General features: G+C 46.3%; 7 protein-coding genes across 10 annotated transcripts; 2 read left to right on the top strand and 5 right to left on the bottom strand.

The window, feature by feature from the left end:
* Positions 1-5,178: 5,178 nt before the first annotated feature.
* On the top strand, positions 5,179-30,393 carry Tmep (Transmembrane endosomal protein). 2 transcript variants are annotated; one of them, XM_070524380.1, is made up of 10 exons: positions 5,179-5,415; positions 10,428-10,666; positions 11,118-11,280; positions 13,120-13,210; positions 15,238-15,313; positions 16,957-17,048; positions 19,684-19,853; positions 20,345-20,595; positions 20,919-21,202; positions 27,943-30,393. In XM_070524380.1, the coding sequence occupies exons 2-10, from the start codon at positions 10,436-10,438 to the stop codon at positions 27,977-27,979; spliced, it is 1,395 nt and encodes a 464-aa protein (XP_070380481.1). In that variant the 5' UTR covers positions 5,179-5,415; positions 10,428-10,435; the 3' UTR covers positions 27,980-30,393. The 2 variants fall into 2 exon arrangements, with proteins under 2 accessions (XP_070380481.1, XP_070380482.1); XM_070524381.1 differs by lacking the exon at positions 5,179-5,415 and adding an exon at positions 5,854-5,975.
* Positions 30,394-38,785: 8,392 nt separating this feature from the next.
* On the bottom strand, positions 38,786-59,724 carry Rint1 (RAD50 interactor 1). Its single transcript, XM_070524379.1, has 14 exons — positions 59,476-59,724; positions 59,081-59,325; positions 56,926-57,099; positions 56,035-56,169; positions 55,229-55,364; positions 54,032-54,145; positions 52,051-52,273; positions 49,647-49,784; positions 48,593-48,792; positions 47,684-47,765; positions 46,245-46,470; positions 45,285-45,465; positions 43,178-43,296; positions 38,786-40,764 (listed from the first exon to the last, which is right to left on the bottom strand). The coding sequence occupies exons 1-14, from the start codon at positions 59,593-59,595 to the stop codon at positions 40,572-40,574; spliced, it is 2,286 nt and encodes a 761-aa protein (XP_070380480.1). The 5' UTR covers positions 59,596-59,724; the 3' UTR covers positions 38,786-40,571.
* A 212-nt stretch (positions 59,725-59,936) lies between these two features.
* GTPBP1 (GTP-binding protein 1) lies at positions 59,937-89,010 on the top strand. The gene is made up of 12 exons (XM_070524377.1): positions 59,937-60,091; positions 60,829-61,109; positions 67,448-67,556; positions 69,122-69,302; positions 71,589-71,841; positions 71,993-72,088; positions 74,230-74,468; positions 77,288-77,432; positions 78,041-78,223; positions 80,101-80,239; positions 82,016-82,339; positions 82,772-89,010. The coding sequence occupies exons 2-12, from the start codon at positions 60,990-60,992 to the stop codon at positions 82,888-82,890; spliced, it is 1,908 nt and encodes a 635-aa protein (XP_070380478.1). The 5' UTR covers positions 59,937-60,091; positions 60,829-60,989; the 3' UTR covers positions 82,891-89,010.
* On the bottom strand, positions 88,994-94,880 carry LOC139049145 (uncharacterized). Its single transcript, XM_070524378.1, has 2 exons — positions 93,553-94,880; positions 88,994-90,138 (listed from the first exon to the last, which is right to left on the bottom strand). Exons 1-2 carry the CDS (start codon positions 94,646-94,648, stop codon positions 89,960-89,962), a joined length of 1,275 nt encoding a protein of 424 aa, XP_070380479.1. The 5' UTR covers positions 94,649-94,880; the 3' UTR covers positions 88,994-89,959.
* A 3,338-nt stretch (positions 94,881-98,218) lies between these two features.
* LOC139049142 (uncharacterized) lies at positions 98,219-104,486 on the bottom strand. Of its 3 annotated transcripts, none has more exons than XM_070524376.1 (3): positions 104,279-104,486; positions 101,001-101,347; positions 98,219-100,490 (listed from the first exon to the last, which is right to left on the bottom strand). In XM_070524376.1, exons 2-3 carry the CDS (start codon positions 101,306-101,308, stop codon positions 98,627-98,629), a joined length of 2,172 nt encoding a protein of 723 aa, XP_070380477.1. In that variant the 5' UTR covers positions 101,309-101,347; positions 104,279-104,486; the 3' UTR covers positions 98,219-98,626. The 3 variants fall into 3 exon arrangements, with proteins under 3 accessions (XP_070380477.1, XP_070380476.1, XP_070380475.1); XM_070524375.1 differs by having other exon boundaries at positions 98,220-100,490; positions 101,001-101,333; positions 104,279-104,485; XM_070524374.1 differs by having other exon boundaries at positions 98,220-100,490; positions 101,001-101,338; positions 104,279-104,484.
* A 3,188-nt stretch (positions 104,487-107,674) lies between these two features.
* On the bottom strand, positions 107,675-125,253 carry LOC139048583 (WAS/WASL-interacting protein family member 1-like). The gene is made up of 5 exons (XM_070523002.1): positions 124,626-125,253; positions 117,862-118,117; positions 114,074-114,258; positions 110,216-110,358; positions 107,675-108,668 (listed from the first exon to the last, which is right to left on the bottom strand). Exons 1-5 carry the CDS (start codon positions 125,049-125,051, stop codon positions 107,894-107,896), a joined length of 1,785 nt encoding a protein of 594 aa, XP_070379103.1. The 5' UTR covers positions 125,052-125,253; the 3' UTR covers positions 107,675-107,893.
* Positions 125,254-126,627: 1,374 nt separating this feature from the next.
* Positions 126,628-132,991, bottom strand: LOC139049141 (nucleolar and coiled-body phosphoprotein 1-like). The gene is made up of 4 exons (XM_070524373.1): positions 132,522-132,991; positions 130,523-131,012; positions 128,682-128,908; positions 126,628-127,763 (listed from the first exon to the last, which is right to left on the bottom strand). The coding sequence occupies exons 1-4, from the start codon at positions 132,798-132,800 to the stop codon at positions 127,482-127,484; spliced, it is 1,278 nt and encodes a 425-aa protein (XP_070380474.1). The 5' UTR covers positions 132,801-132,991; the 3' UTR covers positions 126,628-127,481.
* Between the last annotated feature and the right edge of the window lie 8,980 nt (positions 132,992-141,971).

The raw sequence follows: 141,971 nt of genomic DNA, 5'->3' as shown, positions 1-141,971 counted from the left end.
TATAACGATTAAATGTGCTAACTTCGCAAATTACTCATTTTTGTGCAAATGCAAGGCATTACACTTTTCGCGTGACGAACAGATCTTGCTGGGGTAGTGGCAAAGAATGCTTACGCATTAAAAACTGTGCAAAAGCTGGCTCAAGCGAAAGAGAAGTTCAAATAACCGGCCGAAGTGCAAAAACTGTGCAACTATAACCAGCTGAAGTGCAAAAAATCATGCGTCCTTTCACTGTGTGAAGATGGATGACTAGTGAAGTTGTGCAGCACACGACAAAAAGGTGACAACGAATTTTGAACAAACATCCGAACACACTTATTGTTTCGATCGGTGGTCATCGCCAGCGCCATCACATAGAGAAGGGCGGTGGAAGAAGCTGTGGAAGAAGACGACGACGAAGGCGCAAACGATCATCATCATCATCAGCCTGACTACGCCCACTGCATGGAAAAGACCTCTCCCATACTTCTCCAACTACCCCGGTCATGTGCTAATTATGGCCATGTTGTCCCTGCAAACTTCTTAATCTCATCCGTCCACCTAACTTTATGCCGCCCCATGCTATGCTTGCCTTCTTTTGGAATCCAGTTCGTAACCCTTAATGACCATCGGTTATCTTCCCTCCTCCTTACATGTCCTGCCCATGCCCATTTCTTTTTCTCGATTTCAACTAAGATGTCATTAACTCGCGTTTGTTCCTTCACTCAATCTGCTCTCTGTTCTTATCCCCACTTAACGTTACACCCATCATTCATCTTTCCATTGCTCGTTGCGTCGTCCTCAATTTAAGTAGAACCCTTTCGTGCAAACAATATATTGAGGCAAAGAATTACCCGCCGTGGTTGCTCAGTGGCTATGGTGTTGGGCTGCTGAGCACGAGGTCGCGGGATCGAATCCCGGCCAGGGCGGCCGCACTTCGATGGGGTCGAAATGCGAAAACACCCGTATACTTAGATTTAGGTGCACGTTAAAGAACCCCAGGTGGTCCAAATTTCCAGAGTCGCCCCACTGCGGCGTACCTCATAATCAGAAAGCGGTTTTGGCACGTGAAACCCCATAATTTAATAAATAATGATGAGGCGAAGAACTTGAGATCGAAATCGCTGCACCAACTGGGAGTCGGCCAGCGCCTTCGCAGGGAAACGGGCAGTATGGGAGCGCTGGCATGATGAGCGCCATCGCAGCCATTTGTGGAAGAAGGCGACGATGAAGGCGGGAGCACTAGCACGAGCGTTAGGGGCGGTATGGGTATGTCGTTGGGTGTTCGTTTCATTCTTTACAGTGTGGCCATTCCCCCTCGTGGGCACGAGCCATGTTTCGAGTCAAAAACAACAACAACAATTCTGGCGTGATGAGTGGTGACGGAGTCAGTTGTGAAAAATGACGACGACGAACGCACGAGCAGTGGAATGAGCCATTGCTGATGTTGATAGTATTTGCTCGCACACATGAAACTGTCACGGAACCCTACCTATAAACAGCTTCGCTGTAAAACAGCGCAAGTAGCCAACTAAAGTGCAAAAACAGTGCAAATATCCGACTGAAGCGCAAAAACTGTGCAAGTAGCAAACAAAAGTGCATAGACAGTGCAAGTATCCGGCTGAAGTGCAAAAACTGTGCAACTAACGAGCTGAAGCGCAGAAACAGTGTAAGTAGCCAACTGAAATGCAAAAACAGTTCAAGTATCAGGCCGAAATGCAAAAAAAACAGTGCTAATACCCGGCTGAAGTGCAAGAACTATGCAACTAGCCAGCTGAAGTGCAAAAACGATGCAAGAAGCCAGCTGAAGTGCAAAAACAGTGCAATTGTGTCGGGTTGAAATGCAAAAACTGTGTAAGTAGCTGGCTGAAGTGCCAAGACAATGCAAGTAGCCGGCTGAAGTTCAAAAACTCTGCAAGCAGCCAGCTTAAGTGCAAAAACCAAGTAGCTGACCGAAGTGCAAAAAGAGTGGATGTATAAGGCTGACGTAGAAAAACAGTGCAAGTAGCCAGCTGAAGTGCAAAAACTGTGCAAACAGCTTGTTAACGCGCAAAAACTGTGCAGGTAGCCATCACTCGTCGAACATTTACGTGTCCTTTGTTTGTGGTGCTCTTACTAAGTGTCAACCAATTCGCATGAACTGCTCTAAAAATAAAGGACTTTATTGTTTTTGATATGATTCGACTCCACCTTAAACGGTTGCGTTTAAGTCATTTTTTGTTGTTGTTGTTGTTATTGCGAAATTCTTGACATGACAAAAATTTTGGTGCTCTTATCACCTTTGTAACAGAAATAAATAAGTTTAAACATGATGAGATGCATAGGAAATGAGCTGTGCAAACCAGTCAGTCCACAAATTCAGACGAAAGACTGCATGTGCTATTTTCAGTTGTGTTTATCAGAGGCGTCAGCAGATGTGAAACATGAGACTGTAATAATATCAGGCAGAAAGGTAATCCTCCTTGTCGAAATGGAAGCACCCAGGAAAGCTGAATGGAAGGATATAGAGTTTCCTATGATATTGATGACAAGAATGGAACGTTATCGTGGAGGACCTTCTTCTATAGAGACATCTTTAACTTTAACGAAACGTTTCTTTGGTCCTACATGCAACATCTCATCATGTGGTTCCCTGCATTACTAATTGCAATCATTTACTGTTGCGCGCTCGATCACAGCATCTTAACATTCTTGATGGGAACATTTCCCTTGAGATATCATTACACAAAGCACTGATTTCGTTGCTTTGCATATTTGGTAACACTTAAGTATTGTGTTTACACATTTACGTGCAATTGTCTGCATATATGTGGCACAAATTCTGTTGGAAAAGATAAAAGCATAACGGACATGCATGTCATGAACGACATACCCGTTTAGGACATATATTCTTGACAGTAAAATAGCGAGCGCGGAGTTTTCACCAAATGAAGCGCAAGCAAGGCAAATGCCGAATGTTCCCTCTTACAAAATTAGCACCCTTTGTGGCTTATCTTATCTTACAAATATAATCGTCATCAGCCTTGCTTGCGTTTCCTTTCTTGAAAACTCAGCGCTCGCTACGTTCCTGTCGAGAATGCTGTGTCACGCCGATAACGCACAAGCCGTTCGTGACTTGGAAGTACTGTGCTAGCAGCTTTAAAGAAAGAAAATGCGGGCAAGACAGATGATGATTATTGTTGTGTGGCAAATATACACCCCAAAGGGTGCAACTGTTGTTTACACTCTTAAAACGGTTGCACCCTTTGGGGTGTATATTTGTCCGACAACAATAATCGTCATCTGCCTTGCTTGCGTTTCCTTTCTTGAAAACTCGGCGCTCGCTACTTTCCTGTCGAGAATGCTGCGTCACACTGATAACGCGCATGTCGTTCGTGACTGGGAAGTACCGGGTTCGCAGCGATAAAGAAAGGAAACGCGGGCAAGACAGATGACGATTATGGTTGTGGGACAAGATAAGCCCAAAGGGTGTAAATTTTTCTGAGAGTGTAGAGTGTAAAGAAACGAAACGGTGATGATTATCGCTGTGGGACAAAGTAAGCCCCAAAGGGTGTAAATTTTTTTTTAAAAAGTATAGAATAGTTTCTGGGCACGATGTTTTTAAAGGTTTGTCTAGCACACGAAGTGCGTGTCGTCTGCGGCAACACTCTTAAAACGGTTGCACCCTTTGGGGTGTATATTTGTCCCACAACAATAATCGTCATCTGCCTTGCTTGCGTTTCCTTTCTTGAAACTCGGCGCTCGCTACTTTCCTGTCAAGAATGCTGCGTCACACTGATAACGCGCATGCCGTTCGTGACTGGGAAGTACTGGGCTCGCATCGTTAAAGAAAGGAAACGCGGGCAAGACAGATGACGATTATTGTTGTGGGACAAGATACGCCCCAAAGGGTGTAAATTTTTCTAAGAGTGAATGCTAAACCAAAAATATGAATTTCCTGAGAAAAAGAATGTAACAAAGAAAAACAAATAACTCCGCCATCGGTCGCTATCACAAAGAAACGGCAGTTATATATTGTGATCAAGAGGAGGAAGACACTTTTATTTTTGCCGCCTTCAGGGAGCACTGCGCAAATTGTCAGTCTTTGCGCCGAGTGTTTTGCCCTCTCACGACAGATGGCGCCACCGCCCGTCCACCAAGAAAATGTGATCGGTTTGCCGCAGGAAAAATCAAAACTTGATCAATTCTTCGCAAGACAAGGGATTAATGCTACCATATCTTGCGAAATGTCAACGAGAATTAGCGCGGTTTAAACGCGTGTCATGTCTCCCTGATGGCAACCCCTCCTTCGCAGCGCTAACCCTGACCGGCTCGTCGGTTGGGCTATGGTTGGGCCCTGGCAGCAGAGGAAACGAGATCATAGGATAAAGAGCCAACATAACCACATTGCGGCCGGGCCAGGCTGCCTTCCATTTAGGCTCGTAGAATTTTTATATCGAGTAACAATGTGTTTTGCCAATGAAACAATCCTGTGCAACGCGAATTCTGTAAAAAGGAAGAAGAAGGGAGTATCGGCTGCATCGCACGATTTCTTAGTTTTGCCTCAAGCTGTCTTATCCAGCGTAATCATCCGCTGCATGCGTGCTGCATCCGTGCGTGCAATGCATTGTTTGCAACAAGATGGTCAAGCAAGCTGAGGTAGTTGTTCTTTCTTGTTTTCTTTTTTCGCGCCAGAACACGCAATTTTTATACCGCGTTAGAAATGCTCTAAACCACACATTGCATTGCATTTCACAAAAATACAACATTCGTTGTCTCACTTGCAATCCGGATGATGTAACAGGAAGTGATAAGTGCATTTCCACCATCGCTACGTTTCCAACTGATCGAGTCATGTTGAATTGTTCATTATACGACAAATGCGTGCCAACACAGTCGACGGCATTAAGTTTCTGGACCACGGTGGATGAATATCAACATATGGTGAAGAACTAGCAGACGAACTTCTTTTGCGCACTAGGTGGCGCCTAGGAGGCAGTTCTCAAAATTCTGTAAGACTTTCCAAAATAAAAACTTCAATAGGTTTAAGTTTAGTTTTATTTTTATTGTCAACTTTGTTGTCTGAAATTATCACACTTGTTACAAATTTTCAATCCATGCGATTTCCTAGATAGCGCTGCCTGTTTCTCTACTTCAATGCATTGGTTATGGCATTGGTTGCTCCGGTACCTCCACGCGTATATTTCTGCGCATGCGCAGTTCCCAAACCGCGACGCCTGATGCTTTGGTTGGTGACGGACGACGACGTCGGGTCCGAGGAGAGATGTGCGTGCAATGGTTTTTCAGCGCCGTAGGAGCGTAATCTGGAAGCTGGTTCGCCCAAATTGCGTCGCAGCGGAGCACTTCACGGGCTTCGCATGTGAATGAAATCAACCCGACGAGGCCGCAAGGCTTGACAACATCATCAGCCGCCGTCGACTGCCAACAACCGAGGAGGTGAGAGGGCTCGTTGGTTGGCCCAGTTAGGTTTAGAGCCGCGGTCCGTCACTCGTCGCATATTTTGAACCACGAGCGTGTGGAAATCGGTTTGTTCAGCCCGCGAAGGTGATCGAAGTTTTGTCTGATGTAAACAGTTCCGGCTGAGCGCCTGTTGTGAGTCGCGCTCGCTGTCCTTTGATCGCTGTCGTGCGAAACAAGCAACTCGTTCGGGTGCTGTGCTGTTGACACTGCGGCGGTGGCGGCGACATTTGGAGTGTGTCATCGTGTCGGCTCCGCGGCACTAAAGTGTTACGTAAACAGCGTAAAACGCGTCTAAACAAGAGGGCATCCGCTCGGCCGTGCTTCGGCGTCTGTCTCGCGCGTCAGCATTGGCCCACTGCCGCAGTGATCGCGACGCTAATTGAATATTTTAGTCGATTGTGAGCGAGCGAGTGAGTGGTGGCGGCGGGCGAGCGAGCGAGCGTCCGACCTTGGGTGTTGCAGGAATCGCCTTGCGTGCAGCATTTCTCCTTTTCCGCTTTGCCTCTGGCGAAGAGCGGCTGTCAGCGGTGTCGCAGGTGAGGCCGTCGCATTTATTTTGTTTTGCGCCAGGTGACTAATAACCGCGCCTCGTCGCCGGGTTTGGCCTTCCTTTCACGGACTCTTGCGAGCTTGCGCCGATCGCTGGCGGTTCCCGCCCCCCTGCTCGCTCGCCCACTTCAAAAAGCAACAGACACGCCAACGACTTCGTCGTTGGTCCCCCAACCATGGCAGTAGTCCGACAGAGAGAAGAGAAATAAGAATGGATGGCGTAACGAAGTCGTGCTCGAACATCTAGACCGTGTCCTCACGACGCGTTCATCCTCGTATGTCGCGAGTCTCTTTTGCGGCCCCTAGTTGCTTTTGTTCTTACTGTTCTTGTCGTAGCACACCCTCCCCTCTTCCGGCCCCGCCGGCGGTCATAGCAGACGAGTTCCTTCTGCATCATTTCACACATAGCTCGTCCCGCGATTGCCGCGTAAGCCCCCCGGAAAAGGAGCCGAACACGTACTAGCAGTACACAGCCACTGCCGTGTGGTGCCTCGACTTGAACGTGTTCCACTCGCAATTCTTTCCTCCGCTTTAATTCGCGAGCTCCGCTTAAAATAGCGGGCCGCGCCAACGTCGGAGCGGACTTGTGCGCCGATAATAAATACTTCCCTCCTTCTGCCGCCACCACTGCATTACATCCTACCCTCTTTCCTTCTAACCGCCGCGTCGTCTGCACTTACTTTAGATCTGCGTGCAAGCAACAAAGGAATAACAGACGCCCTATTTATATGTACCCCGCAGGTCAGTGGCCTCGCCTGTTATATACAACACACACGCACAACTGCAACGTTTTCGTAACGTCTTGCTGACGGCGCACGATTTCGTCTGGAAAGCTCTTCACCACAAATAACTAGAGAAGGGCTTGCTTTGATTCCTGCTGCTTCGCAGTTGGAAAATGTCATTTCCGTTTTGTTCTCAAGGAAGAATCGCGACATATATTATCGACTTGTTCAACTTGTTGCTCTGTAACTTGTCGTTTGAGTGTAGCGGAGCCATAACACTGGCGTCATGTGGCAATTCTCTTTTTCTTTTATTCAAGTGTTCGCCTTTCTTTTTTTTTTTCTTTTGTACTGACAGCAGCATTGAATGTGTCTGTGCTACTGTCGGTTCCATTGATTTACATTCAATGGCAAGGCCTTTTTTTATTTTTGTGGTCGGGTTGCTTTTGCGAGGCTTGTCAGGCTGTGCTGGCTTCGTCGCGTGCTATTGTTCCATATTTGCTTGTGTATGGCAATGAGTGTTTGTGACTGATGGGGTGACGTCACCTGTCTGGCAGGCACACAACAGCTCGCAAGGATGTAATAATTCATTTGGAAGAGTTCCATGTCTTCCGGTCCTGACAGGTTTCCTCTTGAGCCATGTTGCTTTTGTTTTTTGCCTGTGCTTCTAGATGCAGTTGCTACGCCCACTTCAGGGATTATTGTCATCCTTTGAACAAAAAAATGTGGGTGACTAATAATACCCATGCCACATGGCTAATATGAATTTAATTCATTCCAATTGACCTGGAAGCGATTACGTAAGCTGTTCATCCCGGGTATAAAGTTGGATGCACGTTGAACTGTATGAAAGTGCCCAAACACATTATCATTGCCAGCATTTGCGAAACTAGACGGTTCAGCCTGGATCGCCCTTGAAGTGTGTTTCTATATCGCAAGCTGGCATGAAAACCCAGAATGTTGTAACAACCTTCTATCCTACCACACAGTGTTACACTTTCATATCTGTGCTTACGGTTTCATACATCATACAGTTCTTTTACTACAGGATCATGTGGAAGCTGTTACTTTCTCACTTATACGAAGATGCTGCCTTCATTGTGTAACCTGGGGGGCTTAAAAAATTTGTTTTTGTGTTTGTTAAACAACAGTCAGTAATAAAGTCTTCGGTATCAAGAAGCAGCATGAATAGCAGTTATGTCCCTGTGCTGTTGTGGGATCTGTTGAGGTTAAGCATTGCACGAGTGCCATAAACTTTAAGGCGTTAAAGCAGGTAGTCTCACTTTTTATGCCCATTCAGATTGAGTATAATGTGTTGTTCATTTTGTAGTGGACTCAACATAATTTAATTGCTGGTAATTTGAACTTATGATTATAATGAGGAACACAGCCATAAACTATGATTGAAGGATTATTCGTCAGGCAAGGGTCATTTTATTTTCCGCATATTTGATCTTCAGTCTGCTACAAGCATAGTGTCGTGCTATAGTGCCACACAATAAGTTGCCACAAATTTAGCAAATCTTTATGCTTTAAGCTTACAAGTAGTGCTAAAAAATAACACGGACGAAAAGGACAGGCACTATATTTAAACACTTGGAAGCGAGTTGGCAGCTAGCCTTGGCAAAGCAACCTCCTCTGACACCACCCCTCCCTCATTTTGGAGCCCATCTGTGCGTGGACTATTGGTAAGCAGACTGTCCAAGGTTTCCTGGCCTTGTAAGGCATTGTTTGGCCATCGTCACTATTGGCCCTTATTACCCATTCTCAGCTCTGCACTCGCCCATACTCTTAGCGTTCTCTGCAGTTAGATATAGCTGTTTGCCTATCGTGTGGTGAGGGCGTATCTCCCAGAAGTCTCTCCTTTATACTTCTCATAACTAGGCTTCAAGATTGCCACGTGATGCTCTCTCCTAGTTTTCTTTTGTTTATTTGTTTATTTTCTTCACGATTCCTGCACTGGCTGAGCCACCATATTTGCAGGTGCCATAGACCACTAGCGCCTGAGTGCCCTCCAGTGATCTTTTAGGAAACTCTGCGGAAACCATGACAACTGCAAGCAATTTAGTTGTGTTGTGGTTATGTCAGCTTTGATGTCCCCAGATGCTTAGGTGGCTGCTGTAGAACTATGAGGCCAACAGGTACCGACTATCTTTGCGGCTTCCAAAAATGCACGATAGCATTGTGCTCTCTCAGAAATATATAAATGATATGGCTGGTATGTGAAGTGCATGCTTATCTGTCATGTGCGTTACCTCCTCCCGAAGGTACAGGAAAAAGGACGTTATGGTTTCTGTTGGTTCTGTGACGGTAAATGGGATTGCCTGTGGCCAAGGAAATTTGGGAACCTCCATTCTACCCACTGATGACAGTGCCTGCACACCTAGTGCAGTCAAATCCCGATATATTGAGCACAAATATAACATTATCGGATATAAAAAAAGGATCTTTTGCAATCAGATGAGACTACGTTATAACAAGGTTGGACTGTAGTAGCCATCTAGCTAGCCACGTATGCAAATGCATGTGTACTCTCGGCCTTCAATAATTGATTGCTCTAAAAAGAGCTTGAGAAAAGATAATGCACAAGATTTTAGAAGCCTTTGCCATATAAAAGAAAGTGGGGTGATTTCTGCGTTTGTGAGCTCATTTTTGAAGAGAAACAGCTGGTGTACCATGATGATGATTTGTAAATGTATATTTAGTATTAAATGATTTGCAAGATCTTTTTGTTGTTGTTGCTAATTTGTGAAATAGTTATATGTGTCAAATTTTCACAACAAACATTATGGTTTCTTCCTCTGTTTCATACTTGTCAAACAATGCACAAAGCACTCATCCCTTCTTTACACCCTCCACTCTCTGTAATTGTGTTTTTGGCGCTAAATTCATGAACGTTCAACACAGTGGAATCTATGTGAATATCGCCGGCATGGTAGTCTCACTTGGCACATTTTGTAGTGTAGCTGTTTTTGATCTGTGATGCTTTCTGCGGAATAACTGCTTCATACATTACGACCACAGCTCGTAGATGTAAGGTTATGTCAAATGACATACTTGCGCACCTTCATGCTTCCAGTACGCGACATTCATACGTTTTAATCGTAGGCGGTGCAATCTGGTTACCGGTTGCAGAAATGTGCCACACCGCTCGTATGGTTGTAAAATGGTTCAGATCTGCAATGCCTTCTGCATTACGAATACGTAATATTATGCTACATAAAACTGTAAGACTCGACGTTACATCTACAGGTGATTTACAGCAACGTTTGTAATCCTAAATAGAACTCAACTGAACTAATTACATCGCACATGCCTGTGTCTTTCCTTCATATCTGGCCCACTAGTTTTTGGTCATGAATTCGAGCAGTTAGGAAAGTCTTTGTAGGCAATGTAGCATTGAATTGCCTGTTATGTATGAAATGTAGTAAGTGGTTGTGGTTGCCGTCTGCTTCATATCCTATTGCAAGTGTGATTTCTTTTTAGTACTGGTACACAGTGGATGACCTGTATTAGTATTGACCCGTATTGATGCTCTGTTGTCATGTGGTACCTGTGCCAAAAGCGATGACAAGCAACGCTTCTACTTTTGTATTTAATTTAATTTATTTTATTTATTTCCAATGCCTCAAAGGTCACCGAGGGTGTGTTACATGAGCCACAAAGTCTTAAACTAATGACTGCTGACAGTGATTGAGCTTTCGCGCTGTCACGCCACAGGTGCCAGCATGAGCAGCGGCAGCACGGTGACGCCCCCTGGCGTCACGGGTGGGCCAAGCACGGCGGCCAGCGTGGCGAGCTCGTCGATGCTCCCCGTGGTGCTGGCCACGGCCAACATTACGGCCGAGAACGCCAGCCAGGTGTTGGAGGACCTGCCGCCCACCTTTCTGCAGACCACGGGGGCTCAGGCCCTGTCCGGGGCCTTCGTCTGGACCGCCCTCATCATCACCTGCCACCAGGTGAGCACAGCTTGAGAGCCCCCAACATGCCTGTGACTCTTCATTTGCGGCCATAATTATAACCAGACTGGCCGGTATGAATCTGTACAGTCAAACTTCAATATAACAAACAAGGACACGATCAGTTGTTGAATGTAGCAACATGAGTCTTAAGTATTTCTCACCCATATTAGAGGGTAACAAAAGTGCACTTATAGTGAAAAGCAGATATAAGTGCAGCGGAGGTGGTATGGTAGATATAAGCGACCAGAGCGGAGACATAAGCGGAGGGGGCCCAATTCTGTGACAAAGGTGTACAATGCATGTATCATGTTGCTCAGGTCTTGCTCATTATCCTAATGTTTGTTCATTTGTTGCCGTTTATTATGTCATTGTCCTGTAATATGCTTTCTCGTTTCTTATTTGTGCAGGTAACTGCCAATTATAACCATTTACGTCGTATTATGTGCAGATCTACCAACACCTGCGGTTCTACACGTTGCCGACAGAGCAGCGCTGGATTGTACGGATACTGTTCATAGTGCCCATCTATGCGTTCGACTCGTGGCTTAGTCTGCTCTTCTTCCGCGAGAACTACTACATCTACTTCAACAGCGTTCGCGACTGGTACGAAGGTGAGCTAAGATCCTTGTTATGAAAGCAGTGCCTAGCTATCTTTACCGCCCATCTAGTTTCTACCATCCTTGCACAAAGGCAGCTGAGCTGTACTGACCCTTTGCAGTCGTGAGAATTTACCACTTTGCAGTTGTGCTGGTCGGGAACTAGTATCATGTAAACAAACATATAACAAGCTATTTCATTAAATTTTCTTTATTGCTGAGGCTAATGTACGGTGTAGTCTCCAGCCAGCTTCATGTTGCACATACGGCAACTTTTATGATCTTATCGTAAAATGCCCAATTTTAGTGCTTCTTTTTTGGTTGTCGTATTGACACGAATAATTTAACGATATTTAAAAGTATTTTCGCCTCGTTAGGGCATGACTTATTCCAAAAGAATACAAATACAGTTCCTGACCAATCTATTATTGCCTGACCTTTTGTGCCCTTCTAAAATGCTTGGCCTACTTGTACAGCAGCGGCACCAACTTATCGAACCAGTGGATAATTTCGATCACCATTGCGTGAATATCTAATGAATACGCTTTGTATGCATTTGTGGCACAGGTAATTTTAGCTGCGAATATATGCAGCAGAATGCCTGTTGACAGCATTCCCACAGCATTCTTACAGAGCATATCCTGTGAATGCTAAAACTGGCAATGTCTATAATGTTAAAAGTATTTTTAGTATCTCTTGCTAAATGATACTATTCTACGACTGTAATATTATACAAGATGCAAGATCGACAGGTCTAGCACTGGCGAACACCACAGAAACCATTTTCTCTAGGGTGCTCGTTAGCGCTTTCTACTTGCGGAAAGTGTAACGGCGACATGAAAAACGTTCTACGAAGCAAAAAAAAAAGGGAGAGAAGGAGAAAGCCTTGGAGGCAAGTGAGCGCGCTGAGACGCTTGTGTCTTTTTAGAAAGCAGTTATAATGCAGGTGAGAGTTTAGGCGCAGTTTAGGCCTCTGGTGTGCTAGCGCAGCAGCAGGTGTTCCCTTTCGCCCACTCTGTTCCGACAAGGTGTGCTCATGACATGGCATAGCAGCCAATGGCAATGCGATTTTCGGTGCCATTTGCTGCTATCGACAACAGAACCCGGCTTTTTCGCTCAATGGGCCATTCGATGCTTACGCATCAGAGAGAAGGCAGAGCTTGTCAGGTGAACCCGACGTGGTCTCTTGGCTCCAGTGTGGGAGAATGCAGAGAAGGAGCGTCGCTTGCTGACGCTGCTTGAAGCAGAGGGATAGTGTGTCTCCGTCGGCTGTCACGCTCACCTCCTGGCACTATGGTAACAGGGCATTCAATTTCTTGCACCTCATCCAGTAGTAAACAAATTAAAAAAATTATTCCAGTAGAATGATTCCTAGACAGCGGTTTCAAACTTCCAGTGTATAAAATTTGCGTTGGGGGGTTGGGGGGGACTGGGGAGAAGGCACCTTTAACCCAAAGTTCTGGTGGTAATGCATTGCAAGGCCCTTTCTGCTTAGTTTCAGAAACTACTGTTCTGGCATACTATCCCCTCTTTGTGTTCACAGAATGTGAACAGTTGGGCATACTGCACTTTTGCATTGTGTTCAACTACCCTTTTTTGTTTCTCTTTTTACTGAAGGCAATGTCATTTTCTTTTGCACCTGTCAAAGTCCATTATCAGGTACAGACCCCGCCAAGCCTTTTGTGGCTTTCAGTCTGTGACCTCAGCAGTTTTGTGCATGCTAGTATGTACCATTATGCCGAAATAAAATGAATGAATAAATAAATAAATAAATTCATCTACTTGGATCTTTCCTGAAGTACTCTGAATGCTTGGTATAGCTGTGTTTCAATTATCCTGACCTCTCCGTTCCAGCTTTTGTGATCTACAACTTCCTGAGCCTCTGTTATGAGTATCTAGGAGGTGAAAGCAACATCATGTCCGAGATCCGGGGGAAGCCAATACAGTGAGTGGTGTCTATTTCTTGAAGGCTTCATTCGATGTTGTTTGTCCATCACTAAAATGGACCTATTGGTGTTGACGTGAAGAGATTCTCATCTTTTACTAAATACAATATTTATCCAATTCTAATGCACACCATATTTCCTGAGAAAATGGGATCAAAAGTTGCCTGTGCCTTACAATCGCATACAGTACCAAAACTTTGTAGGATTAGCTAGTGATGCGCATTCATTGTCAAGCCAAATTCTGCAGGTTTTTTCATGTCATTGGAAAAATTGGAGGCAGGCTACTTTCTTGATGCTACAAAATTGGGTGACCGTTACCTCCTTCAGGCAACAAATAATTCTATCCAATGAAAACTTAGTTTTGCCACAGTGCTTGTATCTCAAGTTTACGGATTGTGGACTCCGTGTTAGATCAGTCTAGGAACATCATGTGTGAGAACATCAACTATTTAACATCTAGCATGCATGGAAGGTGCCTGTGCAGCTATGTGAAACAGTGAAAAAAAAGTGGACCCACTGCATGATGACATAGTGATACTGAGAGCAGATGCTCTGACATCTACCTTCCAACTCGTTTGACCAATATGCCTTGCACCCGCCGTGGTTGCTCAGTGGCTATGGTGTTGGGCTGCTGAGCACGAGGTCGCGGGATCGAATCCCGGCCACGGCGGCCGCATTTCGATGGGGGCGAAATGCGAAAACACCCGTGTGCTTAGATTTAGGTGCACGTTAAAGAACCCCAGGTGGTCAAAATTTCCGGAGTCCTCCACTACGGCGTGCCTCATAATCAGAAAGTGGTTTTGGCACGTAAAACCCCAAATATTATTATTATATGCCTTGCACAGAGGTCCAGTCAGGAGGGTTTAGCACGTTTGCTATTGATTTTAAATGTTATTATTTCTATAACATTATAGCTTTTGCTTTTCAGCTTATTTTGGCATGCACGATTGTGCACACAGCAGGAGCATCTGAATGGGTTATATATTTGGGTGCAAAAGATTTTCGTACCTTGAACTCCTAAAGAGTGGGTGGTACGATAGATTTGAAGATGTGTCAGGATTGGGTAAATACAGTACTCCTGTAGATTTTATTTATTTATTTATTTACCCTAAATACAGTACCCCTTTAAGTGCATTGCATGAGGGAGGCAGGGGGGCGAACACAAAATTCTAATAACCGATCTAATGATAGTATATGAGTTACTTACTGCAGATTAGGTAGTTAGGTACTTGCTGTTGTGGCCAAGTGGGTGTGACGTTGTCTTGCTAAACACGAGGTCACGGGCTCAATTCCCGGCCTCAGGTGGTCAAAATTAATCCTCGGCCCTCCAGTGTGGTGACCCTCACAACCTGTTTGTCAGTGTGGTAGAGTAAACCGAACTGCTTGATGTTTGGATTTGATGCACCCTCACTATGGATACTTAGTAGCCATTGCGTATTGAATATTAAAGCAAAACATAGCATTACTTCTAATTTTGCTTGGTAGAGGTCCTCCAGCCTGCCTTGCAGAGCTTCCACAGATATGTGCCGTTTCAACAACTTCATTATCATTCACCCTCACTTATTCAGCTAAGGGAATTATACGGAAATCGTATGCAAAGGTTTGGATCCCTAGCCATGGCTATCTGGGATCCATTCTATATAGTACACACAACGTGAGAAAATACAAACAGGGCACAGAAATGGAAACTAAAGTTTAGCATTACAGAGAAGTCTTGCAAAGTCCAATTTTAAAGAAGCATGGAAGTTGGGATTATATTTCACATTGTCAGGAAGATTGTTCCAAATAGTGGATCCAACACTACAAATCCATCTTTTCCCCTATACATCTTTATCTTGTATGCATAAGAAATTACCATGTTGCGTGTTGCTCCTCGAGGAAATAAAGAAAGAAGAATGAAAGGAATAGTTGTGTGAACGGTACTCTCATGTATCATTAGAGCCGGCTTAAATATCTGATAATCGTTTTTAATACATTGTTGTTTCTTTTGTTGCTTTAGTGACGACATGCCTGTTCTCTTTTCCAGACAAAGTTTCTGGTATGGTACGTGTTGCCTTTCAGGGAAAACGTACACCATTGGCTTTCTCCGATTCTGCAAACAGGTATGCGTTTTTCATGCGCTGAATGATGCTTTCTTACACGTAGCACATGGCAGTGGCCTTAAGAGGAAGCTTTAGCTCGGGGGCTCCTACCTATATATACTACATGGGAAAGGAGAAATTGTTTTTCTAGGCAACCACTGCACCAAATTTGAGGTGCTGTTTGTTACATTTCAAAGAAAATGTTTAAATGTAGTTACTGTAGGAAGCGAATTTCCTATATTTAAGCCGTTGATATCTTAATAAATATTGTTTAAAATTGCAAAAATTGGGAATAGAGGACTATCAAGTTTACAACTGCGTAACTCGGCAGTGAAAAATGATATAAAAGTTATGTGCGCATTGTAACAAATCCACATAAAGCTGTAAATTAATAGGCCAAGTTTATCCACTTCAGACGCTCTAACAAAATTGCCAAAAATTTGCGTGTTCGAAAAAAAAGAATAGAAGCACGAAGTTTACACATCCGTAACTCTGCACCAAAAAAAAAAAATACTGCAGTTCCATAAACTGCAACTATTAAAGAATGTCAGGCGAACAAATGTGCTTTCAGAGTACAAGTAAAATTTATGCTTACATGGGTTTTACAAAAGTGCTCATCACAAATTGGGGTGTAATTCAGAGTGGCTTATAACTATAACGCATTGATGTTGTCCACTTTAGATGTCTCAGGAGGTTGGTTCAATTTACAGAACAATTATGGTAGGGATGCTGCAGAGATGTACCCCCACTCCCCTGCGTATCTTATTTTTTCAAGAACATTTACCAAAAAAACATTATTGCCTGTATCTAAAATTGGCCCTCTTCAGTGAGCATATTTTAGCATCTACACTTAGCATCTACATGCAACAGGCCTCATCAAAATCAATGCCGTGGATGCCGGGAAAAACAAATTTTGCATGCTCGTGTATTCTCCTGTGTACATGTGTTTAAATAGGAGCTCCTGAGTTAAGGCTTCCTTATTAATCCTTAGAACATTTGACGCAGCACAGCACTAAACAGTTTTCATCTTTTGGTATTCCTAAAAACCCTCAGTGGCGTGTTATGCTGTGAAATAGATGCCAGCAAACAGTAACAAAATTATATTAGCTAAGAGACCTAGAATACAAAATGCTCGTAAAGAAACATGAATGCAATTCTGCCAGAGCCAGTAGCTTTTAGGCTATAAGGTCTATGCGCGGCGGAAAACGCTATTTTGGTTTCAGTAATGCATTCGCATGTGTGAAAAGTTTGGTGCATAGTTTGGTGCCTCGCAGCTGAGTGTATGAAGCCGGCTCAGTGGTGAGTGGCGACAGTATCTAGCGTTTACTCAGGATTCAGGGCTCCAAAAATGTTTGCAGCCAGCTGCGCAATTAAATTGATATGCATTAACGAAGTGAAACTCAAACGCAGTCCACAAGATAACATAGTCTATGCGTACAGAAAGGGCATATGCAGGGAATAGTACTTTGAACAGAGTGCACAAGAGTACAACTATCGGAGTTGTGAACATAGCCTAATGTGTTACGTAAGCTAATTCACAACCACTCACTACGGGAGGCATAAAAACTGCGAAGAAAATCATAACAGATTGACTTGAATGATGCTGGACCAATTATGCGTCAGGCCATTTAACTAGGACTGCAATTTTTTTTTTTTTTTTTCAGGCGACCCTGCAATTCTGTGCAGTAAAACCGCTCATGTCTGTGATCACGCTGATTCTACAGCCCTTCGGGAAGTACTCCGATGGAGACTGGAGGTACGCAGCCACTCTCATCCTCTAATCGTCGTCATCGACCTGTCCGCTGCAGGACAAAGGCCTCTCCCAGTGATATCCGATTTCCCTGGCCTTGCGTCAGCTGACCCAATCTTATGCCGGCAAATTTTCTAATTTCGTCACCCTGCCTAGTTATTTTCCATCCTCGACTGCGCTTCCCTCTCCTCGTCCCCTCTACCCCCTTGTTTTGGAACTCTAGTAGACCATCAATTACTATCACATGGCCTGCCCAACTCCTTTTTTTTCCTCCGAATCTTGTGTGAAATGTCGGCTGACCCTATTTGCTCTCAAACCCGCAGTGCTGTCTTCCTGCATCTAGTTTGATGTCTTAAATTATGTATAATCTAAGGATTAACAATAACTGCCTTTCCACAACCATTGGTCGACCACCCCTTTAACCCTTTCTGAATGAGGCATATAAGTACCGAGAAAAAAAATGTTTATTTTCTATCAAAATGTGCAAGACACTTGACGCATGAGCATAGTCAACAAACAAAAAAAAATATTTTGCAGAAATGATCTCGGTAATAGGGGGAAAACCCCAGGCAGAAAACTGGAAGTGGACTCCACCCCGAGTCACCTAACGCTACATTTTGAATTTGTCCGGGCAGCTCTCATCACGTGTGGGATACCAGTACAGCCAGAGATCTGTCATTGGTCTGTCTCCTCTGACAGTCCTTTCAAAAGAAAGCGGGTCGCATGCCATACTTTTTCTTCCTCATCTCGTGTTTCTGCTTCAAACCAACGAATGACGCTTCCTGCCTGTCATTCAGTGTTGGTTGAAGACATTTAGCCAGAAACTTGGTACTCAATGTTGAAACTCTACAAGATATTTTTTTTTCTGATATGTTACCTGTATTGAACACTCGTAAATGAAGGGTTAAATATTTGTCTATTTGGTGAGCAAAAAAAATTGCTTACTGGCAATCAAAGTAATTAATTGCCCAAGCTGCACAAATGATTACATCACTGCATAATGCCTCATATTTTTAGGATTCGGAGATGTCTAGGTCTCATTGTTATAAAGATGTTGAACTTTTCATTTTCAAATGAAACATCCTTTATTCTTTTTTAAAGACGAATAGGTTGTTTCAGTGACTTCTGTGATGCCTCGAAAAGAGAAGTGGTGCTGGAATTCGAAGATGGCTCAAACTCTGGTCTCTTTCTTTCATGTCAATGCTTCCGCTGTCACTAAAAGTGAGCCGCTAGTGATTTTAGGTCTGCGGTATTTCTAAGTAACCTTTCTTCACCTTTCAACAGTCGCTGCTTGTGACACTATGCGGGATATATGGGATCATCACTGCTAAAGAGGTCCTCACCAGGTTTGGGCATTGCAAACAGACAACCCCGGTACAAAGATGACACGCTGACGATCATGTCTGCAAAATACCAAACCCGTTGCACGGCGCGAAAACAGCCGGGCTGCGATTTTGTAGTCATGCCACTTCCCAATGCTAATGCCTTTTCAGAGATCTTTACCCACTCACGCATGCAAAATAGTGCTGAAAGGCATTAGCGTCAGAAAATAGCATCAGAGATCAGAGATCAGAGATTCAGAGATCTTTACCCACTCACGCATGCAAAATAGTGCTGAAAGGCATTAGCGTCAGAAAATAGCATCACTACGAAATCTTGGTCCTGAAATTTCAAACAGGAGCTCGTATTCGAAAAATCCCCACTTTCTACTGGCTAATCAAGGTCACACGCATAACCGCCTGTTCATCAGATGCAGTGCCTTAAACATCGCTGGCTATGACGGCACATGTCTTCGGTAAATCATCCAATTCAGAATGCGCTAAGCCACCACTGTTGTGGTGCTTGGTGCAGAAAAGAAAAGGGAGAATTAGGAAAGGAGGCAGTGATTGCGGCACAAACATTTCTGTTACTCTCTCTGCTAATGCAAAAACCATATTGAAAATTTTGCAAGTAAAATACCCTTTAAAGTACATTCTGTAAGGAAAAAAAAACCTTCGATGTATAACCAGTATTTCCAGTGGGGCCTGTTGTGTGACTCCTTAAAACTTTCGGAACTATATCTGTTTATGGTGGATAGTAATGGAGTTGTGTAAACCTTACGCTTCAATTTGTGGGAGGTTACTTCATTAGCAATTCTAGGAAAAAAAAGAAGAAAGAAAACACTTCAAACCCTAGATTAGAATTCTTCAGCTGGTAGTCCACAAAATTTAACTTTCTCTCATAAGTGCGACAACTTTTACTCAGGTCAGTTGAACAGCCACTGAAGGAGAGTATTCTTGGAGTTGAGCATTTTTTATGTGTTTGTATTGAGTTTTTCATCAGATGAGCATTTCATTTGAGCATGTCAAGTCTTTTAGTTGAGCAGTCGTCTTTTCTGTTCATGTTGTCCGCTTCCTTTTCTACCACTTCAGCACTCCCGTTTGTAAAAAACTTTGCACCGACTAGCCCACCAACTTACTATAACTTACTATACGGAAATTTCATTTCAACTTGTGTTGAGTTAAGCATTTCATTTCAATTTTGTGAAATTTCTTTGGAATTGAGCATTTTTTGTAGTTTACATAGCGTTTCCGTTGAATTGGCCATGAGCTTCAGCGTCCCGTAACACTGGCTTCTGTTTGTCCATCCGTCGCGTGTGCAGGCCAGACAGTGGCTACCTGTACATCACGATAATCTACAACATCAGCGTGTCACTGGCGCTGTACGGCATGGTGCTGTTCTACTTTGCCACCAAGGACCTGCTGGCGCCCTTTGACCCCGTGTGGAAGTTCTGCACCGTCAAGTCGGTCATCTTCCTCTCCTTCTGGCAAGGTGATGACCGCGTGTGCCGAGTCCCATTTTCGCTTTTCAGAGGACACGTGAGGCATTTCCTAAACGAGTGCTTATACTACATACATTCAGAAGAAACATGCGCATCAGCCTGGCTAATTTCTTTCTGGGCAACGTCGACGCACTTAACCTTACTGCTACACGATGTCTGCAAATTTTGCTGTGTCATGACATCGTGATAATGTTGATGCCAAGCCTGTCGTTTCAAGACAAAACTTCGCTATCAAATTAAGGTACCTTATTGCAATCTTTATACCTGCTATGTGTCATCCTTTTATATGCAAGAAGCCTACAGTAACGGATAAACATCTACCAAAAACATGTTACCTAGTACTCCCTTAACACTACAACTAGGTTTTCCGAAAGGCAGCTTTTTTGGGGGGAGAAATTCCATAACGTCTCGGCGGGGGCTGCTATAGTTGCGCGTGTGACCAGTGTTTCACGCCAGTTTGCACTGACCGTGCTGGTTGCAGGGGTCTTGCTGGCCGTGCTGGAAAAAGCGGGGCTCATCTCGGCCATCAACGCCAGCGGCATGGCCAACACGGCCGCGGCAAGTGCCGGCACCGTGTCGGCCGCCTACCAGAACTTCCTCATCTGCATCGAGATGTTCTTTGCCTCGCTGGCGCTCAAGTACGCCTTCCCATATCGTGTCTACGTGCAGGGATGCCGCGCTGATGCCCAGGGCCGTTCGGTCACCATGCAGAGCATCTCTTCTAGCCTCAAGGTGCGTTTTTGACGTTGCGCTGCGTCATCATCTGGTTATGTCTGTCGTAGGATCTCTCTCTGGTGTAACATTATGATGATGTCGGGACATCAGCTGTAGCATTCGGAGACCAACTTTAGTATCAAATTGAAATCTTAATGGTGTTTTCTGATCTTTCATAATCTCTGATCGTCATCTTTTTATGTGCAAGAGGTCTGTCTCAGAGGTCATACGGCCTTGAACGTACATCAAGGCACTTTTAAATTGCTCAAGAACTAGACATAGAGTTAGAGAGAGAGAGACCTATTTGTAGAGCTCCACCCCCCTCCTTGTTCCGCCCGCAGGAAACGATGAACCCGAAGGACATAATGAACGACGCCATCCACAACTTCCACCCGCAGTACCAGCAGTACACGCAGTACGCGGCCCCGCCCAACCGCCACCACCACCTCGCCCGCGGAGGGGGAGGAGGCGGCAACAACGACGACTCGCTCCAGGGCGGCGGGGCGCGGGCCACGCACTCGACCAGCGCTGCTCCCTCGGTCAACGGGGGCCGGCCACCCACGCGGGGCCGCAACCCGGCCTACAACGAGAAGACCACCCTCCTTAGCTCCGACGATGAGTTCCAGTGAGTTCACGGCGACGGCGATGGCGCCAGACGACAAGCCACTGCTTCGTCTCCCGCCACCTCCCCACCCCCACTTCTACACATGCACGCGCGCAGACGGCGATTCCTGCTGGCTCACTGATCTCTGATCTCTCTCAGTGTTTTCACCCACTCTTTCGGTTCTCGGCGTTTCTTGCTTGGTGTCCGCTGTTGGTGGTCCAGGCGCTTTGAAATGTTTTCTTCTTCAGCATTAGGTTGGCTGAGCAAAAGAGTAGATTCCTTCATAGCAGCTGTTTGGTGGCGAATGGGCTAGCTCGTTGAGGGATTCGCACGCATGCCTAACGAGGCAGTCTCGCTTTTCAAAAGCACGATGACGAAACTCGCTCAATTTTCGTAGAGGGAAGCATTTGGGAGCGAATGATGCCCACCGTGCTCCCGACAGCACTGAAAAATTTGACGGCCAAGGACTTATGAGAAGCAAGCAACATGGCGCGGAATGAGGGCGTTCCAAATTTTTTACAGGTTTTCTTGCAGTATTTTGACGGTCACTTTTTTGACAGTCTCCTTTTTGCCTTAACAGGCCGTGGGCTGTACGTGGGCCCGCCAAAAGCAACATTGTGCATCCCAGGGGTCATTTAGTCGCTTCAGATGTTAAGTTCACAAGGAGCACATTTGTGCAGTGTTATTTAAAGAAAAAGTTTTTAGAACACCTACGTGTGTTGTCAAACCGCACTAATTTAGTCAAGAAGCAGTGCCGGAATTCCTGCCAGAGGTCAGAGTTTTCCATGAATGAAAAAAAAAAAAACGTTTTGGGTGCAAGGGAATCTCATCCTGTGTCGAAATGGTTTATTTGTTTTTGTTCAATAACTGGTTGTCGCAGGTAATTTGCATACAGTGTGTCTAAAGTGGCAAGTACTGCAGCACAGCTTGCATATTCTAGCTGAACAGTTTGTGTGTAGTCCTCTCACAGAGCATAGCCAGAGAAACTGCAAGATGACTTGGTAAAAAAAAAAAAAAAAGAATTGGACTATCACCGCAGCTGCTAACACATTATGCTGACACCAACGCGCATTCATTTTAGGACAGACCATTGCCTTTGTTAGGGCTGTGCCGCAAACTTTTGAATTGTCTTCATGATGGCTTAAAAAGTCTGGTGTCACACTCCTCACACTCGCAGTAACACGACCACGGCTGGAGCCACGCGAGCAGGTTGTGTTTCATGAGTGATCGGGTTCTGTTCTTCCCTGTCAGGGATGCGCCGTACATTCACGCATGTAGCCCACAGTGTAAATTTTGCACATTCAAGTACAGCGTGCGAGCTACATGAGGATTTTGCTTAAAAATTTTTGGAACTTTGAAGCCTGCACCTGAAGGCAAAATTATCTTACAAGCACAGTGCACATCATGCTTATGCTGCATTACACTTCATCAAGGGAGAACCAGTGCAAGCTGTTTTATCTCATTTTAACTGTCTCTTGCAGTTCCTTCCGTCAAGTTCTTGCCGGATGAGTTATCCCTACTGGTTTTCCTTCTTTCACCCATGCCACTCCTTAATTTCCGAGCTGCGTTTGCTATTCCATATTTCGACCGGGCTTGCTTGCAGGATCTCCTGTGTGGCTATACTATATAGCTGCATAGTCTACAAGCTGTGCCGCCTCTGTGTTATTGGGACACTGCTGCCTTGCGAAAAGTGCTGGAAATCTGCGGCACACAGTATCTTTGTGGAGCCAATGTTCGTGTTGCAATGTCTGCAGCATATATTGTTGCTACCTCAGGACCATCAAAAGATTGACAGCTCTTCTGCCTAGGGCATTAAGTTGACGTCTGTTTCTTCTGTAACCCTAACGAGAGAGTACTGTCAATCTGTGATGCATTCAGGAATCCGGTGTTTTGCTCATGAACTAGAGCCTTAAATAGCACAAAACCCAACTTTTCCCCTGTAATAAGAGTCAAAATTTCACCCATTTTAACCGTTTGAGTTGGAACTACAAATGAAACCTGCCTCGGTAAGCCTACTTAACTTTTTTTTTGTTTTTGTTTTTTGTTTTTTGCGGACGCAAACAAAGCTGCTTATTTTGTTCTGCTGCCCCTCTTGATCAACATCTTTGTTTCAAGAACAGCTTAAATTATACTCAAATGCTTCTTGTGTTTCTCATTTTTACTACAAGCAACTACCGATCACGCGATGAGATATTGACGCCCTTTTGACGAGTCACAAAGGCAGGAGCATCGCATGCTCGGAACTTTTTCCTCAGCTGCTCCCGAGACAATCCTCATGCCTGCCGTGGCACCACTGAGATTAACATCCAACTTTTTGTTGTTGCTAAGCACGAAGTCGCGACGCACACTTATTGCGCACACCTTACGCGATCACTACGTGCAGTCTTATTTTCGTTTCATTCTTTTCGTTGACTCGAACTTGCCACACGCTGTCGGCACGTTGGCCACTCACGAGAGATTATCATGGCGGGGGACATCGTCTGGAACGAGTCTGAGCCAAAGAAGGAAAGAAGGTCATTCGTGCCGTTGTTGAAACTGCACGTACCCAACTCTAAAGCAATGGCTGCCAGCCCGCACGACTATCTAGAATCCGGCTCGAAACTAACACAAAGCCGAGTTGTTAAGGGACGGACCGTGCTTGCCATGGGCCTCCCACAGTCTTCTTAAGCTAGCTGAGATCCACTCACCAGCTTACTCTAGACACTTGAATACCTCTGGTCACATCCCAAGGTTCCTCGGAAGCCATTCACATGTTGGCTAGGAAACCGGTTACTCTCAGAGTCTGGCCACGACACATTTTGCGCAAGCAGACGACGCGCCCGCCTCTTCTGGCAGAGGTTGCCTCTGTGGCCTCGTTGTTGTATACATTGTTGCTGTTGTCATATCTCTTGTCTCTCCGTTTTGTTTTTTCTGGGTGTCCTCTCTTGTCCCTATCGCATAGGCATGTGAACAGTTGTGTCTCGAAACCACCGGCACCGAGGAACGGTTGTGTTCTGCCGGATCTGTCTCATCGACGGCACGAGCTTTTGTCTAGTCCTTGCAAGCACTTCATTTCTGTCCGAAGGGCCAAGCTTGACAAAAATCAACTTGGCCCTGCCTTACATATAGGTTGTGTACAACTTGGGTACTTTCACCTGCTCTGTTTTGTGTCTTCAGTGTTGTGTTTTTTAGCCATGTGGTGCAGAACACTCGTAGGTAGTCTGTCGACGCTTATTGGGAAATGTTTCAGCTCCCCGTCGTGTGCCGTCAGGGGCGTCAAATTACCTCGTGACCCGATGCATGCCTGACTATAAAGGCTGAGATGCAGCATGTAAATGCTGTAGCTACAGTGTGCAGCAAGCTTGGCTGTGCTGTTTTGTCGTCACTTTCGAAGCCCTGCCACGATTGACGTGGTTTGCCACAGGAATTTTTCCCAGCTCTCCTGTAGCACTCCCAATAGTGCAAAGTTTGAAGTGAGTAAAATGCTTTGTCCCTCTAAATCTTGAAGGGTGTTTGGGACACCAAATATTTTGCAGGCACCCTTGTGTGTGACCCTGTGGCAGATAAAGTTGTTCTGAGCAAGTAGCTTTGAAACTTCCAACAAGGACTACAGGCAGGATGTAGGTCATTTAACTGTAGTTATAATAAATAAAATTGACATTGCCTCACCAAATTGGTGATCGGTAGGCAGTAGCATTATAGAGCGAACGCATCAGGTCAAAATGACTGCTTAACCATCAGCACTGAAGCTGCGGCCGACTTCTGTTCGTGTGTCTACAAAGAAATGTGCTGCCAAACAATGTGGTAGTACTGTACTGTAATGCTGTAACTATCTGTACAGTACATGGAACTACAGTCTACAAGCAAGTGTTCTGCATCACTTCGGCGCTGCAGTGGCCTCGTGTAATCTCCAACTGCTGCACCTAGTGCCGTCATTGTCTTTTTGTTGTCACCACGTGTCCCTCCTATATGTGCTTGGCTTCTCTGTCATCACTGTCCCGTGTGCCTATTTTTGAGCGAAGTTGTGGATTAATTGAGAACCACCTGTTCGGTGAACCGCCTATTCAGTGTGCTGCTGGAATTTGATGGGAACGCGTACAATGCTGTGCTTGTTGCTGGGCAAACAGGTTTCAGCTTGGGAGTACTTTCTTTATTGCTGGCTTTGCGAGCGTTTTGACGATGTATGACTTGATAGGAACACGCTGCGCAGGAAAATAGAAACACTGACTGAGGCTAAAACGTGCTTAGTTAAACGAAATCATGGCATCTAATTATATTGGCTGTGAATGATACATCTTTAAGCTTGTAACGAAATGTCACAAAACTAATGGAATTCGTAATGTTAAGAAGTCCGAAAAAAAAATTATGGCCCTTTGGTTAAACTTCTTTCTGCTTGCTTTGTTGTTGCCAAATGGTTGTTTCAGTGCTTCTATTTTACTCTTACAAGACTGGAAGCTATAGATTAAAAACTGTGAGTGCTAGATTTGAAACGGGAATGAGTGCAGTGTGTTTTGAATTGCGTCACATTTTTGTGCTGTTTTCTTTGGCAATGTGTTTTTCCATACAGGTCGTTAGCCTAACCGGCTTCTGGTGTTGTTATGCCATCGCTGTCATTGTGGACACAGAAGGGTCAAGGTCTTTGCCAAGGAATTCACAATTTGAAACAATGTTTTCTCTCTGAACAACAAAGCAACGATTCTTTTTGGTTATATACTATAATAGTTAGTCATTTCCAGTATAGACAGGAGGTGTTTGACAGCGTATCTTCGATCACACACTTGTGCAACTATGAGCCCTGGTTTCAGGCGCACATCAACAAGTGTTGCCATCACCTTTGTATATTTATGACTTTTTGTTTCTCGTGCTTTCGTGTGCCATTGTCTAAACCTGACTCAATGTCGGGCTCTTTTCCATACAGTGTACTGCTGATAGACCAAAAACTAAGCAGCCAAGCGTTTGAGAGCGCTACTTTCTCCAATTTTACATGTCGATTTCTGAAGCCAAATTTGACATGTCTTGTTTGACTGGATAATGCTGCATTGCTGATACAAAACTGATCATACAATATGTTTTAACTTTTTTTTCCCCTTTCAAATTTTGGCTCACCAGTAGTCCACTGTGTGTGTCATAACACCACTGCCATCTATACCTACTTGTCATTTGCTTTTCCATTTTAGAAAATCTCATCGGCCTTTTTTTCTTTCTTTCTTATGCTTTCGGTTAGTCTGTGTTTCCCTAAATTCTGAAGTTTTCATCAAGTTATTTGCACTACTACCTTCATATTTAAGGAAAGTAAGAAAGGAGTGCAGGGGGTCACATCGCTGTTGCACACAGATAGTACTTAAATGTCATTCAAGTTAAATTGCTTTGCTATTTAATTTAATGAGTTTATAATTGAAGGCACTAGCTTACAGGGGAACATTGTGAGAACTTGTGCTTCGGATATTGCTTCATCGCATGCTTTTTTGTTTGCACTACGGGCTACTATCTGGCGGGCTTCTAACGAAGGTGATGTTAATTAGTTGCTTGCAACAAGTTTGTCAAATGTTTTGTAGGCACAACAGTTGAGCAAAAGGTCGCACTGCAGCTTACCTGGAAAAAGGACGGCTCACAGTGGCCATTTGTGACTTTCTTTGGGCCACTGAGTGCAAAGCATGTACTTCTAGCTAGTCTAATTTTAAACAGTGAAACTTCTGAACAACCACCTCTTCAGTAAAGAAATTTCTGGTGGAAACTGGTGAAGCCAGACAGTACGTACTGTGCAAGACACAAGAGCATGGAGGAACAGACAACACAGCGTGATTTGCTATTCTTTATGCTATTCCAGAAGGTACAGGTCTAAAGAAAAACAGACACCACTGCACCTATGGCATCTGCCAGCGCTTGTGTCGTCTGCTCTTCACTGCTCTTGTGCCTTCTGTGCCAGCACCATTTGGTTTTGCATCCTGTACGAACTGACTACAATGGGGCAGGGACCAGTGAAGCCAAACAGTACTATACTACAAAATCACTAAAGCAGGGAGGAGCAGACACAGTGTGATCTGCTATCCTTTATGCTATTGCACAAAATTCAGGTGTAAAGGAAAGCAGACGACATGGCACCTGTGGCGTCTGCCAGCATGCGTGTTGTCTGCTCCTGCTCCCTGCGCTAGCGCCACTTAGCTTTGCATCATGTACCAAACCGGCTCTGCAAGGATGAAATTTGGCACAGGGACACCCTGAGCACTTGCTGAACCGTGTTCAGTACACTTACTTGGGTGCGGCTTGAATATGGTAAAAGCAGTCACCTAAGAAACTCACACTTTGCACACGTACTGCATTGTATCATGTGTCAGCCTGGCACTATCGGTTTATGCAACTTAAACTGCGCCACTTGCACTGCCCATATTTTGGAATGCCGCTTTCTTATTGGTGCACGCAAAGCATGTGGGTGTGATATTGCTCTCCAAATGCAATGCATTGTTCTAACGCAGTAACATGTACACTAATCTGTACAGTCGGCATCAAAAGTTCATGGATCATGGGAAATGAGAAGAGGCTGAACATTTCTGCAGCCTGGGCATGTGGGCTGGCATTCAGATTTACAGCCTGTATTAATGTGAACAACATGTGCGAACATCCTAATGTTGTGTGGTTTTGTTGGCTGCCGTCGCAAACTGCTCAGGAATTCTGCATTTTCTCAGGCCATGCAGTCCGTGAACTCTTGACGTAGACTGTTTGCGCACGGTGATACATGCCAGCAGAGGCCTCTAGGGGGTGGTGTCGGCTAACCATCTTTTCAGAATGATGCAGCGAGGCAACGACGCATGCCGTTTTTAGAAAAACAAGTGACCGGGACGGACTTCGCCGCTGCTGTGTGTCAACTTGACCGTGTGTGCTGCCTGCCTGCTTCAGTGCATGCCTGCCTGCCGGCTCTCTTCCTCGGTTGGGAAGGGCGTTCGCTTGCACGTGAAGCCTCTCTAAAGCAGAAACAATGTGGAACTGCAGTGCAAATTCTAATACAACCAACGTGCGCGTGCGAATTCAAATTGCTCCTGACACTTGTCGTCGTCTCGCCGCCGACTGCCTGGGTCGTTGCGGGGCACATCATCATCCACCGTCACCGTCATGTCGGGTGTCATTGTCTGCATGAGCATGCGAGTGCCCTTGTTGCCTGATACTGAGCTGTGCTGGCCGGCAGTCACCGTCTCATCCTGGCGCACGCAGTGTAGCAGATACATGTTTTTTTTTTTTTTTTGTATCGCCAGCCATTCTTTTCTTTCTGGTCTGTCACAATAAACGCGGAGAGATGCGGCATAGAGCCGGTGCGAAGGAGAAACCGTCCTTGGCTGGCTAGAATGACATCTTTTTTATTCATGAAACATTCCTTCATGAAATGAGCATTTAGTCTTATCGTTTTTTTTTAAAAGCAAAGTTTCTAAACTGTTTGTACATGCCCGGTAATGTGCAATGAACGTTTCAGTGTGATATGCAGGGTTTTTTTGACCGATGGGCTGCAAATTTTGAGAAGTTTTTTGTGATATGTCGCTTCTGTTGTGTTATAGAGAAGAGAGCCATGACTGAGACAGTTTTTTGTTCCTGTTCTATGCTGCATCTTAGCGGGTCTTCAGAGAAACATGTCTATCAGCCTGACAGGGAAAAAAAAAAAGAAATCGGTTCTGAAATGTTGCATTACAGTTCATTTGATGCAGTCCCATAAAACGAACCTTGCAATGTCACTGTTGTATTAGGCAAGAAACAACATCCATCCATGCGTTTTTACACTCCGTCATCCATTTTGCATCACCAAGTTTATCATTCACCACTGCCAGTGGTTGATCACTTGTTGTACAATGGGAGCTTATGGCTGAGAAAAATATAGCCCATTTACTTGTTGCGAATGTTCATAAGAAAGATTTGCGGTTTGAAGTTGCCCCAGTGTAGGAACAAGAAGTAATTTGAGGGCAACTGTTTTTAATCAGCATTTTGAGGAAATTCTGCTGATACTGGCAGCTGTTGAACAAAAGAAGTTTGTAGTCGAACATAGTAGCTCTGCCATTTCCTGAAATCAAAACTACACCTAACTTGCGTTTAGTTATAGGCAGTTTTGGTACTTGTGGTTTGTATCCATGTAATGTGTTATCTACCGTGTTGGTGCAAATGAAAAGTGGCTCTGTTCACCCCTTTTTTCCTTTTAAACAAATTTTTGTGTGCCCTCTCGCTTTTGTAAGTGTCTGTGTGTGGCAGCATGAAATGGCAGCTTTGAAGGCGAACACAATCGGCTCGTCCACGGTTGGAAGACAGTGAGTGGATGTTGTTAAATGTTTTACGATGAGATATAGTTGAGCAAGAGAGGTCAGCGTTTGCTGAAAGGTTGCAACTCGAAGGAAAACTCCGAGGTCGAATGGGTGTTTCGAAAAATGAGGGGTGCACAGAGGGACTCTTTGTTGACACTTTGTAAATAGTAAAAGAAGCTAAAGAAAAAAATGTGGCGATCTGTCTTGTGAAGAGAGCCATTTTATGTGCTTGTGTGAGTATAACATGCTGGTGTAAATGGAATTCGATACGTTCACCGCCTCCGTGCGTGACGTTTGCATCCTGAAAAAACATTTATGGTATGCCACTCCCCCCCGCTTCTTTTTTTTGCATGAATGCTATTTCAAGTTTTCAACATGTATGACAGCTACTTAAATTTTGAGAACAAATGCCTGAAGTGGAAAACTTTTTTTTTTTGTCGCATTTTGTTTAGTGCAGCATGTGACGTGCTTTTTATGAGTTCAGTGTGCAGAGGTGTTTGCTGGGCCTTCTGTCGAGACCGCAGCTCACGCCGAATCTCTTCCCCCACTTCACACAGCTTTAGTTTGGGGGAACGTTGTTCTTGCTGGCTGTTAGACTGCTGCTAGAGCAAGAACTGTGTATAGATATAATCCAAGAGAGATGTTATAAGGGATGCTTCGGTTCACTCGTGTGAAGGAATCTGGGGCCATGGGAAAGGGGAAACTGCGTGACCTTCTCTAACTGTGCTCTTTTTTTTGTGTGTGTGCTAAGGGCTGTGTATATAGTGTACGTACACGGAGATAGGAAACCGTGTTGCACATGTCTGCAAATGTTTTTTTTTCCCCTCCCCGCCTCTGCACTTGCGTACATGAAAATGCTTCAAGTGTATATCTGAACAAAGTGTGTTCTGTATAGAGAGATGTTATGCTGGTTATGCTTGTATAAAGTATATAACCCAAATAAAAGCTACGTACTGATGGCGTGTTCCTTTGGGTAATAAAAGGGCATAGCACTTGGTGTTTTGCTAGACAAAGCTTGCTACTGGCGTGTCCCTGAAGCGATTTCTCCAGACCGCCTCAAAATCTATCAAGGAACGCCAGGTATGATGGGACACAAGTACTTATGAAGTTCAACTGTCAGGGCACCCTGAATAAGTTACTAGGACCCTTGTTATTGAGAATCAGTTTCGGTAGCCCATTTTACTGCTCCAAAATGCATTTTTTAGTCGCGCCAAAAGCTACACTGAAATGGCAACGGCCCAGCCAGTAACATCACTGCAAGTACATGCCAATTTTTCCCTTTCCTGAAACTTTCTCTACCTTGAAGGTATTTGTGAACTGATTTGCCACATTTAATGCTCCACGCTTCTTCAAATTGTTAATTCGGCATTGCCTTGCTGTGTGCTACCTCATGTTTAAAGGGACACTAAAGTGAAAAATGATTTCTTATGCATCAGTAAATTACTGTTCTACAACACCAAAAACACCACTCTTACAACGATAAGACGTCTGGTAAGCCATAAAAAGCGCGAGAACGAAATACGGGTGGCGACGCCTACTTCAGTTCCCGCTCCTGATACTTGGACCTTCATTTTCTCATCTAATAATCGAACAATTTTTTCTGAAATGACTGCCTGCAGGGTTCTGAAACAATGTTTCATTAGTTTAAACTGATTTATTGTTTTGCTTTAGTGTCCCTTTAACTCGTATGGTAGTGTGATCGCCCTCAGAAAGGCATTAGTTTTAGAGTTGATATCTGGACGAGGATTAACTTTTTTTTTAATGTGAAGGTTTCCAAGAAATCCATATTGGGTTTCCTTTGTAGCTCTGCGATACCACTGTCATGTATATGACAATCTCTCCCTTTAATTTTATTTGTCTGCAGATAAACAAGGGTCTTGATGATTCAACAAAAACTTGTGTTTCCTGTGACTACACGAGCCGACTGTACATGTAAACGCAATGTAGAAGAACCATCAGTAACATTTTTTAACACATCTTTTTTTTATTTTTCACTGAATATGTACACAAAGAGCTGGGATATGGTGTCAGTCAACAGCGGTCAAAACAGTTTGGTCAATTCAGAGTCAAACACTCTCTCAACAATGCACACAAATGAAAAAAAAAAAAGATTCGCGAGGAAGAGAAATCCGTTTGTACGAGGTGATATGACAAAAAACTGTGGCAGAACATTTCTTGGCTGGGCGGGGGGATTATCACAACTTTTTTTTTTCTCTTCATATATATAGCACCCAAGGGTCCAAAAACATCCAAGAAAGTTACGTCCATTCCTCACTGCTTGAAAAGCTTAGAACACTAGCTGTGTTGGTGGGTAGCATTTTGTGGTTGGCATCAAAATTGACGAAACGCAGAAGCTGGTACGCTTAATCCGAAAGCCAGCCCCTGTTCTGCAGGCATACCAAAACTTCCTTGAAGTAAAAGGGCATGAAGTCCTTAGTCCGAAAAAGCCTTAGTTTGAAAGAATTCTGTCAGAGCCACATTCCCTCTAAAAGGGATGCTGAGGAAAAATGTTTGGTTAATCAAGATTAATAAATCACACTTTTGCGATATTGGAAGTGCCAGTCTTATTGCGAGCAAAGTCTTGGCAAGTCAGAAACCAAGTGATTACAAAGGACTGGCTTTAAGTTCTCATGGTGGCTTCTTGTGGCGATAGATTTGACCAGCATCTGCTCGGGCCTAGATAAAACGTTATCAATGACTAAGGATTACATTGAATTGTAACGGGACCGCAAGATTTGGCCAGAATCTGCTAATAGTTCATCTACAAACAAGGAGTGCTACATTATAACAGAACTGGAGACTTCAATTCAGTGCGCTTCAAGAATTTCTTTGAAACAAATATTTCCCAAATGCTAAAAAATACTTTGAAATCCGTGATGCAATGCAAATACTGCCAATATGGTGTATTCAACGAGAGATACTTTGCCCTTTATCTACTAAGAACTTAACCTCTCTGCCAAATTAACACTAAAACAAAACATTACCAGACTGAGCTACCATATTGCTGCCTTTTATTGTCCCTTTAAAAGGTCGCCTTTCTGAGAACCTTTTTAAATAACTCGTTACCAGTTCTTTGTATTAAAATGCACTTTGTACCGAAAACAGCAACCAACCCAAATAGAGTACCTGTCGAGATGCCGGCTACATTTACCTCTTACAGCCTAGTGCTTAAGACACCAGCTTCAACATCCTTCTCAGAATTTACTGACGCATGTTTTTCTTAAGTGGTAAACTACTAACAACTGGCAGAAAATTCAACTTGCAGTTAGCTATGATCAAGCATGCACAATTAAAGTCTCGATGCATGAACAAAGCTGTTCTTCACTCGGTATGCCTCTGATCCATGCCCCCTTTGACGCAACAGCAGACATTCTTAACGATTTGAATACTTTTGGTTCCACAGATCTGAGATGGCCTGCATGACAGGGGCATTACTGTAAAATTCTGAACAAGCATCACTATTTTTAAAAGTGACCCAATCCAACCATTTCCGAAGATCGGGAAAAAATTTCCCTCCCACTATTCCGAATTTAAGCATGAACAGGGTCCCTTCACAACATTCCTTCAATTATCTTAATTGGGTGCTTGCTCAAAATTCTGGAGTAATATCTTGTTCTCACCAGTGAGTGGCGACCTAAACACTGGTTCATGCAAACGCCAGCCTTTTTCCTTTATGCATGCTGGAAAAAGGGATAGATATAGTTATCACCGTGTCGGGGGAAAGACCATAATATCACTGCATCTTTGTGCGTGGCTGCAAAAGATGGCTTGAGATACAGTAAAGGATCAAAATGCGTTCAATAAGTGCATAAAGTGCTGAAATCGGTTGGCATGCTTGACTTTCCTCCTGTTGAACATGCACAACGTTGAGGACATCGCAAGATAAGTTTAAGAGCTATGGCAGAAGCTCGCAAAAGCAGAAGCAGCAGCAAGTGTAAAGCGCCTTTGCAAGATGAACTGTCGGCATGAGAATCCTGACACAAACTTTGAGTTTGGGGACTGATTATCGGGAACTCTACTGTGCTGTGGACCGTACTGAAAAGAAAAAAAGATTTTAGAACTGTGCCATCTTGTGATGTTACTCAGATCTTTCTTTCAGCTTCTGCTGTAATCTCCCACAGTTTACCTTAAGTGGTGCAAAGCGTTTTATCAAGCTAGAGCCTGCCTGCCCCACTTCTTTATCTTGAAGGCTGGATATTCAATTTGCAAAATGAAGTCAAGTCAATGGTGATGTGCTACTAGTCTGACAAACTTTCCTTATAGAAGCACCTGTGAAAAGAATGTGTTAGGTGGACGACGACATTGTGTGAATGGTCTCTCAACTTTCTTTTAACCCTTTAAGTGTTCTATTATTTTGACCAAAAGTTACCTTATTTTCCATATTTTTTTATCTTTTTAAGGCTTATTTTCAAACTTCAATTAAAAACATTTCTAAAGGTTTCCCAACCAGTCTGCTTAATGCTTTAAATGAGATAACCTCACTTTACCTCTTCATTATACAACATATATGCATTTGTCATCGCCACAAATGGTGCAGATGCCAGCGTTACAACTCTGCCAAAAGATGCAAAAAGCGCTCGATTCCAAAAATGTGGTCTTTGAATGCCTAAGAAGTGCGGCCTTTATGTAGTAGAAAACAAGTACCAAAATAAATGCACCCCTCCAGCGCTGACCAAATGGCTACCATCTAGGTTGTAGAACATAAAGACTGGATCAACATGGTCTTCGAGGCGCTGGAGAAGTGCTGACATCTATACAGTAAAACAAAAAAAAGGAGCACTATAAATGCAGATTTTAAACTGGCGCTGCGGCCGGCCGTGTAATAAGAAGAAAAACTAAGGGGACGTGCCGAGTTCGTCCAAATCGATTTGAAAACAGGTTTATTGCCATTGACGAGCTGAGCTCATGCAAAACCAAGTTAACTAGGATCACGTTGACAGGCTGAATTCGTCCAAACACTCAAGGGGTTAAAAAACGTTTATAATAAAACTGGCAACTGGACTTTCCAAATAGGCTGACATATAACCACAATGACGTGTGCTGTTGCAGTTACGCCTAGAAGATATCACTGTCTATTGAATCATGTTGTGTTCAACAACAGATCATCATGGTAAATTAATTGCCCAGCTGCTTCCTGATCCACTCCTCTCAGGTAATGCTGAGTTTTCAGTTTGAATAATGACTTTGATGATTTGAACAGTCATAGCATTCAATGACATCTTTCGTTAAAAAAAAATAGCTTAACAAAAGTTGGGTGTACAGTTCGGTCCACTGTTAAGGGGAACACTCAAATGCACTGATCTTGCATTGTTGGTGCACTGGCTGCAATTGCCACCTGAAGCTGTGTTAACTCACCGCACAACTACGTAGAAAGGTGTCAGTGACATCAACCACAAGTCGCCTGCTGCAAAACTGGGTGATTGACACTCGCCAGAGAGAAAAATTCGCACGTGCTCTGTGCTCAAGTGCTCCATTTAACAGTGTACTACACTGCACACTACTGTATGGAGTGGCAAATATTACCTGTCATTTGTAAAGTGTAACCTTCGCCCTTTACTCGGTGCTCCCTAAAATGACAGACCTTTCCTATGGAAACTCTTATTATACTACTATTAATGCTTAGTAGGCGACGCTGTAGAGGCTATGCAAAGAGTGCCGTCAATCAAGTCTCTGCACATTTTGCAGCACAGTTGTACTTTGATCTGCGATGCTTTCTATGAAATAAGTGGTACTCCATATGTCAGACCTACAACTTGCTGATTTTGAGTTTTCGTCAAATCACACGAGTCAAACCTCAATACAAGGAATACTGATATGACAAATTTTTGGATATGATGCTATAACTAAAAATTGTCTCAACACAATTACAGTGTAACAGATATCTGCTTATAACGAATATTGCATATACTGAAGCTATTTTTGTGTCAGATGCAACTGAGTTATAATGAAATTCAACTGTATTAGTACTTGTGCGTCGTCATGCAGCTCATATGCGATGCGCTACGTTTTAGTCACCAGCATGAGCGGTGCGTCGTGGCCGCTGGTGGCATAAACGTGCCACTTAGCTCATTCGGTGGTTAATAGAGTCGGGTCTGCAATATATTTCTCGTAATAATTGCATCACGTGTTGCGACATAAAAGTATGACACTTAATTTTACGTTGATTGCATCATGTATAGCTGTGCCTTTTTCTTTTATACGTGATGCACTATTTTTCGATCGCAAATGTCAACAGTGAGAGAAGCGTCGTCTTTAGCCTTTGTAGCATTCCCTACTATGTATGAAATAGAGTATAGGAACCTTATTAGGGAAATAAGATAATTAGTCAGGAATAAGGACACAGCTTGGGAACTTTGTGTAAAGTCAGTTTCTTCATCCACAAGACGTCTTAGGTGCAACAGAAAAACAAATACTAAACAAGAACACTTCACACTTAACTGCTCAAAAGCAGATTTCTGCAAAAGTGAATACAGCTGGCCGAGAACAAGGAGCCACAGAAAGCGCAGCTACATCAACAAAACTAAGCAACGCTGCAGCGAAACAACACTCAACAACATGCTTTAGCACTAATTACAGCCTCTCAACTATACGGAAGAGTGCAACAAGACTCGACCAAACAACAACACGCACACATCTGTGACGAGACCTTCTCCTGCGGCAAGGGCAACACTTTGTAGAAATGGTCTCGCGCGCCGCAGCGTTGGCAAATGGCGGGAAAACGAAATGCAGCAAGCAGCGGCAGCTTGGCCATCGGCCGTTGTCGTAAATCGCGGCCCTCAATGGCTCATCCTCTTTCGCACTGGTAAATGCACCTTCGGTTAGTAAGCAATGAAAAACTATAAACTCCGACATCTGCCACAGACAATCACTTTGATATGTAAGGAGCAAAAGGGAGCAGTAGAAGAAGACGTGCGCTTCCAGCATTGTATGTGCTTCAGAAATGCTTTTTGGCTTAGCTGTAATTTGCTCAGACATAAGTTAACCTTGCGATAACAAAGTTTTATCCGATACCAAAATATCTTCGTGATAGCTGATATATGTTATAAGCATATGTTCGCTACGTGCCAATATCCACAGGAGACACTTTATGTTTACTTTACTATATCCAATAATTTGTTAAGAATGCGTTTATTATATCAAAGCTAGCTTGGCTTTAGATGTTGCTGAAACACCCCCCCCACACACAGAAATATTGTCATTGATGTTATTACTATTGTTTCCATCCTTTTGGCGCCAAATATGGCTTTCGGGCATGTGCTTATGGTTTCGGTACCAGCATATTTGAAGTTTTGCAGCAAAACTACAATAAAACATTGGAAGAAATGTTATTTGCAGATGCGGTATTTAGTCCTAAGGCAAACTTCGGTGTTTGCCACTGCGACTAAGTGGTTACGGTGTTTTGCTGTCGGGTTCAAGGTCGTTGGTTTGATAACCGGCCACGGTGGCCACGTTGCTGGGGGGTAGAGTGCAAAAGCACTTGCATATTGGGCATGTGCATGCATGCGCGTGCACATTAACTCCAGGTGGTGCTCCTGTGCTATTCTGGCATGCTAAGCCTAATCACGGGATGATAAGCTTAATTAATCAGCAACAACTGGGCTGTGAAGTCCATTGAAGGTGGGACAGAGGACTTCGGTAAACTTAGAATGCTTGAGGTTTTTGAACATTCAGCTAAACAGAACTGCAGTGTGGTCTGCTATTAAAGGGCAGCTCTCAATTTGCTGGCGCTCTGGCAACCGGAGATTGTACAAATGCCAGAAGGCCGAAATTGCTTGTGCTCTGTACTCGCCTGCCATTTAACAGCAGACCGCTCTGTACGTGAGGGCTTTTGCATTCTTCCTTTGTCTGAACATGGCTGCAGCAGTCAGGAAGTGAAGCTGCAACCTTGGCATGCTTGACATCAGAATGCCTTAGCCAGAATCACCGTGGTTTGTGGAAAAAAGCTTCACAGATGAAAATGAGCTTTATGCGACAACTCAACTTTTGATGGAAAACCCAGAAATTTAAAATTCTGTGAGAACAGTTAACTTTCTTACCGTGAAATATTAATAAACTTATGCAGTCCTGAGGACAAAGACATGGTACAGCTTGAAAGATGTTGGATTAGAAAAATTTAGACACCTGTGAATGTTGAAAAAAGAACAAGAAAGCTAATAAAGCTAAACGAGAAATCAGGACTGCACGGTGACCGACAATAAGAAGCACCAATGCTGGAAAACGCCAGACTTCTTTTCGACAGAGTGGTAGGTGAATGTCGTAGCACTATAGTAGAAGTGGGTTGCGACGGGGCCAAAGTACTCGTAAAATACATCACATCAAAGTCATGACTGTACTTCAACACAGACTGGACTAGAGGAAAATATGGGAAATAGGTGGGTATCTTTTATTATAAGAGTTCCTACTACCCAGTTCAGCTTACTGAATGACCACACATCCTCACGCCACAGTCAAATGTGAGATGCAAAGAGAAAAAAAAAATCGAGTCAGAGAAATGCTGCACACACTAATGAGACACTCAAACAAGACTGACTAGATGAAACATGATTTGCGCGATGGAAAACAGGAAGAAAACAAGTGTAGTATTGTACATCCAGCAGTGGCGGCTGTGTAGTGGATTGGAATGCATACAGGCGCAATGTACCATCTTCATCACAGTTAGCAGGAACATGGCAACGTGCAGCTTTCTGTATTAATAGCACATTCTGTTGATCAGGCGCCGAAAATGTTGTGCTGGGCAACAAGCATAAAACTGCAATTATCGTGTGAACTGCGCCATGGGCGCTTTGACGCATCATCTGCTGTGGTCACAAATTGCACAAACCGCTCTCCATGCGAAGCCTAAGAATTTCTGTGGACAGGTTTACGCAACTTCTTGTATATTTATTATTAATTTTTACAGTCAGTCATACCTTGTAAGTTTCAATATTCTTTATCTGCACCAGAACGCAAGCCTAGCAGACGACAAACGAGCATTTCAACAAGGTCATGTGTGCAATAGCAGATGTCCTCATCGCACAAGTGCCGGGACCTTGCACAGGGCCGTTAGAATGGCACAGATATCGCTCAAAGCTCCTGCATTCATGTTAACTGTGATCAAGATAGCACCCAAGATGTTTTAAAAACAAATGGAACACTTCAGTTCTCAGTAAGCCTCGAGACAGAAAAACAGTGCTAGAGGCGGCGCAAATAGCGAGAAGAAATAAAATGACGTCAACATGATTTGTCATTCATTTCGCCTTTAGTGCTGTTTTCCTGCCTTGGCATGAACAACCAGCTCGTCCAACTTCGGGTTCTAATTCCAGAAAGCTTGTCAACAACACCATACTTTGTAAATCAAGACAGCCACGTGTGCTAGACAAACTCTGTTCATTCAATTTCTCGGTCGTACAGTCAATAAATCGCATGCCACACACTCACAGCTGGATCTAAATATAAGCTCCCTCTTCAACATGGCGTACTTACCGCTATACCACATTTTTGCTCATAAAATGTGCCAGAGTTTAGGAAATTTTATAACAAAGTAAGAATGCAGATTATTTGTTAATTTAGCCTGAAGGAGCAGTTTTTCAGCAATGCAGAGCATACTGCAGTCATGAAACTACTTGTTTTTCTTCTCGAAATTGCTTTTTCTGACTGATAGACTGCCTGCAATGGCCCTCAAAAATACTCAGTCCCAACTAAGGGCAACTAAACAGACGTTTACAAACTGCTTGGTTTATCAATCAATGATCTTATCAGCTTATCAAAGAAACAAAACTTATCAAGAAGCTCATCTTAAAAAGGTCCTTCCAATTTGTGCAAAGTTACAAGAAAAAAAATTAAGCTTTATTCGCTCACAGGTTCTGACTTGCACCAACGAAGCATCGACTGGGATCCGATCTATAGTCTTGGCATTGGCTTGTGTTTCATTGGAGCTGTTGACAAGCCTTCTTTCCAACTAATCTGTACAATGGCTGAAATGTCTGAGAAATTAGCACGTGCAGCTGCTGTGATATGGGGAATGGCAACATGTCGGAACACCCCACCAAGTTTCCTAGCCAAGCTCAACTCTCTTCGGCTGTCGGCAACGCACAGCAACAAGAACTTCTGAAATGAAATCGTTTCCTTTCCCAAGTTGTGGTCATTCTCTATTTCTTTCCTTCATAATGCATACAGCGAGATGCCAGGCATAATATCTCTTGCCTTCAGGTGCCGGAGCTTAAAAAAAGAAAGCATCCAGAGCACAGGTTACATTGCAATGGTGTATTATATGCTATGAAATGCCTGCAAGTTGACGCCCCACAATTTGGTCTCTTAAAATGTGTCAGAGGACCGCACCAAGTGTAAGTGCTTCAAGTGACTTGATTGGGGTATACACCAGCGCAGATACAGATGGATGCAGACAAGCTGAATGCCTTTGTTATTATGGCAGTCTTAGCATAGCTGCCATTTCCAGTTTAGATAGGTAGGCAACATGAAAAGCTTAGCTGAAACTGTAATTAATACACAGCATGTGCTTTTCAGACTGCTGCCTCTCAACTTTGTCCGGACGGCCCCTAACAAACAGTGTCGTATCTGCCAATACACGGCCAGCAAAGAAATTTGCTTCCTCCTATAATCCTCCCGAGACTGGCAGTTCAACTTGTCCCCGCAGCATAATGCTCCTCTGCCTCGCAAACACACTGCCGGAGATATCACTTTGCTCAATAAGCCTGTCACAGGCTTTCCAACCTTTCAGCTCAAAGATCGTCGACATTCACGTGCTGACTCTCACAAATTTAGTTTTCTCTTGCCCATGCAGCGCATAGTAGAGATTGGCACATTTACAACGGTGAGGGTCACGACGCAACAGGATCGTGCAGAAGCACTTCGCAAAGCAGCGCATGACATTTTGGGCCTTCTTCGGCTTTCTACGTCGTCCACATCCATGCAATCTCGCCGACAAGCCGCCTTTGCCAAGCCTGCACCATAAGCATCGGCACGTACAAACTGGTCGCGGTTGGGACAACACGCGGCGTGTGACGCGGCCATGCCTCGAAAGCTTTGCACGAAGGCCGGGGAAAGGACCTGAGCATGTGGAGGGGGGTGTGACAAGCGTGGCTCGGTGACCGGCTTCGCAGCTGGCTTGATGACGCCAACCAGCTTGGGATGATGACTCAGGTGTGCACGAGGTCGTTTCGTTTAGAGAGCACGTGCATGGCCTGGGACGGGGTCAGGAATGAGACGCCCTGCTCCTCAAGCGCCGTGCCGCCCGTCACGACGTCTGTGGCCCGGGCCGCACGGAGCGTTTCTTGTAGGATCCAGGCCACGGGGTGTGGCATGGTCAGCAGGATGCACGCCTCTTTCACCCTGTGTGATAGTTTACACGGTTGCTTTTATCTGTGTGCTTATTGTTATCTCATTGTACAATATGTAAATAGTCTCCTTATTCTTACGCTATCTCTCTCCCTGTCTCTTTCCTGCCCTCCCCGTGTCAGCAGATGCAGCCAGACACTTACAGTGCAGTCAGCAGAAACTGCCTTACTTTTGTTCCAGTCATCTTAAAGTGAAATAAACAACCAATAATACTATTGCTACTAAATGAGAGTGGACAATGCACAAACTGACGTAGGCAGATTTGTTACAGCTTCTTTCGACTTTACTGCCAAGGACTACACAAGTGTGTAAAAAATTGGAGCAGACAAAGGACAGCTCATTTTTGTTAGGCAGTAATGAACAACTTAAAATGCTGGAATGCGCAACTTGCATATTTCAGACAACTTATATGCCCCTCTTTAACATGCTATAGTCAAACCTTGCTATAACAGAGTCGCATCCCGCAGAAAAATACCTTTGTTAAATCTAACATTTGTTAGTACAGTCTACGCTTGTTACAACGGACCCACATACAACAGACCTTTCGATATAACAGACCATATATCAACCTTAGTTCGCTCGACCTATTTTGTTAATGCAACGAAGTTTGCTTTTAACAGACCGTGCTACAATGGACTATTGGCTTATTAGTGGCAATTGGTGGCAATTTTTTTTCAAAATCGGGCATACGAAACATACCTTTGCCATATCGACATGGGCTGACAACTGACTTGCAAGGGTCAGTTGAAAATCGCAGCTCAATATCACACGCGCGCAAGGCAGGAAAGCGGGGTGGAAGTGCACCATCTTCTTTTGCACGTGAGACAAGGGGGGAGGCAAGGGAAAGGGGGGTTCCGCTCCGGCAGCTGCTGCTTACGGCGCACCCGCACAGGTGCCATATCTTGAAAGTGATCTGCGATATGGACAAAGTGGGCCCAGTGCCAGTAGCTTCGTATGCACTGTGCTTTCTACGTTTAGTTCGCATTGAAGCAAGAGACAGCACAAAGGTCAATTTGCTCGCTGCTACTGCCGCGCTTCCTCACTCCAGCGTTTTGACAGCGACTTTTCACGGTCATAGAGCGAGACGTGTTCATGTTTACTTGTGGGCGCATGACACCGTGCTTGTTAATTTAGTTTGTAAGCGAATGTTTACAACTTTATATGGCTGATAAAACTGCTATCCTTACTTTGCATAGCTGTGTGGTGTTGGGCTGCTGAGCACGAGGTCGCGGGATCGAATCCCGGCCACGGCGGCCGTATTTCGATGGGGGCGAACTGCGAAAACACCCGTGTACTTAGATTTAGGTGCACGTTAAAGAACCCCAGGTGGTCGAAATTTCCGGAGTCCTCCACTACGGCGTGCCTCATAATCAGAAAGTGGTTTTGGCACGTAAAACCCCATAATTACTTTGCATAGCTGTCTACTAATTTGCTATTGCGATTGATGTTTCACCTTTCGGGTGAAACTGTGACTTTTTTTGTTTGTTTTTTACTTTGGACATCACCACTCTCTCTTTGCAATAACGTTGTTAGACATTGTGGCCAAAGTTTTGAAAGTGAGGCTCTTCGAATACTATGCACTTTGGATGAAATGGGCATTTTTTTGCAGGATTATCAGGGTCCGTTGTAACGAGAGTCGATTGCACTATAAGCATAAATATGTTACACAGATTTTCTTTTTTATCGGTGAGAAAAATTTTGATTTGGTGCTTTGTTATATCTAATAATTTGCTATACAGTCGAATTCTGTTATAAGAGCTAGTGAGCTACCTTTACTGTTCGAAAGTATCCCTAGGGCAGGCCCGAAACGCATTTTCAATGAGAGATGACGTGTGTTCACCGTTCAAGTTCTAATTATCCGCGAAACGCCAATACTAAGATCAAAATAATGAAAGTTTGGGTCTATAGAAATGCATGAGCACCAGCAGGGACATTCACTTGGGATCAAATTAAGAAAAAGGTTGAATGAACCAGGGTAGAATTAACAGAAGTCTACTGTATCAGTGTTTGTTACAGCAAGACTCAGCTGTATTCATTACACGCTAAAATACCTATGTGAACCTTTGAAATTTAATTCATTACAGTACCTGCGTTTGTTATATCGAGATAGGTTTGGCTTACCTTTCGCCAGCAACCATCACAATGCAAAGTGAGTTAAAGAAACAGGGAACAATCAGTCACAAAAGTGTAAACAAATCTGGCTCTCTTAAAGAGCTATGGCCCCTAGCATTTATTGGTAGCTGTACTAATGCAAAACCTTACTGCAGGCTACCACCAGAAACAAGCCCAGCACCAGTGTTCAGGAATGACGCACCCCAGGAACGAGACTGGTGGCACTTGAGACTTTCGTTGAAGACTTACACAGGTTGCTCTAAGGCAGCTGAACCAAAATTATTGTACTACTCACTCCTTGAAGTGGTTCTCCGGCTTCTGGGAGTAGGTGCTGAACAGGGGGAACAGGTTTCGGTTCATGTCAAAACTGAGCTGCATGGCACCCCCTTCACTGAAGAAGTTTTCCAGGATCAGCTGAAACATGTATGGATGAGATGAAGGCATGAGTGACCTCTATCTGGCCCCAAGTAGAACTGGCTTGGTTTCAAACATTCTCTGTCTGCCTGAAAATGCTCATTCGAAAGTACCATCCTCTACAGTGTTTGTTGCAACACGGAAGGGGAGTGAGAGGTTAAAAAATTTACATTTGCATGCGCATAACGGAATTACAGATACATGTGTGGGCTGACATTTCGGAGTCCCAAAGCTAAATACATTATTTATTTATTTGGTTGACAATGCACAACTGTCATGCTGTTGGAGACAAAGGGTGACATCAACTTACTGAGTGAACGTTGATGTCATCTTTTGTATTACCTTTTGAAGACTTGTATTCACATTCACATAACAAACATACATACACACATGCACGTTGATGTCTTGAAAGTCTCAAAACTAAATGCATTACTGATTTACTGATTTATTTGACTGACACCATTGATATGGTGCTGCAGACAAAAGGTGAATTCTGTGGTCATCTGATGAAACATCTAGCACCACAAGGTATAGTAGATTCACCACGTGACAAAATTAGGGGAAAAAAAAACAGAAATATCATGGTGCATAAAGGTCAGCAAAACAGCATGTTCTTAACTACAGAAACAGGACTGAACCATCTTTTGCAACAGTAAACATTACAAAGAAGGATTCAAACAAAAATGTGTGTTAAAAACAGAAGCTAATGCACAATATACATCCATGAAAAAGAGGAAACTGAGTAGAACAAGGAGAGGAAAGAAAAACAACAAAAAGCAGATACTTGCAGAACACTAGTATTTTGTTACTGCGCATGCAATGAAGCAACTTGATTGTAAGAAACAACTAAGCACAGTAAATGAAATACAGCTTCAGCTGCTTCCTAAAACCCAAGAGGAGGGACACTGTATACCTAGAGGGGCACCAAAGAGGAAAGTAAGTTAAACTGAATTATTCAATTACCCTACTACAATACTGGGAAAACCAACTCTTACAGAAAGAGGAGGCTTGACACGCCAGAAAAGCATAAACAAAAGATGGGTGCCGGTGTCATCCGATGCCAAGATGACTAAAGCGCCTGCAACCATGCACCACCATTGCTTTTGCTAAGTAGTGCCAACCTTTGATGCGCGCCACTGTTCCCCGATTCATCACTCACACTAGCGTCACTTTTGCAATTTTCACTTCTGGGGTTTCCATTTCCGGTAGCTCTGCCGCTGGAATTTCTAATTCCTGAACTTTCGCTTGTTGCACGCTTGCTCCTCTACGCAGCAGTAGCAGACGTCAGTGACATCGCATCCACTCGGAAACAGAAGCTGGGACTGCATTAGACCGCTTGACACCGGAAGCTTAAGGGATCAGCGAGGGTGGAGGAGGGGTAGGTTGGCGGAACTTAGCCTGGTCAGTGGAAACATGTATGGAGGTGGTCTGGCCATGACGTCGTAGGTTTTCACGACGTCTGCCTGGCTCTAGCGAATGTTTTATTGGCCAACATGGAAAATGTTGCGTTTTAAAAGAGCCAAACATTGAACTTGGCAAGTTCCAAGAACGTGTAGCCAGCTGCAATGGCTCAAATATAAAACATGTAAGGTGAAATCTGTGACGCTACACTGACATATCGGTGCTGGCATTTTGAAGCGAAATTTAAAAAATGAAACCTTATCCTTCGCTTTCTCTCTAATAATCAACCTACTACCACAAAACCAGCAAAAGTAGAACACAAATAAAATGAAAGAATACTTTGTCAGTCTATATTGATTTAGCGTTTGTCTTTAGTGACCCTGTAAAGTTAGTACTAGCGGACGAGCATTTAAGGTCAAATAAAGCAATGTGTAACAAACTATCAACTCAATCACAGTTACGGAAACAACAGACAAGTTTCTCTGATGAACAGAAGCAATGCGTACGAGTGCTTGCAGAACTAATGCCTTTGAGCCCATTCATTACACGAGAAGCTGTCCAGAACTTAAGATGTTACGAGCACCGACCTCCTCGTACAAGAACACGCTGATGCCCCGCGCGGCTTCTTGCCAGAGGGTGTTGAAGAGTGGTGCAGCGAGGGCCTCCTGAAGCTGTTGAAGACTGGACTGCAGCCAGCTGAGCATGGGGAAGGCAGTCGGCGTCAGGCCTGCGTCTTCCCTGTCGTTCAGCGACGGCATGCAGAACCACCTGCAGAGTGCATGCCAGATATTAGTAAAAACCTGTCTCTCTGACAAGACATGGACTGCAGGCGTAGATCGAGAGCTTCAAAAATTCAACTGGTGTCCACAGTGCAACAGTACCAGCACATTACACTCCAGGTTTTCGCAATGCTCTGCAGGGCATCTGGTTTCTGTGAAACATGTCATTAGTGCTCAAAGATGTACTCACGTGACATTTATGACATCTTTCTTCTTCTTTTTGTGCGTTATATGAATATTCGAACCCTTTAAGCTTTAGAAGACATACTGGCAGGTGTCAGAGTGCCCTAAATAAATTACTATAATGTTTGTTTCGATAAGCCAGTTTTGGTATTGGTTTCCAGTATGTCAATGCTTCATGATACATGAAACACTGCCTTGGACCATTCGTGCAGTCGCTGCAGTTGCCATAAGCTAGGAGAAAGGTACATAGCACTCTTATTGCTACACAGTATGAGCAAATCTTGTTCTCTGTCATGGGGTCACAACAATGTCGATGATGCTGGGCCCCACAATGTTAGCCCAACTTTATTATCAAATTGAATTAGTACCTTATAAGTGCTTCCCAACCTTCATGCTTGCTAGCTCTCACCATTTTGCGTGCAATAATCATGTGGTACAGTTTCTACAACTCCGAAACTATGTGCCAGTACTTCTTTAATAGACAGCCTCCGGTCTTCGCTTGGTGCCCATCAAAACATCAGACACAGACGTGCTTCTCCGACGTCTATGAGTGTCCCAAACAACTGCAAAGGAAGAAGTACTCACTTCTCCCGCCGGTAGGCCTTGCTCTTGGCCTTGAAGTCAAGCACCAGCTCATCAACGATGGCAAGCACGGTGTCCGTGTACAGCTTCTCGAGGAGCTGCGACACTTCCTCGAACACCGACTCCTGTAGAGTGCCGTACTCGGCCATAGGCACAAGCTGGCTGCTCTCGTCTGACGGTGTCTCCGAGGCAGCCAGAAACAGTGCCTCCTCGGGGTCAACCATTTCCGCTGGGGACGGCCATGTGTGAGAAACAAAAGGATGACATAAAGCTCCGGCAGATGCCTTCTACGACGATTGACTAAGTTATGCAAGAGCATTTGCACGAGACACACACACATTTTATCCAACCTCCATTACATTATAGTTAGCTTCAGCTGTTGTGCCAAAGACAGTTATCACGAGATGATGTGGGCTGAAGTAAGTTACATACAATGCCGCACCCTGTGTCAACTGTTAACGTGGTGCCGAGGATAGCTAATCGTTTACCATGCTGCAAGCCGGGTTCGGTTTCTTGCAGGGTACGAAATTTTCCTCATTCCTGTTATATGCATTCGTTGTTTCAACGCCAGACAGATGATACCCAGTCAGGCTAAAGTGCGTGCGGGTAGGCAAAGATTGCTCTGTGTTAATAAACTCAATGCAGGACACGTAATGAGGAGGGAAGATAACCGATGGTCATTAAGAGTTACGGAATGTATTCCAAGGGAAGGGAAGCGTAGCAGAGGGCGGCAAAAAGTTAGGTGGGCGGACGAGATTAAGAAGTTTGCAGGGACGACATGGCCACAATTAGTACAAGACTGGGGTAGTTGAAGAAGTATGGGAGAGGCATTTGCCCTGCAGCGGGCGTAACCAGGCTGATGATGATGATGATGATGATGATGATCTAATCCTGTACTTGGTTTCATACTTAGCAGCCATGTTGCAGAAGCTACGAAAGAAGAGTGATCACAGAACTCTCATACAGTCCATTTTGCATTTGCAGTGCAGTTGTCACTGATCTGCAATGCTTTCTATGGAATAACTACTTTATATATTAAAACTGCAATGTGTGGATGCAACAGTACTTACGTCGAATCATATACTAATTGGACTATATTTTGTTTCAAGCACACAACATACTATGTTTTGGTCACGAGAGCGAGCGGCATGCTGCGGCCACGGGTTGCAGAAATGCGTCGCTCCGCTCGTCCGATGGTAAATAGGTTTTTATCTGTGATGCCTTCCATGAAATAATTACACCCTATCTTGTGACATAGAAGTATGAGACTTGATGTTACACTGGATCACACGATAGTACATACCTATATCTTTGCTTCAAAACTGATGCACTATTTTTTTATAGCAAATGCGAGCAGAATAAGAAAAGTCTCTGTGGCTCTCGTGGTGTTGCCTGCTACACATGGAAGGAAGAATAGAGGCAGGACAAAATGAGTCGCTTACAATTGGCCTGTTTTGTACTTTGCCTCTTCTGCTTCTCCTTCTGTTGCATCTCATTGCAGGCTTCCAGGAGTTCGACGAAGAACTGAAAAGAGGGAATCATGCTTTAGTGTTAGTATTGGTTGATGGTGAGCTGCATTCTTGCATATGCTAAGCCCTCAGAAAGAAGCTTTAGCTTGGGGGCTCTATCTAATATACATGGAAACAAAGAACTAGTTTTTCTCGGCAATCCTCTGCAATGATTTATATGCAGTTTGTTGCATTTGAAGGAAACTTAAAATATAGGAGTTCTTCAGGAGTAAAAAGGAGAAACAAGATGTTTCTTAGTCAAAATGAAAAATAAATGTTTTTGTTTGCACATAAACAAAACAAATCTTATTTCTGCGTAATATTGAACTACCTGTTGTTTTGACAAACCTTATTTCTGTGTAATATAGAACTACCTGTTGTTTTGTTTACTTAATTCCAATATGCTGACATATATTTCTTTTTGTCTGTTCTAAACCTTTGTCGCTAACTGTACATTCTTCATTATGGCCCTGTTTTAACAGGAGGTCCTCCTGACAGTTCTTAATTCAAGACCTCCTTCTGTACTATATACATTTCATAACAAAAAAAGCAACAAGGCTTGAATAAATTAAAAACTTGAACTTGGAGAATAACTGCATGATTTTGATGTTCAAAAGCTACACACAGCCTATGATAAATGTCACAGTGGTAAGGGGGGCTCCGGATTAATTCACAGCACCTGGTGTTTTTTAACATGCCCCCCAAAAGTGGTATGCGAGCATTTTTGTACTCTTGCCGTGGAAAGAAATCAAACCCACGATCTCCTGCTCGGCAGCGGAATGCCACAGCCAACAGAGCTACTGCAGCAAGCTAAATGATGTGCACGCTGACCGCACAACTGACCGGCTGTATGCTCCACTGGGCCAGCACTTGGACCACATAGTGGGCGGCGTTCACGATCGGGCAGATGGCGACCAGGTTCAGCTCTTCCAGCCGTGCTGTCAGGATCTGCTGCAGGCACAGCCTCCAGTCTTCCAGGAGAATCTGCTGCAGGCTCACAAACTTGAGCCGGTGATAGGGCTGCTCGAGGTGGCGATAACGTTCTGCGGCCAGGAATTGAGATACGAATTTCTGAGGCTCGTTGAGGCTGGGGTGATCTGGTGATACATGGTCTTCTACGTGCGGCGCACATAAGGAGGGGACACAAAAAAAGGAATGGCATGGGCGTGCCGTGCTTTTATACATTTGAACCCGTTTATAATGAGCTTGACAGTTCGTAAAAAAGTGGCTGTTGTATCAGTAGCCCGTTATATGTGGACTCGCGCTTCAAGACATGCAAAAGCTATTGACAATGAAACTGGCATTGGCAGTTACGTTTCGATACCACAATGCATTATTAAAGGAAACAGCAAGTTAAAACTGAACACACTAATATAACGTATACTTCTTCAAATTTTTGAGGAAGGAAAAGTCGTTGATCGATATGAAGCACTTGACAAGCATACATTCATAAAAAATACTATTTTGCACATATTCATGTGCAATGTGATCTCTAATCAGCACTGGCGTACTAATAGTGAGGTGTTCTCTTTGATAGTAGGCCATATTGAGTAAATTTTAGTTCCTGGAACAGCCTGTTAGCAATTATCATACAATTTCTAGCAATTATCATACGAGTCAGCCAATGGATCTTTACCGGAAAGTTGTAACTTTGTATGCAACCACTATTCTTGATAGCTGAAGACAGTTGTCACTGAGCCTACCCATATATCACAGAAAAACGTGAATCAGCTAGTCTTGCTTCAAGTAGGACTAGCCTTTTCATTGGCACAGCTTAGCACATCCGATGCAACAATTGCATCACCGCACATGGTATCTCGGCCACAGTTATGCCCTACCTACTCTGTGAACTAAACAAGCAAAAAGTAAACATTCCAAGATGATGGCAGGACTTCACCTGTCATAGCAGACAGGATCATCATGAATGCTTCAGCACACTCCGGAACTTTGAAGTCGTCGACGTCACCTTCCATTGCGAACTGTGGCTTCCACGCCGTCGGAGACGACAAGAGGACGTCGCGTTTCTCATCGGCGCCTGCACGACAAACAACATACTGCAATGCAAACAAACACAAGGCAATCGTTGCGCTAGAGTTCTAAACTGGGCTAGTTTGTTTGTGTGCAACATGGAGGAAAGGGAGCAGACAACAGAACAAGTGACACATGAACAGGATATAAGATAAGATACTGCAAGCTTCTGTTAATTTGGCTCCAGTTAATTAAACTTTTCAGGCAATTCGATCCTGGTCAATGGTCCCTGCTGGTGCCTCTACACTTCTTTAGGCCATAACAATCGTTATTTCGATCCTGAAACTGGCAATTGCCGGATAATTCAAGCTTCACTGGTCAGCTCACATGTGCCTGACATAACGGTGGTAACCCCAATAGCGGCAGCGTCTCTCTAGGCAGCACTTAGGGGCCAGTGAATTCATCGAAAGTGTGATCTCCCGCAGAAAATGGCCATTTTTGGCTGGCCTCAAGAAGATCTTTAAGCAAAAATGGTAGCTCACAACAAGTGACTACAGCGTTCACCCGATTACAATGCGCACCAAAACAGTGTTTTGGTTTCATATCATCAGAGCAAGACAAGTCAGTGTCATTGCCATGGCCATCACAAGACGGCAACCGAAGTTCTCCCGTAGCATAACAACGACGTGTTGCTTTCGGTCATTTATTACCAAAGCTCATTCGAAAGATAAGTTATTTTACATGCTAAGTTAGCAAGAACAAGTCACAGCATGTGTTTTTGGCAATCTGAAGAATGGTATGCATCGCAAGACGATCTAGTGAATTGGTTAGCACAGGCGCGAGAGGAGCATACTATTTGTGATGTTCGCTGTCATTTAATAAATTCAGTGTATCAAATACACAATAAAGTGTATGGAGGATGAAATGTTGTTCATAGACAGCAATACGTGCTGTCTGAATGTGATGGAGATGTACGCAGAGTTTTAATAATTTCCATTCTGGGAAGATAAAGCTTGTTGGTTTCATTTTTATTTTTGCCAGAGTTGGAGTTATGCTACATTTTTCTTGCGAAAACATCAAATACGTATTAGATTTCAACTTTGCTGAGGAGCGCCAATGTTATTTCCAGATTTGTTTTCTACTTTGAACCTACAAAAAGTGGGTGTGGATTTGATTTGTGGACATGTTAGAATCTTGTAATTCCTGCCAAATGAATCAGCGCCATGTTTTGGTGTTCCTTCACTAACTCGTGTGTAATTCAATTCACCGGAAAATTAGTTCAATTTGATCAGTCCCATCAGGGTTGAATTAACAGAAGTTGGCTGCACGAGTCTGTTTACATTCACCATGACACACAGAGCAGGTGATAAGACAAGAGAACAGGGGGCGTATTCTGCGACGATCACTCTCAGCGATACTAGTATTGCCAATCTATCGCCTTCATGTGGCGCAGTGCGCAATGAGCTAATCCAGTTTTACTCAACCAGCCAAACAGTACACACTTGACCGCCAACGTGACAGTATTGCCAATAGTGATCGTCGTAGAATATGCCCTCAGATGTGCTGTTTTGCTCACAGGCCTCCTGTCTCATCGTCTGTGGTATTCATCATAATTAAGTTAACAGTTGTTGTTTCATAGTATCCAAAACGATTCTATTCTTAAGAGCAGAAGTGATTGGACACGTTACTGCATTGAATGGGCATCAGAAGAGGTTAGCAGGTTGCCGACTTCCCAATTAGACAGTTTTAAAGCGAATTACAGCTAAGACCACATCCAGTGGCCAAACTTATCTGTTATGCTGAATGTAAGCAAGAGAATTTGCAATGGTGGGGGAGCAGCTGATTTTAGAATAAATCACCAGGTGGCACCACCCTTGCGAATCACTGTGGCAGAGTGCCAAGTTGCTGCCCCGCAGTGAATTTTACTGCAATCCCTACAAATTCATTCCGATTTCATAAATATCACTGTAAATGCAGAACCAAAAATAAATCATTACATATATGTAACAGTTTGGTTGCCTATATGTTATACCTGCAAGCATAACAGCTCCATATTACGTGCAGGTGCCAAAAGTAGGTTAAAATTAATTGGCAAGCTTCAGCATAATTACGCCAGCACCATCAGCTTTGTCTCATCTGTACATTCATGATAATATATTTCTCTGCCTTCTATTTATTTATTTATTTATTTATTTATTATTATTATTATTAGTTCTTACTGTGCCGTAAACCGTGGCCAACTACTGGAAATGCGGCGTCCTCTAAGTGAACTCCCACTTGGACTAATACAGGACACTATGGAAGAGAAATTAGCACAGGCCGTGTCCACGCACACTTCTTCTCCAGGGCAATCCACCGGATGAAGCAGTGGTCGGCAGTGAGCACGTTAAGTATGCATGGGTAGAAGGGCGGGTAGCCCTGACTCCGCAGCTCCCGGTCGAACAGCAGCACCTCCTCGATGGCGTGCGTCAGCAGCTGGTCGTCGGCAAGCAGCGATGGCAAGTCCATCTGCAACTTGTGAATGCCTATCTGGACCAGTCCACGCATCAGCTCCAGCTAGAAAGAGGGTTGGAGTTTCAGGTTGCAGTGTAGGCAGGCATAGCCCCTGAAAACAACCGCTTGCATTTTTACGCTGATAGTCTGTGTCATGTGACTGCAGCAACCTCAGCCATGTAAAGGCAAATCCAAACATCAGCCTTTGGTATGGAGACAATGCAGTGTAAGAGGAATGGTTAAAATTACAAATCTAACTTTATTAAACTACAACAAAGGAAATTGTGCATTACTAAAGATGCACTGTGAAGAAACTTTTATCACTAGTCACGTGTACGTATGACATGATCACACATACAAGCAGGTGCCTAGGTGACAGTAAAGTATGCTTTGTTTAGTCAATAAATACGTATCAACCACTTTTTTTCTTATGACCATGTAATCAGCTAAGTGTTTGTTGTCCTAAAAAATGTCATGTCGACCTATGGTACTGACATATTGCAACAATGTTGTGGCCCAGAAGGATGAAGTGACAATCCTCTTGACAGTATAATTCTACATTGATGACTTAGCCAAAGCAAGGTGCTTAAAAAACATGAACAGAAATTTGCAAGAAAGGAATGCCAAAAAATCCCTGACACCGACTCATGTTTTCTCACTCAGTGATGTGTTTCTCATAAATGCATCGGCTTTGAAGCACCTTTGTGGAGAAAACAACACAAGCAAGAAAAAGATCCTGAAAGATAACCACTGCCAAGTCCTGCAACCATAAAGCAATAAACTAAGATACCCAGTAAGCGTTGCATGCATTTTTTGTTAAAATGCAGTGCGTTGTGTCAATCCTTGATTTGCACACGTGAGTTGTGCTCGTGTGTCTATTGGTTCATGTGTGCTGCTTGATTCTTCCAATTTACAGTACCACCCACTCTGAAACGAAATGCCAGGTCGGTACTTCGCCGTCCAAGATGAGACATTACAGTCAAGTTAAGACATGAAGTCCTGCAGACTATGCTAGCACGTATAAGTGACTGCTTGACATTTCATATCAGACCTTTTTTTCTGATAACACTGAGCAACTGTTGCTTATCATGTTGCCTAATTAACATTATTTAAGTGTTCCCTTAAGTGTACCATGCTGTACTCTCGCACAGCCAGCAGACATGAAACAGGTTAAATGGAACTTCCTAAGGTGTAATGACAGAAAGATCCGGCAGAATTAATCTCACGATAACAGTCGACATTGATGCGATAAGCACTGCAACAATGCAGCAAAACAACACAGCCAAAACTGGTCACGGATGAGGGGTGCATGCAGCTGGACTCTTCTCTCGTATCTTCCTCTAAATATGCTGTGTCATCTAGCGCCGCCGCCTCGAAGACTGCACGTGGAGCGCGTCTAAATATATATTCAGACAAAAATTACCAGGATATATATGATGCATATACCCAGTGACCCTAGCTGGTATGAAAGAAGGTCGTTGAATAGCAGCACACGCCTGGTGATACAAGTTTGCACAAAAGACGTTCAGTGAAGAGCAGCACATACCGAAGAGCGGAACATACCTACTGTCACATTCCCCGTCACCCAAGTTGGTCCGACGGTTGGTTTCAAACCCTGTTCACTCAGCACAGCTGGACAATGCACTATCCACTGAACCATGGACTACCCAGTGACCAAAGTTGGTGGCAAAATGCAAACCATGGACTACCCGGTGACCCAAGTTGGCGGGAAAGTGGTCAGACACAGATAGATCACTGACAGCCCAAGAAAGTGGGTCAGCCGCCAAAGAGAATGCTAATTGCATTAAAAAGGACACTCACCCTTGCCTGCATGCCTTCAACACCTGCCTTGACGAGAATTGCCTGGACAAAGCGATCGCAGAACTCGCCATGGTCAGCAGCCCAGGTCAGTATCTGGCTCAGGTACCACTCCGGCTGCAAAGGTTGAATAACACCGCTGCGTGATGAGTCTGCTTTATTTAGTTTTAATGCGATAGTGTTAAGGGCCCCGTGTCACATAAAATGCGGTGTCGGTGTCTTGCGTCGGACGTTGCTTAGCGAAATATCATTCCGAACCACAACGACGCAGGCCCTCCGCGTGGCGCAGAGGCATTACTGAACTAACTGAATTCCTCAAAGCAAGATGCGTCAGAAAAATCGTAAAGTACAACCTAAACACAACCTGCAGACATGATATCATTAGATAGTAATTTGAATATACCCCAAAACATAATTCTGCTACGTGGGAACTCAAACATAAACCCCTTTTCCAGCGTTTCTACCATTCATAGAGTGGCATGCTATGCTCGGTTACTTGCAACAACACCATCCAGATCGTGTTCACCTCTGCGCATCCGCGGCCCACGTAAGACGCTGCATTTCTACCAGAAAGATAACCCCCTCGGTTATGTACATTGTGTTTGCCACCAGCGTTTCCCAGTAAGCATTACGGTTACATAAACTGCAGTTGCCAGGAAGCGTGAGATGCAGTCAGGGATCTTTGAATGCTATCACAATCCACTCTTATAAGCGAAGCTTAAGTGTCCTCCAAATTTATTGTTATTGCTGCTGACACAACATATTGTTTTATGTCTTCGAGCACCAGTTCTTGTGGTAACTTCCCGAATGAATGTGATCAGCATGTTCTCGAAGCTGTGCTGTTATTGCCCTGTCCTAGTGCATCTTAAACTCAAGGATGTCAAGTTGTTCAAGAATATTCACCATGCTATATGGAGGTCATTGGGAAATTTCTGCATCATGTATACATAGCAGCCAGCCGAGAGCTTCTGCAGTAACCTAGTTTGATTTAAAAATGAAGCGGCCCTAAAATTTTTTGTCATAACGCTGCCTTGATAAAGAAAGACGGCCAACCTTATCAAAGAAAGAAAGCATTAGAAGATGGGACAAGATAGGAAGGAGCAAGCAGTGTCTGTTTGCTCCTTCCTATCTTATCCCATGTCCTAGTGCTGCATCTCTGTGATAACGAAACGACTAGCCCGCGAGTCGATTCTTGCTAACCTTGTCAAGTCTGTTGGTCTGGCGTTTCCCAGTAAAGTGGAAGAGGAAGCGCTTCTTCAGTGGCCGCAGCATCAGTTCCAAGGGTAGCACCGATGTGGTCGATCCAACGTCCAACTGTGAACCCTCCAGGCCTTCTCTGTTTATCCAGGCGTGCAACATGTCAAGGACCAAGCCACCACTTGCATGCAATCAATCAACCTAAGGAAACTATTACATAATTAGAAAAAGTTTGTACAGAGATATTTAAACCGATAGCCTAAATGGAGCCTAAATGGCTTGACCTTACGACCTAAATGCAAGTTCTCTAGGTGTATCGCTTTGGAGTAAAGCCTATGTTTTGGTGTAAAGCATAACGAACATGCTCTCTCGAACTGCCCTTCCTGGATGTGTTGACAGCCGGGGAGGGGGCGGTGGGTTCAAAAATGATCTTTTCAAATTAGGCGGTTTCAATTATACTTGGCTACCTGAGGCTCTTAGCATAAACCCAAAGCAGGGTAAATGAGTGCTTTTTGCATTCTGCCCCCATGGGAATGCGGCCACCACTGCAGGGAATCGAACCCACAACCTTGAGCTCTGCAGTACAGCACCATAGCCACTGAGCCATCACAGCAGACAAAAAAGTTAGTGAGCTGGTGAACAACGAAAATGTGATACTACCGAAACTTCGCAAGAACTCAGGTCGAGATACACTGTGCCCTAAAAAGCCATACCGAGCAAAAAAGCAGAAAGCATACAGGGATACTGCAATACATACATAGCAGCACATGAAGAAAACTTTCAAAAGACATCAAAATGAAGAAGGATACGGCAGCTGGATCTTGTGCAGGTTGATGAAACACTTCTCGAATGGAAGCAACAGCTCCGGCGTGTAGGAAACAGGTGCGCTGACCCCCGTGTTGAGGATGGGCCAGCCCATGGAATGCAGAACCTTGTTGAACTCCCTGCGTGCAATGAGACTCACCATTAAAGTAAACTTGAGAGGAACTTGGCAAAGCAAAAGACATAGCTAGCAATCAGCAAGGAGACGATGCAACCACAGAAACAAACAATGGAAGAATTGAATCACATGGCTGTGTCATTCCTGTTACCCTTGTGAAATGTCTCAGGTGCTGAACACTACAAATCGTCACCCTCGAAAACTGACAAAAACAGGTGCTTTGGGATTTGATCCTAACGACACCTTTGACACTATAAACACTTCGCAGCAGAATGAACATGACATTTCCTAGGCATTTAGGCTTGAGTACAGAATGTTTTACTTCTATATGGAGAAGCAGGGGTGTTGCAGTGCACCAGAAGCATAGCCTCTGAGATTATGGCATACTACGCTGCAGCAACAGTGAAACACTGCCATATGAAAAACTGATGCAACATAACAGCATTAATCAACTAATCAATGAATAAATATTACCTTTATTTATAAGCTCACGAAATACATACAAAATACTTGGACCAACAGACTTAGTGGCTAGTGCTTGATCCAATGCACAAAATTATGTATACGTCCACCACGCACATATTTGCTCAACAAGAATGTCACTTGAGTGAACAAGCATTATTTAATGAAGGTTATCATATTTGATAGAACACTGTGTGCTTTAAGAGATATTTAATCAGTCTGTTCGCACCAAGAAGATCTGCTGGGATGTCATGAAAGCAAACACTCTAGCAAAACCATAAAACAGTGGACCACTCACTTTTCAAACTTATCCCTGAGAATTTGGTGCCAGTAGAGGATGGTTTCTCGTAGAAAGTCGACAAGGTGCACGCAGGCCGAACCACGCACTCTTTGCCACACTTGCAGCAGGAAGGAGAGATGCGACACGGCTTGTTCGTCTTGGCCCTGACTCATCCCTTCCTCGATTGACTCGCTGCGCCCAAATGCAAGTCAAATCTTTGTTAACATCACCAGGATGTTAGAAGTTGTAGGCAAAAGGTCCACAACGTGGCTTGAGTAGGGTCTAGGTCACCAACAAACACTCAGCCTTTAGAGAACAAAATTTGCAACTACAGGCAGATGCAAAATGAATACCTGATATGACAGGTCCCACAGTTTTTGTGTGTTCGTGCGCAATCAAAATAATAGAAATCACATCTTCACACACTTCACATTAATATTGGCGATTTAACATACTAGACTTCACAGTGGGATGTGTGGGACGCACATTATGAGGTGTGCCATAGTGGGGGGAGCTCCGGATTAATTTTGACCACCTGGGGTTCTTAAGTGTGCATCTAAATAAAAGTACACGAGCGCTTCTGCATTTCGCTCCCATCAAATGCAGCCGGTAATCAAACCTGCAACCCTGTACTTAAGAGCACAATGCCAGAGTCACAATGACAACGATATGACACAACGAAAATTACATGCAATGCCAACAGCAAACTACGCTTGTAGATGGACGGCATTCCCCAATGTGAGCATCCTTTACATTTCTGCTCACAAAAGCATGAGCACATATGAATGTGCACCTCAGGTATCAACACATATTTCATTTATATAAAACATATGTGTTAATATAGTGCTTACAAGAAGATTAGATAAGGTCATGTGATGCTGCCCACTGCATCACAGCATACATTACGTTCAGAAACATCTTTATTCTCACGGAATACATTCTCGGTGCACTAATAATGCGGACATGCCTGCACCAAGCCTTGAAGTGCAGTAATCTAACTTTCTTGCGCTCCCCAGTGCTAGTGTGTCATAGTAGCAATACCCGCTCATATATTTCCTCAACAATCTTCCAAGCAAGTTCCACAGGCAATGCATTCCACCTGGTAGCAAGCGGAAGTAGCCAAGCTGGATAAGAGCAGCATGCAAAGGTGCTGATGTATTTTTATTTAGGCACTTGTTCAAGAACTCCAGGTTGTCAAAATTAATCCAGAGCTCTTCCAGCTACAGCATGCCTCATAATGGCTTTCCAGTGCAACTCCCTGTATAGTTTTGGGATGTTAAACTTCGATATTCTAATGTGTTAGCATTAGGAGTGTCAAAGTGAAAAAAAAAAAGTGTGTACGTGTGTGCGTGAAGTGTGGGAAACTGGTTACATAGTAGAGATTCGGAGGGGATGGGAGGACTTAGAAGAGTGTGCATGTGTGTATTGCACAAATGACAGGGCCTGCTCCAGACCACTGTCAGAATTGCACTTCACTCCCCGAAGAGGCAAGACGTTTGTCGAGTGAGCTCCTAGCTGAACACTTGCAATGTTGTGAATGCAGTTTAAATCATTGATCCAGGACATCAAAGAAGTGAGACATAATGCTAATGCATTTCACTTGCATTTACCACTAAATCACCACTGAATTTTAATTAATCTGATTATTGTGTACAGGTGCGATTTTATTATTTTGAAGCATATTGGAATTGTATGTCGCATGCTGTGAAGTTAAAGCTGGCCTTTTCACTGATTAGGCAGGAGCATCAATGATTCCCTCTTGTTTCATCTCAATCTACTCATGGTTTACGCTTGTTTAATATTAGCAACTTCTTTTTTCTGTCCTTGGGGCTCTTTCGCAACGCTCTGAACATACTAGCGCATGGGTGAAGTTCTGGTTTGAAATGTCTTTTAAGTAAACATAGTGGTTCAATCCAGATACAAATCCAATTTCTCTCGGTACGGGGTGATCACAGTAGCAAGAAAATTCACCCATCCGCTCAATGAAATCTCGAAATAAAATCCGCCCAACGAATTTTTCGCGCACAACGCGCAGGGTCATGTGACGTGAGCTGCGAGGACTGCGAAAAACGCGTTTTGTTTTGTAACATTCGCTCAACAAGTCTGTTGAGACCGGTATCGTCAAGCGAAACCGATCAGAAACAGAAGAGTCGCGTTGTCCTCATGCGATCACCTGGTTTCCTCGATCTTGGCTATCCACTGCAGGTACTGTTTTAACCGCAGCAGCTTCTGGATGTCGGTGAGGGAGCTTTCGAACTCCTTCTTGACCAGACTGGCATTGTCCAGGTGCGCCGACACGTCGTTCAAGATCTTGCCGTGAACGCCTTCGAGTATCTGCATCTTCTCCAGGGACTCTCGCGCGAAGCCGAGCAGTCCCTTCAACTGCTCCGGATCGCTACCTCCTTTCGACGCCTTGAGCTGTTTCGTTTCGTTTAGGGAAATGGAAAGACAAGAACGCAACACGTAAGATGCCGAAAAGGCAACAGATTGTCCGACAGAACGGCGGACCGCTCCCGCGGCTACTGGGAAAAGGAAAGATTAACAAACGCGTTCACTTGCGGTACTCACTCTCTGCTCGATCTCTTGCTTCCTAACCATCAGCGAAGCGTGATAATTCTTCGCCTTGCGCAGGTTTTTCACATCGTTCCCGAATTCGCGATTTAGGTCGTCCGCGACGTTGCGTTCCATTGTGGTTTTGTTTCCTTCCAGTCTGTTTTTTTTCTTTCTTTCTCTCTGCGAGGTTTCGATCGACAAAATCGTGTTACAAGCTGGCGTTTCGTCCCAGCTAGCGCTAGGGAGCCGCCATGTTTAAAGAGAAGGCGCGCTGATTTGGCCACTCGTGTTTTGTCTATTTGAGAGACAGTTTCGTACTTTAAAAAAAAAAGTATTTGTTTATTGTTTGCTAAAGCTCTCGCGACTGCCTACTTATCATTTTTTGTTGATAAAAATTTTGCGTGTTCGAGCGTTTGCGTTTTTCATCGAGTATGTTCTTGTATTGCCAGCCGTATTTATTGCGCTAACGGGTCGGCGGCTTTGCGGTTTACTTCCGAGGTTCCATAGGTGCGCGCTTTCGCTCACTGCGCTGAACGTGTGGCGGTGACGTTGAGCGGTGTTGTCCCAGCAAGTATTTTGCTTTTTTTTAAAGGAAACTAGGAAAGCACGTTTTCATCTGGACGGCAGCACTGTAAGTTTGCCAGCGTCGCCCGCATTTGCGCGAAATGCCATCACTGCTTTGCTTGGATCTTGGAGCGCGCTTTGCTTGCTTGTTTAATATTCCTCGCGATATGTGTACGCGCGCGGCAGCTGTGCGTTGTCACGTAAACGCGTCCCTTGGGCCAATATGGCTGGGATCGTAACGCGTGTAATGACTTTGGACGCCGCTATACCGCTGTCAAAACTGTTGCTACGATCTTCGCGCTACGATCTCTTCCCGACATGTAGCTTGTTAGATCGTGAGAGCCCACCGTGTTCGCAATAAAACAGCCATGCTTCTTATTTTGCTGCTCGCGACGGTATATATATGCATACATTGTACGTCCGTTATAAGTTGGCATATCCGTTGTCCCGTTCGATGTTTTTTCGCGGGCACGAAAGCGAATCGTTTGGATGGGAGTAGTGACGAAACTTTCGCATTGGCGCGGCTGTTGCTAAACGTTCGCATCCCGCGCAATGTCATCATGCCAAGACTTGCTTGGCAACGGTCATGAGCGGCGTACTGCGGGAGTCCTTTTAGCCGCGGAAATTATACCCATCGCTGGGTCGAGCTTTTCACATCGCTGGCTCGCGTGTTTCTTTTCTTTTTTTTTTGTCCAGCTGGCTTTCGTCCTGCAAGTATTGCTTTCGCATTGGCGCGCGTTTATTCTTTGAACTTTCGCTCTCTTCGTAACTCGTTGTTTTCCTTTTGTTTCGCTTTCCCCCTAGGTAAACACGTCGGTCACCCGATCAGCCATGGCTTTATCTTTACGGGCCTTCGCTTTATAAAGCTGTGTGCGCGGTTTTCGAGTGTTTACGTGTGAAAAAAAAAAAAGTGCGTGCACCCCTCCTTCCTCCTGTGCTGTGGTGTTGGACAGCGTTTGCCCGAGATGTCTGCGATCGTGGATCAGACGCCCAACACGGCCAAGTCTGTGATTGATCTCTTCGCGCCAAACCATGTTCCGGTAACGGGCGAAGACAAGATAGACTGCGATGGACTCAACGAAAAGGTAAGTCCACTTTCTTTTCCTTCTTTTAACCCTTTGATTAAAACGCTTCGCGCTTCAGAGGCGTTCGTGATAAGAGACTCGCTTGGTAACCGTGACTGGCTCTTTTAGTGCGCGAACTGTGTAACCTTCGCTTTCTTACAAAAAAAAAGAAAAAAAAGAAAGTAAAGAATGGTTGATTGGCACGAAGGATATATTTTTCGCCGTGTCAGTGACTGGTTTTGTTAGTGCGCAAAATCGTAATATTTGTTTTCTGCTCCAAGTACGAAATATTTTTCAAAGGGTTAATCACACTATACTGGCGCTTTGTTTTTGCCACTTGAAAGCGAGGTGGTTGTTCCAAAGTTTAATGACTGTTTCGCGATGCGACCGCGTGCATCCATTTCTATTTTTGTTATTATTGTTATTATTAATGTCATTAATCTAAATTAAAGGTTATGTTGCAAACTTTTGCATGTATTGCACCATCACATTTAAATTGATATTACCTGTTTGATATTAAGTTTCGTTTATATCTACACGGTCCTTTTACCTGTCTATCACGTGAAATGATAAATTAGTGGTAAAAAGGTTTTTCATCGACCAATAGAAGGGATCCTTGTTTGTGACTAATCAGCATTGATTTCGTTGCAACACATGGGATTTGTCCACTGTTTGGTTTAGTGCATGCCAACCGCAGACTCATCAAGACCACAGTATCGACAAGACGACAGCATTATACTACTTACTCCATGAATGTCTACTGCAATCATGTAGTCATGCGATCGGGACTAAGAATATGTCAGAGAAATAAACAAATGTGAATTGAAAAGCCATAAATTGTCATTGTTGCCATCATAGTTTCTCTGTTTGGAAGGGACGAGATGGGTTTTATATCTCCAAGTTACTGTGATATGACAGCCATTGGCACCCTTGCTGACAATCTTTTACTACATTGAAAAATAGGATTGATTTCGTTGTTGTGTTTATATGTATTTTTAAAGAGAGAGTGACTTAGGTATATTGTTTTATCATAAAGTTACTAAATCGCCTCATTGATATGCATATTGTAGTTGTTTTTAAATGTTTAGCACTACTTGAAGCTTTGCTTGAACTGTACTCAAGTTACACGGTCGCTGTCGAGTGCACCTGAATCTATACAAATGAAAGTCATTGCAAATTGGGAACTGTTGCAGTTATTTTTCAAGCACACATGGCTTTACTTCTATGCTCATTCAGGATTCATGCTTCACTTGTGTAAGTTCACTTGAGGGCCCTGATGTAGCTATACTCTTTGGACCTTTGTCATTGGCTTACACGCTGGTATATCTCATTGTCACTAGTACAGTGTCACCAGCCAAGAAAAGGAAAGGATAGGGGTATGCGAATCGCAAGTTCCAAGACTGAATAGAATCCGAATCATGTAGTGCCAAAAATGAATCGGATCAAATATAGAGTTCTCTAGTTTTCAGATAATCAGTAGTTTTCACTATGAATATAGGTGATCTCTGCGTCCTTGTATCTCACGCAGTAGTTTTCACTATGAATATAAGTGATCTTTGCATCCTAGTATCTTCACATCATTAGCAAGTTTGTGTCGCTTTATTGCCCATGAAGTTTTGCTGATTACAAGTGCAGATGTTACGTTAAGAGCAAATCAAAAGTTTATTCGCAACTCAGGACTCACTGGTGTTTGCAATGTATAGTGGTTTAGCCAGGAAAGTCAGGCTCCCTGTGATGTAGCCTGTGCCACTGCTATAATTTCTCATGCTTTGTGTTGACTATGGCCTCCTGAATGAAATTTATTGCACTTTTGCACCAGTATTTTGCTTGACAGCACAAATTTGACTATTTGAAAACTGTTGAAGTATTTGCATTCATGAACAGAGACAATTCACTTCGAAGATCGAGTTGACCAGGATAATATTCGATTAGTTACTTGAAAATTTGTATATGATTGAATGCCCCGAGAAAAGCATAATTATGTGGTATGGCCACAGATCAATTGCAGTGATGATTCACACTGTTTATATGACAGGTGTATTGCATGGTTACTCTGTCATGGTGTAGTGCTTGTAGTCTTATGTCATAAGCTGAACGACACTCGCTAGACCTAAATTAGCAACAGAGTAACTTCAGCTTTTCAATGCCTAGCACTTGCATAATGCAACTTTGTTGCATGCAGCTTCAGCTGTTGTTATCACCCGCGTGGGTGAGTGACAACTTTATTAATCGAAGGGATGAGGGGTAAGGGAGGCTAACCCCCGTATGCAGAAATGCAACTTAAGTCGAAGCACATGCTTGACTTGATTGAGATGACACCTGGCGTTAACGTGCCCAAAGACGCTCACTGCGTTTCCTTCGGCGCGTTCCCGATAGGCGTCACTCGGATCAAGTCAAGCATGGGCTTCAACTTAAGTTGCATTTCTGCATACGGGGGTAAGTTAGGGAGGCTGCCAGGCTGTGCTTCTCAATGTCTTCAGCTCGTGCCAGGACCCATGTCTGGATGTCTTGGTCAGTGACATTCAGTTGATAAGGTTAGCTTGTCTTATAACACGAGTCATCTTTTGACATTTTGACACCTATTCCACAGTAGTCATCCTGCATCCTCGTAGGTATGGACAGTTAATAAAGCGAAGCAGATTGCATTGTTTACACTGTCACTTTGTGATTAGCATGTGCTCTTTCATGCCAGCATACTGTTGGGCTTCAGCAACTTGGTGCAGTGCTTGTTGTCACAGATGCTGCCTGGAAGTGTTTTAGAAAGCATTGTTGCTCTGTCATTAGGTATGAGCAATCTAGGCGCTGCAGTGTGTTGGGCAACCCATTGCAGTGGCTTAGTGACTGTGGCATCGCGCCGCTAGGGACGAGGTCGCAGGTTTGTTTCCCAACCACAGTGGCCGCATTTCGACAAGGGCAAATCGCTTGTGTACTTAGATTTAGGTGCATATCAGGGAACCCCAACTGGTAAAAATTAATCCATAGTGCCCCACTACCTCAACCACGCCTCACAATCAAATTGTGGTTTTAGCATGTAAAAACATGGAATTTTCTTTTTATTGTATTGGGCAAAAAAAAATTGTTTCGGTGTTTTACATTTTAGAACCACAATATGGTTGTGCAGCACGCTTAGTGTGTCAGGAATCGGTCATTAACAAGGAGATTCATGTGAATTGCAAGGTCTCGCCATGCCTGCCTCAAACACTCGCCTACACTGGTTCCTTTCATTGATAGGTTAAAGGGTCATTAAATAGGAATGTTAACCTGGATTGGCACATTACACATCTGTAATACCAGAAACATCAATCTTACTATGAGAGGATTCTTCATATGCCAGAAAGGACACAGAAATGAAAAACTGGCTTGAAATTATTGTACTGCTTGCTTGTAAAATCATGAAATTTGAACTGCATCTTCTCTTGACTAGATATTAGTTAATCAATGTGCACAAGGTTTATGTTTCATTCTGTCAGAACCTAAGGTTCAACTTAGCCTTAAGAATGTCTTCTGAACAAAAGCAGCCCAAACATGTGAAAATAATTTGAAATCTATGACATCGTGCTAACCTACCAGTGCTGTGGTTTGGGCACAGATGTCACATAAGGAAAATATTCTGTTCACTTTCACTGATTATAATTAACCTTTTTCCAACACATAAATGCAAATGGAGTCTTGAAAGAAGTACTTTAATCATTTAAGATGTCCAGGAACATATCTCTCGGCAAATCCCGACAACGTCACACATTGTTCAAAGCCAAACAGTGGAGTTACGAGCTCATTTCTTCATGATTTTTGCATATTAACAGTTCTTAAGGGGACGAAGAACACTCTGACTCATAGTGTGAAGCACAGAACAGCGGAATGTGCTGTAAAGAAAGAGGATACCACAGTAGAATGATTTAAGGCTGGGCAAGCCACAGTTATCGTTAATTAAAATAAAATTGGATGCCTTAATTCACGAATTCCAGTTAAATTAAGGTTTTTGAATTCTCGGGGCACAGAAATGTAGGTGGAGACAACAGATTCTATTAAATTTCTAATGCACGAAGCTAGAGCAAGCCTCCAAGTTGAGATTCACGCCATTGTTATGTTTGTTGATGGGTTCCAATCTGAGACAGCGCCGCTGACAAAGTCACTGCAAACGCAGCTAGGTAGTAGATATAAACCTGAAGGGCTGTTCTAGTTGTATCCCTGCTTGTTTTACTGGCCGTAACTCTGCTTTGGGGTGCACCTAATTCAACTTTGAATATAATTTGGACTTCTAAACGTTCATACAAAACCTTGTGGGTCCTGGCATTTGCACTGGAGAACCCCACCAGGCACAGACACAACAGAGGAAGCTTGTTGTGTAGTGTCCTTTCTTGTGTCCTTGTCTGGGCTTGATTTGCAATATGCAGCCTTTGTGGTGGATAACCTCAGAATGTGTTGCTTTGCTTGTCACTTGAAACACGCCTATTCTTGAAATCGGAAAGGCTCCTAGTCCCTATCTCATGCACTCTTTCTGGATGTCTTGATTGATACCTGTCTTGTAACTTTCTTTGAGAGCTGTGTCGATTAAATCTAATGTGATAGCTTAGTCGCTGTGGCGTTGCGCTGCTGAGTCTCGGGGTGCATATTCAATGGCTGCATTTCGATGGGGCGGAATGCAAAAACGCTTGTGCACTTATACTCTGTTTCAGTAGTTCCTCGCAGCAGAGCCAAAGCTCGAGGCTTGCGAGCCTGAATTCTTGCTAAGCGAGATGTAGTGGCATAGTTTGGAACCTGTTGTTTGGCTAAATGGCTTGGACACATGGTCTCCTCACCAGGTGTTTATGTGGAAGCTTCCTTGTAGGTTGCAGCTGCAGTTATTTTGCACAATTCTGCTTTGCTTTTAGGTAATATTTATTGAGGTGCTATGAACTGAAAATAAGAGTTCTCATCAATGCAACGCTGCCATATAGACATAGTTTGCAGTACAAAGTACAGATGCTAGCTAAGTTTGTATGTTGTGTGTAGCCACGTGAATCGCAGACGCCATAGTAGACACATTTGGCGGACGCTGTAGGGATGCGTTGCCAGCGCTTGTTTATCTTGTGTGCGGTTTGGCACTACTTCACTGGCCTTCCCCTAGCTCCACTGGTCTCTGGTGTTTGCAATAGCAGAACCACACATAATTTTTACGCAAGAGGAATGAAGCAAATGGCATTGAACATATTTTGTTGTACGCAAGGAGTGTGGTAAATCTGCAAGCCCGAACCCTGTAATTAGGAGAATGGCTGCATTTACGAATCAGCGAGCCCATCCTGTACAAATGGGCATTACAAGAGAGATCGGAAGATGGTGCCACCGTCTGTGCGATGTTACACGCTGGCCAAACGTTTCTTCTGAATGGTACACTTCCTCCGTCTCGGCAACCTTCCTTCTCCTCTGCGACTTGAAGTATTAAAGAACTCTAATATCTCGAACACACATGCTTTGTTGGTGTAGGACCAAGTTTTCTACTGCTACTATCACAACCGCTGATCTTGCTATGCAGCTCCACAGTGTTCGTAGATGCTGCCGCTGCTGCTTGCATTGCAGTGTTCACTGCTAGCAGACGACAATGCGAAGAAGCACAACATTAAAATGCAGTGGCCCTCTCAATGGGTCAAGGATGCTGCAGATGTCACCGTGCTTAGAGAAACTACTGAAACAGAGTGTAGATGCATGTTAGAAAGAACTCCAGGTGATCAAAATTAATCCATAGTCTCCCCCCCCACATACTATGGCGTGCCTCTTGATCAGATCGTGATTTCAGCACCTGAAACCCAAGAATTTGGTGGAATTAGTTTTTTTTTAGCAGCGTCACTTTTAAAAGAGAAAGGAAGGCTGTAACTTACCAGCATTTGTGGGTGTCCAGAACTGGAAAACTAGTGTAAATATGGAATCGTCAGGGAATATTTCAAAGTGTGAACCGTGGCATGGTAGGTGACTACACACCATGATGGCTCAGAGGCTGTGTTGCTGAGCGCCAGCCACAGTGGCCGCATTCTTACGGGCATTGGATGCAAAAGTACCCATGTATTGTACCTGAGGTGCACAATAAAGAACCCCAGGTGGCCATAGTTAATCTGGAGTCCTGCACTGTGGTGTACCGTGTAGACCACTCAGCAACACTATGACATCAAATCCCACAATAAAATTTTTTTCATAACATTAAATGACCAAGCAAAATAGAAAATTAGTCAAACTCTGTCAGCTCTTCTTTCAAAGCTCTCTCCCAGACAAAAAAAAAGAATGTTGGTCTGTGGATTATGTTTCTGGTAATACAGTCTTAAGTAATTTTATTTCAAGATAAATTGTTCTGAGGACCGAGGAAATGAAAGCTCACATTGCTTCTGCAGACTGTCCTCGTGAGTCCATCCGAAGAGCAGTATGACGCTCTGCAGAGGCAGCTGTCGCAGCGGTTACGAAAAGGACACGGTGAAGTCATCTACGAGATTGGGACTGGAGGTGAGAATATTGAATGAGTAAAGCCAGCTATTGAAAATGTAGCCAATACTAGAAGCAACAAAACTAAAACAAAATGCGCACTGTGTTATCTCGCACTGTTTTGTGGAGGTCTCGTTGCTTCAAGCGCCGATTTCTTTTATCTAGCCTTCCTGCTGTACTGCTCACTGGTAACCTGTGTAAATCACCATTTCTTTGCAACACATCTTAGTTGAAAGCCAATGCTTGCCTGTGTCTCTGTCGCCCCATAGTTTCCACATTGCACTATACAACCTTGTAACCCAATGGAACAACTAGACCAATCTGACACCCTTCTGTATGCAAGTACCTTCAAATCATTGTTCACGAAAGAATGCCAGCCACTGTGCTGAGAGGCATCAGGTGCAGCAATATGTGTGTGTTGCGTATGTTCATTTACTAATTGGTTGCTCTATGCAAAAATGGGTTGAATTAATGTTTTTGCATTGCATAATGACATAGAAATCCAAACAAGACAAAGAATTCGCAATGAGACGAAGACAGCGATACCAACAGTCCGTGAATAAGAGAATCCTCAGTCCAAGCCAGCATGCTGACAGAAGGATTTGTTTTTGTCGGGGCAACGTAGTCAAGTTGAAGGCACCTGATGTCCTGACAAAGACAAGTTTCCTCCATGAAACATTGCCTCCAGGCTGAGAATTTCGTTATTTGGTCACTGTCAATCATGATGGCATGGAAGAAAGCATAGTACAGATGTGTGTGCACAATTGGTCATCTGACATCGCATGTATCCCATGCGTGCCATGATGTCCAGTGCTCCAAGTTAAGCACGATGCGGGATTGGCTGTAAAGTGGGTGGAATGAAGTACGAGAAAGGCGTGTTGGGACATAAACCAACACTATGTTTGCTATTTCTAAATTTTTTTATGTTGTTTGTTGCAATGTTAATATTTTTACTTATACACTGTACAGGAGGTCCCATTACACAGTCTTTGACCTCGGGACCTCCTCCTGTATTATATTGCCTTGTACTCTATCTTGTGTATTAATGCTAAAACCTCATTCATTAAACAAGTGTTTGGCAGTGAAAGGCAGTAGAGTTGCATTTCACTTTCTGTAGACAAGTGTTGACACTGTATGAACAAGAAGATGATATAGAAACATAAAGTGTTTATAATGAGGGGTTAGTAATTGTTTAATTTTCAGCACTACTGGTCAGTTACTGATAATATACTCAACTGGCTCCTGCCATGCTGTAAGATGGTCAGCACCGATTCAGAGGCCTCTTGACATTGGTGCAAGAAAAAGAAAGCATGTCCGAACCAAACGCTCAGCTGCATTTAGAAGCAGTCGGAGGAGCCGCGTAATCACAAATCTGTCAGATTCGGATCTTGCTCTTGCTGCCAGCTTGAAGGTAAAGAGCGCCTCTGAGTACTTTGAACTGGAACACAGCACCCTGAATGAACTAGTTGAATGAGTTCAGAGCATTTGATTTTGACCAGCCAATAAGACGTCCCATGTGAGAGTGCTTGCAAGTGACCAGTTGAACCCACCGTAAGTGTGTCTTGCGCTGCATGCATTTGTTACAGGCCAGGGCGATGCTGGGCTCACGGCTGAGGAGATGGACGCCTCAGTGGCGACGTTACAAAGTATGGCGTCAACAATGGAGTGTGACTGTGTGCGGCTGCGAGAGCGAAAAACTGCTGATGGGCTGATTGCCGAGTATCTGGTTCGGCGACGGGCCAAGGAGAATGACTTTGTGGAAGTCAGGTCAGACTCAAGCAAACTTGCCAGTTCAATTTCTCTATTTGACAACAATGATATGATGTCAGGAGTGCATACAAAAAGTCACAAATGATGTAGCTTGACAGGAGCCTGTGCGTTTGACATGGCATTAATTTTTTAGAATAAGTTCAAAGGTACATGCAAGAAAATGGCTATGGTGTTGGGCTGATGAGCACGAGGTCGTGGGATCGAATCCCTGCCACGGCGGCCGCATTACAATGGAGGCGAAATGCAAAAACATTCATTTACTTAGATTTAAGTGCACGTTAGAGAACCCCAGGTGGTCGAAATTTCAGGGTCCTCCACTACGGCGTGCGTCATAGTCAGAAAGTAGTTTTGGCACGTTAAACCCATAATTTAAATAAATTATTGATAAAAGATAAGGATGAAAAGTACAGTGCACATGTATACAGTGTTTGTCGGTGCATCATAAAAGAGTATACAGAGCAGAAAGGAAGCATTCATTCGTGTGCTGCACAAGCTGCACATAATGCAAATAGAAAAATGTAAATGCAGTATAAATGCAAAACAAGTCAGCTAGAAAGAGATGCAGTAAATTGCTGTCACGGTGAACTGCCACTTCTTTTTTTTTTTACTATGACAGCCATCATACGCAATTTCTAATTGCTGTACGAGTATCGCCGCAGTAAAATTATGGGAACTCTGGTCTGCAAATTGCTCTGTATTTCTCCGACTTTCTGAATGAATAACAAGTTGACAAGGAATGCCGCAACCTGAACAACAGAAATGGTTTTTCGAGATGTCTAGACAGTTCTTTAACCATGGCTTAGATTATACATTCAATCAATGCATTCGGTTGTGTTGTACTGCACGCCTCCATAGCGGCTCAAACCTATTCGAAAGCTCACACCTAGCTTTCTTCTGTCTCAAGCTTGGACCAGCCTACACGTGACGTTACAACTACAGCCTGATATTGATGTACAAGTCATTTGTGAACTACTACTGGTGTTTACTATGTTTATGTTTATAGTACAATACCCGCCGTGGTTGCTCAGTGGCTATGATGTTGGGCTGCTGAGCATGAGGTCGCGGGATCGAATCCCGGCCACGGCGGCCGCATTTCGATGGGGGCGAAATGCGAAAACACCCGTGTTCTTAGATTTAGGTGCACGTTAAAGATCCCCAGTTGGTCGAAATTTCCGGAGTCCTCCACTACGGCGTGCCTCATAATCAGAAAGTGGTTTTGGCACGTAAAACCCCATAATTTAATTTTTTTTAAAGTACAATAAAGGCTCGTTAATTCAGCAAATCTGATAATTAGGACTTGTCCTCTGGTCTCGGCAAGTGTACCCATTATTTAATGACCCTGAGCTCATTATTTCAGAGGTATTTGGCAACCCTTGAAGTGCACCGAGTGTGGGGCACTGTAAATGTGCAATGCAAAAGGCAATAGTGGTGTTTGTGTCCAATCGAAACAAAGCGGTGAAGTCCACATCGCCATAGTCGTCTACAGGAGCCATACAGGAATGACAGGAGTGCCTTGCACCTTTATAGTTCTTACATTCACCACTTTACATAACACCTCCAGCATTAGCCACATGCTTTCAAAATTGTGTGAATTGCTGTCCACGATCACATCAATAGCAACCACAGATTGATCTGCAGCAGTTTTTGTAAGCACTGGTTTTGTCTCGGAAGGGTTTGGGTGCGAGCTAGTTGGTAAGGATCATTCATATTTAAAACAGCACCAAAAAACACGGACAAGGGAGGACACAGGCAGCGCTCATCCTGTGTCCTCCCTTGTGCATGTTTTTTGGCGCTGTTTTAAATATGACTGGTTTTGTTATTCAGTGCGAAGCATCTGTGATGTCATAAAAGTTGTGGAAGTAGTCCGCATTAAAAAGCAATTCTGCTCTGGGCAATGCACTGTCACAGAACATGCTGGTTACTTCTGCACTGAAAGGCAAGTCCTGAAGCCCTTGCTGCTGCAAGCGCTTATCATTCATGAGATGATGATAATTGCAGCTTCCAGACCTATTTTGTGCGAAATGGAAACGAATGTTTTAGGTTTTCTGATTAAATAAAGACATGTTGTTAAGTATTTGTTCATTGTTTCTTGAGACACTCAATAACTTGACGTTTGGTCATCTTAGTCCCTTCACTACACAGAGCTCATGTGGCGGGGACCAAAGCGACCGATTGTGAAAAGAAGATCAGTGATCTTCAGCCTGTAGCAACCGTAAAATAGGCTGATGATACCGTGTCACTACTTGTGATGTGTGACCTTGATGTCAATGACTTGTGCTCCAGGGTGGCCGTGGTGGGCAACGTCGACGCCGGCAAGAGCACTCTGCTGGGCGTGCTCACCCACGGCGAGCTGGACAACGGCCGTGGCTTGGCTCGGCAGCGGCTGTTTCGGCACAAGCACGAGGCCGAGTCCGGTCGCACCTCGTCCGTGGGCAACGACATCTTGGGTTTCGACTCGCGGGGCAACGTGGTGAACCAGCCGGACCCGCACGGGGGCCAGCTTGACTGGATGCGCATCTGTGAGCAGTCTTCGAAGGTGGGTTCATCTGCGGCGATCATGACCAGGCTCGGTACAGCCGAACCTCTGGTACAGTTGTACCAAAGTCGCATTCGACGCGAGAATAACTGTGTTGTATTCAATATTCGTTATAAGCGTATACTGTTTGCTTGTTCTCACGCTGTTGCAGGTGATCACGTTCATCGACTTGGCAGGCCACGAGCGCTACTTGAAGACCACCATCTTTGGCATGACGGGGCATGCCCCCGACTTCACCATGCTCATGGTGAGGGCATCTGTCGCTCAGTGGCTTAGCGAAGCGAAATGCAGAGCGCCGATCTTCGCGATCACACGCGGGTAGGGTGGCGCCCCCTGTGTGCGGGGTGAGTACTCACGTGTCGGGCAGCAGAACTAGAACAGTTATGCTGGGAGAGATTGGAGTCGTGAATCAGATGCACTGGATATTCAAAGCCATGCTATTTTGTGTACTAACACAATGACGTGGTTTTCTGAAGGACAGTACTTTGCTGCGAATTCAGACGCAAGCAAAAGTTGCACCAACGTGCCATGCAAGGTGCATCAAATTCTGTTTGCCACCCGTGCATTTTTCTGTGTTTTTTGCGTTTTTGTGTTTGTCTTAATTCACAGCAAAGTATGTCTTTCAGCAAGGGTGCCTGTATACCTTGCACTGGGTGCATGTTGGAGAACTTCATGTGGTCAAACCTATTCTGGAGTCCCTCTGTAAGACGTGCCTCATAGTGAAATTGTGGTTTTAGTATGTAAATCTCTGGAATTTAATTTTAATTTAAGCCTGCAGTGATGCAGGCAAAGTCTAAATTATTGAACACAGAGTGAAGAGTGAAATTTTGGTTGCCCTTGCACATTACGCCCGTGGGGCGAATGGAGGTGTACCGTGAAGCTGTCCGAATAGTTGAGCATGCTCGAGTTATTGGTCGGTAACTGTTGTTAGGAAAAGCTCTGAACTGTGAAGTGGCCACATGTGTGAAACAAAAGCAGTGCTAGCGTCTAGGTATGTGCTCAGTCGTGCCAGCCACGTGCGCAGACTTACCCTCTCCCCCCCCCCCCCCACACAACTCCTTGCGCACGCTTGAGCTCGCTCCCCTTTTTCCCTTTTTTCCCTTTGCTCGTGCCAGAAGGCCGCACTCATGAAGCCACCATCTTTCTTGTATCGCATTTGGACTTTATGCAGAACGTAATGTACTTCGATGATTGCTCTTGTTATGTCACGCACAATTTGAGAGGTGCGTTTGCTAGCAGCCGCTTGTAATTCAATCATTTAACCATCTGCAGTTGCAGAAGTTTCCATTTATTGTCTTGGCATTCCTTTGAGGCGGCAGTGAAATTTTTTTTATATTGAAATCGTATACAAACAGGTTGTAATACATGGTGTTTTATGGACAAGAGGTTATGGAAAAAAAGGTAAATACTTCATTATATCGAGGTTTAACTATCATAATCTTTTTAGAAAAAATGGCAAAACAAATGCAAGGTAAAGAAAGAAAATTGGAACTTCTCCTAATTTTTTCGAAGTTTTTCATGGCAGTTAAGGGATTATAATGCTGTAAACATTTTAATTGTTTGTTGTCTTGATTCACTCAAGTATTTGACAGTTGTGTAATTAGAACGTCTTTCTGTGGTCTTGTGAAAGTAATCTCTTTTGGGTCATTTGAATTCTTATGTGGGCGGAGTGCAAAAACTTGAAAGATAAAACTGTCAACTTTGAGTTGACAAGTGGCGAGACTCATGTTGAATTCCAATGGCGGAGTCGGAGCAAGTTTGTTCCAATGGAAGAGTGAGGGCGGGAGTAAGGTGTTCCAGTGAGAGAGTCAGAGGGGATTCAGAGCGGGAGTCACTCCGTGGAGCAGAAAAAGCTGCTCCGCCAAAATCGGCGGAGTGGACCGGAACTCTGCCTGACGTATTTCCTTTACCACGTTTTTCTGCTGGGAGGCACCACCGGTCGCGACTCGCGAGGAAGCAAAAGCTGCTGCACGCTTGGTGAGATATCCATTCCGCACTTTTAAATAAACAACAGGTGAACGGCGCTGAAGAGACAAGTGACCGGTGCGGCGGTGCTGGGAGCAAACAGCGGAAGGAAATGACAACACACAAGGTATCCTGGGTAACTCGGTGATAGAATTTCCGCTTTCGCCTTGCTCCGGCGGTGCAGGTTGTGTTCCACTCGCGGATTTGGAGGGGTTGCTCTACGCCGGAGTCGAGTGCTCGCTCGCGGAGTCCATCGGTTGCTCCGACTCCGCCATTGGAATTCAACATCAATCCAGGGCCTTCGTACTGTGGTGTCAAACATGGCCACAGTGTTGTTTCAGCATGTTAAGCACAATCAATCAATCATATTTAAGATTTCTTAAAGCAGAAAAAAAGAACGCTCTCTTTCGTTCCTTTGTTCAGGTGGGTGCTAATGCAGGTGTGGTTGGCATGACCAAGGAGCACCTGGGCCTGGCCCTAGCGCTGAGTGTTCCCGTGTTCGTCGTGGTCACTAAGATGGACATGTGCCCAGCCAATGTTCTGCAAGACACCATGCGCCTGCTCGTGCGAATTCTTAAGTCGCCGGGCTGCCGCAAGATCCCCGTCGTGGTCCACTCGGCCGACGACGTGGTCGTCTGTGCCACCAACTTTGTCTCTGAAAGGTGTGCACAGAGCAAGGGTTTTGGGTCGAGCCGAGCCAGTAGCCGTCATCGGCTCCTTCACACTGGGGCATTCACAGCAGCTGATATAAAGGAGTGCCGACTCTCCCATGCTTGTAACACTTAAAAAGATGACGCTTAGCCAACAACACTTATAGCATACTTAAATTTCATAAGAAGACCTGGCGCCATTGACATTATCACGTGATTATGTTACGTCATTAAACCGAGAAAAATTTATTGGGTACACTTTTTTAATGCTGTAAAAACACTCCCGCACTTGTCACGCATGCAAAAATGACACTTAGCCAATAACACCTATACAGGGTTTTTCTTTTCTTTCTTTTTCAAGGTCCGATCGGTCGCAAAAATAAAACCACAGTGAAAATCCGATGACATTATGCGCAGATATGTTGCGCAGTGTCCCTACTATGCCCATCGATCGCACTACGTCGCAGTTGTCAATGATTAGCACGCAGTAAGCACATAAACATGCTTCAATAGAGTCTGCCGCTAAGTGTGAGGTGCGTGTTATTCGATTTCTGCATGCTGAGGGGTGCAACGCAACCGAAATTCATCGACGAATGAGTAATGTGTACGGCACAACTTTCATGAGTGACCGCTCAGTGCGACAATGGTGCAGGAACTTTAAAGCAGAAAGGACAGACGTTCATGATGCAGGCAGCCAGGGAAGGAAGCAACTGTCAACAAATGATCTTGTTTAGCAAGTGGATCAGGCAATTCGAGAAAATCATCAGTTCACAATTTCTGTGTTGAGTGATTCATTTTCGGAAATTTCACGGTCAGCTGCTATACCATGACGAGTGAGAGACTCCGATACTGCAAACTCTGCAAGGTGGGTTTCCAAGATGCTAACCGACCATCACAAAACGCAGTAAATGGGCGCAGCCTGAATGCTTCTCCAACACTACATTGATGAAGGCGAAGATTTTTGAAGACATGAGTCTGCTTCGAAACTGAAGAAACAAAAAAGCAGTCCAAACAGTGGATGCATTCTGATTCTGCAAAAGCAAAGACGTTCAAGTGATCCTTCTGCATCAGAATGTGTATGGCTACTGTGTTCTGGGACAGCAATGGTGTTCTCTTGGTGGAATTCATTGAACGTGGCACGGCCATCACTGCAGCCTCGTACAGCGTGACTCTTGAACGTCATCAAAAGGCGATTCAGAAGAAGTGAAGAGGAATGTGGTCATCAGGCACTGTCCTTCATGACAATGTGCGGCCGCAGAGTGTAGCTGCAACAAAGAAGCTCCTGCAGCGTTTTTGATGGGAAGTGTTTGATCACCCACCATACAGCCCAGACTTAACTCCCTCCGATTACCATCTCTTTGCTCACATGAAGTGCTGGCTACAAGGACAGGAGTTTGAATCAGACAGTGGGCTAGACAGCAGTGTACAGAATTGGCTGAATGCAGAGCTGGCTGCCTTCTGTGACGAGGGTATAGGAAAGTTGGTACCACGGTACGACGAATGTCTCAGTCCGAGTGGCGACGTGTAGAGAAGCAAAAATATATCTAAATCTGGAAAATATATCTAAATGTTCCAAGTAGAACAGTTTTGATTGTCACTGTGGTTTTCATCTCACAACTGATCGGACCTTGAAAGATATATAGCCCCCGTAGTGTACTTAAATTTAATATAAAGGCATGGTGCCATTGGCATTATCACATGATAATGTGATGTCACGATGTTGAGAAATATTTGTTAGTGTCATGTACCAATATAGACGTGATGACATTGCTCCTAAAGAAAAATCAATGACAGCAGTGCTGTGTGCACTTTTTCTGCCTGTGCTTGCATGAGGCAGTCACGTGGGTTGCAGAAACAAAGCGAGCTTGTACGTCATGATGTCATGGCTGCCACCTTGGTGCAAAAACTGAAACTAGTTCATAAAAATAAGTATTACACGAAATTTTTGGGGACCTTTGAGGCTTACCAGTATTTCTTTCTTGGGTTGACAGGGATTCGACTGTCATCTAATCCAAAAGAATGACTAGTTGAAAATGTCGTGTCAGGTTAAAGGTAACTTCTTACTGTCCCTGTCAAAAAGGAAACAAAACAAAACAAGAACCCCTGAACAACAGCTTTAGGAAATGCTGTACCTTAGAGGAACGTCTTATCTCAAAGGATTTTCTTGTTGGCCAGGATATTTGTGCTGTCAAGTTAAACTTTACCAGCCTTTTGCATGCATCGTTATATATATGCAGCTCTTTCATCTTTTTTTTTGTTGCAAAGTGTATCTAATGCTGGGAGGTCAGCACAGATTGTTGCTTTGTTGCCACTGATTCACATGCTATACTTGCACCTACTTCTCTCTGGACCCTAACCTTAGTACATCAATGGTATTTGTAACTGAGTAGTGTGTTTTAGCACAAGCTGCTGTACAGTTGAACCTTGCCATACCATAGTTTTTAGGGAGCTCAGACGCGCGTAAGGTGCTGCGTCAAGCGGACATACACGAGAAGACTCCCTTATAAGTGTAAATTTGCTGCCCGCTGCTGACATCGGCAAGAAACATTGTAGGTTTACTCCATTCTGTGATTCATTACATCCCTGCTCGAGGCTTCACTGTATTGTACTGCAAAGTGCACTGGCAAGGTGCCAGGCAGGCGGACAGGTGTGACAGCTAGTTCGTTCTGCTTAGCCATTGCCCATTGGTGGTTTGGATCGTGGGTGAAGCTGTGCTAAAACACTGAATTGACTGATAAAATGAAGGCTCAATACGATTACTTTCAGAGTTATAGTGCACAGCTGTCGGCTCACGGCGCTTTTTAACTGTGGTTCCTTGTTGCCGCGTACAGGCTGTGCCCCATATTCCAAGTTTCCAACGTGACGGGTGAGAACCTGCTGCTGCTCAAGATGTTCCTGAATCTGCTTTCCACACGCATGCCCAACCTGGACTCAGAGCCAGCAGAGTTCCAAGTAGACGACACCTACTCGGTCCCCGTGAGTGTGCCTTTCGCGCAACCCACAATCCTGTCGGTTTGAACAGCTCGTCTTACTAGTCAAGTTGGGTGAATAATTAATTTCAAGATGTCACATTTGTGATTATTGACCCTCTGACGATCATTGCTGTTCATGTGCGGCGATGACAGAACATTTAAAAAAATGCACCTTGTCAGAATGAGGCACCCCCTAGCATCACTCTGGAGGTGCTTCAACCTTCCGCGTCTTCTGTAATCATTCCTCCATTATAAAAGTTCTGAATGTACTGCCAGCTCTTGGCTTCCACTAAAACTGATTTTTCACTTTGCTCCACGGTGGTTGCTACCACAACACTTTAGTATTCCCACTTTGCTTAGTTCACTGCTGTGTGATGACTTTTTTAGGCTTGTAGCGCAGGTCAGAAAGAGAAAAAAGGAAGGTGGAAAGGGTAATGAAAGGGAACTGAAAACAGAGCGATAGTTTTTTTTTTTTTTTTATGGAGAGGCATTCTCTGAAAGGAATGAATTGGGTGTCAGTGGGTGCTTTGGCATTGTGCAAGGTGAAATTTTCACAAGCGTACTCTGAAAGAAGCTAATGAAGTACGATGGGTGCATTGGCGTTGCATGCAGGGTGTGGGCACAGTGGTGTCGGGCACCACCCTCAAGGGCGTCATTCGGCTGAACGAGGTGCTCCTGCTGGGACCGGACCCATTGGGCCACTTTCAGCCTGTGGCGATCAAGTCCATACACCGGAAGCGGATGCCCGTCAAGGAGGTGCACAGTGGTCAGACAGCCTCCTTTGCACTGAAGAAGGTGAGAACAACCTTGTTGTTCTGTTTTGTTTTGGCTGACAAGGAATCAGAAATTCTTTCTAAGCTTACTTATAATGGTTCCGTGAGGTCTTCAGATAACAGGGCTGGTGATATAAACAATGTGCAAAGAGTGCTGAAACAATGCACTGCGGGAGCTTGCTTGCTGCCTTTATTATTTCACCAGCCCTCGATTGTTTATGCGCTGTAATGACCCAAGTTAAGCCTAGGCCATTCTACTGCCACTCCCACAGTAACGCACTCTAGAGGATCAACCCTCCCACATGTCTCTAACTACCTCTGTTTTGCACCAGCCGAACCTGTCCTATGCCTGCAAATTTCCTGTGCTCATTACGTCTTGTGACACTGGGCCTCTTTGACCATTGGAGTTCTGGCATGTGGATGGCAACTAGCTATTTCCCACTATGATAGGAAAACGACATCTGGTAACATAGGCTGACATCCCAAGACAACCCGAAGCTGCTTGAAGGTCGCAAAATCGAATGTCAGGACAGCTGGCCGTGGGATCAAAGAAAACTCTGATAACGTAAACACGCTACTGCCGTGGCAGTGGCTGGCATGCTTGGCTTAGTCGGCACATTTATGCTTTACCCGCTTGGAAATATTTAGTTACGTTTGCCAAATAGCAAACGAAACCTCACGAAAGTGATCGTACCCCCAAAAGTGATGGCTCAATGATACCTGCTTGCAGCGACGATGTCGCCCACCAGCTTTGATGAGTTCACGTTCTGTCACCATTTGGCAATTGTCAAGACACTGAAAAGCAGGATATTGGGTACGCGAATACATTTCCGTGCCGTCCTGCTTGGACTTTTATTTCGAAAAGTTATTTTGGCTGATGCTGCCTCTCTTACGGCGTAGTGCTCAAGGAGTTGGGGCTGCAGCTGGTACGTGGAAGTGCACGAAGTCTGTGACCAAGCAAAACACTTCACGTAAAAAACAGTATCGATCGTAATAGCAGCAATTGAATTTACATGCAGTTATTAGACTGGCTGGCCATTACTCAACCAGTGCATTTCATCAACATCAACAGCCTAGTTAGAACTTGTCAGTTTCGATGCCAGAGAAAAGTAAACCCAAGAAGCACCGCAACTTGTTGGAATGAGCACCTACAACCTGCGCACTACATGATGCAGAAGCGTTTTAGATAGCGCACATGAATGGCACCACATGCTGTTCATGGAAACAACCTTCAGAAGATGCAGAAATTAAACTTCAAATGTTTGCAACTTCTGTATCGCACCATCCCAAAAAATTAGAAGATAATGCCAGACGTAATGAAAACCTCAGGTCACCATAGTCAGTTGGCTGAGCGATGCAAAGGTCCTCAAGCACTCGCATTGTGATTTGCCAAGTACCTGCAAAGGCAGCAGTGAGCGCTCATTGCCTCTTTTTGTTGTCCGGTAGCCAGAGAACTTCCATAGGGCTGCCAGACCAAAATAGTCCTGGCCAGTTCAGGCAGCCCGCAGGTAGCCAGAAGTGAAAAATCAAAGAAGCCCACTTCTCTTTCCCTGGCACTCATTCTGCCAGTCAAATAGACAGGCGCTTATACTGTTCTGTGCAAGACTCTCCAGCCTAAGCGGAGGAAGTAGGGAGCTTGAAATTGAGGGCTACTGCCATTACTTGAGAGACTTTGTATGCATAAATTAGATGCAGATTGGTAAGTTTATGATGCTGCCAATCTCGCAAAAAGCGACAAACAAGATGCTTTGACCTTGAGGTATCTTGCTGTATTTTGTCACCCGTTAACTATTCAGTCTTCTTAATAGTGTCGCCAAAACGTTGTTCAGTTTGCCCCAATGTTGCGAGACAGTAAAGAGTCCTAACTGACAAGTGCCTTTGCTATGTGCCCCCTTGCAGCAAGTGAAGCGCTCGGACATCCGCAAGGGCATGGTGCTGGTGTCGCCCAAGCTGGAGCCCAAGTCATGCTGGGAGTTCGAGGGCGAGATCCTGGTGCTGCACCACCCGACCACCATCAGCCCTCGCTACCAGGCCATGGGTGAGAAGGGAGTGCTTCTTGTTGTGCCCGTCACAGTGTGGAAGCACATGAGTGATGAATTAGCAAACGTCAGTTGGCTGAAAAGGGATGACTGTAGGCCTACCCTGTTAAGAGAGGGTAGGCCCAACTGTTAGACATGGAGATTGGGCATACCTCCATGTCAAACAGTGACATGGGATCATACAGATCTTTTGTTGGGATACCACTTTGGTGGGGTTCATTGGTTTCGTCAATAGGGTGGAGATATATTTAGGGAAGAGGAGGAGTTGTCCAGAGCCATGGGGTCTGCTCAGCGCGTAAAGGTTTCTTGCCATCTACTACATCGGTGCTTGTTGGCTTTTGTGTTCCTAATGCTGCACATGAGGTAACAGGCTAAGTTCTGAAGCTCCTACAGCCACGTTCTAATGGAGGTGGGAGATAAAAACGTAAAGTGCGCTGCACATCAAAGAAGCTTGGATGGTAAAAAATGAAGCCGAAGCCCTTGACTGTGGTGTCCCTCAGAGCCTGAATAATGTCCTGGCCTGTCAAAGCGAGTACAGTAGAACGTCGTTGATACGTTCCCGTTACGTACATTTTCCCGGTGCCAATGTTTGCGATCGAGAACACAAAAAATGACCCAACAGAGTTACGCTCATTTTTTGCGTGTGAATACATTCCCAGAAAATAAGATTTTTCTGCACCAACGTTCAGTACATTACCATACTGCAATCGTACAATACTTTTTCCAGGCGCTAGATCACATGTAAACAACAAGATGTGCGAGGCGCGTGCTGTGGAGAACAGTGTATAGCTGCCTGCCATGGCAGCTTCACTGCAATACTCACCCACGCGTCTCATGTGAAAACAACAGTGCGCACACAGTTTTTCATTTCGGTGCCAGCAAATCTTCTCCGGGGTCGTCGCGCGCAGCATTCACAGCTAGCACTACCAATCCTATTGCGATAAGCATCTTCGTCTATCTGTTTCACAGCGTGTGGTACTGTCAGAAGTGTCGCACACACTATTAATAGGTAATGACTGAAACGCACCTCTGTTCCCTGCTGCAGACTGCGATCGTATAAGTTTTCCGGCCGCTAGATCCCGTGTGAACAAGCAAAGGCGGGAAGCGCATGCGATCGACAGCAGCATATAGCTGCTCGTCTCATGTGAAAACAACGGCACGCACAGTTTCTTATTCCGGGGGCTCATCGCACACTACATTCTCAGCTATCGCCACAAAACCTATTGCGATAAGCAGCTTAACCTATCTGTTTTAGAGCGCAAGATGTGTAGTGCCGTTGCTAGCGTACTGCATGCTTTTAACAGTATTAGACGATAATCCAGACGTGCTGACGACATGCGTTGGCGTCTCGTGCCGCAACGATCGGCACGACGCTTCGCATTACATAGGTGTCAACAATAATTTAGTCTGTCAATCTCTTCTTTACTTCGTATTGTACATTTTCCCAGTTTGTACGTTCTTTCTCAGATTTTTTTCCAAAATGCATGAACAAGGTTCTACTGTATTGTCCTGGCCTGTCAAAGCAAGCAGTCAGTCAGCCAGTGACGTTAATGTTTCTCTTGCAAACAACTTCTAAGCATCCCGTATCCCTGCCTTAGTAGCTGTGGCAAGCTGTCAAACTCGCAGGTTTGACTGCAGGCAATCGTAGCAGCACTTCAGCTCCATCGCAGTGCGAAAATACCCAGCTATACTGACAGAGGAACCTTGATATAATCAACAAATGAACACAGACATACCGTAACTACCATATTTGTCAACCACCAATTCCCTTTCAGTTCACTGCGGCAGCATCCGGCAGACGGCCTCCATCCTGACTATGTCAACCGACTGCCTGCGCACGGGTGACAAGGCGCTAGTGCGATTTCGCTTCATCAAAAACCCCGAGTACCTGCGTCCGGGCATGCGCCTGGTGTTCCGCGAGGGACGCACCAAGGCTGTGGGAAACGTGCTGCGCCTCTTCCCACCTGTGCCCGGAGGCGGGCACTACCACGGGGTCACCAAGGTAGCCAGCAAACCGCAGCAGCAGGCCAGGAACAACAGCACACCGTCCACCTCTGAGAACAACGGTGACGCCTTGCCAGTTGAACACCAAACAGCGGGTGCGTACTTTGGCCAAGGTATTTGGGACCATTGTTTAGCACACTAGGAGCAGACCCATCATATCCTGTGTGGCTCCTTCTGTCATGTGTGTGCTGATGCGGGGAAGCCATATGCCAGGCAGCGCACAAGTCATGCAGGGAAGATGGACGTCGCGGGGAGGGGTGGTGCGAGAGTCTAGCTGCCTCCTTGCACCTGTGCTACTGTCAGCCGTGTAAATGAAATGGCGATAGGTTTTCTGCGCAGCGTTTTTTGACTTGACAGTGTTTTCGCCTTGTTGAATGGTTGTCTGCGATGAAGTGTGCAGCTGGTGAGACCGGAGGGTCACACAGGCACTTGCATGACAGTACGACAACTGCAAAAATATGACACACTAAAACCAATGCTATCCTAACCACTGTTCTCTATTTCCTTTATCCTCTTCATTGATGCAGATACCACATCATCCGGGAGCTTATCGGCAGCAGTGCCCAGGGCCGAGAACGAACCGCAGAAAGCCAGCAAACGCAACCGTGGCCGTTACCGAGGTCCCCGAATGGCCCCAGTCATCTAGGCGCCTTGTGTTTTGTAGAGCGTGTTTTTAAGACCCAGATATTATGTTGCATCACCCGACAAGGATCTTTGTAGTGCGTACTTAAAGCCAGCGTGCACGCCCACATTCTCTACCACTCTTAACCCCCGACTCCTCGTGTCCAACTTGGGCATCTCATTGGTGGATCCTTGGTGCTGTCTTTATACCCCCGGTGTTCTTAAAATTTTTTTTTTTAAGTCTTTTCCCATTGCTTCATTGTCTGTGCCCGTGTGTCTAATAGGCCTCGCTTGCCAAGCATCTGTTCCCATTCCTTGTATGTCAAAAGGACTCGCTTGCCAAGCAAAAGTTTTACCCATATGTGTTCAGAACAACCTTACCCTGAACTAACTTGCAAGAGCGAATTCGGCTTGAAAATTTTGCTCATGAGCTTGTTAGCTTTGTCACTTAGCTCCTCATTGTCTCTCTTGTCATGGACAGTGCAGCCATTGTGCTTTTTTTTTTGGAATTTCATTTCTCATACAATGTGATTTTTTGTTTTGCCCTTGCGTAATGCCCATTGACTTTGACCGTTCCTTTTCTTCCCTTTGACAGCTTTAGGCTCGTTAAGATTGCATTGTTGCTATATTGACTAGTTTGTTTGGCCATGATGTAACTTCTAACGTCTGTCCACTTCTTGCTGGTTCTACTTTGGTGGTTACCATTGAAGCACAGTGCACTTTAGTGCCACCAATGTCCTCTACTTGCACATTCTTCAAATTAAGATTTGCGTGACGTACGCTACAAGTTTCAGTATTTAACCGACGCTTGGCTCAAATTGGGTTTATAACATTCTGCCAACTTTTGTGATGTTGACTAACACGAATAAATGAAGGCTGCAATGATTTAGATTCTCAGAGGGAATCGGCTAGTGTTGCACAGGATAATATTCAATTATCTTTTGATGCTCTGAAGAGTTTACCTATATAAACTCAATGATGACAAATGTGGAGGAAAGGGGAAAAGTACGAAAAATTTAACTTGGGAGAAACTTAAGGCAGTAGGGCTTTACAAGGCAACCTCCTGTGACTTCGTTGTCTTCGTGCTTTCAATTGCCAAATGCAAACATGGGGTTGAATCCTGGATATAATGCACAATAAGCTGCTTTGTTCATCGTAGATTTAAGTACTGCTGGCCACTTCTTCGAGGCCATGCCACTCTCTTTTCTGCTCGCCACATTTAACGACTTTATTTCTCTTGTCCTCGATACCCAAGAACATTGTTGACATTGCAACAGCAATACTTGCTCCAAAGTGTTCGCATGGTTAATTGCGCGTTACATCTTCCGAGCGGTGTGACAGACAAGCAGGCGACAAACCCAACGCGACTGTGACAAGGAGCGGATACGTCCTACGATTACTCCATTGAATTTTTTTTATGACAAGACTTCAAGGTTGTCCATATGACACTTCCTCCACGTTGATGACACTTCCTCCATGTCACAGGGCATAAACAAGGATTCTGCAGAATTTGTGGTACCAGCATAGGTATTCATTTCAGTCTGAGAACCTAATAGTATATGCAGCCAACGCCACATTTTTTTGACTCCGTAAAGATCGCAAGAATGTCCCAGAAACCAGGCAGCCAAAAAGAGCATGTCTTTAACTGCCCTTTAAGAGCTCAAATCGCCACAGCCATGCCCGAAATAGCTTTAAAGGCCTGCCAATACACATACTAGGCGTCTTGGTGCTCGTGTTGCGACAGGAGATGGCGGGGGTGTGTGTTTATAATTAAGGAACACATTTTATGTCCAGTGACAGTGGCGCCCTTACACTCTTGGTATGCTTGTATGCTTCACTACAATACATTGCGCATGCTTGATTGCGTGACACCGCTGTATTGCGACGAAGCTGACTTTCAGGAGCTAGCATTATGCAACGTTTTAGGCCTTTTCCGTGCTTCAACGACATCAGCGAAGATGTCAGCACCATTGCCGACAGCTGCAAATCCTTAGAAAAACATGGCATTGAACAGCAGAAACCTTGATAACAAAATGTTGAAGCACCTAGGCCTAAAGATGACACAAAATGACTACTATAGTTGCCAGCAGATTGGCACGGGAGAGCGCTGGTTCGAGCGCTATATTCCACATTGCTGTATAGAAAACCACTGCTGTGAAACTATAATCATGGAGCTGCAGAGAAAAAAAAAAAGCTAATTTAACCAGCTCATTCAGGACAGAAATTATGGTTGTCAAGATTTTTGGGTTGTACAATAATTTCGCTCAAATCATTTTCTTTTTAATTTACAAATTAGCTACAAGGATTGGGAGGCGGGTGGGGAGCAAGCAATAACCTTGCCCCGTTTCTTGTTTCTGCATAGAATAGCTATCACAATTTTAACTCCATAGTTGCTTGCGGCGGTAAAGGTGCAGGCGTTACATGTTGACAGAGTTTCGGGTGTCCTGTGAAATTTCTCCATCTTCCTGTCTTCAAGTTGTCTCTCCATGCACATGTACAGTCGACCACAAAATGTAAGCGACACGGGTTCCACTGACAGGTGTGAATTTCTACTCTGTTAAGATCAAATTAAGTGGAGCTGTATCGATAAGCTGGGCTTCTACAATACGGACAGTGCCACTCTCATGGCGAAAGCAGATTTGGCAAAAGAAGACACTATGGGCGGCAACAGTGCATTCGTGTTCCCCCACCAGCTCGTCATGTGATGTAGATTTTGAGGGTGTTTGTGATCGGGCCTAGTTAATCATTTACCAACAAAAGTGGACTGCACTGTATTCTAAGAGAGCCAAGGTCTGCGCTTGGCAAGATTTAAAAAACTTTCACTATTGCTGTTGTTTGCCCCCCCCCCCCCCCTTCTCGGAGTGTTCTTTATTATTACAGGGTCTCTTACATTTAAAGATGTCTGTGCGGAGACAATTGCCCACGTTGTACCTGCTATTGAAACCACTGAACACTCTTGATAGCATTATTTCCGCAATTTACAGTGGCCTTGATTTCAAGGTAGCACAAATGCATTGTGGTGTTTCCTGTTGCTTTTAGCGTTAGTTATTTATCGGTAATTAATGAAACATACATTTTTGTTGGCTGATATGAAAGATGTAGTTAAGATATGTATAGGTCATTTCTTAAGATAATTAACATTTCACTTCCATTTGAGGCAACAATGTAAAAAAAAACTACATAATATATTATCTCTAAGGCACGATTAGTAAGCTTAGAGTAAGGAATGAAATGTTAGAAGGCATCTTTTCTATCTGACCATTATTAGCTGTATTACAGCCCATTACATGTGGCAGAAAATTGTCATTAGCCTATTTTATGTCCACTGCAGGACGAAGGCATCTCCCTGCGCTCTCCAATTACCCCCTGTTCTGTGCCAACCGATTACAATTGCACCTGCGAATTTCCTAATTTAATCACCCCATCTAGTTTTCTGCTGTCCTTGATTGTGCTTCCCTACTCTTGGCACCCATTTTATAACTCTAATGGCCTACCAGTCATCTAACCCACGCATTACATGGCCTGCCCAGCTCCATTTTTTTTTTCTCTTCATGTCAACTAGAATATTGGCTATCCCCATTTGCTCTCTGACGCACACTGCTCTCTTAGTCTCTTAACGTTACAGCTAACATTCTTCGTTCCATCACTCTTTCAGTCCTTAACTTGTTCTTGAGCTTCTTTGTCAACCTCCACGTTTCTACCCCATATATTAGCACTGGTAGAAGTTATTGTACACCTTTCTTTTCAATGATAGTGGTAAGCTGCCAGTCGGGATCTGACAATGTCTGCCGTAGTGGCAGAAAATGTGGCAATATAACTCGTGAAAAAAGAAAAGTGCTTCTAACATTTCGTTTTTTACTCTTTATTAGAGGTGGGCGAATGACATGTTTTGAACATGAATAGTAAGTATCGAATCGAATGTTGAATAGTGAAATGCAAACGCATATACCTATTTACAAATGGAAAGTTTATTTCTGCAGAACTAAGTACCACATCTGACTGGTCAAAAAAAAAAAGACTGCCAACTATTGGGGACAAAGAATATGGTTCAAACAAAGGACCACTAATTGTCATTAAAAGACTAAACAACATCTTTAGAGCTTGGTTACAAACAGGCCTTGCAAGAATGAATGGCTGCTGTATGAAGTGGAGATTTATATGAAGCTAAACATTTCGACAGAATTGCCTGTCTGGTTGGGAAATTGATTAGAACTTGAGACTGACTCCAACCAAATTTGGTTGGAGTCAGTCTCAAGTTCTAGTGGAGATTTATGAAAATGCCTCGGGAATGCCTTGGGAACATTTTCTCCTTTCTTTTTTTCTATTGTGACCTGAAACAATGGAAGAGTAATGTTGTCTTGGAAACCAATTGACTTACGAAAAAAAGTTGTCTAATTGACGCTAGTGCAACAAGAAAAAGAAAGAAAGTAAAAAAAGAAGAGTGAAGCCTCATCAGTATTGACAGAAAAAAGTCTCAGTGCCTACACAGTTAAGCCGATGCATTCAGATATTTTTTTTCCCCCTCGGTGTTATATTTAGCCATTGCATCTTTTTGGCCAACATTTGTGGGGTGTACCGTTGACAAGTACCGGGTACAATGCATTGGAATTTTGCTGGGAGTATATGGAAATGGGTGACATGGACACTTGCGAAATTACCGATTTTTTTATTACAGAGGCGTGAATCTCGTCAGAGGCTTGTTCCAGTCATTGACACTCAATCAAAATAGCAAAATATTTGGCTGTTTGGAACTCGTGCTAACCACTAAAGAATGTAAAACTACAGGTTCAAGGCTCATTACAACAACAACGAAATGCAGCATTACATAGCGCTCACACATGATGCAGCGCTGTTGTCACGCGTAATTGTGATTTTCAACTCTCCCATTTTGAATAGTCTTTCAGCAACAACACCCGAGATGAGATTAAAAAGTGATGGCACTGCCAAGGCTTCGTGCGTTTCCATGTCAACGCAGCGTTTTAGTCCCGAGACACATGCAATGCCATTACCGTATAAGCCGTGACGATGGAAACATGCACAGGAATCGCAAATTAAAGAACTTACTACTGGCACACATTTTTCAAGTCGTAGAAGCCCTACCGCACACTTCTTGAAAGTTCGCCACTTGGCTGTGAAGGTTGGAAAACGTAAGATACTTAAATTTGACACTAAAGTCAGTCTCTTACTGCCAGACCTGGCGCCACTGATGTTCTCGCGACGTGACGCGAAGCAAAAGTTTTGCAATTTTGTGTAGCAATAATGGCCAAGTACAAAAAAAGGTTGCCCATTTAAAAAATTAAAATGAGAGTGTTGTGTGCATTTCCTCCAGTCGTGCTCACATACGGTAGCAGCAGTGAGTGCTGGAAACGGTGCAAGCCGATAGCGTCTCGATGTGTCCACTTCTCGAATACCAAAACTGGCTAAACCATGATTAAAAGGGACATAGCCAATTATTTAGGGTGCTCCGATATGCTTTGTACCTTCATACAACTACAAAAAAGAAACGAAATGGGCTTGCCTAAAATATGTCTGCACTTCTTTAATATATCTGTGTTGGCTCCGACACGTGTCGAAATTTTTGTTTGTTTTCTTGAGAAGAGTTGTGCAATACGTCAATATTTCTGATTAATTATAATTGAAGACGGTTGCAGAGGGTGTGGCCAGCATTACTAGAACAAGAGAATGGTAATTTGCTGAAACACTCGAGTGGCTCCTGCAGGGCCATCGGATCGTCCCTGTCCACTGAGACAGTTGGTGTCTTGTGGTCAAACAAATGGATAATGCACAGTCAAAGACAGAATTGCTTGTACAACAGAGTTCGTTCTTTGCAGGCGAGTTCGCCAAGATGTACAATTAACGGAAACAACAAGAACTACCCACATGTTGTCATCCGCTTTGGAAAGCCTTGAATGGGCACATATTTACAAGGCACTCTCATATGGCTTACATTTAAATTATAATCAACAGAAGTGTACATTGTGTTGTTTTTATGGTAAAACATTGTGTTAATCGTGCCAGAGAAATTTCATTTTAACCGGTGTACTATAGTGTTGACTGCAGTGGCCATCTGAAATAATTTGTGCTCCTTTCACATAGTGTTCGTTTATACAAATGAAGAAGGAATAAAACACATTTCCAAACATTACCTGTATTGCATTGACTGTGTTCGTAAAAAAAAAAAGCACAAGAAAAAAAAACAAGACAATGATGGCTTTTGTAAGATGGTGTCGATGAGAACCCAGGTGGGCTAACAATAGCAAGCACAAGAGTTCATGCAAATGTTATGGGAGGGTATCCTGGTGACACAGTAGCTCAACCGATGTGTGAATGCCAAGCAGAAGGCAGATTTTGCTTGACTCGTCTGTGGACTTGGCTTAAAGATACGTTTCTGGCTTCTGTTACCATTGTATAATTTTCCTAGTTTACTTGTCTAACTGATTACATCGTTCTCTAAAGACAAGCACATGGATAATTCAGTACCAATTCAGTTTGTCACAAATATTTATATGCTTTAATAAATGGCAATCTAATGCATTGATGGTACTAAAGCTAGATATGCACGACTGGCTGAACTGCAGCAGCTCATGTCTCAAGCACCTAGCTTCTACCATGCCTATCTGCAGCATGTTTTGGCAGTACTGAGCCAAATCACACTCATCCGTGAAGTGAATTGGAAATCTGGTCTGTTTCATAAATCTAGCTTGAGCATCAGTGGTGCTTCTTAGCCTTCAGAGAACTTGTTCTGCGAGGAGCTTGGAAAACGGATCAACGATCACACTCCAAAGTTTACATTAAACTAAGCACTGCTGCGTAAGGTATTCTTGACAAAATAACAGATTTGAAATTGTAGCCCTAGCAGCAGAGCAAATGACCATCGTGGGTCCAGCATCAGACAATTTCATGCATTTAGTTCATTTGTAACGCTACTTTAGTAGTGAACGATGCCACAGGGATGACCAAAAGCTAACTATTACAAGCCAGACTGTACAGAGTCCTTAAAACGAACCACCATAGTGGCAGCTCCAGCAGACACTAGGAACCCTCCAGTGACCACTCGTATGGAACCCTATGCGGGGTGAGAGTTGAAGCGCTCGTTAGGAGCCGTTTCTCAGCTCCTCTGGAGCAGGAGAGCAGACGGCACTCTCCTGCGTCGTCTGCTCGGGGCTGTCTGGCTCTCCGTCGTCAAGGCACTCCTTCATCAGTTTTTTTAGCACTCTGGACTTCCTGCTTTGCAGATTTTTTCGTAGCACCTTGCAGGGCAGGCACACTGTTCCTGCGAGGGAGTGCAACCGGGGAGACATTTGAATGTTTCACGAGTTTTGCCTACAAAGTGCACACACTTGCGATCACACTAATTGCCTACATATTTACTAGAGGGAACTCTTTCATAGTGTATACGGCAGCTGCAAGCACACTTCGGCCAATGTGAAAGTGAGTAGTAGTACAAGGGCTTGCCTAAACTTCGTCCGTCTCGATTCAAATGGCTTTGCGACGTTGCAAATTGGTCATTACCAACATTGAAAGTGAAACACTTTGCAATGATTACACATGTGCACAGAAACTAATTAACCTGCTGTGTTCATAAAGTTATAATTGCTGGAAATTTAAACTTTTAACCCTCAATCACAATCTGTACTCATCATGGGAGATTATACCAATATCGCCAATGATGAGCCGCACTCGTTCAGCCCGATGTTGTGCTACTCCCACTGCCAAAGACAACTTACAGTTATCAATCGGGGAAAGCTGCCCTCAAGAGCAGCTTTTTTTTGTATGTCTGTGTGTGTGGCTGATCGTGGCAAGAAACCAATCCAGTAATATGTTTTCAAAATCAGAATGACAGAAAAAGTCACGACTATGTAAAAAATTAGGAAATTTCGTAAGTTTCTTCATATATAATTTGGGGGTTAAAGGGTTAACACTGTGTCAAAAAAAAAATTTCACCCTACAGTTTACACCCTGTGGGCTGTATGTTCGTCCCAAGCAATAATTGTCCGCATTGCTTGTCGTTAATTTCTTGAAAAATTTGCACTCGCTACTTTTCTGTCAAGAATGCTACATCATGTTGCTAACATGCATGCTTTTCATGACCTGAAAGTACAGGGTGCACAGAATCGAAGAAAAAAAACAAGGCATGCTAGATAGATGGCAATTACTGCTATGGGTCAAAGATAGGCCCCAAAATGTGTGAACGGTCTTAGAGCACACAAGAATGTTTAAAGCCAGAAGCAACAAGACTAGCCGAATCCATCTGCTAATGGCCATCATTCCTATGGTAGCTGAGTAATTGCAGCACCAGAGTTCCACCTAGTATTTCTTAAAACTTGATTTCAGAAGAAAGCGAATGTAGTCACCCAGCAATTCTTCCGGACTCTCATGATTACTCGGACATATCTGCAATGGGGCCTGTTTGCAGCATAGGTACAACACAAGGCATGTTTTTTTTTTTTTAATAAGCAGTTAAGATTTTATATAAATACAAAATTTACAGTATATTTCTTTGGTGGGGGGGGGGGGGGGGAGTTTTAACTGCAGTACTTTTCAAATCATAATGTTGGAAAGTCTTTTTTAACCAATTCACAGTTCAGGTTAACCCCTTCTTCTTGGAATGTTTCTTTGGTAAGCGATATAAAAGATATTTGTTTGTACACATAATAAAATGGTAAATGAAATAGGCTGCACAAATAAAAAACTAAAATGCTCCACTCATCACAAAGAACTGATATCCGTGTCACATGGGTGGCATAGAAATGACATATAATTACTCAAACACAGACGTACCAAAAGACATTAAAACTCAGTGACACTTCTGACCAAACTGCATTCGCCCAAGCTATTTGGCTGTAAAATGTACACTCGCTGTCAGTGTTAATAGCTATGGCTGCAGATGACAAAACACATTTCAGAAGTAATCTAAAATAATTTGCAGGTCGACAACGTTTTTTAGTGCCATTTCTGGAAATTTTCCCCTGCTAGATGACTGTTTTGTATAACATTACAATTGACAAACAAATTTACTGCATTCACTGCAGCTATTGTAACTGTGACAATTAAAGGAGCACCGACATGATAATTGCGGGACCTGCTTTGTTTTTTCTGTTGACTCTATGATTATAGTAAGAAGCCTCAATTCCTTAAGAGCACCACAAATAATTACGGCACCTTTTCTGTGACCTTCTCAAATGCGAGCCAATTGCAGAGTGTCTTCGGATGTGAAAAAGGTGACTGTTCACGTCACCAAGGTAGCCGGTCATGTGATTTCACAAACATCAGCACGCCAGTCAGTCCAGTTCAGTTGTTGAAGTCCATACAGTGGCCAGGTGAATTGCCAAAATGGACACACCAATTTCGTGCTTTTCTTGGAAATCCAGGGTAACTCGCTCTCCCTCGACGCCCAGTTGAGCTCTGAATTACTTTCAGCAGCACAGCTCCGTGTGCAAGCGTCAGTCATGTCTGGTACAACGAGATCGTACATCAGGTTTCAGTGACATGAATAATCTCGTTTTTTTCATGTCAGAAGCTATGCTGCACTTTGTGCGCTTTCTGAATGGGTCGCATTATAATGCAATTATTTGTTAAGCTCTCAAGCAACTGAGGCTCCTCAGAGCAATTACTGTGTTGACAGTTGTCCGGTAAAGACTACAGTTACAGCGTGAGGAAGACAAGACAAACAGGAGTAGATGCAGGACAGGAGTGACCACCTTGTCCTCCTTCAGATATAATGGCATTAAGCAACTTAAAGCCCTAGACTCTTAATGGCATTGACCATATTTCTGTGGCATGGAAAAAAGACAGTCAAATAATGTGCAAGGGCTTAATGGCTTTGCTAAGAATCCCTGGACCCAGACAAGCCGCAATGAAATTACGCTTTCAGCTAAAACGGCCAGACAGATGGAAATAAGGCCTTCTGAAGAGCTTTGGCCTGTAAGCGTTGAGCAATGACCAAAGCCAAGTGGGAAAGCAGCAACGTTGGAAAAGGATTTTTGATTACGAGTTCTTTATGAGACACCTCTGTCACCGTTTTGAACTTGCCCCTCTTAAAACCCATTCCCTTCTTCACCCGATGGTAACCATCAAGGTAGCCAACAGCAATGATCACTTTCACTGTCACATGATGCTTCACCAAAATTGATGCCTGTCTGAATAACTGTGGGTGATCATGGATGCACTGAATTTTTTCGCAACTCAACCTGTTAGTCTACTCAGCAAATCTAATCGAGGTGACAACAGTGACAGGATGTGTATCCACTAACCAGTTATTTTTCTTGTTGAAACTGCAGCACAGCTTATAGGTGAAGATGAAGAAAGGGACACTTCAGCGCATTCTTCATATTTAAGTTAAGCTGAATTTTCAACATGAGCGCATAACAACCAGGAAGTTTTTCTTGCTGCATCTAGTAACATTAAGCAAACGCAGTCAAAATCTATAACAGTAAAGAACGTGTACTGAGAGTAGACCTCCATCCAAGCAGCATTTTGTGTGTACGTGCTCCAAGGCTTGTTTTAGTTTCTTGTGTTTGATTTCGCAGTTTCTGCACCTAAGAACCAAAGCTGGGGGGGGGGGGGAGGAAAGAAGAAGACCAAACGCACTACCACACCCCAAATGCACGCACATAAACACTCGCACGCACAGCACATTTACACACTCCCACCCATCGACTCGCGAGGCGAAGCGAAGGGCTGTTACCTTCCGTCTCAACGTTTCTCGTGCACTCCAGGCTGAACACGGTGCCCTCGTCGTTCTTGCCGATCTTCAGCAGCAGCTGCACGGTGATGCTGCGGCAGCAATCCTCGAACTCGCTCGGGGTCATCGCCCCCTTGCACATGTGTGTGGCGTTCGCGTCCTGCAGGATCACCTTCGCCGCATCCAGCGTCGTGACGATCGACTTGCAGCACAGGGTGCCCTGGAAGTACGCCTCGGCCACGATTTCCGGCCCGTCGGTGCTCGTCGAGAAGCTGACCACCTTCGGATGCGTCACCGTGAGCGAATCCGGCGCAACCTTTTTCACGTCGGTCGTCGCAAACACCACCCTGTACGGGTCTCGAGTTCCGAGGAGGCACCACGCCACCGAAGGAAGCTCGATGTTTTCCTTCCTGAGGCGTTCTATCGTCAGTGGAGGTTCGCGGGCTGGCCGAACCACCTTAAGTTCGGGGGCTGGCCGAGCCCCCTTAGGCGTTTGATTACCGGCGCCACTGGCGGTAGTGTCCGTGTCTTTGGAGCACGGACTGTCCTGACACACGGAGTCGTCGGCTTGTTGATCGCCGGACTCTTGTTGAAGCTGCTTCTTTTTCTTCGGAGGCGGCGACGGCGTCGCCGGTAGGATGGTCTTGACCACGGGGTCCGACAGCCTGCCTTTGGTGGGCCTCTGCTTGGGCAGCTTCTTCGAGAGGTACCCGGGCAGGTCGGGAAGCAGCGTAGGAATGGCGCCTTCGGCGAGCCTCGGCTTGCCTCGGGGTATCCGCACCTCGGCGCCGTTTATGATGTGCACGTAGTCGCGCACGATGAAACGAGGGTCGAAGTGCCGCTCGCAGACCGACGAGAACTGGGTGAGCGGCTTGTCGAGCCGGCGCAGGTTGTACTGCCATATCTTCCTCACCTTTGGGTCCTTGGGCGCGGTGAACATCGAGAACCGCGGCGCGCCTTTCTGGCCTGTGCGACAGCGCGGCGCGTAGCAGAAGTTCTGCGCCCGCTGTTTCTTCGGCGTGGTGGCGGTGGTGTCATTGCCGGATGGCGTTGTTGGTGCACTGCTTGTGGTTGGTGTCGTCGCGGGTGTCTCACTCATCGCTCATTCGCCCGGCCGCGGTGGCGACGCGGCGCTTTCCGACGCTTCGGAAGAACGCGCCAACGCACACATGAACTGACAACGGCGATGTACTATTATGTCAACGCCTTTGGCGAACTTCTATACTTGGCGCCTCGGCGATCGCGAATATATCCCGCTGTCACATTCAGTTGAGAGTTCACGATTGTCGGGCTACGGCATATGATGACTGTGGCTTGTGTTGGATAGTTTATCGACCGATCGCGTTCACCGAAAACCAAGCTCCGGAAGGCCAATGGTAGTTTCGGTTTCAAGGAACATGCGCGCCCCTAGCGGTTTTTTGGCGTACTAAGATATATACAATATAATATCCTTTATAATATATATATATATATATATATATATATATATTGCGAGGGTTAATGCTCTCATTTTTCCGGGGGGAGTCGGGCATGAAATAGAAGGTAGCTGGCCCATGCCGTCGTCCAACTTATCCACGCTGAGGACGTTGATTAAGGGAAGGACTGCTTCTCATGGAGAACGTGGAATATGGGTTTATTTACAGTATCTACATGCAGTTCATCAGTTTAACATGACTGCGAGAGAAAGTGGACTGAGCAGCCGCCCAACAGCGGTTTATAAACACACGGTCCTCAGCACTGGCTGGTGGGGAGGGCCAGCGCAGCAGCAGTAACCAGTGGGCTACCGGAATAGGCGGCCCACCCACGAGTTCTACGAATATCCTGCAAATAAAGATGTTTTAAATCAAATCAATCCCCCGATACCAAGGTGAGGGAAACGGCCGTCCAGTCATCGTAAACAAGTCGCCTCTCTGCGGGACGGTCTTACACACACACACTCACACACACACTTCTTTGCGCGAGGTTCACGGTCCGGAGCCGATGTCAGACGGACTTCGTAGAACTCGGGGCTTACGTGAGGAAAGGCGCCTTTTATTCCCCGAGCTGACCCACAAGGCCTTTTCACTCCGATCCATGACGTCATGCTACCTGGCCCGACTGCCATAGAATCTAATGGGGATGCTCCCGAGTAGGCAACAGTGATTTTGACGTCACCGCTTTCATCACGCCAGCCTTGTCAATAGAAATTTCGGGCCAGGTAGCGTGACGTCATGGATCGGAGTAAACAGGCCTTTGGCTGACCCCCGCAGCGCGGCCGGTTGCGCATTGTCTTGCGTCTTGGACGGCGCGTGGGAAGGAGCCTCGAACTACGTTCCCGCGAGCGCTCCCCCGCTCGCGGCAGACCAGGGCGGACCGGCGGCTCAGTAAGAATAGTTGGTCCGCCTGATCGCATTCAGTCACAGCGGCGACGAGGCTAGAGCGTAACGGTGGCGTTCCAAGAAAGGTTGCCGCCGCTGTCACAACGGACTGGCAAAACTTGCACCTCAGCTGGGCCGTTCTTAACAAGAGTTCGCTGTGCGCTGTGTTTACGCGACTTAGTTCGCGTTGATGACAACGACAGCACGAAGGTCAATTCGCTCGCTGCTGCTGCCGCGTTCCCTCACTCCAGCGTTTTGACAGCGAGTTTGCGCGGTCATCGAGTGAGGTGTGTCTTACGTTTGGTTGTGCGCGCGTGACACCATGGTTGCTAATTTAGCCGGTGTGCGTATGTTTACAAGTTTACACGGCCGGTAGAACTACTATTTTTACTTCGTATAAGGCTGCGTTCACACTTGGTCTCGGAGCAGGCGGAAGCGGAAAAAACTTGACAAAATCCGCCCGCCTAGGCGGAGAAATGAGCGGAAAACCAGGCGGCGAAAAAATCGGTCTCGGACCGATTTTTTCGCCCAGGCGAAGCGGAAAGACGTTCCGCTTTACCGGAAGGTGCAATCGCATGTAAACATCCGGTCGTAAAATTCAACATTTTCCGTTGCTCATTGTCTATATTTAGGAAAAGCAACTAGCTAAAGCTATCGAAACTATGTCTTGTTTATCTTCCATGGTAGACGAAAGTTAAAAACAACACGCGCAGTTGCGCGAAATGGTAGCTTTTAGTAACTGATGGGTCAATGAATGAACGTGTGTCTTGAAATAGTGTAATGAACAGTGCCACCACGCGGACAAACGTACGCAAACTAGATAGATGTGGGCGAAAGCGGAAGTGATTTCCGCTGCAGTGGCGAGAAACAAATGTGAACGTTTTGTACATGCGCGAAAAAGATTATCCGGCCGCTTTGGCTTTTCCGTCCGCTTGCGGTTTCCCAAGTGTGAACGTAGCCCACTAATTTGCTATCACAATCCATGCTTCGCCTTTCGAGCGAAGTGTCGATTGCGATGGCAATTTAGGTACGCCGCAAAAGCCAATGGCTACATGGACTGAGGAGTGAGTGAGTGAGTGTCAACTTTATTATTAGAAGGGGTAAGGGATAAGGGAGGCTAAGCTACGTAGGCTTCCAGAAGGCCACCCGCCTTTGATGAAGAAAGAACTTTTTCTCACCGATTCGGATTATGAAACGTTTGTTCTCCTTCCCTCTCTGCACGCTTTCAGTCGAACAACAGTCATAGGGCTTTTTAAATAAATATTTTATCAATAAATGTTGCAAAATTGCGCAGGAAACCACCCTACGACCTGCAGAGGAGCATAAAAGTAAACGCCTGCCGAGAAGACCACTTGTGAAAATCATTTAGTGGACACCACGGGCTCCCAACAATGACACTACATCTCGCTGCGCAATATAACCTGCGCTCGGAGGTCTCGTATCCTTGGCTATGCTGCGAGTACCGCTCTACAGACTTGTCCGCTTACTAGTGATATGCTTGATACGTGCGCTTATGCAGTGGCTTATACCGTGCCACAATTTCTTTCTCTATGGTGCCACTGCGACGCTACAGCTCACAGTGGCACGGTATGATAGCGTGCCACTGCATGATAGCATTTCCGAGGGCTTTCTCGTATGGCTCGTTCGAGCGCTTATCCGATATGATCTGCTGCTTTTGTCAAGAATGAGGTTTACAGTGGCACGGTACGATAGCGTGCCACTGCATGATAGCATTTCCGAGGGCTTTTTCGTATGGCTCGTTCGAGCGCTTATCCGATATGATCTGCTGCTTTTGTCAAGAATGAGGTTTACGCATTTGCCGGTAAAAAAAGCTGTACGTTGTGTCGGCACGCGTGCGAGCCCTGTTTGCAGTGCATATGTATGCAAACACTGAGCAATAAGTGCTACGCGCTTATTTAGGTCATTTCCTTTTAGAAGCTTAAAAGACCGTGTTCAGGTTAGCATAAACGCCCGAATGTTCATGCATAATTCTATGTTCATAAATTGAACGAGTTCTAGGGCTCGAACCTCGTGTGTAGCAGCGGAACTTGCTCCCGTGGCAAGCTTTTGGGTGTGAACGTTAACAAAGTGGACGTGATCGAAATTCTTCGGAAACCTTTCACTGCGTTCGTGACAAACAGACCGCTGCTTGGAGATATGAAACGCCCGCAACTAATATACAGTTATAAAAAAATGTTATTTGTGTGGCGGGACACGATGTTTGGCAATGCCTCTGAATGCACATCGTTTGTCTACGAACGTCTCTGATGAGCATACATATTCCATGTAATTTAACGCAGAAATGGTGAAAAAAGTAAGTGTGAATGTCATTGCCGTTACAAAACCTATATACCTCCACTTGTAGTAAACCGTTTAATCTTAACTGCATTGAAGACGACTCGGCTCCTTGCGGGAAATGGCGGATGTGCGTTCCCATTCCGTCCGTTCGATGGGCGTATCAGTGCGTGTTTGGGAGGTGGGGGGGTGCATACTGCGTCCACCCCCAAAAGATATGTCTGCACCACTGCCCCCTTCCACCCACACATCTATGCTTAAAGTATATTTTGTAGCCAATTTGTAGAACGCACATTCTCTCTGTTGGGAGTTCCCATATGATAGAACCGCGCACGTAAAATGGTTACGCATTTTATGATAGGAACAAGAAGACGGCCACAGACGTCGCGGTCAGAACCCGAGTGCGTGTATTGTTGAGCGGCTCCTCAGAGCGGATGTCCAACCTGCAAAACGTCCGCCACCTTGAGGTACTGCCTGATGTGCAGCCAACAGTCGTGATTCAGCTGGTCGAGCTGAACGCCGGCGTCCGGCAGGCTGCAGCACTCCACCCTGTCCTTCACGACGCGGACGGCCGTCATGTACGCGTCCAGGCCGGAAATGCTGTCCAGGGCGCGCCGGATCATCTCCTTGGCTCGACTCTCTCCGACTGCCGCTTTGTCCTGCAACGTCTCCGCGAGCTTGGGGTGTCGCAGCACCAACTCGACGGCGCTCGCGCAGTAGATGGACCGGTCGTCGTCGAGCACGAAGCGGGCGGCTCGCGCCACGAGGCTGCGGTTGCGCCTGGCGACGTCCACCACGACCTTCATCTCCTCGTCGCTCCCGTCCGTGTTGCTGAGGCAGACGTTGAGCAGGGTGTAGTTCCTCGCCGCCGACGGCGCGAAGAGCCTCACGAAGTGGCCGCTGTTGGCCGCCGAGAGCGTCAGATCGCGAAGAGTCCGACTGCGCCGAACGCTGTCGGCGAGCAGCCGGCAGTCCGCCTCGCTCAGCCGCAGCTGGCGTAGCGTGAGCTTGCTCAAGTTTGGCTTGGACGACACGGCCTTGATCAGGGGACTCTCGCTGCTGTCGTGCGGCATGTTCAGCTCGTTGAACAGGCTGGCGTAGAAGTGCACCTCGACCTCCCTGAGCTGGTTGGGACCGGCCAGGTACGAGGCCAGGGCGTTGAGCACCGAGTAATTGAAGGTGTGGTCGCTGAGGTGGACCCGCAGTGAGGTGAGGTGGCCGCACGCGCCCAGGACGCGAAAGGCCGCGCGAATGTTGCAGGACGCGGCCCGGAACCAGTGCGAGTAGACGGTGACGGCCTTGACTTCCGGACACGCGGGCAGCTTGGACATGCTGTTGGGGCTCATGTTGTGGTCCTTGATGAGCACTCGCTCCGACAGGCCGTACTCCCGGATCATGCGGCACGCGCTCTCGACGCAGCCCCACTCGATGAGCCGGTGCACGGTCACCCGCCTGACGCTCGCGTTCTCCGCCAGGGCCCGGAACAGCAGGCGGCACTCGTCCAGGTGAAAGCCGAGCAGGTCCAGCGTCAGGGTCTCGAGCACGGTGGTCTTGGCCAGCCCCGTCAGCCAGCGTCGAACGCTGCGAAAGCGGTTGTCCGGCTCGTCGAAGACGTCGTAGAACATGGACCGGTCCCACCACGGGGGCAGGACGACGCTCAGGTGGCGAAGGGTGGTGCTCCACACGAGCACCTCGGCGAAGATGTCGGTGCCCTCGCTGCCGCAGGGCACCATGTCCACGACCAGCTCCTCTAGTGCCGTCATGGCGGCGATGGTGTTGACGAGCCTCTCCAAGTCGGGGGCGCTGCAGAAGCCGACCGATCTGAGGGTGAGGCTGCGCAGGGTGCCCTTGGCCTTGGCCAGGTAATCGGCGAAGCCCAGCGACGTCTCTGTGCCGGCGAACGTGCACACCGACGTCCCGACGGCGAGCTCGGTCACGGTGTCGTTGCACATGAGCAGCGTGATCAGCTTGGACACCTCGGAGTCCCTCAGGTTCAGGTCGGCCACGTTGAGCTTCCTGAGAGTGGTGCCCCCTACTCGGCTGAGAGAGAACGGAGGCAAGGGCACGCTGTCGATGGAGTGGTGGTGCCGCTTGCGAAACTCCAGCTCGTCCACGCGTTCCATCGACGTGACCAGCTCCAGGATGACGTCGAAGAGGCCCGGGTTGTCCCGCGGGATGTCGTGGAAGTCGTAGACGCGCAGCCGCTTCACGCCCACGCTCTCTTTGATGGCGGCCAGCAGCACCTCGTACCTGGCGACGTCGTAGTCGAGCTCGACCAACGTGACGCACCTGTTTACGACGGTTCCGGAAATTGGGCGAGTTTGGTTCGTATTCGTAGTTGCAACAGAGAAATCACCACAAAAAAGGGTGCAGCAAGAGAGGGACAGAGAGCGAAAGAAAGAGGGAGCTTGTCTCGTCAGTTTATCCGGCGCAGTGACTTAATGCCTATGGCGTCGCGTCGCTGAGCTCGAGGTCACTGGTTCGATCCCTGCAGCATCTCGGTTGGGTTGAAATGCAAATGCGCTCGCGTACTTCTCTTTTAGGCGCGCGTTAAAGAACAGCAGGTGCGCAAAAGTAGTCTAGAGTCCCCAACTAACGTGCCTTGCAACCTCATAATGCTTTTGGCACGTAAACCCCCAGAATTTGATTTTTTTTTTACTCCTGATCCCTCTCTCTGCCTCTCCGTTTGCGTACCTTTTCGCGCCGCTTTCACCGTTTCAGTAGTGGCCTCCGAGATCGCAATGGCTCACCTCGGTGTGATCCCAGAGGCCACGTTGTAACCGCCAAAAGAATACGCACCTGTGCGCCTCGCACAGGCGCCGAAAGAGATCCGTGGCCGCTCGGCTGCGAGCGCCGAACCTCATGGGAGCCCTCCACGGGTGCGCGGTCACCTGACGCGGAGTCAGGACCAGCCGGAGCTCGCCGATGCCGTCCTCCTCTTCCTCGCGCAGCTGGAACCCGATGTGGGAGAGAAGCTGGTTGCACGCCTCGAGCCGCCACAGGAGCTGGCAGACCGGGGCGCTGTCGCTCCTGGTGCAGCGCCTCCTCAGGTCGGAGCGACACGCCCCGGTGCCGTCGCGGTGAAGCCGAACGCCGCGTTTGTCCATTTGCTCCCAGTGTGTCCACAGCTCCCTGCGCTGCGAAGCCTGCTGGAGTTTATATAAGTTCCACGGGAATAGACACCCTATAAGCGCCCGCTACAACGCTGGCAACTTTACTGAGGACTGCCACCTGTCGCGCATAGTGGAGTCTATTAGGGCCACATCCTCCCTCTTTCTCTGTCATCTTTCACTACCCATTCCCTCTCCCCTGATGACGCTTCGCCGTGCTCCCTGACGGGTTGCAGAACCAAGCGTCCTTCCTTTCCTTAGATCACTATCATCATCATCCATTTGCTGCCCGCGCTGTGATCGGGTGAGGCGTCGCTTGCTACGCAGAACAGTCGCCGATTTGCGACTGTCGGTGAACGGTCGTCGCGTTAGAGGCTGTCCCTTGGAGATGTCCCAAGTCTGCGCAGCGTAAAGGCGAGACTGAGGCGGAAGTACTTGAGAAAGAGAGAACGCTTTGTGAATACAGGCGATTTTTAGTTAAGCAAAGCTTTCTTTGCCTCTTCTTCCCGATTTGCGAGTGCCGGCTGCTGCTGTTCTGCTGGTTATACAACTTAAGCCACTGAGTATGCCCAGCTCGGCATGTGACACTGCAGGTATAAGAATATTGTTGGCCAATCACCGGAATGGGCGGGTGCAGATGGGTAAGTGCTCAAATCAGAACAAGAGGCAAGCAAGAGGCAAGCAGCGAAGAAGCCGGCAACAAAAAATTGAAGAAGTCGGCTACAAAGAAGCGAAAAAGATGGCGACAAAAACAGTCGAGTGTAGAGAAAGAAGTGAGTAGAATGGGACCAAAGCGTGCACTGGGCGAGGAAGAAGTGCAGCCTAAGCAAACATAAAAAGAATTCTGCGCTTACTATAACCGATTGATAGATGTGCGTAGAATATCCGGCAATTTCTTTTTATATACTGTCGAACATATAAAAATTTTCACGCGGCAGATAGCACAAATTCCTATCCTTGAACTGGATTGCTCGAAGAGACGGACATTAATTGCACGAAAAAATCTAAAAGCATAATGGACAAACTAAAAAATATTTGTTTTTAATAATCACTTTTTAGCAACTGAAGCCGGCGAGTTCTCGAATTCTTCGCCGTTATTAAAACACCTTTAACGCTCCGAAGCGCCCGTCTATACAAAATCTGAAATTAACACACATATCTTAAGCTTCGCCTACACATCACCTGACCTTTGTTTCCATAACGTAAAAGTAACGCCTGTGCCCCGTGCATTGGAGGCACGCTAAAGTCGCCCTAGTGGTCAAAATTAATCTGGAGTCCCCCTCTATGGCGCACCTTATAATCAAATCGTGGTTTTGGCACTCCAGAATTCAATACATAAAAGTAGGACGCCTTGCCTGTTCATTGAGGACACCGGGAAAAACTACGACGTGCCCCGTATTATGCATAAAAAAAAATTGAGTGCCCTTTCACTCTGTGATGAAGGATGACCAGAGCATCTGTGTATGCGGGCCCCTTAATGGCGAACTACACCTCCGCCGCGGGTCGGCCCGGCATTGCACTATCTTCGGGCTTTTTTCTGTACACGCGGACACGACAGTGGGGAAAGTAGCGCTTAGCAGCTTCGCTATAAAAAAGAGTGTGAATTATTTATTTGCAACGCATGTATACTAAGCCAGTGACGTTAAACTTTCTGATCCTATCTCTAACATCAGCCCTGTTTTATCGAATGTGAACTAGATGCCACGCGTAGTTCTGTATACTCTGGGAAACATTGAAGATAACGGCTGCATAACGCGTTGTAAGGAAGTTTTTACAAAGCCTGTAATTACGCGATTGAAGCTTAACCCGCACAAAGCCCATAGATACCCGCCCCCATTCCCTCGAAATATCAACTTTGTGCCAAGCCGACTTCTCGCAGGACATAGGGCAAACTTCCTACGCTGTTAATAAAATAGGCTTACGGTGCTCTGGCGCGCTTGTGAGTAATTTGCTACAAGTTTTGTATTGCGTTCGGTACGGGTCACAAGCAAAATGGCCTCTATTATCTAAACATGTAGAATTGATGCCACCTTTGGTTCTCATAGGGTAGCATGGAAACTTTGTAACCGTTTAATATAACACCTATAAATGGAAACGAATAAAAACAAAGCGTATTTAGCAACTTTCATTTAGCCCCCAAGTTTAGCCTAACACAACCCATCCCACGTTTATTTATAAATAAGCTCAGCCATCCACCTAGTTTTTTCAGCACACCGTGGAAACACGGATATAAAGAAAGGACTAATTTCGCTTGTCGAATGAATTTAATGGCATTTAATTCTGCAGTTTCAGGTGCCAAAAGCACAATTTGACGTAGTTGGGGACTACGGGTTAATTTTGACCACCTGGGTACCTTCAACGCGCACCCAATGCACGGCATGCGGGCGTTTCTCGCATTTCGCCCCCTTCGAAATCCGGCCGCTGTGGCCGAGAAATGAACCCGACACCTCGTCGCGCTTAGCTGCGCAATGACGCGTAGCCACCAAGCCGCCATGGCACGTGCTTGAAATGTTCATCAGTGTGCGTTTGCTTGAAAGCGAAGCTGTTAGTGCGACTACACACAAGCGCAATAACATCTTCGCCGTAAAACAAACGCATTCTCAAGCACAGTCCAAGCCGTGGAAACCTTTAACAACGGTCTCTATTATTTTTGTGGCCTTCTCTGATCGCGTGAACGATGTGAAGATGCATAAATTGCACCGCAATGTGAAATGCTTGTTAAGCATTGAATACAGCTGCGAACCAGAGTAATAAACAGCGCGAAGAGTCCAAAACGAGGGAAAGAGAGAAGCTTACAGGAACGCGGTGGCTTGAAGTGATCAACAGTGGAACAAGACATGTCCCTGAAGCCAACTTTTCGACAAGACCTCGACGAAGGCAAGTTCGTTTGTCGGAACGTTGTCTTCGGCGACGTCTCTTGACTGGCCATTGTTTATCACAGCGGGAGGAGAAGACACGCGTACTCACGTCTTGTGGAAGACAGGCGTTGGTTGCACGACGATGGCTTAGCGGTGTATGCGTACGGTCGACCAACCTCCTTCGTTTGCCTCTGCAGCGTTTGTAGGACAGACTGCGGAATGGCTCCTACAAGCGCGAACCTCCTGCTCGTTTGCTCGTTCCACAGCTCGTGCCACAGCTCGCGCTATGCCGGCGCCCACGACGATGGCAATGCGTGCTCTGCTGGCCTGGTCTCAAGACTTCTTTTTGGCCGCTTGTTCCTCAGTGAAATGGCGTAAGCCACTCTGGGGTGATCGGCCGTGAATTTTGGTGGAGCGGGGGGTTCAAGAAAATAAATATCGTTCAGTAGTGGAAGTTGAAATCAAGAAAAAGAAATGGGCATGGGCACGACATGCAATGAGCGGGGAAGATAACCGATGGTCATTAAGGGTTACGGACTGGACTTCAAGGGAAGGGAAGCGTAACAGGGGGCGGCAGAAAGTTAGGTGGGCGGATGAGATTAAGAAGTTTGCAGGGACGACATGACCACAATTAGTACATGACCGGGGTTGTGGAGAAGTATGAGAGAGGCCTTTGCCCTGCAGTGGGCGTAACCAGGCTGATGATGATGATGATGATGATGATGATGAGTAGTGGAAGCGAGGAGGTTGTTGCTGTTGTCCGGAGATATTGTTACTCGTACCCACTGTAGACGTCACTACTGAAACGGGAGAAAAAAGAAAGAACTCTAAATGCGTACGCAAAAGCACGCGCACGCGCATAAGTTTTCAGTAGACCACATGCGCAGGTACGAAACGTGCTTTTTTTCTTTATATATCTTTTTTTTATATGCCGAGGCGTCAAATTTCCCTTTGAGCGAAAAAGCCGGCGTCTGTCATCTGCGGCAGCGAAACGGCACCCATTGTCGTTGGCTGCGACACCACGTCACGACCTGTGCCTCGACGAAGCAGAGAGGGCGAAAGAGAACACCTGCTGAAACGCTAGCGCGCCGGGTGTTGCGTGAGGGAGAGGGCATCGCCGCGACGCCACGTCAGCCTCGCTCGCGACACGAGCGCTTCTCGACGGAGCAGAGCCAAGGATGGCAGATGGGGCGAAAGGGAACACCCGCCGCGGCCCCAGCGCTCCGGGGTTGCGTAAGGGAAGACGGCATTGTATAGCGTTGCTGCCACCGCGTCGGAGCAGATGCACTGAAGGAAGAACACAACAGACAAAGCCCCAAACCAAGCAGCCCCCGTTCATCGTAAGTGAACCGTGTCCTCGTGGGCGGAGACGTCCCCGGCGAGCTCCAACGCCGCAGCCGTCTTGGAACGCGGGCGTCGCTCGGTGGAACGCTGGAGCACTTGATGCGTTATGGTGCGTGTTCATTGGGGCGCTGGCAGATGTGGTGGTGGTGGTACAGACTTTATTTAGTGAAGGCCAAAAAAAGATGAAAGGAAAATTAAGATGCCGCCGTTCCGTGGGTGGCCTTCGGGCTGCCGGTCGTGGCCACCAGATCATGCCTGGCGCCGACGTACCTCCGCTGCCCAGATCGTTAGCCGTAGCTGGACATCCGGCTCCGGGCTGGCCAAAGCAGCCTCCCACAGCTGGGGACTAGGTACATGCTAAGGGACAGGGGGAGAGTGTTTCGGGCATGAATAGAGAATATTAGCATAGACTGCTCGTGGGTGTCTGCAGAGCGTGCATTCGCGTGAGAAGGCACCGGGGTGAATAAGGGCAAGTCGGGCAGGAGAGAGGAAAGCGTGGGCCTGTAAATGGCGCCACGTGCTCTGTTGGAGCTTAGACAGGGACTTGTGAGGGGGAGGGAGGGAGGGATAGGCGAGAGTTGCGGTAATGAAGGGTGATGTCATGGAAGGCGAGGAGGGATTCACGCGTGTCCATCCCGGAATGGAGGGGGCCAGCTCGGTCTGTCAGCTCGCGAGCGATGGAATTTGCCGCCTCGTTGCCAGGGTGCCCCGCGTGAGATGTAGATCCCTGTGATCTACTGGTACATACCCACTCTGGGGAATCGGCCAAGAATCGGGTAGGCCAATAAGTCAAAAGTTATGTGATATGTAAGCTATAACCGAGAGCTGTCAGTGGGCACTGACAAACGCCTCATCCCGTGCAGCATCGATGTGCGACGCCTGTGATAACGTTCCCCATCGTTGCACGCCGGTATTTGCCAGGGTACTCTTCCTGCGTATTTTTGCCACCATGTCGACCCCGCGTATCCTTAGAACAGCGCTGGCTAGGCGATCGAGTGCTACGACGAACCTTGTTATCGCTTTCATTGGGTATAAAGAAAGACAGCACCGTCTCGCGCGCTCCTACTTTATTTCCACGTCTAGGGAAGCTTCTGTCATTACGGTGCGTCAAATAAGGTGTGTGGGGTAGCGCACTTGCAGAATTTCGCGAGCCCACTAACTCGACCTCTACTTCTCAGAGCAGCCAGCCTTTCCACCTTTCCCTCATACAGTGCACATTAAATGGCCAGAAACAACGCAGACATTGCGGTAAAACGCACAGCGCGAGAAAATGACAGATATGCAAAAGATGAAGAAAACAGGCGTGTCCCATGATGTAACTATGTTTTTGAACGAGTCCTCTCAAAATTTGTGTTATCCTTTAGTTTGCCTAATGCTTCGTTGTGACCGTTTGCCTTTTACCCATTTTGGTTTTGTTGGCCGTACTTTTCAATAAATCCACTGTGTCCAATCCCCCTCGTGGGTATGCGCCATGTATCGAGCCAACAACAAAGCATATGGCGTAGGCTCTCGGCTGCGATATGGGAATACGTGGGGGGGGGGGGGGGGGCGGATTGCTGCCGGGGGAAGCGGATGCAACTAAACGGGTGAGCTTCTGCCAAGAAGAATGCGCAGCATCACCTCCTCACGCCGCCGCTTCGTCGTATTTCATTTGCTTCTATCTCGGCTAGTACTAAAGCTTTTTGAAAAACTCCCACGTTACAAGTATCTTGAGACGGCGGTTCACGACTTCCAGTGTATATACAACAACAAAAATTCTAACGGGGCGTGTTGACTGGTTTAAAATGTGCCTTGTTATTCCCATATTTAGGGCAAAGGTAGGTCGACGGAAATAGCGTACAGTGTAGGAGGCCGCAAGCTTTTAACAGTCTGCAAGTTGCAGCAGCAGTGCAAGTCTCGTAACAACCACTACCGAATCGGCGATCTGCACATCAACGTCATGACGTATATTACAGCTATACCTATTCGGATGAAGATGTACAGTGTACGAGCATAGTGCACATGTACATTTACGAGTTTATAGGTGCACCTAGACGTCATGCATACGAGTGTCCATCTGTATTGGAACACGCGCACTTGAGGCGAAGTCATCGCAATATGCGCACGTCGCCACCTGGCTCATCATGGTCTGCGAGAAGCACAGTTAAAATCCCTCCAGAGATATAAGTCATTGATGCATATCGTGTTGCATCCTCATTCGCGACAAGGCGCTTCGTTATTTTCCGCACGCTTTTCGGCGTGAACAAACAAAAATAAAGTGGCGGAGATGCCGTTTACACTGGTTAACGCATCAAGTACACAGGTTTCTTACGTAACACCTCCACTGTCAGCTTGGCACTCGCGCAGGTAAGGATCTCTAGATACAAAAGTCAGCGACAACTCAAGGAGCACTCGGCGGTGGCACCGACACAACCTTCCTTTCGCCATCGGCATCATGGCTTGTCTGCGAAGATGGTATATTAGGCGACAGATCCTGAGAGTTGTCCTTGTTGGCCACCGGGGTCTTGAGTGGCTGGTACGGCAGGGTGCCACCAACTGGTGAGGCCGGTGACGCCGGCATGTTGGGCGAGGGATCCCTCGAGAAGATGTCCTTGTTGCCCACAGGGGGCGTAGGGGGCAGGATCGGCAGATTGCCACCAGCTGATGCGGCCGGTGACGCCGGCATGTTGGGCGAGGGATCCCTCGAGAAGATATCCTTGTTGCCCACAGGGGGCGTAGGGGGCAGGATCGGCAGATTGCCACCAGCTGATGCGGCCGGTGACGCCGGCATGTTGGGCGAGGGATCCCTCGAGAAGATATCCTTGTTGCCCACAGGGGGCGTAGGGGGCAGGATCGGCAGATTGCCACCAGCTGATGCGGCCGGTGACGCCGGCATGTTGGGCGAGGGATCCCTCGAGAAGATGTCCTTGTTGCCCACAGGGGGCGTAGGGGGCAGGATCGGCAGATTGCCACCAGCTGATGCGGCCGGTGACGCCGGCATGTTGGGCGAGGGATCCCTCGAGAAGATATCCTTGTTGCCCACAAGGGGCGTGGGTGGCTGGTACGGCAGGTTGCCACCAGCTGGCGCGTCCGGCGACGCTGGCAGGTTAGGAGTAAGCTCCCGCGAGAGTATGTCCAAATTGGGGACCACGGGCGACAGGGCGACTAGCGGAGCCCTGCGTAAGCACCACGGAGAAGTACCACCAGAGCACGCTCAGAGAGACTGGAGTAGACGTTCGGAGAAAATTGCAATTGTTTATTGAAACATTCTGGGCGGAGACAAACTTTGCCTCTCTCAATGCTGACCAAGAGCCACAGAACAAGGGATATGTACCTGGAACCAACACTTCGAGTATGGTGTATACTTGTTGTCGCCCTGACGAAGACGAGTACTCTTGACGAAATTTTGGTTGCAGGTGCATATCTGTTGTTCCACAGCGCTTGCTGTATACTTGTCTTCGCCCTGACGAAGACAGGCATCCGTGTCTAAACGCTGGCTAGAGGCACCCCTTGTTCGAAGACTGTTTAATTTTACTGGTCCCCATAATCCTGTGTAACTTTCTGTTGTTAATTGGGGTTACAAATGTTTGTTACTGCTTTCCAACGTATTCTCCGCTTCCAGCCTAAGATTACCTTGCAATTTCTTTTTGAATAGAACTCACACCGATGCCTCACCGCTGGCTGCCTTAAGCTATAGTCGCATGAAGCGCCATTTTGTTATACTGCTGTCATCTCGGAGGGCGAAATAGACGCCGTGACAGGCACATAGATAAAAGTACGTGTGAAATAGCTAACTGCATGACGTCAGTGTGTTTATATTGACCAAGCGTTGTTCGAAAGTTCGTGTTCTCACATGTGCTCACATGTTCGTGCTCACATGTTCGAAAGTGTCGTGTCTTATCATCGCTGGAAATGAGGCTAGATCAAATGAAACAGTTGTGAGCGTAACACGCTTCGCTGTTCTAAAACTAAAAAAAAAGACACTTCGGGGTTGGCACTGAGTCGATTCGGACCTGAAATTTCATTCCATTTTCATTTCGTCTCATTTTGTTATCTTAAAGACCCCTCACGGGGGTGTCACATAAGAAGCGGGCATACGTGAGCACATATAGGAAACAAGGTAATAATGAACTAATTGCGGTTACGAGAAATAGCAATCATGAGAAACCGCACTGTGTTTGTTTAGGGAACACGCTGTCTAATCGTTGAAAAAAATCGGTGGTTGCTGCGCTTACGGGGAAATCGGAGTGAAGCGATGCTTTCTTTGATGCTTGCGCAAATGTTAAACAAATGTTAGCTCGGCAACATTGTGCATATTAGCTCAGTAACCTGTTTTATTATTGCTCTGCTTGTCTGTTTGGCTACGTGCCCAGTGGCACAGGCCCTTTCTAGGATATTGCCCAAGAGTGAGCGCACAATGTCGTGTCACAGTGCGAGTTGGACGTAACCAGTGGCTTAAACCGTCTACTGGGGCCCATAGCCGGCTGCTCATGTTGCCTAGTCGGGAGGACAGCACCCGCAGTATGGACGGAAGAGACGAAGAAAGCTACGCTTCAAGTTATCCTTGACATATGCTCATGATTCCCGCGGCTTCTGAACTACTGCATTGCCTCCTACCGACACCCCTTAGTAGATAACAGGAGGCCAATCGAACGATAACGATCGCTGCAAATATCTCGCAGGTCGCGAATGCGTCGCATTGAGCTACGTGTTGCAGACTTGCCGCTCGGGAGATGAATCCACCGCGGACGAGTGCCGCCGGGGGATGACGTCAGATGTGGGCCCGGCGGACGGACTCTGGTCGCGGGCGACGGAAGCATCTAGCCAGGCTGCCGGAGGGGACACGTTCTCGGACCATGCGCCCTCCTGTAGCAAGAAGAGGACGCGTTAGAAATGGCACCACTGTAGCGCCTCCCCCCCCCCTTTACGGTACACAGAACCCGCCGAGACTGCATGGCCTCGTTGTTTCGGTTCTGTTGCAATCAAAATTTCTCCGCAATATCGAGTTGAACTGTCGGGTTTGGCATCCCGTGAAACTGCGGAGTGGGTTATGAGGGTCAGTGCAGTGGCGGGGCTGCGGAGTAATTGTGGCCGCCTGGGGTTCTTAGAAGGGCATCGAAAAACACGGTACGCGAGTGTATGTTTTTTGCACTCCGCACCCATCGCAAGGCTGCCGCCGGAAATCGAACCCGGGATCTCCGAGGCACGGCGCCCTAGCCACTAAGCCACCACGTCTAGCGTTGACTGCAGTGCTGCTCATCGGAAAATCTCGTGGCACAGCTTATGCGAGATTCTGAAAGGTTCACGACAGAGGATCGTTAAACTAAACTGTATTCGTAAGTTACGCTTGTTCAATAGCAAAGCGGCCACACGCACTGTGAGAGTATGCCTAATAAGCCAAAAAATACGCAAAAGAAAGAAGGAAAGATACGTGGCAGGGCCACATTGAAGTTCTCATACCAGCACGCCTGGACGTCATGTATTTTGGCAGCGTTTATTAGGTCCTAATTAAAAAAGTGTACCCTTGAAGCACACCTTAATTATTATAGAAAGCCAAAAGATTTGACATAGCGAGTTCAGTTAATATTGCCAGTGCCAAAAGGAGCCAAATAATGGAAGTCACTTGTTTCTGCCCGAATTAATAAAGGCAAGTTATGTCTTCATTTGCCCCAGTAGTATAGTCAACCACTTTCCATGTTTTGAATATACCTTACAACCCTAAGGCAATATGATGTAGCTCTTTAGGGATGCATCCTTTAAGGTGTGTTTTAGAAAGGAATATGGAAGGTTTGATATCTCTTAAACATGTCTTTGTCTAAGCATGGTCGGGGTTGCGCATAAATAAAGCACTTTTTAAATTAAGCACCCGGCCCCATAGTGGATGCCATTGTTTCAATGCAAGTTCTTAGTCTTGGTTCTGATAAAAAAAAGCCAGATTGTAAGGCCACTACAAGATTCACAGAATGATTAGTTGTGCACAATTGGCCAACCTTCCTCAATTCTGTATAACCTGCCGCTGGCTATCGTTAATATAGCGGCGTTAAAGGGTAACTCCGGCATTTTTAACCATCTTAGATTGTTGTCATTTTCAAATGGCACTGACAGTCCTGTCACCTGTGAGGTGGTTCAATTTGCTTAGAAATTCGCCAATAATTTTAAATAACCAAAACACGAGATACCGAAACCGAAATGGGTAGCTGCTTCGTGTGAGGTCACGATGAGTCGATGACGTCAGGTCCTACACTACCGTAATGTAAACATGCAGAAAGCGTGCTGAACGCGAAGTACGTATGACGCTAACGCCAAACAAGCGAAGCCGATGATGTCTCCTGACGACACAGGGAGCTTTTACAGAGTTTCCGAACTGTACAGCGGCGATTTCAGAGATGGTGTAGTTTCTGACGTCACAAACACAAGGTGGCCAGAAGAAAGTCGTGAGTCAGGAACGCAACCAAGCTTTAAAATTAGTTTTCAGGAAAACTAAATGACTTGCAGCCATATTGCTTGGCTCAGATAATCAAAGAGCAAAAGAGAACCTATATTCAAAATTTTGTTAAGATCAGTGGATATCGAAAAATCGCTGGAGTAGCCCTTTAAGATGAATGCCACAAGTGGCGCGTCGCGTCATACTTCTTAAATTGTGGGGTATTACGTGCCAAAACCGTGATCTGATTATGAGGGACGCCATAGTCAGAGGCTCCACAAACATGGACCACCTGGGGTTCCTTAACGTGCGCCTAAATCTAAGTACACGGATGTTTTCGCGTTTGGTTCCCATCGAAATGCGAGCGCCGTGACCTTCGCGTCATACGTTTGGGGCATCGCATCCAAGTATTAGGCGCTAATGCGCTGGGAAGGCGAGTCGCATTGATGCGCCAGGAGAGAGTACTTCAAGACTGCGCATGCGTCGTCTCAAGCTGTGCGTGTACACGCCGGACGCTGTCCCATAAAGCATTAGCGCGATGCGCTAGGAAACGCGGCACGGTAGAGCCGCATTCGTACAAGCGCGGCTGCTGATTGGCTGACACGAGTCATAGCCTTCGCCGCACTGTACGAAGTCGATGAAGCTAAGTATACAGTTTGATACTGCTAGACTGCGACAATTCTGCATTTCTACGTACAGCGGGCACAAAGACGAAGCCCAAAGAAGGACGCATCGCTTAGTTCTCGTGCCGTTCTTTTTTCTTTCGTGTCTCAATTTCCTGGGCGCTGTGCCTACGAGAACGTGCCTCACCAGTTCGCCCAAGCCACCGCCCTAGCAAGCTTCGAATGTAACCGCCTGCGAGAGCGTCGTTGAGGGTAGGCCCTTGTGCTAGGTCAACTTGACGCTGAAGTCTATAGGGTTTGACGAAAACTCGTCTGGCGAGGAAAGAACATGGTTGAATAAACGTGCAGGTGTTTGGAACGGCAATAGGAGCATCGGTGTCAGTGTCTTGTGCCAACATTGCTTTGGAAGCCCTCGAAGATAAAGTCCTCACGATGTTTCAGCCCGCCCCAAAATTGTTCCTGCGGTATGTCGACGACTGTTTTTCCATTACCCGCCGCGAAGGCGTCGTACCTTTTCTGCAGCACCTGAACTCTTTCCAAAGCACAATGGAATTCACCGTTGAAGAAGAAGTTAATGGTCGCTTGGCCTTCCTTGACGTTGAAGTCATTCGCACTGCATCCGGCCTTTCCACGAGTGTTTGCCGAAAGCCTACCCCCAGAGGGAAATATCTGCACTTTGATTCAGCCCATCCCCTTGGACAGAAACGATCTCGACATTGTTCACCACTGCATTCCGATTGTGCTCGACTACTGACGCACGCAGAGCTGAGTTGAAGAGAGTGACGCAGGAGTTGGTCAGCAATGGCTACCCCGGCCAGTTTATAAAGGCTGAAGAAAAGCGTGCAGCTGAACCCCCTGTCAGGCCGATGAGAACGAGAAAACGGGCGTCTCTCCCCTATGCACGAGGCGTGAGCGAGTCAATATCAAGAATTTTCAAAGATTATGATGTACAAATCTGCCACGTCCCTTCAAGCAAGCTAAAACAACTCGTCCAAGTGAAAGACCGCCTCGAAAAAGAAAAATTTCCGGGCTTCATCTACAAAATTCCTTGCCAGGACTGCCATGCGTGCTAGGTAGGCGAGACGGGGAACTTTAAAAGAAGGTTACAGCAGCATCGCAATGATGTAGCCAAAGGACACACGGTTTCCTAGCGCCCTGGCAGAGCATCACGAAAAGACTGGACACAGTATTAACTGGCATTCGGCTTCTATCATCGAAAGAGAGAAAAAATTAACATCCCGTTTGCCCCTTGAATCATTCTGCATACAATCTACTACTGACACGATAAACCAGACACGGGGACCCATCCCTGAGTTGTACGCAAGCGCACTACGTCTTCCGACGCGTATATAATAAAGACTATCATGCATTCGTTCATTGTGAACAAGGCAGCCGTATTGGGCGCCGAAACGTCATTCTGTGTTTTGAATTTTTTTCAGTTGGCGAGTGTACGTTTATTCAGCCACGTCAACTTGACGCTGTGCGTTCACGTGAAGCCAAGCCTCCCCCCCCCCTCCCTCCCCCTTCTACTCACGGGTTTTATGTCGCTCCGGCCCGACTTCCGCGAGCTTTTGGACCTTGCCGACGACCTCCTGCGCGACAGGGAAGCCGTGGGCCTGCCGCCGGCTTGCTTCTTGTCCAGTGTGGGCGAGGTCAGGCTTCCGACTTCGCCTTGCGGCTGAGACAAAGACTTGCGCTTCCGCTTCGAGGAAGGAGTGCCTGCATAGCGGACGCGGAAGTGGGCAGCCTTTCACAAAAGTATGTCGAAACCGAGCGTTTCGCAGACTTCGTCAGCAGTTTGAGAAAAGCCAAAGTGCAGTCTTTAAACGAACGTCCGCTGAAAACGGAGTTACGCACATCGTCAAATGTTTGTCGAAATCGAAGGCAGTGAATTTCTTAACAGATGTTTGTCGGAAGTGGAGGTGCAGCGCTTGTCAAGAGTTCGGCGGAAGCGAATGCCCATCAATCGTCAAAGGCGTCAAAGACGGCTGTTTCACAGCCTTCGGGCAACGATTCTCGAAAGCGAAGGTACAGTTTCACAGTCTCTCAAAGGTCTGTTTAAAGCGAGTGTTCCATAGCCTTCGCCAAGAGCTTTTCGAAAGCCAAGGTACGGCTTCTCTCAAAGGTCATTTGTAAACGGAGCAATGGCCATGGTCACAGATTTGTCGTAAGCGTTGGCACGGCCTTCAGTGAAAAATCGAAGATAATTATGCTTTACCAGGAGCTTACCAATAAGGAAGTCACAACATTTATCAAACGCTTGTCGGAAGCGAACGCGCAGCTTTCAATATTATACAATATTTGTGAAAACATTTTGTCTTCGCTTAAATGCAGTCGGCTTTCTTTAGCGCTAGACTTCACTGCTGCACACCAACGACGGGATTGACGTCAGAGTGAATGAGCAAGCGTGAGAAGCTGCGCCGGAGAGGACGCTAACGGCATACTTGTGAGTGGCCCACTTGACCTACGATATGCCAAGAGGAACAGACATACAGATGTGTGCAGTTCGTTAGAAGTGAGGAGTAATCACCGTGAAAATCGCCGTGAAAGGAGGGAATGCTACGTGAATCATACCTGCAAAATGTTTCGCGCTTTCATTGGGTGCTTTGCTAACTCCTCTGTCATGTGACAAAGTGAATGTTGGCCAAACCGGTCGTCGTTTGAACGAACGCTCGCGGGAGCATTTCTCACTGACGAAGAATAGCACCGTAAAGAAAATACGAGAAAGAAACACTACACGAGCGCTGTACTACAATACATTTAATCCAGTACTTCTAAGAGCATTTCTTCTCTTTGAAAGAGAGCGAAGATTCAAACTTAATGATTCGTTCTCGTAAGCGTCCCTGCTTTTCTGTGCTGTACGAAATCCGGATATGAATGGGGCACAAGGTTCAGCTAACCATCTAAGTTGCTGAGGCTATTCCTGAGGCATACCGATATACATGTCAGATGCGACTGGACTCTCGTTAAAGGGAACCTCAAGGGACCGTTGAAATGGGTTTCCGTTTATCAGGCGTTCGATTTATTGAGAGATTGAGCTTAAGGGTACACGAGATGCTTTTTGAAAGGGGCAGATACAATATTGCCAAAAGCTGATAATGGGTTTAGCAGATCTGGTCACAAAGCTCCGTCTTTCTACGTGCGCGCAGATGCAGACTAGAGCTAGGAGCACGAAACATAAGTACACAAAGAAAAAAGGAAAAGAAGAGTAATTTGATTAGAAATGGCCGTTTTAGCGAAGCAGTCACTCTCGAAGTCACCGATAACGTTGATCTTTGTGTCCTGCTTCGAGCGCATTGTACGGGCCTTTTTGTGCCGCCATCGGAAACGCCAAGCAAAACTCGCAGCTCACCAATGTTGCCGACACAAAATGACAGGGAAACCGTGGAAGGCGCTAACAAAAGCTGCCATAACGAGAACGCGAGAAGACATGCAGGAAAGGCGTAAACAGTGATGGGTATCGTGATGCCGCTGATATTGGCCGCTCAATTTGGTCTTCAGAAATATATTTAGTTCCACTTACCCGTAGTTGTTAAAGATATAGTTCCGTTTCACGTATTGTTTCCGTATTGTTATTGCGTTGCCTTAACGCAAAGCCAACCAACAATAAGTTTGTTGTCCCCTTTAAGGAGCAATTCCGCTTCAGCGATTTCCGTTCACCGAGATTCTGCTGTGTACATCAAATTAGCTTTTCGTCCGTATCACTTTACCAAAGTGAATTTTATTATCTTTTGAAGCGTTGGGGCTAGCAGGATCTGTCTAATAAAAGTTCCCGCTCCGGGCCAGCATGTCATTTCCCTCTTCAAGTAATACGTAAAACGTAGACAACGACTGGACCAATTTCAATGAAAGTTGTTGCATTTGAGAGAGAAAGGTAAATTTATGTTCTTGTAGGAAACAGTTGTATAAACTTTTTTAAAACAGGGTTGAAGTGCCTCAGACAGGCTGGCCACTTCAACCCACTTCAACCCTGTTTTAAAAAAGTTTATACCACAGTGTGCCATTCCATCTGCCAGCCCCTTTCTTGTCTTAGGAAACAGTTGTATTTTAAGGCCACGAGGGTTTTTCAAAACTTGTCAAAAAGCAATAAACAAGAAAATACGTACGATGTTTGAAAATTCGTAACTCTGTACCACAAACAAATCTCGAAGTTCTTAAACCGCGGCTGCAAGACATCGTAAGTGAAGAAATGCGGTATATGAACTTACAGATTAATTGAAATCGTGACAATGTTTACGAGGGATTTTGCCGAAGCCTTACTCACAGGGTAGCGGAATATTCCAGAGCGGTGTACAATGCGTCAGTTTTGTCCGCTTTAGATGTACTGTTAGGCTCAGTTTATTAAACTGTGCTATCGTTGTTTATCGATTTGACACAGAGTTGCAAACTTGATACTGTAGTTCTTGAAATTTTGCAGTTTTCAAGTATTATAAAACAACATGCGTTTCATGACAAATTAAAATTACACTTCCTGCAAGTGCCGTTAACTTTTCCTTTTAAATGCAACCAACCTCATCATAAGCGGTACAGTGGTTACACAGGAAAAAAACTTCCCCGTTCCCACGTATTTATATAGGCGCTCCCGAGACAACGCTGCTTTCTCGAAAAAGTGCATCTGTATGTCGATTTCGCTCGTCCATCCTCTGTATTCTGCGCAAATTGCTAATATCCTCATTGGTTTTCCATCTTCTTACGCTGACTGCGGATCCGGATCATGAGACTGAAATAATCAGAAGAATAAGAATGGGCTGGGGTGCGTTTGGCAGGCATTCTCAGATCATGAACAGCAGATTGCCATTATCCCTCAAGAGAAAAGTTTATAACAGCTGTGTCTTACCAGTACTCACGTACGGGGCAGAAACCTGGAGGCTTACGAAAAGCGTTCTACTTAAATTGAGGACGACGCAACGAGCTATGGAAAGAAGAATGATAGGTGTAACGTTAAGGGATAAGAAAAGAGCAGATTGGGTGAGGGGACAAACGCGAGTTAATGACATCTTAGTTGAAATAAAAAAAAAGAAATGAGCATGGGCAGGACATGTAATGAGGAGGGAAGATAACCGATGGTCATTTAGGGTTACGGACTGGATTTCAAGGGAAGGGAAGCGTAGCAGGGGACGGCAGAAAGTTAGGTGGGCGGATGAGATTAAGAAGTTTGCAGGGACGGCATGGCCACAATTAGTACATGACCGGGGTTGTTGGAGAAATATGGGAGAGGCCTTTGCCCTGCAGTGGGCGTAACCAGGCTGATGATGATGATGACGCTAAAGGTGCCACTAGAGAAACGCTTGTTTTCAGACTGTTTCCGGTGGCGATGCGTACCTTTACTGATGCTTGGCGTGTGCTTTCGTGACGACAGCGTACTCTTGCCTTTGGATGCGTGTTCCGCACTGCTGGCATGTGCTCCGGGTGGATCCGCACCGGAAATGCCTCGACCGCGTCTTGGAGAGGACATGTCCTCGTTCCTGACGGTTCCGCCGCTGGCAGAAGTCGCTGCGCCGTCTGGAGGCGATCCCACATCGACGCCCCTCGGCGGCGAGGTTTCGCTCGGCTTGGCTTCATATTTGGCTTCCGGTGGCTGTCGACGCATCCGTCCCAGGAACGGGAAATAAGAAGAAAAGTGCAGTCATTGTGAGTGGGTGTTATTTGATAACGGACATATTGAGCACGGTTACTATAGAGGCAATTAGATAGTTTAAACTAAATAGATAGTTTAAAGAAGATAGTTTAAACTAAATGTGTGCGTGCTGGCAGGAAACAGCGACTGCAGCTCTATAGAGAACAGAAAAAAAAATTATGCAGAACGGCACAGCTATAAACTAAGCCAGGATACGTCGTTGGAACAGCCGAATGTTTGGTAGCCTATACGTTACCTGATTTTCGGCGTTTAATAAAGAACAGAAACGATACACAGAAGGTACGCAAAAGCGATACGTACTAGGGAATATATTTCATCTGAGGAAAGCTATGTGCGTACAGAATCCTAAGTATTATGAAAGCGAACGGAGAGCCATTGGCAAGAACGGCGAACCTTGACAGCACAAGCTTTTGCGGAAAGCTCTCCTACCACCCTGGCCTTGTGATAAAATACTTTTAACGAAAACGGCAGCAATGAATAGGAGATTTAGCGACAGAGATGACGCCTAAGCTAGATTTATCTGTGCCCGTCCACGTCCACTCACGTCCTTAGTTCCATATTTAACACTCCCGTCACCACAATGCAGAATCAGCTTTATATGTAATACGCCAAAAGCGACACCTCAGTGCAAGAAACGTTTGGGACTCGAGTTGCCCGTGCTACGTAGCAGCTTTCGTTCGTATATATATATATATATATATATATATATATATATATATATATATATATATATATATATATATATATATATATATATATATATATATATATATATATATATATATATATATATATATAAGTGTTTATCGATGACGCAGCTACCCACATAGATACGTTTGTGCGTGCATGTGCTTGTGCGTCTGTGTATTTGTGTGTGTGTGGGTCGAGGCATAGGAATAGTGTCGAGAAATGAGCGAATAAGGAATCATAAGTGCAGCAGATGTAGTTGTTCTGCTTCGTCATGACTTTATGTGGTAGGGGAAGTGCCGTAACGGAGGGATAATGACTAAGAAAGCGAGATGGCCCCGAAGACGGAGGAAGAGTTACGTGACCCAGAGAGTATGAAGAATGGCTTATACATCTCCCCGTTGGTTGTTAGAACACACGATTCAAAAAATATTTTTTTCCCGACGCAGCAAGCTTCCACGTCCCTTTCTGGAACCAATGCATCCAAACAGTCTCACCAAATGGTGACTATCTTTCGGCACTGAAAAAAAAAAAAAAGCTGTGCTGATTCAATGCATGTATTGGGATCTGTGGGAAAGGAAGTTTTCATGAAGAAGCTCCTGAAATGTTAGAAACGTAGATGCGATGCGTACAACTGTTTCCACTGTTATTCTATGTAACACGTAATCTAATGCAGTGTTTTTGTTTACGCACTCCTCCATTCAAAGGCTATGACGAAATGCAAATATTATTTCATGCGAATGCACACATGGAGGCGTCGACGCGGTGGTTTCACGAGCACGAAAACGATGTTTGATGCTTGTTGAGGGAAGTACGACGAGGATGAAGTATGGCAGGGTAAAGTACAACGCGAGAAACAGCGGTAAACAGGGCTGTTATTCGCCCTTTTCATTCTGGCGTCTTTGGCTAAATGAATACCTGTTACGTCCCTGGCACGTGCCAGGCGACATGAAGCACATGTCAGTTGTCTTAAACAGGCAGATCGCGTTGGTTGGGCAAAATTATAGGCCCGATTATGATCAACTATGTTTGCAGCATTGGGATGTTGCGTTGGGAGCCGAGATACCGCCTTACCATGGGACACGTAATTTTTAGCACAGAAGTGGTTTCTTCCGCGTTCTCCCGCGGACTACCACTGCACGGGTAGAAGGAAAATTACGACACGGCCTCGGAGGGATCTGACCTGTCTAGGCTTGTTTGTTTCAGGCCGAACGGGTAGCCATCTCAAACCCTTTTGCCCCCTTCACGGGAAGGGAATGGTGCTGTAGACTTTTGCTACCCGCCGTGGTGGCTTTGCGGCTACATTGTTGCGCTGCTAAGCACGAGGTTGCGGGATCAAATTCCTGGCTGCGGCAGCCGCATTTCGATCGGGGCGAAAATGCAACAACTTCCATGTCTCGCGCATAGGGGGCACGTTACAGATGGTTAAAATTATTCCGGAGTTCTTCACTACGGCGTGCCTCATTTTCAGACGGTAATTTTGGCACGTAAAACCCCAGAATTAATAAAAATTAAAAAAGGACTTTTGATGCGCTTTATCTCACTTCGACAGCCAATTATGGTGTTATCTCAGTGGTATTCTTAAATCTGCTTCTCGATATTGACGGATGAAGGCCTAGCCTATGGTCACGCGCAAGCAGCTTGCAATGTTGATGAAAAAGAGCAGTGGCACCATTCGTCACCACTACGGCAAAACGCGGCGAAACAAGCCAAGCGGTGACAGATGGCGCCACTTCTCCGTTGCAGGGAAATCGGCATCTTTTGAGCCATGTCGCTGCGGACGACAGGCACTTTCCATCACCTTGGATTGGCGTTTCCTCAGGCCGCATACACGCCAGCATACGTGCTCCCCTTGCTCGTGGATCAACGCTCGGACTCGTCATGTTGGTTTTACAAATATTTCGCGACTCCTTAACGCACCTTCCATGCATGAGCTTCTCGCGGCTAAACTTGATATTGTTCTTTAGTGAAATTTTAAGCCGAAAGCCTTAAGTTGCTAATGGATCGAGAAATCTGTTGTCCGGCGTTATCCCAAAAATGGACACTCCGGCGCTGTGGCACCAAAATTCAATGGTACCGAAATTGATGCTGCTTCCCTGGACCATTGGTGGGACTCGAACCCACGACGCCCCTTGGTGAGACTCGTAACCTCGACCTTTGGTGGGACCAAAATTCAATGGCACCAAAGTTGATGGCGCCACCATTAATTGGTCGAACCGACAAATTTTGGTGTTAAGACGGAATTAATTAGGATAGAGTTAATAAAACGCTCGAACCCACGAACTTTGGTGTTAAATAAATCACAGTTAATTAAGATAGGATTAATTAAGGAGCACGAACCCAAGAACATTGGTGTTAATGAAGGCACAGTTAATTAAGGCACTCGAACTCGCGACCTTTGGTTGGAGTCGAACGCTGCACCTTTGGTTCGACAAAAATACAATGGCACCAAAGTTTATATTGCCACCATTGATGGTCAAACAACGACACTTGGTGGGAGCCGAACCCGCGATCATCGGTGTTATTCAAGGCGCTCGAACCCACGACACTTGGTGGGAGTCAGACCCTCGACCTTTGGCGAAACCAAAATTCAATGGCACAAAATTTGATAACGGCACCATTGCTGGCCATAGCCACTATCATTGGTGGAAGCCGAACCCACGACTTTTGGTGTTAATGTTGGTGTTGGTGTTAATGTTAAAGCGAAGTTAATTAAGGCCCAGTTAATTAATACGATGTGAGCCAGAAGAAGATCGGCGTGCTAGAAAGCGCCGTCGCCATCGCGTGGCGAGTTCGCCCGTCCGGCTCAGCAATCGTTGGTGCCGCTGTGCTTTTGGCCATTGCTCGAAGACTCCAATAAACCTCGCCACGTCTGGTAAAGACGGCTCTGCCTCAGCAAAGGTTAATATGCGGTGGTGCACGCTTTACAGGGGCCACAGCGAGTAAATTTTTTGGGGGGGGAGGGGAAGGGGGGAGGGGAGGGGGGTGTTTTCAGCATCTGTGAGGAAGAAGAACGGCACTATGCAGTTTCATCGCCGTCGCTTGTCTCGGAGCCAGAAGAAGATCGGCGTGCTAGAAAGCGCCGTCGCCATCGCGTGGCGAGTTCGCCCGTCCGGCTCAGCAATCGTTGGTGCCGCTGTGCTTTTGGCCATTGCTCGAAGACTCCAATAAACCTCGCCACGTCTGGTAAAGACGGCTCTGCCTCAGCAAAGGTTAATATGCGGTGGTGCACGCTTTACAGGGGCCACAGCGAGTAAATTTTTTTGGGGGGGAGGGGAAGGGGGGAGGGGAGGGGGGTGTTTTCAGCATCTGTGAGGAAGAAGAACGGCACTATGCAGTTTCATCGCCGTCGCTTGTCTCGGAGCCAGAAGAAGATCGGCGTGCTAGAAAGCGCCGTCGCCATCGCGTGGCGAGTTCGCCCGTCCGGCTCAGCAATCGTTGGTGCCGCTGTGCTTTTGGCCATTGCTCGAAGACTCCAATAAACCTCGCCACGTCTGGTAAAGACGGCTCTGCCTCAGCAAAGGTTAATATGCGGTGGTGCACGCTTTACAGGGGCCACAGCGAGTAAATTTTTTGGGGGGGGAGGGGAAGGGGGGAGGGGAGGGGGGAGGGGGAGGGGGGTGTTTTCAGCATCTGTGAGGAAGAAGAACGGCACTATGCAGTTTCATCGCCGTCGCTTGTCTCGGAGCCAGAAGAAGATCGGCGTGCTAGAAAGCGCCGTCGCCATCGCGTGGCGAGTTCGCCCGTCCGGCTCAGCAATCGTTGGTGCCGCTGTGCTTTTGGCCATTGCTCGAAGACTCCAATAAACCTCGCCACGTCTGGTAAAGACGGCTCTGCCTCAGCAAAGGTTAATATGCGGTGGTGCACGCTTTACAGGGGCCACAGCGAGTAAATTTTTTTTGGGGGGAGGGGAAGGTGGGAGGGGAGGGGGGAGGGGGAGGGGGGTGTTTTCAGCATCTGTGAGGAAGAAGAACGGCACTATGCAGTTTCATCGCCGTCGCTTGTCTCGGAGCCAGAAGAAGATCGGCACATCAGAAAGCGCCGTCGCCATCGCGTGTCGCGCGGTCAATTCGTAGCTATCGTTGCTACCGCTGTTTCTGGCTATCGCTAGACGACTCCATACACTTCGTCACAATGGAAATAAGGCACTCGAACCCACGACTTTTGGTGGGGGGGGGGTACAACTAATAGAAAGTAAAAACGCATTCGAATAAAAACGTCGAGTAATTTAACGAATTTCTTGTGAGCGCGCAGGCTTTCGCGTTCACCCTCTTTAGCGCAGTCTAATGGGACTGTCAACTTTATATTTATTTATTTATTTATTTATTTATTTATTGCTTTCACTGCAGGCAATTTCTGGGCCCATGCAGGGCTGTGTTACACAATGGGTACGTGAACAGTGACACAAAATTAAATCTCAGCAATACTTGAAACAAACCGGAACGCGAAATACTACAAGAAGTGTGGACAACTTCGCTAGGCCTGTGCCAGGAGTGAAGGCTGCATCGATGGCAAAGAGTTAAACTGACCTCGCAGCTTTTGTGGTAACCTAATTTGATAAAGAAATGCAACCATCCTGAATTTTTTGTTCTGATATTTTTTTCAGCTATTAAGCAAGACCGCAGCAGTAGCAACCATTGGTAGCAGGGTCAAAAAAACTGGGATGGTTCGCTATTAAAGCTAAGCTTTAAAACCAATTTTAGCCATGTCACATGGCACTGTTCCCCGAAATATGATCGCCGGTGCGGCTCAGTAGAGAATGCGTTCTGTTAGTGTGTGGTGTATGAGGACCAAAGAGGCACATGTACACTTACGAGCTGTTGGTAATTTTCTGCGCCACTACCTCTCCGGCCACTGTCTAGCTAGGCACAAGCGCACATACTCAGGAACGATCGGCAGATCGTGGACCACAATAAATGGCCGTCGTAATGATTAGTCCATAGAATCCTTCGGTTACACGACAATGGGGCGATTCGATTTAAGGGTGTGATTGATTAAAGCGATAAATTGGTTTATGAACAAGCACCAACTATAGTAATGGCACTCGTTCATCTTGCAATGCGCTGGGTATTCAACTGAGCCGACAGTACTTGTCCCTGTTCGGTGTGTCCTATCGTGTCATCAGTTTTACTCAGTTGTAGTCAACGCATTGCAAGACAAACTAACTGGGGTGAGTCTCATTACGGGGAAAGCGGGATTCTCCCGGTCACAGAGCTCTGGTAGCATCTTATGTAAAAACCCCAGGTGGCCCAAATAAAGCGAAGCCCTCTTTCATTACGGCATCTCTTACTGCACCTGTGTCGCAGGAGTCGCCTAACATGGGTACGTTCGTCCACTGTTTTACAGAGAAGTTTTTCTTTTTTTTTCATCGCGTAAGATAGCTACACAGATGATTCGTACGCACACAGGGCAGGTGCCTGAGGTTGAGGTGAAGAAGAGACACATGCTTCTGCGGGCCTAACGGGAGCAAGACTCAGTGTCTGCGGGGAGTGTGAAGTGCGAAGGAAAAGTATAGAAGAATGGAGGAAAGGATTAGTGGGGGAAGTTGACGTCCCATAGCAGGGCTGGCAGTAGGCAGCAGCCAGCCCCGCAATGGGAAGCCACCTTCCCCATACGCATGCAGCGTCAGCGTATGAGTAATTTTGTCTGCGCCCTTGCCTTTTGCGTGGCATCCGAGCTCCTACGTCATCTGCGTTACTTCGATACGTCAAACTAGAGCGTAAAGTATGTCTACAAACGCGAGGGTTGTCAGCGACCATACCTTTACCGCGTCGGCGCCGGACGAAAGGGCCTCCTGTGCGTTTGCCGTCTGCTCCTTGACTGCGCGGCTCCCGTTGACGGCAGCCCTGCGGGCCGCGTCCGCGGTGAAGCGGCCGGGCGACCTGGCGCCCTCCGCCGCCTTGTCACCGGACGTCCTACCACTCCCAATTGAAGTCGGCTCCGCAGCCGCCGACGTCGCCGCTTCGGTTGTTTTGTGATCCGTGAGTAACGGCGACTGCGTGATCGTGGCGTCTCCAGTCTGTTGGTGGGTTTCGGAGGCGGGGCTCAGCGGCTCGCCGCCGACGGCGGCTCTTTCAGCGGCAGGGGGTGCTAGCGCGTACCTGCGCCTCAGTAACCACAGCACTGCGAGCAGCGCGACGAGGCCGACCATGACGACGGCCACGAGGAGGAGGCCTGTCGAGTCCATGGCTGCCGGGGATTCGGCGTTCGCTTTAGAACGCCTGGGCGACGGTTGGCGCGCGTACCTTCTGCTGTAGTGGTTCGGGAAGAGCGTTCAGTTCACCCCGAGCTCACGCAGAGTCGACCGTTGGAGCGCGCGCTCTTGTTTTTCTTGTTCATATCCAATGACGTTTGCGCACTGCGGTGGTGGTGATGATGTGACGGCTGCACTCTTCGCGATGGGGGAATTATGATCATGATGATGATGATGATGATGATGATGAAGAAGAAGAAGAAGAAGAAGAAGAAGAAGAAGAAGAAGAAGAAGAAGAAGAAGAAGAAGAAGAAGTAGAAGTAGAAGCCTCAATCAATGGCACAAATCCACTATGGGGGATAGGCCACGAATCGGGTGGTAATATTATCGAATAGATAAAAGAAATTGGTCAATAACCAACACAAAAAGTAAAATAAATATATAATCCAAGATGAAAAATAAACTGTGAATACATGAGTAAATGTATTGATCAATACTATAGTAAGCCTCGCGTTGATAGGGTACTAAAAAAGAAAGAGAATAATATTAGAAAAGACGTATACTTAAACTTGAGTAAGGTAAATTTTTTGAATAATAATACTAGTAGGATTTAAACTGTGCATTTGTGCTTTTACTTTTTGAATTTTCTAGACTGAAGTAGGAGTAAATCACTTGTGGAAACTAACAACTATTAATAAGGCATTCTTTTTCTGCCACATCGAAAATTATAAATGGCAATGATCGTGCGAAAACTAGCTTACCCTAACAGCCACCTCGTCGTGAGACTCGCACGCGTCCCCAATATAGATTCCACCCTAGCTGTCACGCTTTCCAATCTATCTTTCCGAGTAGAGAGTTTTGGCATTTCAGTGGAACGCCGAGATGGAGCGACGAATTCCAGCTTAAACGGCGACCTCTTTGAGGCGCTGTGCTCAACCGAACTGCCGCGAATGACCCTCCGTTACGGACAAGCCTAAGCGACCTGTCAGGGTGTCGTCATACGGCGATCGGGTAGCATCGAAACGAGACGCTATTAAAATAGTATAGATGAACACTTTACTTTGCTAAATTCCTTCACGTCACACCAACTCCCACTTGAGACCGGCGGTTACAATTCAAAATTCGGAATATTCGTCCACTGCCACATGAGTCTGCTTTGCGAACCCTAAATACGAGTATCCCTGGAGGCACGAAAATCATTGTACGGTTAACTAGTTTCATAGATGTGCAACATTTTTGACATTGGCATCCACCTTCATCAAATTGTAGATAGCAACACCCAAGGCAAACGAGATATCATGGCTTCCGACTTCATAATTAGGTAATTAGGTGAGGCTAGGTACTGTCAATCGCCATTAGAGGTATAACATGCAGTCGAAGTGGCAAAAGTTTGATTTGGGGATGGGGATCTCCGTTTATTAAGCGTGGCGGAGAAGTCGAAGTTCTCCGCTAGTCCCGACCCACTAGAAAATTCTCACTTTAAAACAAGCTCGTTGCTTTTTAAAGCATGTCCTTGAGGCACAAATGAAAGCCTAATGGCCAAAATTAGTAATGGACCAAATACATGATGGCAAAAAAAAATAACTAGCTTAAATTGATAAAACGAAATTGTGCCGCAGCAATTCCACAGCGGCTGTATAGCAGCGATTGTCCGCTCGCAGCTGCGTAGAAGTTGGTCGGCCACCTGCACCAGCTCTACTCGGCTAAAATCCGGCTTTGGATTGGCCCATAGTTCTCCGTATGGTTCTCTCCGGGAGGAGAAGGAAAATGTGAAACTTGGGAAGGTTTCGCAATATGGCAGACATCGAACGGCGGTGCATGGCGTACACAAAACCGACCCCGCTTGGATGACCATGGCCAGAGCCGGCTTGGCCGACCTAAGTGAGCACGCGGAATGTGGTAGAAGGTGTACACCACGTGCGACTCGGCGATGCCCTCCGGAAACACTGTGATCCATGTGCTGCGCCACACAACGAGCTGCAGTTGTGCAGCATACTTTGCGGAGTACGTGGCACTGCGTTGCCATCGCCGACCGGCATATATTCCGCGTGCTATGTCAAGCCTTTCTTGTCGGCCGAAGTGCGAGCCCGCGAAGATGGCACCATGGAGCGCAAGTCCGACGCTGCCACCAACGAATCGGTGTCGGTTCCCGTAATACCAGGAACGGTTGCGGCCCAACGGCCAGGGCCGGTGGTCAAGGGTGCGAAGACGGCCACGCTGGCGGGCACTGCCCCCGAGACTGCGTCCTTGTCGGCTTCCGAGGTCCTCTCGACGGCGAAACTTGACGAGCGAGAGGCCTTGCCCGTCTTGTAGACGTCCTCCATTCCCGACGAAGCAGCAACCGTCGTGATGCTCGCGGGCGGCGGGTGGGACGCACTCGAGGGCAGGGAATCCAAACCCCGGGGTTTCGATAGCATTGCCGCGTTAACGTTCTCGGCCGTCGCTCTGTCGCGGAAGTGACGTCACCGCGGGCTTGACGGGCTCTTGCACAGCTGCCTTCGGTGTAATCCCGCCGAAGGAAGCGGCTGACGCGGCGATGGCGGTTGGCAACACCGAACTGTGTGCCGCTGCGGATGGCTCGCCGGTGGCGTCTCGGACAAATGCAGGGGTGGCCGTGCAGCTGGCAGTTGAGACGTGCCCTTTGCTCTTCCTGCGCTGCGACCTCCTCGCTTGAGACTTCCTCGACGACCGCTCGTCATCCCGCACCTGTACGTTCGCAAGGTAGAGGCGCGAGACGCGCTCATTAGGCGAGGTTCCTCAAACACGTACTCTTCGTGCCATGTACTGAGAATAACCTCTGTGCGACCAAAAATAAAGTGTCTTGAAAGAGCCGGTTCTCCGCATATCTAATTGCCTGGCACGCATAGACGCCGTTTAACACGTTAAATGTTTGTTTGCTGGCTCACAGTAAAGAGCCGCGCATGCCCTTTCGGAAACGGCAAGCCGAGGCGAATGTGTGGCGGCTGCAATACTCGCAGAAATACTACAGCGGCCCAGTAAGGAAAGACTCAGTTCTGAGGAAATGTTCTGACAAGGGGAACTACCTTCACTTGCACAAAGGGGGCTCGCCGCGCTCGCTAGACGCCATAGTAATCCTATATATGCATGCAGATGAGATGGCCGCCTCACATAAACGCGCTCATCCCTATACTCCTAGTGCTCGCCAAAATGCTCTCTTCTTTTAAAACACCCGTGCACTTGGATTTAAGGGCACATTAAAGAAGCCCTGGTGGTCCAAATAATTCCAGAGTCCCTCATAACGTTGTGCCTCAATCAGATCGGGGTTCTGACACGTAAAACCCAATAATTTTAATTTTGTCTTTTTTATTAATTCTGCTTCTCGTCAAATCAGCCACTTGTGTCATACCGTATCGGTTCGTTGCATTCAAGCAAAAGGAATTAGCGCTCGCTTTGTTCCTTCCTGTGAAAGTACTAAGTCTTTCTTTCCACGTCACGCTAATACGTACCCTCTAAACCAATGCCTGCTGGCAAAAAGCCTGAGAGGCCTGTTAGCCTTCTTAATATGAGCTAGTCGCCAAGTGTTCGCGTAGATCAAGTGGACTTCCTCTTTTTCGTACGCGTTATCACTTTCACGTTGCTTTGATGGAATCGCAGTTTTGCTACCTTTGTGGCATCCTTTGTTGCGGCGACCGTAGCGTTAACACGGGTAGGAGTAGCAGCCGTGGACGCCGTAGCCGTGACGATGGCAGGGGGAGCAGCGCCGTCTGCAGCTCCCTTATGAGGATGGTAGGGTGACGTCATTACCGGATTTCCAGAGGCCGAAGGTTTGACCGAATCGACTGCAGGTAGCGTCTCCGGGTGGGAGTGCTTTCGCTGACGCCTCGCTGACACTGGTAGGAACGAGAGATTGACTGTTGAATTAAAGCTTTACATTCAAGGGCTACGCAGTTGTATGTGACAGACATCATTAAAGGGATACCGAAGAAATTTTTTGCGACCGAGATTGATTAGTCCAAATGAAAGCTTGGGTCCTGAAAGTGACTGACAAGAACTTGTTTTCAGGCAGAAGCTAACGGAAAAATAAGGAATTTCATGCATTTTCGCAAGATACCATGCCGGGAAGTGACGTTTCTGTGACGTTGTCTGTGCCGGATACCGGCGTGCGTGCCAGCCATAGCCCGCGTCTCTCCACCCGCATGGAGGGCTCCGGACGGCAGCGAACGAAGTCTCAACAGCACAGTTGCTTCTTGGACACATGCTTCTTTTCGCAAGCGTGCCCAAGGTACATGTAGCGTCCGTAGTGGACGCAGCACAGAGTTTCTCACCCCATTACCTAGAGGGAAATATGGCGCTGCTGCACTGTGGTATGCATGGGAATCCATTGGCATCGTTCTCGAAGAGACAGGACACCTTGAAGACGCGCTTGACAAGTACCGTTCCGTCTGTCACAATGATTCATTTTCTACTAAAACAGTACGTGGAAAGCTGATTTAGCTTTATTATTACGCGAAAACATGTTTTGTTTAACTATGAGAACTTGTTATTGCGTGTACGACTAAATGTTACGTAAAAAGTATCAGCGAGCCGCTAAAGTTGGAGGACAGACGACAAGGTTCGCGCTCGCTTTGAAACAGTTGGTCGTCTGTTCTTGCTTTTCTTCGCTTGGTCATGCATCGTGGGTGAGTAAAGAAGTAATATGCGTGAATGGAAACATTTTATGAAGATTTTACTTCGAGAACGCGTTATTTGTGTAGCCATATTCACGTTTTAGACGAAGCCTCTTACGACACCAGCCAACACGTGCCTCGCAGACACATATACCGTCATTCCCGTGACGGCACGGTGCCCCCCTAAGAAACTCCCATAGACGGTGGCGCCAGATTTCCCTCTAGGTGTTATAGTGAGAAACTCTATGGTACGCAGCACGGCGCTGGCTCAAGTAGAAGGTCGGCGGGAGCAGACGCCATGGACTACGTCGTTACAAATCGACTATACAGAGCATGTTGACGTCGCACTTTTATGCAATTGCGCCACTCGTGCAGTCGCTTTCGCTCGCACCTTGCATGGTTGCGTGCTCACGAAGAAGTGGGAGACGCGGACGCCAGGTAAGTGCCGGTTGCCCAGCTCTGTTGCTGCTGCAGCAAGCCGGTACACATGACGTCACGGTAGTGGGCACGTAGCGCCGCGTGTGCCAGCGTACAGCCATCCGTTATAAAATATGTGAAATAAACACTGCGTATCGGAACAGTAACGCCTTCCAAGTCAAATTTTGATGCTTCCCTCATTTTTTTTATATTTTTGTTCAGCATCCCTTTAAGGAGGAGTTTGGATCGGTTACAGATATCTGCTACACCAGCGAGCGTCGAGAACTACACGTTAATTTAATGCGGCAACACTACTGGATGTTTCACGTAATTTTTTTTTGTCACGTAACGTTTCACGTTAATGGAAAAAAAAATCTTCAACCAGCCCTTCCTTGAAAGCACAGCATGTCGCCTGCTTACGCTTGGAAGACTTCACGCTGGATCCGCCGGGCGATTTCCTGCCCTTTCTCTTCTGCTCCTCGCGGGGCCCGCGACGTGGTTCCTTGTCCTGGTCCTGCGCCCGGGCTGTGGCCGCCCCCTGGTCTCCAGCAACAGCAAGTACCGTGGGGGCGAGATGATCGATCTCGAATCCGTTCTCGGCCTCCTCCTCCGACGGCGCCTTCTTCTGATATCCAGTTTTTGTCACTTCCTTGGACTGGTAGCGACTCCAGTGCTGTCCACCCGTCGGCTCTGTCGCTATGGCTGACCTGACGTCCGGTACGCCCAAGGTCAGCTGAAATTCCTTCGTAAGGCCTCGCGGGGTGGCTGGTGCCTGGTCGCGCTCTCCGACGCACGAGGCTGAGTGCGACCTCGAAGCGACGCTGGACCTCGAGCGGGACTCCGACTTTGAAGCTGCGTCGAGCGGTCGACTTGTCGATTTCCCTGTTGCCGAGGAATCCTTTGCCAACACCTGGGAACGAGCCACATGTACGGCTTGGGACATCAGATTTGTTTAGTGCAAGATCTGAAGCAGGATCGTGAGGCTACGTGAGACCGTACCACTACACTAGATGTACCCGCCGTGGTTGCCCAGTGGCTATGGTGTTAGGCTGCGGAGCACAAGGTCGCAGGATAGAATCCCGGCCACGGCGGCCGCATTTCGATGGGGGCGAAATGCGAAAACACCCGTGTACTTAGATTTAGGTGCACGTTAAAGAACCCCAGGTGGTCGAAATTTCCGGAGTCCTCCACTACGGCGTGCCTCATAATCAGAAAGTGGTTTTAGGACGTTAAACCTCATAATTTAATTTTTTTTACACTAGATGCTTTCTGAATGGTCTTAGAGCAACAAAGTAGAACAATAGAACGATCATAGAACTACAAAACGTTGCGGCAAAAGGTTTAAGAGTATACTCTAACGCTGCGTAATGTGAACAAAGTGCCCGGATGGGCATTATAATGTCAGTTTCATCGTTTTTATCAAGCCCTTGAAGGATAACCAGTTTTCTTTTTGCTCAAGGGTGTAAAGAACCGCTTGTCAGAGTTAGGTAATATTATAGGAAATTTTGTCACATCCTAAAACGACAGTGTTGACGTCTCAAATTATACTTGACGAGTTCGTGAACTTTCTTTATTGTGAATACGATGCCCCTATGGGTGCCGAACCGTCATTGCCGCAGTTTTACGATTAGTAAAAAGATATTGGTGCTTTGACAAGATACGTTAAGGACAACGCATGGCGCACACAGAACTATCAGTGTGACCAAATAAAGGAGCTTCCGGCAGAAAGTGGAAACAGCAAGGGAGAGGAAGAAGGAAGGAAACGTTCGAGGAAGTAACGTTGCTGTCGAAGGATCATGGCTAGTAGCCATTTTTTGTAAAATGATCTCGGTTTGGATATACCAGAAAAGCGTCACAAAGCACAAAAGCACATTCGGAAAATACCGTGAGCCCCAGGTCTCCACGTGGTTCCGCACCGCAGAGTTATACACCGTAGGGTGCAGAGGGACTCCGCACCCTACCGTAGGGTAGCAAACTGTAGGGTTATTCCCACTGTTCGCCCGACCTACGAAGGTTTGCTATGTTTGCAGTGCAAAAAACTAATTTTATGTAATGACTGAACGTAAAAGAAGAAAAAGAAAATCGATGAAGTGAGGAAGTTAGACATCAAGGCAGAAAAAGAGCTAGGAAGCAAGGAGTGAAGCAAGGAATTAAGAGCGGAAGAAAGAAAAGAAAGAAATTAAGCAAGAGGAAAATGAAAACAAGGCTGAATGAAGAACGGAATAAAAAAATAGTAAGCAGGAGAGGAAAGACGAAAACGAAAGAAGCACTGGAAATACTGTCCGAAGGAGAAATAGGAAGTAAGGCGCAAGCACGGGAAGAAGGAAGGAAGGAAAGGCAAGAAGCAGGCAAGCGTTGAAGAAACTAAGAAAGGAAAGAAATCATTCGACGGATGGAAGGTCGGAAGTGAAGGTCTTACGTGGCTGGTATCGACGGTCGGAGTCAGGAGCGCCGTCGGCTTCTGCTCTTTGTCTGCGAGCGTCCCGGACAGCGGCTGCTGGCATTCGTCCCTCAGCGGCGAGATGTCCAGCACGGGCGTCGACATCAGGCTGGCCAGCTTGGGCGGCGTGCATGCCATGCTGTGGGACCGCTCGGCGCGGTACTTGCGCACCAGCAGCCACACCGCGGCCGCCAGGAAGAGCGCGGCGACCACCACCAGCGCTACCTCTACCGCGTCCGCGTACGGCTCGCTGGGCATGGGCCGCGGGACGGCCACGTAGCTCCGTCCAGGAGGGCTCGTTCGACGTCGCGTCGGTCCCGTCGGGCCACGGCATGAAAGGTACCCTACGGCGTCCGCTTTTTCGTTGCCTAGTGTGGCTCCTTCGGTGCTTTCTGCAAGAAACCCTGCGCTGTCTGGAGAGCTCGTTCCAACGTGGACGTCCGAACGTGACGGCTTCTTCTTCTTCTTCGTCTCACTGAGGCACGATGCACGTGACAGCTCGAGGCTGCCTTCTAAATATGGCTCATACCCAGTTTTGGCTTATAAAAAATAAGGTCATGTTACTGGAGGGGGGGGGGGAGGAACAAATTTTATTGAACATTAGCGAACAAAAGTTTGGTGTGCCCATGTTGGTGGCTTGCTCAGTCCAGGATGAAAGGGTCCCTCGCTGCCAGTCTGGCCCTGTTCACCACTAGGGACTGGGCCGCGGGTCTTGAGCTGGTCTGCTGGTTTTCCATTGCGACTCGGGGTCGAGGACGAGAGAGAACTTGTAGCAGACGAAGAGGAGATAAAAAGTTTGTACGACACGTACAGATATAGCATGTAATAGCATACAAGTAGCGGTGCCGAAGAGGGCACCAGACTGACTGGATGGCTGTTGGCGACTCTCTCTTCTAACGATGGGCTGCTTCCACCTAAATCTCTTTGGCGATCCATCGTCGGCAGGAACGGGGTGGGAGGGTGGTGACGTCATACGCGTCGCATTCCCCTTTCGTCGCGGCAGAAGTCTGGGTCCGGCGCGTCACTGTAATCCTCAGTTCGACCCACGGGAAGGGGTCGACAGTTTCGTGGAACTTTGGAGGTTCGTGCACATATTTAGGCGAATTGGCCTGACATGACGATGTCAAGGTTGTCAGTGAATGTTTGAAGCTCAGCACAAGGACAACCACACCAGAAGAACGATGGAGAGGAGCATCCATTGCTTCGACGATAGGCACGCAGTTTGGCACAGCGTCCTCCCGCGGCTCCGGGGTTAGTTGGGAATTGGGGTCTGCGTAAGTGTTTTGCTCGCATTCCCATATCATATGGTAGAGAGTGTGTTGCCTTGCTGTGTTAGCTCAGTGCAGATCGAAGGTGTCGTCGGCTTGCAGACGTCATCCATACTATCCGCAGTCATCATCGCCGCCTTCCCATCTGGGATCTGGTAGGGCGCAGGCTGCGACAAGGCGGTAACGTCACCGACAGACGTCGAGACGTTATCGGGCTGCGTTCCTTCGAAGGCTTCCGTTGACGTGGACTGCTCGACGGCTTTATGCGCCGTTCCCGATGTCGCCTTGCCGCTAACAGCCACCGTCGGGCTCAGCCCCCGGTAGGCTGGCTTGCTATAAGGTCGTCCTGAACAACGTCAGGTACGGAAGTGCAGCTGGCGTTGGAGGCTTGCCCTGTGCTCTTCCTCTTCCTCTGCAGCGATCTTTGAGCGGACGACTTCTCGGTTGATCGCTCGTCAGCCTGTGCATTGCAGATGTGGAGGCGCGAGACACATATTAACAAAAAAATTACGCACTAACTAGTTGTCTAAGTATGCATAAGCATTGGGTCACTTGCTCATCTCCGCGCATACGACGCGACGTTGATTGTTCACCGTGTTTGACGAAGCGGTATATTGTTCAGAAATTTGTGCTTTATTGGTCTTGTAATCTCTTTTGGCACTTCGTACGACCAGTATAATTGTCGTTATCAACCTTATCGGACTCAATGCGACCCTTATCAACTTTGGCGGTGATTAGCAACCTTATCGTACTTGGTACGGCTCTCATCAACCCTTTTTGGTCAATTATTATCAACCTTTATTGGTCGTTCTTAACCCTGATCGAACTTGATCCAACTATTATCGATCCCTATCAACCTTATAAGACTCGATACGACCCTTATCAGTCCTTATCGGTCGTTATAAACCTCATCGGAATTGATCCAACCCTTGTAAACCCTTATCGTACATAATCCGACTCTTATTGTTCCTTATTATTCCTATAGGGTTTGATTCGACCATTATCAATCCTTATCGGTCGTTATCAACCTTATCATAATCCCTCTGGCCAATATAAGCCCTTATCCTTCCTTATCCATCCGCGTCAAGCCATTGCCAACCGCGATGAAACCCATCTAACCCCTCATCACTCCTTAGCCTCCTTATCGACTCATTGACAGCTTATCGGCCTGTGTTGTGTGACAACGTATACAACGCGGCATAACACATTCATATGGTTCAGATATATTCGCCTTCCGCAAGTGGGGGTGTATAGCCCAGTCGGTAAGACACTCGGCTTCTAAGCGTCAGGCGTCAGCGATGGTTGTCCTCAGTGAATCCACATAGAAATGCTTACGCATTTAAAAATCTCGCATATCCGGAGCACGTCTACACTGAGACTCCGGAGAACAAGGCAAAAAGTACGCGAGTCTCCGGTGCTAACTTTCTGGCAACAGGAAGCGTCACTGTCCAAGTCTGGTCAAAGACAAACCATGCTTGATCATACATTGCTCTCCTGACTGAATGAAGAGTTTCTCGTTTCTTTGTTTTCCTGTATTCGCCACCTAAAAGCGCAATAAATATGACGTTTTCTTTTGGTGATAACGCACGCACCCTTTGGATCGTTGGTGCTGTGCCCATAGCATAACAATTGCACCAGTAGTTTTCGATGCTAAACAGGAAGGCAGTCCGTGGTCGCATAGAGTATAGTTTAGAATATAGTTTAGAACATAGCGTCCAGCGTACCGGCGTGGTAGTTGCAGTTTGCGTTAGTTTCCGGCCGACCATAGCTCTTGCTTGTTTTTGGTGCTTTATAAACTCACAGCCTTAGTTCGTTTTGTGGCCGTTGGCGATGGTTTGTTGCTTCCCGACTGTTTTCTTGTATATTAATGTGTTAGCATTAGGATCGTCAAAGTGAAAAAAAAAACAGAGGAAGAAAATCACCGCCCTTGCCAGTCCGTGAGGATGGACGAACAGCGAAGCTGTGTTAGTTACACCGAGTGTTACACTATGCAATCAAACTTCGCAAGCAGTCTACATCGTAAATCTTTTGTTTCACAATTTTTTCACCTCGTTTTCGTTTTTGCCTGCTTCGCGTGGTGAGCATGCATTAGGAGTGCTTTTTTTGTTGTGGTTCTCCCGCTGTTTTTTTTTTTGTGTGTGCGTGAGGTTTGTGTGTGTTTTTTGCCGTGCTTTCTTTTTTTTTTCGCGTGCAAGTTGCACCGCCCCGTGGTCTTCCCATAGCTGTAGCTGGGATGGGATGTATAAAACCACTAATCAAAAGCTCCGTATATTGGGTGCAAAACCCACCACTCGAGATTCGGATGCCCGCAATAGTTTTGACTATTGCTTGGATTGGCTTGACGATTGACGTCTTTGTGTTTCTTAATGAGGTTACACGCACGTCCGGTTGCTACGGAGAGGACGACGTCACTGGCGGTATGCCCGCAGTCCGCCGTTGCCGCTTGCGTTCAACGTCTCGAGTTTGCTCGTCGGCGTGGTTATCAGCATGCGCCCGGCATTGCCGCTTGCGTTTCTTCAGAATTAAATTGCTTCAAAATTAAATCTGCCCGTCACGTAAGATAATGAATGGCTCATATTCCCGTAAACGTGGCCTCCCCATTACGACGACAGAAGAGAAGTCAAATTCTACGCAATAATATATGTGCTGCAATTGACGGTGGTCTGCTTCGGACCACCATCTGTTGCACATCGCTCTTCGAAGAGGCCGGACAATGTGCCGAGCGACCTCCTAAACAACACTTTGCAATGTGGTGAAAGCGGCTTGAATCAAAAACTTGAGACCTCGAAGAGTTGTGGATTCGGGTTAAAAGATATACGCTCCGAGCAAAGGGTCATTTAATGCTCATGTCGTTTTACGTTTACCAGAAATTTTTAATAACTACATCAGTAATGCATTTGGATTTGTCGGATCTACTACGAAGGTTTTTAGGGATGGCATGCTAGACGTATTAATTCAACGCTTCGGATCCGCAAACCGTTTTGAGTAAGTCTGCGCTTCGAGCAGGTAGAAAGCCGTGCTGCTGAATGCCGCCATTGTAAACACCCCTGGTGGCCAAACTACTAACGCATTTTCAACAAAACTTCATAAATGGCGCTAGCAGGTGTACAAAATATTGGAAAATTCGGTTTTACGGGCTAAAACATGCGGTGGCCTCGGTAGTGGCGGAGTATTTGATGCCCAATATATTGGACAAATGCCCCATAGCCGGGACTCAAATCGGCGAAGCAGTAGATTTCCTCATTGTGCCTGAACCACCTCAACTCCTTAGTCGGTGTACTAATTGTGCGCAGCACGCAAGAGAACGAACAGCGCTTGGCAGCTGCTGGTGTCGCATCTCGATGGGGCACAAGACGAGAGCGACGGGGAACCGTCGGTCTTGGCTTGGCTTTTGCCATTCTGAATGTTACTTACACACAAGAGCTCAGCCGGAACACTGGTGTGCTTGCAGGGGTGGTTTGCAGGGGTGGTACGTCGTCGTACAGCTCTCGTCATGTGTTGTCATGCCCGAGGCCGACCCTGCATAGCAAGCTAGTGTCACTGCAAAGTGGACTGATCCCGGAGACAGTATGTGTGGCATACAGCCGAAGGAATACAAATCACAGGACGACCACTACAGATTCTAAATAGAGGTTTCTTCAGCAATACCATTCGTCGCTACATTGGTTGAACGCTAATCGCATTAACGTCGATAGTCATCGTGAGACAGGCTCTAAGCTGAGTCTAAATAGCATATGTTCCTGTATTTTTGATCACTTATAGAGTAAGGATATGGGACGGTCGGAGGAAGGGACAAGCAATCTTCTGATTTAGGAATATTTATTGCGTGCTTCCAATCCAATGTAATTTCCTCGCGAGAAATTTCTCATATAGAAAGGAGAGGAACCTAGCGCATCATTCGGCATACCTCAAAAGAAAGGCGTTAAGCATTCCATCAGCCCCTGGTGACCTTCTTTTTTTTAATGTTCAGTTCAAGAAGCAGGGACAGCACACCTGCTTCATTTATGGTGTTACTATGTCACTTTCGGATAGAATATTATCAAGGACATGCATACTTGGTATGCTGTGGTCATCGTTCGATTTTGCGTTGTCCTCTTACTATTTTTTTTTAATTTTCCTCCAAGACGCACGTAAAGTACCCGTCTAAAATACAAAGATGATGCGTTGACGGTAAGACAAGCGAGGCGCTCTGCAGTTGTAGATAACCGTGATCAAGTTAGAAAATGCCAGAGAATTGGTCCAGACACGACAAACGTCGTACGTGACCGCTCATAACGGCTATAGGGTTTTTGTATGTAAAGAGACGTACGTATATATGCAGTCGGCGTCACCCTTGTGTAGAACGCGGGAACAGGGGCCTCCCAGGATCCCGCCAGCGACGTCTAACGGTAGCTGCTGGGTTCAAACGTGCCCAGCAGCTATGGCGTTACACATCGCTAGCTGGATCCTGGGCGCCCCGGAGGCCTCCGTTCCCGCGCTCTACACAAGGGTGACGCCGACTGTACCACAGCTATGTAGAGGAGCATTTTTTTCCTCCATGAGAACGTGGCGGCCGCCACGGTCGGGAGTCGAACCGGCGAGCTCGTGTTGGGCAGCGGAATGCCACCGCCATAGCTGCGGCGGGCAGCTCGAGGATATACGTATACATCGAGGGTGAGCGGCTCGCTAAAGCACAGCGAGGTGGCAAAGGCCTCTCTGAAAAACAGGCGTATATAGAAACAGCCACTGTCAAACAGCCGTGTCGTCGGCTCTGCTTTTCGCGACATCATAGCCATCGTCGTAGAGACAGACGTCTTGCCTCGACGGTTGGCCTCATCAAAGAACAGCCCTTTGCCTTATTATTATTATTTTACCGTTAACCGCGATTTAGCGCACTTCTATAGCATATCCAGGACGTCAGTGTCACGATATAAGCGCGCGCGATATGAAATCGAAATAATTGGAACGCGGGGTCGCGTCAGATGAACGACGAGCCCTGGTATAGCTAGCAGTCCGTAACGAGACATCACGAAGAAAAATAACGTGGATAACGAAACTCGAAAGGGGCACCGACACGTTGCGCAGTATAGCCGCCCGTGGATTGCAAGTCACGGAGTTTGTGGTTGCGCGTCGCAAACACGACGGCGGCGGGATGCGCGCGAAGCGGCCGTTGCGTCCGCGTGCCCCCATCGATGGACGATGCGGCACGCAGCCGCGGTTGGACAAAAGTACACGCTACTGTAATTTATTTATTTATTTATTTATTTATTTATAAATACTACAATTCGTGGTCGGGATTTTAGTAGGGTGGTAAATGAGTGATACATGATCTGATACAATAATATTGGCGGACAATATTCCCAAACCGGCTGATTATGGAAGGCCAGATTTGGGCGATGATCGTTCTCATTAGGTTTCTTTGCGTCTTTTTTTTTTCTTTTTCTTCTTAGACCAGCGGTTGTTACGAGTTGTAGATCTCGGCGATAACGGCTGTTGCGATTCGGCGGCGACGAGCGATGTCGTACGGCGCACGAAGGAAAGACGCCTGGGTACAGCAGCGCATGCGCCAACAGCCCAGAATCACGCTTAAATTCTGCCGTAAGAAGCGGCTGCCGGGAGTCCCGCTCGTCATTCTGCGTTTCACGCCGCCACCGCCCGCGTCAGCCGAACCTCTGCGTCGTACCACGTATGCTTCGGCAGCGACTGTCTACGTTAGGCGCGGTGTCTACCGCTTCACCGACTCCGAAACAGCCGTGGGTTCCGCCACTCACTTCTGCTGCCAGGCGTACTACGAAGCTTTAAATCGCGGCTACTCCACTCAAGACCTGCTGGACTTCTTTCTGCAAATGAGGTTACGGGACTCTCTCTCTTGCTCCGGGATTCTCGCACGGCCCGTTGGAGCTCCCGAAATACGCATGCGACGCACGGCGGCCGGTCCATCCGTTCTCCCACAAGAGCTGTCACGCCTTAGCCTTTGCTGCCGATAAATTTCAAGTCGCGTCTTCCGCGGTCTTTTCTTTTGTGCGCGTGTTCCCGCGGACGAACTGGAAGGGACAACGGAGCAGCTGTCGTCAACGTCCGAGGTGAGCCACTACGTATGTGCGTGTATAATATATGCCCCGGCTAACTTTATCCAAGCTGTCTAAAGAAAAAAAAAAAGGTACTCAAGAATGCACGCTGTAAGATAACATTACAAAACCTATCGTTCCCTATCGTCGAAATTCTTACCACCGAACAGCGTATGCCTTAAAACTAGCTTGCACTGCTTTCTTCATTTTTGTTGTTTTTCTGCAACAGCTTGCCTAACGTTAGTTGGAACGGCCCGCACATCTTACGGTGTGCGACTATTTCGCAATTTGTTTTCTTATACGTATACATGGCTGAATCTTCCTATGTTCCTACATGGCTGAATGTTCCTATGAATCTTCCTAGCCGTTAATACGCAAGTACAGTATTTCCACGAACATAACGCCCCCCCCCCGATGTTTCTGTCTCTTAACGCGCCTCGCGAAGTCTTCGAATTCTTTGCAAGAGTGTCTGGCCTCTGTCACTGTCACGTACAGAGACGAGCCGCCTTGTTTAGTTCGCGCTGCCGGTACCCTGCGGAGCAAGTCGTCTGACGCTAATCGCGGGGCTCGAATTGGGTGTCCACTGCGCACGCGCCGCGAGAAGCCGGGTGCTCGCTCGTCGCTTCGTTGTCCAGCTTGCCTCGCCTTAATTTTTGTGCGTTCGCTTGTAGCCGCCGTGGCCGCGCTGCATCCCCGTGTGGCTTTACGACGACGTTGCCACGGCGGCCAGCGCAGCACCGTGCCGCCGTGTCTTGCGCGTGTAACAAGGCGGCCTGGCAGGCAAACGCGAGTGCTGGCGCGTGACCGCGTCTCGTATTGAAACCACATGGGCGTTCAGCGCAGCCATGGCGGCGGGAATACGCGATGGCACAAGGTGGGAACTGGACACTGAAGCGACGAAGTACCCGGCTCTTTTTTTTTTCGCGCGTGCGCAGTGCTGCTCGAGCCCAGCGGCTAGCGTTAGATAGCGCTGTCTTGCACCTCGCCACCCGGGCGGCGCGTATTATGCTGTTACAATGTTACTTTTGGCTAGAATATTATCATGGACATGCATACTTGGTATGTTGCGGTCATCGTTCGATATTGCTTTGTCCTCTTATTACTATTTTTACTTTTCCTCCGACTGTACAGCTCTGTGCCCGCGCTGCGACCGCGTATTTTTGCGCCATATTCTGATTTACAAGGCTGTATTAGTGCCGCATGACTGTTGTCGCGGTGTCTTTGCGCAAGGCAATAGATGTGGATGTGCAGGCACGTCAAGCGGTTTTGCAAGTCGCGCGGTGAATCGCCGGGAAATGCTGTTTCGTCGCGTTCGATTGTATCGCTGGCATATTTGAGGCGCTTGTTTGTCCACTTATTTTGGTGTGAGCAAAGGGTGACACCGTTCTCACCGGCCCGCGAAATGTCCGAGCCCGTCCTTTCACTTCGTTTGGAGGCGGCATTTCACGGTAATGATGAATAGAGCCCTGCTACCATACGCTTTTATACAGTTTTCTTCTTTGACGTGAGTTCGCGTTATATTCGTAACGCGCATGCAATGTATATATATGCATGTATAAATTACATTTTCTGGGACCGAAAGTCCCAACGCCCGCGCTTTGTATTCGTGGTCGCACTATCAACGTGCGAACACGTACGTTTCAAAATGCCCGTGCTTGCCGTGACTTCTTTTTATCTTCTCAACCGTAGGTCAAGCTCGTGCAACCAAGTGACTGTGACGCTACCTTGAGGGACAACGGAGCAACCGTCGTCGCTGCGAGGCTTCGGCATCTAACCCACGAGGTGGGAAAGTGTGTGTGCGTGCGTATTGTGTGCGAGGGCTGTGCGGCTATTAACTTTATCAAAAAACTGATTGACAATATTGGCAAAATAGGTGCAGTTAACTGTGGTGCTTCATCAGGCACGAGCTTCTATAGGATGGCCGCAGCCACATCGGGTCGTCGCCGTGACGGAAGCGGAGAGGACGGGGTGGGGCGATTGTAGCTTCAGGCTGAGCTAACACTGAGAAGGTAGCTGGCCCTGCGCGTAGGCAACAGCTGGCAGGGGTCCTCTCTCGCTTGCGACACGGATGTCGGCCCGTTCCGGATGCTATTGCTTCCCGGCCACCATTTCGC

The sequence above is a fragment of the Dermacentor albipictus genome, chromosome 8 (genome assembly GCF_038994185.2).
Source record: "Dermacentor albipictus isolate Rhodes 1998 colony chromosome 8, USDA_Dalb.pri_finalv2, whole genome shotgun sequence".
NCBI classification, from domain to species: domain Eukaryota; kingdom Metazoa; phylum Arthropoda; class Arachnida; order Ixodida; family Ixodidae; genus Dermacentor; species Dermacentor albipictus.
The sequence above is the reverse complement of the archived record's forward strand: the minus strand, read 5'-3'. Positions and strand labels throughout refer to the sequence as shown.

Bases quoted from the DNA above. Each gene is read 5' to 3' on its own strand.
- LOC139049145 (XM_070524378.1), bottom strand. From the start codon at position 94,648: ATGAGTGAGACACCCGCGACGACACCAACCACAAGCAGTGCACCAACA. The intron at 90,139-93,552 runs GTAACAGCCCTT...ACTCCCTCGCAG, and splicing joins GAGAAACGTTGAGACGGAAG to GAACAGTGTGCCTGCCCTGC.
- GTPBP1 (XM_070524377.1), top strand. From the start codon at position 60,990: ATGTCTGCGATCGTGGATCAGACGCCCAACACGGCCAAGTCTGTGATT. The intron at 74,469-77,287 runs GTGTGCACAGAG...TGCCGCGTACAG, and splicing joins ACCAACTTTGTCTCTGAAAG to GCTGTGCCCCATATTCCAAG. The intron at 78,224-80,100 runs GTGAGAACAACC...GCCCCCTTGCAG, and splicing joins CCTCCTTTGCACTGAAGAAG to CAAGTGAAGCGCTCGGACAT.
- Rint1 (XM_070524379.1), bottom strand. From the start codon at position 59,595: ATGGAACGCAACGTCGCGGACGACCTAAATCGCGAATTCGGGAACGAT. The intron at 46,471-47,683 runs GTAAGCGACTCA...GGCCGTCCCCAG, and splicing joins AAGTACAAAACAGGCCAATT to CGGAAATGGTTGACCCCGAG. The intron at 40,765-43,177 runs GTGAGTAGTACA...ACTATCACACAG, and splicing joins CCGGAGAACCACTTCAAGGA to GGTGAAAGAGGCGTGCATCC.
- LOC139049141 (XM_070524373.1), bottom strand. From the start codon at position 132,800: ATGCCCAGCGAGCCGTACGCGGACGCGGTAGAGGTAGCGCTGGTGGTG. The intron at 128,909-130,522 runs GTAAGCAGGCGA...CGTTCCTACCAG, and splicing joins CAGCGTGAAGTCTTCCAAGC to TGTCAGCGAGGCGTCAGCGA. The intron at 127,764-128,681 runs GTAGCAAAACTG...GCGAACGTACAG, and splicing joins CAACAAAGGATGCCACAAAG to GTGCGGGATGACGAGCGGTC.
- LOC139049142 (XM_070524376.1), bottom strand. From the start codon at position 101,308: ATGGACAAACGCGGCGTTCGGCTTCACCGCGACGGCACCGGGGCGTGT. The intron at 100,491-101,000 runs GTGCGTATTCTT...CGTCGTAAACAG, and splicing joins CGCCTGTGCGAGGCGCACAG to GTGCGTCACGTTGGTCGAGC.
- LOC139048583 (XM_070523002.1), bottom strand. From the start codon at position 125,051: ATGGACTCGACAGGCCTCCTCCTCGTGGCCGTCGTCATGGTCGGCCTC. The intron at 114,259-117,861 runs GTACGCATCGCC...TCCGCTATGCAG, and splicing joins CACGCCAAGCATCAGTAAAG to GCACTCCTTCCTCGAAGCGG. The intron at 108,669-110,215 runs GCAAGTCTGCAA...GTGCTTACGCAG, and splicing joins GTGGATTCATCTCCCGAGCG to GGCTCCGCTAGTCGCCCTGT.
- Tmep (XM_070524380.1), top strand. From the start codon at position 10,436: ATGAGCAGCGGCAGCACGGTGACGCCCCCTGGCGTCACGGGTGGGCCA. The intron at 11,281-13,119 runs GTGAGCTAAGAT...TCTCCGTTCCAG, and splicing joins CGTTCGCGACTGGTACGAAG to CTTTTGTGATCTACAACTTC. The intron at 19,854-20,344 runs GTGATGACCGCG...TGCTGGTTGCAG, and splicing joins CTTCCTCTCCTTCTGGCAAG to GGGTCTTGCTGGCCGTGCTG.